At 37.1% G+C, this 144179-nt stretch overlaps 9 protein-coding genes and 2 long non-coding RNA genes across 22 annotated transcripts in view; 4 read left to right on the forward strand and 7 right to left on the reverse strand.

Moving 5' to 3' along the window:
- Window positions 1-5570, forward strand: part of LOC136246032 (RNA N6-adenosine-methyltransferase mettl16-like) — a 19303-nt gene extending 13733 nt beyond the window's left edge. For 2 of the 4 annotated variants that reach the window (XM_066037482.1, XM_066037481.1), the window contains exons 6-8: window positions 245-334; window positions 2342-2494; window positions 5044-5570. In XM_066037482.1, the coding sequence (XP_065893554.1) occupies window positions 245-334; window positions 2342-2494; window positions 5044-5445 (645 nt within the window). In that variant the 3' untranslated portion in view covers window positions 5446-5570. The remainder of the gene's footprint in view (window positions 1-244; window positions 335-2341; window positions 2495-5043) is intronic. The other 2 variants (XM_066037483.1, XM_066037484.1) reach the window with 2 other exon arrangements.
- Window positions 5571-7391: 1821 nt separating this feature from the next.
- On the reverse strand, window positions 7392-9512 carry LOC136246036 (uncharacterized). The gene is made up of 2 exons (XM_066037487.1): window positions 9438-9512; window positions 7392-9386 (listed from the first exon to the last, which is right to left on the reverse strand). Exon 2 carries the CDS (start codon window positions 9133-9135, stop codon window positions 7570-7572), a length of 1566 nt encoding a protein of 521 aa, XP_065893559.1. The 5' UTR covers window positions 9136-9386; window positions 9438-9512; the 3' UTR covers window positions 7392-7569.
- Window positions 9513-27814: 18302 nt separating this feature from the next.
- On the reverse strand, window positions 27815-47824 carry LOC136245782 (ubiquilin-1-like). 2 transcript variants are annotated; one of them, XM_066037254.1, is made up of 19 exons: window positions 46874-47824; window positions 45842-45883; window positions 44998-45042; window positions 44869-44946; window positions 42703-42796; window positions 42580-42647; window positions 42469-42525; window positions 42372-42422; window positions 33455-33548; window positions 33336-33403; window positions 33225-33281; window positions 33128-33178; window positions 28651-28747; window positions 28536-28600; window positions 28432-28488; window positions 28329-28379; window positions 28242-28262; window positions 28085-28182; window positions 27815-28035 (listed from the first exon to the last, which is right to left on the reverse strand). In XM_066037254.1, exons 1-19 carry the CDS (start codon window positions 47789-47791, stop codon window positions 27951-27953), a joined length of 2097 nt encoding a protein of 698 aa, XP_065893326.1. In that variant the 5' UTR covers window positions 47792-47824; the 3' UTR covers window positions 27815-27950. The 2 variants fall into 2 exon arrangements, with proteins under 2 accessions (XP_065893326.1, XP_065893327.1); XM_066037255.1 differs by lacking the exon at window positions 45842-45883.
- On the forward strand, window positions 33947-37220 carry LOC136245762 (uncharacterized). The gene is made up of 7 exons (XM_066037239.1): window positions 33947-35161; window positions 35219-35266; window positions 35415-36118; window positions 36167-36394; window positions 36448-36679; window positions 36737-36790; window positions 36852-37220. The coding sequence occupies exons 1-7, from the start codon at window positions 34072-34074 to the stop codon at window positions 37163-37165; spliced, it is 2670 nt and encodes an 889-aa protein (XP_065893311.1). The 5' UTR covers window positions 33947-34071; the 3' UTR covers window positions 37166-37220.
- Window positions 37108-38169, reverse strand: LOC136245763 (uncharacterized). Its single transcript, XM_066037240.1, has 2 exons — window positions 37574-38169; window positions 37108-37490 (listed from the first exon to the last, which is right to left on the reverse strand). Exons 1-2 carry the CDS (start codon window positions 37976-37978, stop codon window positions 37209-37211), a joined length of 687 nt encoding a protein of 228 aa, XP_065893312.1. The 5' UTR covers window positions 37979-38169; the 3' UTR covers window positions 37108-37208.
- A 6378-nt stretch (window positions 47825-54202) lies between the features above and the next one.
- LOC136245712 (uncharacterized) lies at window positions 54203-56128 on the reverse strand. The gene is made up of 2 exons (XM_066037196.1): window positions 55679-56128; window positions 54203-55627 (listed from the first exon to the last, which is right to left on the reverse strand). Exons 1-2 carry the CDS (start codon window positions 56092-56094, stop codon window positions 54262-54264), a joined length of 1782 nt encoding a protein of 593 aa, XP_065893268.1. The 5' UTR covers window positions 56095-56128; the 3' UTR covers window positions 54203-54261.
- A 12391-nt stretch (window positions 56129-68519) lies between these two features.
- LOC136246106 (rac guanine nucleotide exchange factor JJ-like) lies at window positions 68520-77937 on the forward strand. 8 transcript variants are annotated; one of them, XM_066037569.1, is made up of 14 exons: window positions 68520-68887; window positions 72879-73043; window positions 73526-73647; window positions 73696-73773; window positions 73846-73884; window positions 73936-73980; window positions 74027-74077; window positions 74138-74164; window positions 74264-74299; window positions 74348-74401; window positions 75022-75054; window positions 75115-75195; window positions 76427-76483; window positions 76832-77937. In XM_066037569.1, exons 1-14 carry the CDS (start codon window positions 68842-68844, stop codon window positions 77834-77836), a joined length of 1839 nt encoding a protein of 612 aa, XP_065893641.1. In that variant the 5' UTR covers window positions 68520-68841; the 3' UTR covers window positions 77837-77937. The 8 variants fall into 8 exon arrangements, with proteins under 8 accessions (XP_065893641.1, XP_065893639.1, XP_065893642.1 ...); XM_066037567.1 differs by having other exon boundaries at window positions 74141-74209; XM_066037570.1 differs by having other exon boundaries at window positions 74141-74164.
- A 5942-nt stretch (window positions 77938-83879) lies between these two features.
- On the reverse strand, window positions 83880-85274 carry LOC136245622 (protein Wnt-4-like). Its single transcript, XM_066037113.1, has 4 exons — window positions 85195-85274; window positions 84855-85120; window positions 84531-84796; window positions 83880-84479 (listed from the first exon to the last, which is right to left on the reverse strand). Exons 1-4 carry the CDS (start codon window positions 85269-85271, stop codon window positions 84072-84074), a joined length of 1017 nt encoding a protein of 338 aa, XP_065893185.1. The 5' UTR covers window positions 85272-85274; the 3' UTR covers window positions 83880-84071.
- Window positions 85275-123497: 38223 nt separating this feature from the next.
- Window positions 123498-124868, reverse strand: LOC136245378 (protein Wnt-4-like). The gene is made up of 4 exons (XM_066036883.1): window positions 124762-124868; window positions 124422-124687; window positions 124098-124363; window positions 123498-124046 (listed from the first exon to the last, which is right to left on the reverse strand). Exons 1-4 carry the CDS (start codon window positions 124836-124838, stop codon window positions 123639-123641), a joined length of 1017 nt encoding a protein of 338 aa, XP_065892955.1. The 5' UTR covers window positions 124839-124868; the 3' UTR covers window positions 123498-123638.
- A 4942-nt stretch (window positions 124869-129810) lies between these two features.
- Window positions 129811-131286, forward strand: LOC136246030 (uncharacterized). The gene is made up of 3 exons (XR_010696216.1): window positions 129811-130287; window positions 130802-130931; window positions 130981-131286. It is a non-coding gene; the product is annotated as an uncharacterized lncRNA (long non-coding RNA).
- A 12254-nt stretch (window positions 131287-143540) lies between these two features.
- The window catches only part of LOC136246080 (uncharacterized), a 1008-nt gene continuing 369 nt past the window's right edge, over window positions 143541-144179 (reverse strand). Inside the window, exon 3 of the long non-coding RNA XR_010696235.1 lies at window positions 143541-143596. This is a non-coding gene — a long non-coding RNA (uncharacterized lncRNA). The remainder of the gene's footprint in view (window positions 143597-144179) is intronic.

Consider the following 144179-nt stretch of genomic DNA (forward strand, 5'->3'; position numbering starts at 1 on the left):
CTACTGGTAACATTGTCAGATAAATCATTGCTGTTGTCAATACCACTATTTCATCAATGCAACACTCCCATCAACTCCCAATACCTATCATATTTGATATCTGTTGTGCAGAGTAGTTGTATTACCGGATATCTGGTGGGAGCAATATATGATTGTTACATTCCTGAATCAAGGAATGTTTTTTTGACTATGCATCCCGTTGTAGTATGCTAATATCCTGTTTGTATTCTTTTCTTTCATGCAGATACCTGTTCTAACTACTACAGAATTTGTACAGGGTAATGTTCATCGATGGGGCATAGCATGGTCCTTCAATGAATCTGAAAGATCAAAGGTACTTATTTCACTCATCACTTTCAAAACATACATGTGTATTGACATAATGTGTGTACTAGATTATAATATGATTTCCTTTGTGATCTGTTTTTTACTCCTGTAAACAGAAAGCCTCCCACTGCAACCACTTAGCCATCTCTATAATGAGGCCACCTCATTGTACTGACCATGTCAAGTAGATCCCAAACTTAGCTAAGGTGTACTTCATGACCTCATTAATGAGACCATGTCAAACATAGCTAAGATATACTTCACAACCTCGTTAATAAGACCACCTCAATATAGTGACCATGTCAAGTAAGTACCAAACAGTGTACATTAGTAAGACCACGTCCCAAACATAGCTAAGTTGTAGTTCATGACCTCATTAGTAAGACCTGCACTTTTGTTTTTGTGGCCATATTAAGAGATTGAGATTGCCGCTTATACCTTAGCGATGTTTGTGACCTACTTGACATGATCAGTCATGGCTGCTCAACAAGTATTAGCTGTTCTATCATTTCCTTTTATATTACACATTTCCTGCTTGTATACAATGTTGGCATCTGTTTACCAATGACTTTAATGTGTGTTGGTAGTTGACAACATTTCTAAATAACATTAACTGAAGAACTGAAGTAGTACATGTTGTATTCTTTGGCCAGACTATGGGGGAAACACTGAAATAACTTATACGTGTGGTGGGGTGGGTTCTGTTTATTAATGCTCATTCTAATTGTGTTAAAAAAATTAGCAGTTTGCTGACGTATAAAAGATTGTTGGTTTTCTTTTTCATGTATTGCACATAATAATGTCATAATTTGTAGGCAGTTCAAAGATGGCATGTTATGATATCAAACCACACAGTTATGAGAAACTGCTTTTGATTTCCAGACGGTGGTGTCTTTGGTTTCTTTTCTCAAATCTAATAAACAATTGAATAGCTTTATTTGTTGACATGGTGATAATCTACGTAAATTTCTAGTATTCCTCTGAACCAGTTTTCCCTAAGGAGTTTAATCGACCAATCTGTATTTTTAATTGTGTAGAACAAACGTTTGTTTTTCTATGTCATAACTTTCAGTATGAGTACATGTGAAATGAGAGTAGCTATAACATATTGATCTGAAATGTATGCATAGATCGGTTGCATAAAATCAACATTAGTTTGGGGTTTCTCATTAAAACAACTCTGTGTGACAAGGCCTACAAAACAGGGCAAGTGGGCACAAACTACATCCCGTTACATAACAAGGTACTGGTTATCTTAGTGCTGGAAATAGCATCTGCTTGTATTATAAGCATAAAGCCAATGATAGATACCAGATTAATTTTATTATAGTAATTTGGCTCTACATCTGGTTAAGGTTAGCAATCTTGGGCAGCAATTAGACACCTTCTAGTTGTACGCTAGGTACAAAATTGTTACTGCAACTAGTGTGTATTGAACAATTGTGTTCCTTTCTCAGACCATTTGTTGCTAGTACCTGCAGCTTGTGCTGGCTGTTTTTTATATTTATTTTTATTTATTAAGGCTTTACAGCATGAGTGCTGAAGGTCTGTAGGACACCTGGTCCTACAGCCTGTTTAAAGTTGTTACATAAGTGTGTGTTTGAAAAGGTAGAGAAAGGAGAGAAAAAAATCCATGACTGGACCTGGGCAGCCTCGAACCTGCAGCCATCCGATTAACGCTCAAATGCTTACAGGTGTCTGCCCGTTAAAAGTATTATGTAGGTGGTTTAACGATGAAACTTCTATTTATGGCCACTTCTTCATTAATGACACCAGTGACCATATCAAGCTCCCTAAGATCTGTGATGTTTTAAAACTATTTTAGCAGGGCTGTAGAGGTTTGAATTTTCATGTGCTTTTGTGTACCAAAGATGAACTTTTACTATTTTGCTAGTAAAAGAGTTGTAAGGTTTAAATTTTTTAACTGAATAGTTGAATTATTAAATGTTAAATACCTCTGGGAAAAGGGATGGCACAATGGGGTTGTTAATCTAGTAATGTAACAATTACACAGGTGGTGTTTTGTTATGGCGATTTGTGCTGCTCCACGCAGGTAGCAAGTTTTGGTGGTAAAAAGGATAAACTCTACTTGCTACAGTTGCCGGACTCTTTCACAACCCATGAACAGACCACAACATGGCTGACTGAGCAGTTTACTAAACTAGAGGTAATCCCTCCTATACTGGCATATACATTACATCACTAAAGGAAGTAAACAAGTTTGTTTGTGTATATCAGCTTGTTCTATTACTAAGGAGGAGACTTGTTTTTTCCAGTGGTGTACTTTCAGTTTGGTAGTACAGGATGTAGAGTAGCTACAGTATTAAGATGGTTCCTTTAGTGATGTAATGTATATGCCAGTATAGAGGTAATCCCTCCTATACTGGCATATACATTACATCACTAAAGGAAGTAAACAAGTTTGTTTGTGTATATCAGCTTGTTCTATTACTAAGGAGGAGACTTGTTTTTTCCAGTGGTGTACTTTCAGTTTGGTAGTACAGGATGTAGAGTAGCTACAGTATTAAGATGGTTCCTTTAGTGATGTAATGTATATGCCAGTATAGAGGTAATCCCTCCTATACTGGCATATACATTACATCACTAAAGGAAGTAAACAAGTTTGTTTGTGTATATCAGCTTGTTCTATTACTAAGGAGGAGACTTGTTTTTTCCAGTGGTGTACTTTCAGTTTGGTAGTACAGGATGTAGAGTAGCTACAGTATTAAGATGGTTATTGTGTTGCGTACGTGAAATGGAAGCTCAGGGTCGTGATATATGATAGCTAGCTTGATCACTGGAGAAGGTATAGGTGTGTATGCACTTAGCATGTCTGCTGTGGGAGCCCTAGGAATTGTTTTGGCCTTCCCCCAGATCTATTGATTCTTGGAATGGATTATGTTCTTTGCATATTTCTGTCTGTATGTACATTCGTGTGTGAGTATTGTGTGTGTGTGTGTGTGTGTGTGTGTGTGTGTGTGTGTGTGTGTGTGTGTGTGTGTGTGCGCGCATGCGTGCACGCGCGCACGTGTGTGTATGAATGCTGTATTTCCACTGCATGTTATATTGTTTTATCCAGTTAAATGATGTATGGACACATATATGTGTTGCTCATCTGAGGCCTTACCTGATATTGTTAACAAATTTCAGGCTTTGTTGGTGACAGTTGTTTGATTTTCCAGTAGTAGCACTGTTGTTTTCTCCCTGCAATCTCCTAGCCCTCTGGCCTCATAACCATGACTAGCTATGACATGGTATTTTATTGAAATACTATGGTAAATGGATATAGTAAGTTAGGTAAGGTGTTTTGTGCCCATGATTATTCAGTTGTTTGTGATTATGCATGAGATACTTCCATTTAGTTTCCACAAATGAAAAAAGATGGGAGACAAAAAGTGCTATCTTGGTGAAGTTGTGTTATTACAGAGGTTTTGGATATCATGAAGTATTATAAGAAGCGAGAGTGCTTTAAGGTGTGTGTGTCTTTTACGGGGCTGCTAACATTTGATCTATTAATCTGTAACAACGTCAATTAACATGTATTGCTTAGTACAGTATAGATTACGTTTAGCAGGTGCTGATGCCTAAAGAATGGCCACCCCACAGTAGTTATGTGGTTAGAGCAATGTCCATTTCTTGTTTGATGAAGCTTACATGGTTCATGAAGTTATCATACTTTCATGGTGGATTCATTAATACTTTCTTACCATACAAATTATACTTTATTTATTGGTTGCATTTTGTGTATGTGTAGATGGTAGACAAAGAAACTTTCTTTGTCTTGAAAATGGACTTGGTTTATATGGATGAATGACAAGTACGTAAGATCCTAGGTGCTACTGAAAAGTATTCTAAAGAAAAGCATTTTCAAAGGGATGTATTCAGCACGGACGATTGTTTGTGGTTGTTTGATAGACACGAAAACTGTTCTGGTGACTGCCATGTGTTGTCATTTTGGAAGTCATCTTCTTAACGGCAGTGGTTTTCCTCACAAAACCCACACTGTCATAAAGTATGGATGAAGTAGAGCCAACAATGTTTATTGAGCCCTTCAGTTGATTTTTCTACAGTATCCATTGGGTTCATTTGTAATATTTTTAAGCATCGCACACCGTACTACGTAAATAAATGGGCTTGTCCCACCCCCAATGATATGTGAAGTGAATCCAATTAACATGATAAAAGCTTGCACTCTGTAGAAGAGCAGCCCTGATTGCTGGAAAAAAACTGAACTGTATAGTTGGGTACTGTATTGGTTGAGATGCAAGTTATGCATTTCTCTGCTCAGACCGGCCATAATGTGTCTGCGTTGACTATGTTCCACCTACTGTACTCCCATCACCAATGATGCTACTGATCTGGCCTGCTCCGGGAGTTTTGTAATAATTCACTGTACTATAATTTTCTGTAGAAGATGTGTTTTCACAAGCTCATGATTGTGAATTTAAAATTAGTGGATGTATGTGCGTGACACTGGTCCCTGACGCATGTAGTATACTATGTGTCTTAGTTGAATCCAGAAGGTTTTTTCTAGTACCTGTTTACTTTAAATATGTACATATGTACAGAATTTTAACCTTCTAGCATAAAATATTTGTTGTAAAGATGTCCTACAGATATTACCCTTTGCTTATATGGTGGTACCTGGATTGTTAGTACATCTTATTACTAAATTGAGATGTTCCCGTTATTGTGTTTCTGTTTTTGTTCTTACAGATCTCATGGTCTGTCATAGCTAATGAAGATGACGATCATCAAACGATCACTTGTAAGGCTACTAAGAAGACGTGGGCTAACCAGAGAAGAAAACGTCGTCTAGCTACTCAGCATCAACAAACTGTAGCTAAAAGAATGAAGGAAGAGTACGAAGAAACTTGCAAACAAGATAATATTTCATCATCTATAATCCCCCAGGAGATACACGTTAATCCCTGTCACCTCGAGTTCATCTGTATTACAAGTCGTGATTGCATGGCTAAGGTACAATTTAAATATCTCCTTGGTGACAGCAAAGATGACTTGCACCAGATTATACAGTATTTGAAAAATCAACTAACATTGTTGTACAAACTTGACCAACACACAGTACACAATAAACAACAACAACAGCAACATTAACAACAACAGTAATTTTCAATTCATCACTCACTATATACTTTTCTTACTATTATACTTTTCATGCATATAATTTATACAGTACATTTTTGTTAGCTATTATAACTCTGCTGAGTCTTTTAATTGAACCCCATTGCCTAAAGCACTTGTGATACGGTTTGCAGTGGACACCTTCTGATGATAGCTCACTTCATCTCCATTGGTTATTGCTATAGGTTGATTTCCAATTGCTGAAAGCACTTTTGATTTAGCTGCTTTTTTCTGTCTCACAGCTGTTGTGTCCTCATCCCCACTGTCAACCCTTAATGAATAATTACTTGGCTTTGGTAGTGGTTTAGTTGCTGGTTTCTCTTTATTAGTTGCTTCTTTAACTTCTTTTTGCCTCTGTGACTTTGGTACAACTTTGGCATAAATAGAGTTAGTGTCAACAACCACATTAACTCCGCCATTCGTAACAAGTGTATCTTCCTCGTTTAAGCTCCCCTCAAGTTTGGGTCTCTGAGATTTTGGCATTATCTTAGCATACAAGTCCGAAAAGTTCTCTGCATTTGCTAAATCTGTCATTCCATTAAGTTGTCCTGGTGTAGGACTGAACGCAGCAGGGAATATTGGACTGTCAATTCTATCTTCGTCTTCCTCCTCGTCTTTAATCGTAGTCAATTGTGGACCAATATCCTTGCTCTTTTCATCGTCCCAGTACGTGAGATACATGTCCTTACGCGACTTTCGCAGCTCGTAATTACTACCTTTTGTAGTCAACATTGTTTAATCTTGACTAAGCAACTTGAACTTGGAATAGAAGAATATTCGTAGCTACAAATGTTTTTTTTTTGCAATCCTTGGAACAGTCGCGGAGTTGCACGACGTCTACCGGAGAATCTTCTGAGTAGGTGTAATGATGTGAAGAATGCCATCATTGACAAATAAGTCAAGCACTTGTACTAAATCAATTACTATCTAAACCGTATCATGTTGCCTCATAATGAGAGAATAAACGTCTTAATGATTAAGACAAACTATACATTACAAGTATACAGGGGCCTAGACACAGGGTACCATGTGCTGATGGATCAGTACAGGAGCCCTGGTAAGACTTACATTAACTAAAAGTAAATTAAATTACAATACACCAAAAAAAAACAAACTATAGCTATCTACATATATGTAATACTTAAAGTTTACTTAAGGTGGTTTAAAAGATCCCAGCCTGGGGAGGCTCTAGAATTAAAAATTCTGTATGAACAGGACACAGCAATGCGAGCTGCCTGCTCAAACAAGGATCTTACGGTTTTCTTTGGCACTTCCGCAAACAGTAGCCATTTGAGCAATTGTTTCTGACAAAAAAGTGGCCTAAACAACCAATTTCAATTGGAACAAGATTGACAGTTAACCCAGAAAGCTGGAGGTCATATTGCAAGGAGCTATATCGATCTTCCTTTCTAGCTCTAGCAGCAAGAAGATGTTGCTGGGTATTAGTTGGTACTGTCAATTCGAACAAACAAATGGAATCATTAGAAACCAATACCAAGTCAGGCCTGCTGAGGGTGGAGGAAAGATTGGTTGGGATGGTACTAGGGGGGCTGGAACTAGCTAGATAACCTGGAAGGTCAGCGTAAAGTTTGAATGTTTCAGGTAAATGTTGTTGGAGCCCATGAACAAGGACCTGTAAAACTGAATCATGTCTCCAGGTATACCTGCCTTGATCTAGAGCAGCAGGACAGCCAGTCAAAATATGGTTTGTTGCAGGTTGAGGAGCTTGACAAAGAGCACATCTAGGATCAGTAATGATGTTCCATCTGGCCAGATTCATAGGGGTTGGTAGAGTGTCACAATCAGCACGTAGCAGGAAGGACAGCTGTTTTTCAGGGAGTTTAGCTATATCGCGCTTACCTAAACAACACGTGACACTTAGCTACATGCACGCGCATGCGCCCACTAAAAAGCTCATTTTAAAAATCTTTCTTTGGTTTAAAAGACATGTATACAGCAACAACACAGTTACGGAGGTACGTGATTATTTTAGCTACATGCAACACATGTACAAGTACTACAACACCAAATTAAAAACCAAATATATAATAAGGGTACTAAAAATTTTGACATATGTAAACATATAGCTACACAAATTTAGTAAGGTCTAGGCATGGTATTGTACATAGGGTGCATGCTGTCTGTAATTGCTGCTAATGTGTCTTTAGCAGATGAACAATTTTTTGGCCACAGTCTTAGAGCAGTTTCTAGTGCTGTTTGATTTCCTTCAAGGACATTTTTAATTTGTACTTTTCGTTCATCAAGGATTCCAAGATGATCACAGGTTGCTTCACAACTCTGAACAAGCTGCACAACAGTTTCGATGACAAGTTTCAATCTGGTTTCAACCACTGTAGAACTTCCAACAATTTGCTGAGTGATTTTTAACAGTTCATTGGCTGTGACCATTGACTGGACTAAATCTTGACAAATCATTTCAGGATTATCAGGCTGTACAAGTAACTGGTACAATCCACCATCCATTTGATGTAGTTTCAATATCTGATGACCAACCAGTAAGGTCTTCATATGATTTAAACAATCAGTTATGCTGTTTCCAGTATTCTTCTGATTACATACCTCACAAAGGTTGTTGATGGCCACCCTGTAATCGTTAGTAACCCCTCCGATGCTGCTTAACAACAAGTTTCCTTCATCATAACATGCCCCATCTAATTCCGGAATACCTACAGCATAATAGTGTATTTGTACGCTGCTCTTGGTTTCAAAACTACCTCTCCGGTGGTCATTTGAATTTTCCAAATAGTCTGCTTTTGATTGACCCTTTTCCAAAAGTTTTGCTCTTTCTGCTTGTAATTTCAGTATCTTTCTATCTAAGTCAGTAATCTTCTTAACATAACGTACAGGAATTTCAATTTTCAAGGCTGCTTTGGTGGTTGTTGGCGGCATTGCAGCTATGGGACTCTCACATCTTCCAACTGGTGACAGAGATGCTGATTTCTCTATTTCATCATCATGATCGGCAACATACAGTTTCTTTCTTGGCTTTAATACTTCACTTAGAAACTGCTGAATTGTCTTGTCCTCGGATGAGGTACAGTAACCAGCGTCAGACGTGTCACACTGGCCTGGATCTGACGCGAAGGTGCCTGGGTATGAGCCGTCCGATTTAACTGTGGAACTTCTACTAGTAGATGACAGACTAGTGCTGCTGTATGACTTAAGCTCAGATAAAGGAGTTGAGGACTCGGGGAAGATGGGGCATTTCGTGCGTACCACTCTTGGCGATTGATGTTTCGCACGCCCCACTTTCTGAGGACGCTGGCCTTGTAATTGGTCACCTTGTCTAGGGCTGTACGCCGAGCCTTCTTTTATTGTCTGGGGAGAGTTGACGTCGTAGAGAGGCTCATAAATAGCCGTCATCTTTGGACCAAGTGACTCAGGAAAAAACTGATCGTAATCCATCGTTGGTTGTGATGTGTAAGCTGGTGAATTGGTGTCCACTGGTAAGTCTAACAATAGAGGTTCGATGGCATCAAACTCGTCCCACACGTCTTTTCCACCTGGCGAATTATCCGTTGATGTATTGTCCATTACAATCTGAGGATACGACGGACTAGCCATTCCTGCTTGGTTGTCAAATTCTGCTGTCGAGAATGGTGCGAATAGTTCGTCAATCGCATTTGTGTCCATTACATCCATCGCGTGCGTTGGACGTGTCAATAACTACCACGCTACAAAAACAACGCAATTAAGATAGAGTGTCATTTACTGAGCTTTTTGTAAAGGTATCACTTTTCCCGAGCTTCTTTCCGATTTTCAAGTCCCCCGCGCCTCGCGTTGTGTAACTTGTAAGTTATCTATTTGCCCAACCACGACATTGTGCTCTGTCAATACAGAATCCTTTGATGTGGAGCGACTTCCTATCTGGTCTAATTGAATCCTACCTAGACCTATATAATGCGTCATGGAATGTACTTACAGAGTTGATTCGTTTAACTTACATCAATCATTCATGATAACAACAGGATATGATTTACTGGGGCAGTCACATTCTAGCTATACACTGTGGTGTCCTGTTAGTGGCTGCACCATCATTTATTACATGAAGATGGACACTTAGTCTTACATGTTTGTGGCGTCACACATGGATTGAATGACATGTTGAGCTTGCACATTAATTTGTGCTCCCATGCACTAATCTGGTAGCTTTTCTTTGAGTAGGAATGCCTTTAAAATTTGGAGCTATACGATCATATAGCCTCGGAAGAGTCTATAGCACGCTTAGTACAAAGTCATGCATTGGTAGTGTGGATCAAGTCATTGGTATAGGTTGTGTTCTAGCTAGCTATCATAGATTTCATTGTATGCCATGTAGCTATGTTGTATACCAATAAAGGAGTGATTAGCATATATGGTAGTCCTATCTGAGTAAGGTGAATGGAGAACTGCCACATGGTTTTGTATCCACATTAAAAGTTTTGTCTTTGTGTCTGGGACTTTTTATATACATGGCTGCATGCATATGCAAGGAAGGGAGGATTTCTACATTATAGTATGCACCTAAGTATAGAACAAGTGGTACTTAGCACCCTTGGTGTGATATGCATTTTTGAAGGAAGGAATGGACACTGCAAGATGTGTTGATCAATATAACAGGCAGGCCAATTGATACCTATTGTGTGTAAAAAATGCACAGTGTAGTTTTGTGATTTACTACCGAAAAGAGTATTGAGAATCTTGTCAATCATGCTAGTGTAGCAGATGCAATTCAATTAAGTGCACAGTTAGAGAGAGTTGCTTGGTTATGCGATCCCAGCAGTTGGAGAATCAAATCAACATAGTTCAAATTCAACACTTTATCTTTGCTGCCAACACTTTAACTGTGTAAACTGGATTGAGTTGTAAGCACTTCCTGCTAGCTTACACATTGCTACACTGTAAAAAAAGAATGTGTGTCCTGCACACTGAATATATATATACACACCAATTGGCATATTGGACCAGGTGTGTGTATTGTGACATTTTGGTGTGCAGGACACACTTCATTTTTACAGTGTATACACCTTGTATATAGGCTATAGCGCTGATGTACTGCTATTAATACCTCCTTGAATTTTATAAAGGTAGCCAGTGTAAAGCATTATAGCTACGCATATCAAATGTTTCATAGTCAGTATAAATATAATGGCTTTCTTTTCATAAGAAGGACATGGGGTTAGAGTAATTACAATGGTAGTACAAAATATCAAGGAAAAAGGAGTTACACATTTGCGTGCACCTTACCGTCTAGCTGACATTTAATCCCTACATTTTCCGGTAATGGATGCAAGTGTACAGATAACATATAAACAGCTACAACTGAATGAATTATTTTTATGCTACTCTCTTGTAACACTATATACACAAATGGCCAATAATAAAATGTAATTTGAATAACTGTTCGATTACAAAAGGTGTCCATATAGTCAGTCTGACAATGCTACCACTGTCAGCAACAGTCACATTCATGATTGTCCAGTACTGTAGCTATCCTGCTTTACCTCTCTCAATCATTCATCGCGTATTGTAAAAGATGCTAGGCAGACCCAGCTCATGATACAGTGATGTTGCTCTCCAGATGTTGAAGGGATACATCACATAGATAAGTCTAGTTCTGCAATCTCAGTCAAAGTCTTGACTTGCCAAAATCTCACTTTGACCTGTGACTTCAGTGTTTGACTTATCGATTGTGCATGGTTTCATCCTTACCATTGACTTAGCACTTGACTTTGTTGTATGATCACACACCAACTTATACATATCATGCAATAAAGGCATACGTGACTTTGTGATATAGATGTGCCCTTATCAGAATAGCAGTACCTAACATGTGCAGCTATATACTGGCTATGGTGCAACTATAATGAAATTATCAATATGATATGTGCCATATTAGGGTACTGTTACCACATCACATGCAGCTTGTGACTGATGAATTGCAAACTTGCAAATTAGCACTTTTATATTGTGTTCGTACGTAAGTATGGCTTTGTGATTGTGTTCATACGTACGTGTGAATACCATTAAATTTTGTGTTTGTTGGTATACATACACTACAACAATTTTTATGTGTGTACGTAAATGCACGGTACAGGTTTTTGTTGTACATTCTTAAATGTGATGTTGCTTAAGAAAAGATTGTGTGATTTCTACAACAGCTACATTGTCATCCTGTGCTCCTAGGCTCAAGTTACTGTATGTGTACACATGCCCACCTTAGTGTGTTTTGAGCATTGTCACAAAATCAATTACTATCTATTGTTAAATGAACACACATGCATGTACTCAATGTTTTGTCATTGCCATTGTCATAACGTTCATGGTTTTATGAGTACCACTGTCAATTCACCTGTAGACTCTGTGCATATAATACACACGAGGCCATGCATATCACCTAGCCAATAAAATGATATACACACACACACACACACACACACACACACACACACACACACACACACACACACACACACACACACACACACACACACACACACACACACACACACTGATTCTTATGTATGTATGAGAGTATGGGTAGATGAGGGAAAAGTATGTACTGAAATAAGATATTATCAGGTGGCACAACCACATGTGTCAACTAGTTGTCAGTGTCATGTCAGTGTGCCACAAATATAATAGTAAAATTGCTCTGAAAGAAACTTGGAATTTGCTATGGTTCGGTTTAGCCTTGATCAGCAATTTTTGTATGTCAACAGCAACAAAACATACCACAACACATGTTAACCACAAGTGGTTGCATGACTACCTGTTGTTTGACTGTAAACAATAGGACTTATTGGACTGAATAAGTGAATGTGTGATTATCAAAACCTACTACTAAAGGTGTGAATTATAAACTAAATAGGACATGATCAATTAATATGTTGCCATGAAGTGCAATGTGTAGCTAGAACAATGACACACAACATTTGAGTGGCTACAGTCATGTTGATGATGTCACACAAGTAAACAATACATGACAATTGGAAGGTGGTTGACATATTGACATTCTCTTGTAAATTCAAATAATAGTCCACAAAACACTATACTATAATTTATAAACAAAAACAAATAGCTACAGGAGAACAATCTACAACCATACACAAAATAAAGTTTGAAAATGGCTGTAATTTTAGAGCTTGTTTTGCAACTCGTAACTCCATTTCTCAAATGTAGGACCAATGGATTTATGTATTTGCAATTTACTATATCATCCATGAATGTTTTCTCCTAAATTCACTTATTTTAGAAGTGCTGGCTCTATGAAAGGAGATAAAGCAATAGTGCATCATTGAGAACAAGTTTCTTACCTAAATTAAGCACGTAAACATATTCCCAAATGGAAAACACTGATACAGAGTGTAAGAGTGTTATATCTCTGGCAGAACATGTCTTCATTAACTAACCACTCTATATGATCAGGAAATTTTAATTCTCTATTGCCATATTGGACAGACTTTACACTATACACTACCATAGTTGAGTAGCTAGCTAAATACATGTTGCTGTTAGTTCAAGTAGTTTCCTTATAAAGTGTATATACAAGTGACATGTCCATAACTTCTGTTGCCATGTGATTTACAATGTGGTCATCAGAACTAACCACCTTATTTGGCTATTTATTAGTACTGAAACGAATAGCAATTTTTACTATTTGAATAGTTGTGAACAAAACGACCGAATCTTCCATTATTCTTTAAGCTTATACTTCTATTGAATAAGTACCAAAACTTTTTGTTATGGAGTGAGGTAGCTAAAGCCTAAGCGCTATTTCTACAGTATCTTTTCTAAAATACAGCATTCATACATCACTTCATTCACAATCTTAAGTTTCAAGGCTGTCTTTTCCATCTGAATACAGTGTACAAAGTGCTAACGATTATTCGAATAGTGTGTTAACATCGAATAGTGTCATACCGACCGAATAGTTAAATAATCGAATAATTGTTTCAGCACTACTATTTATATCACAATAGTTTAATCCTTATATAGAAATACTACCGTAGGCACTTTCTACACAAGTTTAGTTGGGTTGTGTGTCATGTCATTGAAGGGACAGAATCATTATATACACACTTGTTAGATTATACATTAGGGTAAGTTTATTGTGCTCCACAAGTTTTGTACTAAATAGCTAGCTAGACTCCCACATTTTAGTCTTCTCATATGTCCCTAATATTATTTTAATGCATAGAGCTGGCCCAGCAGGTTGAAAACTAGTTTAGTGGTACAATCAGCAGTTATAATAATGTGTAGCCAAAGCATATATTTATATCTGTAAGTAATACTTTGCTTTTCTACTTAATCAGTTATGTACTGGAGGTTGAACACAGAAGGCAGAGTCTGTGTGAGGTATTTACCATGAACCTAGGAGTCTGTGTCCTAAGGACATACCTAATATCTATGGGCCAGGGCTGAAAAGCCAAATCATTACGGCTTGATCCGCAGGCCAACAGGATTCTGGTCAAGTGCCACACTCAGCGTATAGCAATGCATGCAACTGTTGCCTGCACACAAACCATACAACAATCATGTAGTAATCATGAATCTTTCCACATAAGTGCACTCCTCATGACATGTAACATAGTACGATCACAAATTTGACCTTTGATGACCTTTATGCACAGAAAATTGGTCATTTATGTCTTTATCTCCCTAAGGCATTAATTAACTTGTTAAAACTACCAAAGTAAAGGTATTGTTGAACGAAACAATTTGATTTTTATTTGAAATTATCAAACGATTTCATTCCAAAGTTATACCATTTGAATTGTTAAAATAATTTACCTCCCCATGGGTAATTTACACCCCAAGGGAAAGTAAACTCAAAGAATTTTGCAGCTAGCAAAAATAATCATAACTTCAAAATGGAATTACATATTAAATTCAAATAAAAATCAAGTCCTTATTTTGGCACCATGTTTTAACACACCAATTAATGCCTCAGGGAGATAAAGATAGAATGATCAAACATTCTATGTAAAAGGTCACCAAAGGCCAAATCTGCAATAACACTGTATCAAAAAATTACATGTCATTAGGAATACTATATACCGTATGTGGAATGTTTCATGGTTTTTATGAAAAATGAAAAAAATGCACAATTTGGCTAATTTTGGGGGATATAACTGTCTTCTTCAGGTTGCCAGAATATTTAAGAAAACAATATAACTATATATACTGTGCAGGAAAACAGGATGTTCTTAATTAACAACTTCATTCCAGACAAAATTGGGATTCTTATCTCTTTATTGTTTGGCTCTAGGGTATTATCTATTTTCAATATTTCATCACCAAATAAATTCCAGCAGGACTTCTGCTGTGATATTTATCCTGTATGCTCGATGTGTCACACAATGATATCTAGATGTGAGTTCATTTCACATATGCACAACATAAAGAAAGGTCTGAATCCTGAGCTGTATTAGTACTTCTTAGATGCAAGTTGCCATGCAGATGGAATTCTGGATAGCTGTAATGGCTTCACTCTTGCAAGTGGCATGTTTGACATGCTGTCAAGTTGTCAGCTGGTTTGATTCTGCTTTTGACATCAAGATGTTGACCCTGCTACACAGGATCTCAGTCGTCCTCTTGGTCTGGATGTGGTCTCTATAATATATTGGGATAGAACACTATGATATAAGATAAGTAAGGTGTTAATGACATTAAGGTATTGTGCATAGAGTAAACATTTACTGAATTATTGATAGCCCCTAATGATGAAATAATGGGGATGAGTGCACCCAGCTATAATTGTGCTATTGTGGTGCTTTCACAGTGTAGTTATTGCCGAGCACCTTAGCGCAATGCAAGTGATCCTGTTGTTTTGAACTTTCTGTATATTGAATTGATTATCTGTAGATGTGTTTGTCTGCATTGGAAGTGCTGCTGCATAATGTAATTATAAGGTGTTATGCAATGAATGCAGCAAGGATTGCAATTATTGCAGAATCTACTACATGTGACAGCACTTAATTGAGCAGATTAATCACCAGAGCACCATACTCACATTTAGTATTTCTTTTTCACTGCACACAAGTACTGTGCTTAGGTTTCTAACAGATAAACGTGTCTAGGTTCCTGTGGTAATACTCATAGTGCAGTGTATGCCTACCATAGCCATATATTAATGGTAAAACATTGAAAACAAGATTTAAATCAAGCATGTGAGGGGATAAAATCACAGATATAACAACAGCCGTAACTTATAATACCTTGTAGTTTTGATGTGAAAAGGGTGTTTATTGCTTCTCATTTTACATGCTGCAAATATATAAAATTATTTACGACATTTGTATGGAAGGAATGCGTATCGGAGTACCTAATGCACTCTGATGAAATCAACAAGTGACATGGTCACTATAGCACTACTGGTAGACATGGTTAAATACACCACCTAACTATCTACATGCACGATGGACAACGGTAATTGTGATTGTATGACTCCTTAACATTCAGATTTATTTTAGTGCAACTTAAAGAGCATCCAATTACACTATAATCCCTATACATTGTCTAGTTAGCACAAGCAGTCCACAGGGAATATTTGTGTAGTGTGTGTGGGTTGTATGCCTCTACCCCTTTAGCTCAATGCTTTTGCGAAGCTAAATTTGACAAAAAGCGTATGCGTGATGAGCGAGTTCATGAAGTAGAGTACCTTTTCTCCATTGGTGTTCTCTTGTTGTGGTGGGATGGGACCAGCAGAAACTGTTGTTTACAAACTGCTTGATACCCTTATTTCTGAAAAACATGATCATCCCTACAGTCAGACACTATTTTGGATCAGGTGCTTATTCCTTGCTTTGTTCTGCCATAATGTGTTTACGTGGGTCAAGGTCTCACTGTCATAGCCATCACAATTTGCATGATCCAGCAATTGACTTGGCCTGCCCTAACAGTTTGGTATCTGAAAAACTAATTATGTTGTGTGTAACTTGACTGTTTCTTTCTAGTTTTAGTGAGTGAACTTGTGTATCGAGTCACAGCACTAAGGCTATTAACCATGACTGAATATTAGGGCATGATATATGATTGAGAAGTGGTTGGAGTAGTACATTCCACAAGTATAAGGATACTAGCAAGCCTGTTAACTGAGTAGCTAATGCTGTGATGATGAATACCTATTCAACTATATTATTATCATTATTATTATATTTACGGTCACATCAGAACTAGGTAGAGATAGTGATAAGTTGTATTACACCTTTACACAATGTTAAGTTGTGGCAATCAGCTGGCTTTTCCTTTAGCAGAAAAGCCTCATCAATGTAATATATTGCTATGAGTACTACACGTGTTGCTATGTACCATCACACTCTCCAACAAATTCTTCATATAGTATAATCCCATGGTCATGTGTACATGGTATATTATATTGATGGAATGTGCCAGATACAGTTACATAGAGGAAAGTATTTATGTTTTCTTTTACAACTGAAGTTCCATCTGTGAAAATTTTACTTTGTGAGTTGCTAGCCAACAAATTATTTAGCACACTTGTGTGGGCTGTTAGTATACCAGCAGTTCATGAATTTTAGTGCTAGTGAAATTAGTCAATTGTGGAAATTTTACCATTCAAAAATAGCCAAGAAGAGTGTATGATGTTTACAGCTTTGCTATGAACTTGATGAAGTGTAAAGGGGTGTGTCTTTAGAGATGTGATAGTGAAAGGAAAGTCTTGATGTGTTTTGTCAAATTTACTGCAGTCAGGTGCTGAGACACACAAATATAGGCAGAGCCTTACAAGGTATTCATTCACAGTCAGTGAATTAGAACTGGACTTTTGATATATATATATAGATTTCAATATTTATTGATTGTAAACTTAAATCCATTTTCCCATGGCTAAATATATGTGGTACATTGGTATTCAAAGCCACTCTGTAGTCTTAAGGAATGCGATAAAATGAAATTTCTTTACTATTAATCAAATTGAAGTATGTTCAAGTAATTATCTCCAGACAAGAAATCTTATTGTTTTTTATGTGCGTAGCTCAGAGGCATAGCTATATTTCAGTCTTCAAATTTCTTTTTGTTGATTATGAGATTCACCAACTCTTTACTTGTTACATTTGCATGAACTTTAAATTATCAGTCCATTACTACGTCAGTATACATTTTAAGTGAACTCACTGACTTTTCTTGTCATACTGCAGCTGTATACAGCATAGCTATACATATACGTAGGTATGTACAGCTGCAAGAAAATGGTGAATAAACTGCATCTACATATTTCTCCCATTATACTGGGCCTGATGTTATGTGCTAATGCACATATAACATTGTTAGATACACTGTGCAGTCACCTGAATGTATAACGTATGCACAGATGAGTGGATACAAGTATCTCAACACGATATGATCAGCTGATGATTGTGACTGGATGGAAGTATAGATGTGATCACTACTTATAAGGTATATGAAATTATTAACAGTTACTCCATTGTGACCATAATGAAACACAAGATTCTAAGGATTCAAGTAGCATACACTTATGTAGTTCTAAGCAAACAGATTTTGGAATTTGTAAGCAACAGCCTGTAAAGGACTTGGAATTATACTTGAGTACATGAGCAGGACATTCTATTAGAGTGTATAATCGTGTGAAAGCTTTGTCATGTTTTACACCAAAGATTTCCAAGCATTTACTTTTAAAAGGGACCATCATGACAGGAACACGTGGTGTGGGTTTGAGTATGTTAGTGAAGTGATGATACAAGCATTTTGAGAGAAGAGATGACTGTGTTGACTCTACAAAAATGTATCAACCAGTTTCACAACATGACCATGTCACATAATAACATGAAGATGTGGATTGATGTAGTTTCAAATTCTTTTCTAGTGTCTTCAGCCAATCAAGTCAAAGATCATTAACAACCATTCCCTAATCTCTGGTGGTTAACCCTTAAGACATACATACTTGAGAAGACACAATGGATCGTAGTGATATTTCCTCAGCTGACTGACCAAGCATTATTGGTTTTATTTGCTTGCTCTCAAACTAAATAGACTAGTTACCAACTTGCTGTTGTACCACATTCTTATGACATGTTGAAAAATAAGAGCACTTCAGCATGTAAAAATCCTACCCATGTATAATAGTAGCTGTTGTTTACCTCACACCTTGCAGTTGTTGTAGGCCTGTGCTGTTGCTTGAAATACTGTTGGTTTGTCAATATTTTGATGAAACAACTATGGAGCTACAAAATGGCTACAAATAAAGTACCAATGTCATTTCAATAATCACTAACCAAACACTAACCAAACACTAACCAAACACTTCGTCTCTTCAACATAAAAGAAAACAAACACAGTTTGTAGTTGTTTTGTCGATTTTAAGGATTGATAAACAGTGTATACTTGTGGGACTATATTATTAGATGATTGACCCAGTGACAGGCATTACAAAGTGTGAATTGTACCTCAAACATATCAGGATTATCACTCACCTGTTCTTGGTACATCAGGGGTCTAACAGTAAACCATGAATAATCTGGCAAGGCATATGACATATTACCATCATGCATTAAACCAACAACTGAGGGTTTCGACTTCATTCCTGCACCACTGCATCCAATCCTGATCCTTTTATAAAATGAGGATAGAAACTATATTATAGCAATCATGGCATTAGTCAGTATTTGAAGGTGATGTGCTTGATGAAGTAATTGATAATATGGAAGGTGTTTGGTAGTAGTGGATGGTGATGACTGCATATATTACTGCAGTAGTACATGTGAAAATACGTCCCAACTCTATACCTTTTAGCTGAAAAGAAAGTCACTTACTGTTACTATAGTAATGACTGTGAAATGTTTGACACGTGTGGCTGCAATACTTTACTTTTCCTTTAAACGTCAGCTGTACACATTAGCTAATTGGTCGACAAAAATCAGGAAAGCTATTTTAACAAGTAAAATAATAAGTTTCAAAAAATTTTGATAACATGTTGAAAATAAAATGAAGACGTAATAAATCACATTCAAACTGTAAGCCTCCAAAAGAAGACAGGGTGCTAAAAGTTGTAAGATCAAAGGTGGCAGCCAAGAAATGACTACAAAATAATACCAATCAGTTATATGACAATTAAGGCTTATAGATTGCACATTGCTAGCTGCACGTCACTTTCAATTTCATACCTTTTAAATCTATAAAAGTATTCAATACTACACATCAGTATCTGCTGAGCAACATCATATGATGAAACTGTATCATGAGCTGGGTCAGTAACAATTACATGACAATTGTCTAGTACTGCTCCAGTCATTGGATACCACGTAGTGTAAAGAGTACCAGCTGGCAGTGGGAACATATATATCAAATGTGAGACTAACTATATCCAGTAAATGTATGCAATCAAATAGTCACTGTTTGAAGAGGATAGGCAACATATAGTAGGTAGACCTGCATGGAACCTCATGTAGTTCATTCAAGTCAGTTTTTCACTTTGACCTGTGACTTCAGTGTTTGACCTATCAGTTGTGCATGGTTTCATCCTTGACCATTTATATGACTTAGCACTAATTTAGTTTGACTTTAACCATGAATTATACATGTACCTTGCTATACACTTTTATCCTATCATACAATAAGACATACGTATAGATGTTCCCAATCAGAATAGTATGGTATATCATAAACTGGTCACATCCACTATCTATGGTGCAACTATGTGCCTTGTTAGGTTACTGTGACTACATCACTGTGACTGACAAAATTGCACACTCTTACAAATTGGCACTTTTGTGATTGTGTTCACACGAATGTAACTACGTATACGTATAGCCATCGTGTGTGTTGGTGTACTATTGTACTGTATAATAATGTTGTGTACGCATAGTATAGGTTTTCAATACTTGTACATTCTTAGTGTAATGCTCCAGATTGTGTGATTTCTACAACAGCTACATTGTCAGCCTGTGCTCCTAGGTTACTGTACGTGTACACATGCCCACCTTAATGTTTTTATAAGATCAATTGCTATCTATTGTTAAACGAACACAACCCACATACACACAGTGCTTTGTCATTGTCATGATCATAAAGTACTATGTGACTGACATGTGTGTTGTATAGTTTGTGTGCAGGACAACAGTTGCATGTATAGCTATGCAGTTACTGTGGTACTTGACCAGAATTCGGTTGGCCTCTCTTTTTTTTCATCCCTTGTAGGTATTTGTCCTGTTTCACTTTATTTAAAGATTTTCACTTAGTCATGGTAAACACCTCATACAGGTTTTGCCTCTGTGTTTAAATAGATAAACAGAATGTGTTACAGGTATGCATACTTGGCTATGCATTATTATAGCTGCCAATTGTAACACAAAACAAGTTTTCAAGCCAGTTTTGTATAGCTACATCATTCACGGCATGAGAAGACTCAAACCTGGGATGCTACATCATTGCTAATAATTTAAAACTAGCTACATAGCTATATACATGCATGTATTGTGGAGCACGATTTACTTTTCCTAAGGAATGCTGTGTGTAGCTATAGTGATCCTGTCCCTTCAATGACATGACTACACAATCGAACTAGACTTGTGTAGAAAGTGCCTACAGTAGTATTTCTATATATATGTGACCGAATTTGACAAAACCAGGCTTTCACACACATCCAATGCTGTGACTTTGACCAACTGTAATGTGACCTTCCAGCATGCTATTAACCTGAAAGTTTCATACAGTACTCCCATAACATTACACAACTACAGGTGAAAAGTTGAAGCTGATGGATATATTCCTACATTGAGTTATGATGTGTGTGGAAGCCTGACTTTGTCAAGTTCGGTCACATATAAGGATTAAACTATTATGATATAAATAGCCAAATAAGTTGATTAGTTCTGATGACCACATTGTAAATCACATGGCAACAGAAGTTATGGACATGTCACTTGTATATACACTTTGTAAGGAAACTACTTGAACTAATGGCACCATGTATTTAGCTACTCAACTACAGTAACGTAAAGTCTGGTAACATGATTGCCTGAAGGTTAAAACTTCGTGGACATTTTATATTACATATTTTGAAATGGTTTTACTAGATAGGTGAATTAGGTTGGTTTTGTTGTACATAAAATGAACTGCATAGAATGACATATCGTAAACTAGATGTTCTGCCATAGATATATCCAGTACAGAGTGTTTACCATTAGAAATATGCTTACATGCATGATTTAGATAAGGAACGTCTAAATCACATCATCTCCTTTTCATAGAGCCAGCACTTTTACAATCAATGGAAATACTTGAGGATTATAGCAATATATGATTACAGCAATAGATGAATAAAATATTCTGTAAATAGGTCATTGTTCCTGTATTTGAGGACAGATATTTGATATGGAACAATGTAGCTTATATACTTATATTCATAAGAATATACAGGCCCTTCAAACCAGTCAATGTTTGGCCATATTTAGCACAAACTCTGACTTCTATATAGGAGCCTTAAAAAATTATTTTGGGGATTATATTACTGTATTGATATCTGTGTTTGTAGTGTTTTGTGGGCTATTATTTGAATTTGGAATGTCTTTATGTCAACCCCATACCAATTGTCATGTACTATTTACTTGTGTGACACTTCCACCAACATGGCTGTAGCCACTCAAATGTTGTGTGTCATTGTTCTAGCTACACATCACACTGCATGGCAACATATTAATTATTATTGATCATGTCTGATTTAGTGTACGGTGTATAATTCACACCTTTAGTAGCAGGTTTTGATAATCACACTTCAGTCCAATGAATTGTATTCTTTACAATCAAACATCAGATAGTTTTTATGTAATCATGCAACCATTTGTGGTTAACATGTGTTGTGGTATGTTTTGTTGCTGTTGACGTACAAGCATTGTTGATCAGAACTACTATATTATAACAATTCCTTGTTCCTTTCAGTGTATATTGTTATTATATTTGTGGCACACCAATACGTGTGTAATGTTGATACCTAATTGAGTGTAAACATAAGAATTGTATAAGTATAAGCTAATAAAACCAGTGTATAATGTGATTTTGCTTTATTTGTAACAAAACTGTAAGCCAACCAAATCTCTAAACTATATATAGCTGAGGTGTACCTCATCCCCTTATTAATAGTCATCTCATTATTGGGGGCTACCAATAGTCCAGTCACGACAGTACCGTTCTATATGATATTTATTAATTCATAGTAAGACACCGTTGCCCAATAATTTATATAAGATGGCAGAAAGCCTGTGTAGCAGATGGTCAGAACCTTAGCATTGAAACTCTAAAATCAAACTCTGGTGTGGAATTGGAATTCCATCTGCAGGGTAACTTCCAACCTAAGCAAGTTCCTAAGGAGTCACACAATTTGGGGTCCAAATATTTTTCTTCATTTAGATTGTGAGGATTCAAAATGGACTCACATCTTGAGTGACACATGGATAAATATTTAATAAAGAAGTCCTGTTGGAATATATGTATAAAGATGAAATATTGAAACCTGTTAAAATAGACAATACCCAATAAAGAGATAAGAATTCTGATTTTGTCTGGAGATACTGAAGTGAAGTTGTTGATTAAGGAATGTCCTGTTTGTTTCAAAACTTTTCCCTGCAAGGTATAGTTATTCTTTTGAAATATTTTTTCAATTCTGTTGGTAGCCTGAAGAATAACAGTTATATTTATATGGTCATCATCATAAAATTGTCCTATGTAGTCATACAACAATTGATCTGTTCAATTAGAAGTCACTTGTTAGTGTCTTTTAGCTATAATCCATTGTATCCTACTTTAGTAAATACCTGTAGTTTTAATGTCAGTTTAAGGGTCTATTGTATATCTCTCATTTTACACATCATGTCATATTATTTACAACAGGAATGTGTACAGGAGTAGCTAATGCACTCTGATGAAATCAAAGTTAACTCAAGTGACATGGTAACTATAAATAGCACTACTGGTAGACATGTTCAAATACACTAGCTAACAATCCACATGATGGGCAATAGTAACTATAGTTGTATGACTCCTACCACATTCAGATTGTGTCATATGACATCACTTGATGTATCTAGTGCAACTTAAAGAGCATCCAATTACCCAATAATTCCTACACATTATCTGGATAGCACAAGTAGTCCACAGGGCATATTTGTGTAGTGTGTGTGGGTTGTAGTGAGTGGATGGTAGTGTATTGAGTTACAGTGCTATATCCATTTAAGGAAAGAATCACAAAGTGTTGTTAGATCAACCACAATTTAATAATAGAGCATATTCACTCTATGAATAAGAAGTGGTTGTAGTGAATTCCACAGGTAAGGCTACTGACAAGTTTATTAGCAGCTAATGTTTTAGCATATGAATCTGATTAAAGTTTTTAAAATTAAAGCTAAAAGGAATCTAAGAATTTATTTATTCAAACGTATGTACGTATGCAATATTTGGTAGAACAGTATCTTAATATGGTCATCACATTGAGTCAGCAACTAGATGGTGATGGTTGTACTACATCCTCACAGAAGATGATGGTCAGCTGTTCCAGAGAAACCTCTTGTGAAGGATCATGTTTCTGCAGACTCATCCACCGAAAACAATATCACTGATGTTGTACTGTATGGGTACTACCATAACACGCTCCATCATTCTTTGTTGTCTGTACATATGATCCTCTGATTTCCTATTTCCATGCAGACCTCACATCTGCAAGTGCTTGCCACATAACAGTGAAGAGTAAGATCTTAGGAGGCTAGTGAGCCATTGTGAATGAAGGTAATTAAGTTTATGCCTCAAGCTCAGATGCATGCTAATAGCTGTTCCTTTAGTTTGGTCTTGTGTAGTTATCAAATTTTAATACGATGGGTGCAAGAAAAGCTAATTGAACACTTATAACATAAAAAGATTTACTGTAACAGTTTGTAAATTTTTATATAATAATTATGATAAATTGTAACTTGAAAATAAGTAATCTGCATTACGTGTCCGGCAGTAAAACATATACATACTCAAATCCATGATAGTGCAACCCAGGTGTATACATACATAGAATATAATGGAAACACATTTCAAACAATTAGACATTTGATTCTATTTGTGAAACTTTTACTTGTGAATTACTAGATTATAAGCACACTTTTGTAGACTATTGGTATATCAGTGATTCACAGATTTTACCCTCAAACTTTAGTCATTTGCACTTAAAAAGAAAAGCAATGTATATGTTAAGCCAAGACCAGTGTATGATGTTTACAGCTTACTATGAAACTAGTGAAATACAAAGTGGTGTGCCTAGAGATGTGATACTGAAAGGAATGCCTTCAAGTTAATGTGTTTCATTAATCATGCATTGGAGACACATGGCTAAATAGACAGAGCTTCACAAGGTATTCATTTTCAAGAATAAAAAGGCTAACCATCTAACTTAGAACTGGACTTTTGTAACATTATAGCCTCTATTTTTATTGATTGTAAACTTAATTCCAATTTCTCATGGCTTCAAAGCCATTCTGTGGTCTTAAGGCATGCAATAAATGAAACTTTACTATAAATCAAACAAAAGTAATTTCAAGTAGTTATCTCTAGACAAGAAATCTTATTGTTTCTGATATAGCTCAGAAGCATAGCTACGTATATGTTCAAGTCAGTCCATTACATATACATTATGCTACATACGTACAGTATAGCTGAGGTCAGCGAATGCATGTGCTGATATGGTATAAGAAACTGATAGTTTAATGTTCCAACAGGGTGAAGGGTTAATAAAAATCTATATAATTCTCCTATTTATGTACTAATAACATCCATGTATTATTGTTGTACAGTGATAATTTAATTGCAGTAACCTTATATATTATGACGTACATGCAGACGGATGGGGCTACAAACACTGAAACATGATATTATCAGCTATTGATTGTAACCGGATGCAACTAGGTGTAACAACTGCTTAATAGGGATAAAGAATTTAGTAATTATATAGTGAAACACATAAAGGTGATTCCATTCTAAGGGTTCAAGCGAAATAATGCATTGTGGTTGTTATAAGCAGTGAATTTGTAAGTAACAGTCCATCAAAGAAACAAAGGATTTAGAATTACACCTGACTGCATGCTAGTATGGCACATGTGGAGATGAGCAGATTGTTCTAGTAGAGTATGTAAATGTTCCATCAAGTTTTGCAACAAACATGTTAAGCATTTACCCATATGATGCAGCCATCAATCATGTAAACCTTGTTACGCTGGTTGCAGAAATAGTGACGGATCGAGAGAAGCACTGAGGATTAATTGAGATGACAAATTATATATTATGGTCAGTTATGAGTATGGGTATGCTGCTATAGTATGTTCACATTGAGCTGAATCCTCAAAAACATTTAATAACTCATGGATGCAATTACACATGATCTTGAAATTTGGCTCATTTGTAGTACTGCTTGATCCGCTAAAAATATTTCAAAATCTTGTTGTTCAAATGTTTGACATAATATTTACGGCCAGTCAAAATTTTCAGAATACATTTCCTATGGAGAAGCCATATAAGTACAGTGTCCATTAGAGCCCCTTCCCGAACTTGTAATGGAGCCAAACCGTACATGTCTGTTGTTGACACCTTTGCTGTTACCAATAATCATCTGGTTGGCAGAAATGTTAACTCTGTTGAGAAAAAACCCACTTTTAATTTTTAGCTGTTTTTCAGGGTTCAGCTCAACGTGAACATACTATAGTGATTATCAAAGTGACAATACAAGCAGAGGATGCTGAGAGAAGGGGTGACTGTATTGACCCTACAAGACTGTATGAACCAGTTTCACAACATGACCATGTCACATGACAACATAAAGATGTAGATTGATGTAGTTTCAACATTCTTGTCTTTATCTGATAAGTCAAACGTGACCTTTCCTTGTACCTATATCTGAGATACACATGTTTGAGATGGCTCAATGGATTATAATGAGCTGACTAGTTTATTAATGCTAGCATTATCAGAACCCTATTATGTTTTCAACCAAACTCCATGCAGGGTTACCAAAAGCTTTCAAAGTTTCAACGTTCTATTTTGCAGGAGTCCCCAAACTCAACAAGACTAGCATTATATTTCAAAGGTTGTGTAAAGAGTGTGAAAAGATTACACCAGTTCAGTGGCGGATCTAGAAATTTCAGAGGGGATTCCACTCAACAAAGCATGTAGTTTCGCCAGTAGAAAAAGTCCTAATATAATACACTATGTATAACTCTTGAAGATTTTATCACCCACACGGCGAGTTGTAAATAAATTAAGGGCGTGCGCTATTCTCAAAGGGGTTTCAGCTGAAACCATTGCAGCCCCCCTGTATCCGCCACTGCAGTTTGTTCACACCAACAAAATATATACCAGTTAAATTGTATATTTAATACGTATACACGTTGCGGAGTCTGACAAAATAATTATGGTCAAGTCTCCATAAAATTTGTTATTTGATTCAGATCATGTACTGTCATCCTAGCATTGAAGTGTTCAATCAACATTTTTATAGGTAATTTGATTTAAAACTGCATACCAGTATCACCCTTGGCCGCACTGGGGGAATCTTGAATCTTCCTTGTAGCTACTGTTCAGTTTTCTATTTAAATATGAAGATACCATCACTATGAAACATTGCTGCTAACAAGTTTTGACTAACACTTTTCACTAACACTTGATAGCTTGTCATGCACATACAACATATTGTTGTATGCATGTTGTGTCATTCTTTATTAGGTTTTCATACTAATGTGCACACAAGGCCTAGATCATGTGACCAGCATTGCTGTGTCTTATTGTGATGATGTCATCATTCCATCATTTTGATTTTATTTTCTGTATGGTAATATTACAGGTTGGAGGGGTTCCATGCTCTATGATACTCTAGGAGATTTGCCACTCTGCAATGATTCCAGGAGTGAAACCCTAAAAGCCATATTGAGACTAATAATAATGTTATACCAAAACTAGTTATGGGAATTATAAGTAAACGATTTCAACCTGTAGTTTTAGAATCCAATGGCCTAATATTTGGATGCAAACAACTACCTTGTATACACTGTGAAATTCAAATCTTGAGCTTTCTCCAATGACCAATCAGTTGTTTACTATATTTTTCCAAGCGAGCATCCATGAATATTCAACATTTACAAAAATATTTTATTGAATGCATAAGAAATCTAACATTATTAATTATTGTTATTAGAGCCTTACAGTGACCAGCACTGAAGGTCTATACAGCTTATGCTGTAGCTTTTGGATTACCTAACCCAATAAACAGATGCTGAAGATAGATATTTGCTGTAGGATAATTATAATATATATATATATATTGACTCCTTGTATCGCTTCTTGTAGCACGTTAATAAAATGATGGTTTTTACTGAATTTTTCAAAGGAGCACCTCAGCACGTAACAAAGTTGCATGTGTAGCAGTATAGCAGTGTTTACTGGCACATACATACATCCATTGCATATATTTTACTTCTCTAAGTTGAGTTAGCAGTTGTAGTGTTAGTACTGGATGGTGACACAGAACCAGAGGATGAAGACACTGGTACACTATTATCTATGCTACAGTAAAAAAAAAATGAAAGTGTCCCACAAAAGTGATGTTATTTACCCCATGTCTTGGAGTTGTTGGAGGCCTTGATATACCTGTGCTGCGGCTTGATATGCTTGTGGGTTTGTCCATGCTTGACGGAACTTTGGATCTTGAAGCTACATGCAAGTGGTCACAGAGTATATAATCAATATCACTCCAATTAATAAACACTTACCCTAGACCTCGTTTCTTCAACCTGAACAAAAAAAAAGTTTGTAAAAATTTTCATAAACACTGTTTTAAGTTACATGCATGCACTTACATTTGCTCTTGTTTGTGGACTGTTAGCCATCATAGGATGATTAGCTACCACCTGTACAAGCATACGTATAAGTGCACATTTTGTATTAAGTTTTGAGTAGTACCTCAAACAGTTCAGGATTTGTAACCATTTGCTGTACTAATTGCTGGTACATTGGAGTCTGAAGGTGAAACATGGCAAACTACAGATAACAAGGAGTAGTATTACCTGCATGAATTGAGCCATCAACTGAGGGTTCTGACTTAGATGCTGCATCATTGCATCCATTCCCCCTAGAGACCACGATAATGAACTAGGATAGAAACTATATAGCAATTCTTACCAGAGGATGCTGAACTAGCATCAGTTACTGATGATGGTGCATTTGATGAAGTGGTTGTTGATGTGGAGGGTGTGGTAGTGGCAGATGATGATGATGGCTAGACAAATTCAACAGATGCACCACTAGGGACCCGCCGATTATGCTCATAATTTTACCTATTATGCTATGCTGCACTGCTCAAAAATTTACCTATTATGCTCAAATGTATGCTCAATACTTACCTATTATGCTCAAATTATGCTCAATTATTTATGCCTCAGTTCTCATGCTCTGCTAATAATTTTCAGTTTATGGATAAATGATAAGTGGCTGAAGCACTAACTTACTACATATCACATTAAAGATCGATATACTCTAATAGAACAGTCAGCTATTTAATTGTTCTATTAGAGTTACTGATTGTTCTATTAGAGTATATCGATCTTTCTGTGATAACTATTTTAATAAGCTAGAATTCATACTATTACACAAATATTCTACCTATTATGCTAACATTATGCTCAATGCTTTCAGGCACCTATTATGCTCATAATTATGCCAGCATAATCGGCGGGTTCCTATGCACCACTGGCAATACCTTGTGATACACATAATAGCAAGAGTAAATAATCTTATTATTTACTCTTGATAATAGTTATACAGGCACAATGTGGAGTCTTTGAAATTTATAAGCCCTCAGACCCTTAGTAGTGCCCTTGTTTCACTTGTGCGCTACAGATTGGGGCCTTCAGGTTTGTAAATTTCTGCTTTAAACTTTACTTTATATTACACTAGCATTGGTACCTGCCCTATGTGCAGGACCATCTCCACATTAAACATTTTAATGCCACGAAGAGGGACTAAGCATTAAACACCAGCACTGCTAATGTAGCTATGTTGGGTACATGGTGATGTCACATTTTTTAAAGAGCATGAGGTTTTCTTATGTCATTAATGATGCAAAACACTAAAGTTTATTGTTTGTGGTTTTGACAGGAATGTAGTTTAATTATTCAGTGCATCTTCCCTACCAGTGACTTCAACGTGCTGTATAGAACAAACGAAACCTTTGCTGCTTTACATGAGAACTAATGCAACAATAATTAATATATTGGGAACCAAGCATAAATATTAGTGTCCTATATTTGCTGTGTAGCATGTATGTCGATAGTGCTTTAAAGTACATGATCCTTATGCAGTACATAATAATTTATAGTGAAGCATGCATGCAAGGCTAGCTAATTAGTTAAACTGCATGCGAGCTAAGGCAATTGTATACAGTATACCCTACATTACATACAGGTTGTGTACACACGGTACAGTTTCAGTTTCTACATTTTGATGTTTACCTTACCGACTGTCACAAAGAGAAATGAACTTGAGCATAATTTAAAGTCAACACAATTTGCAGTTATAGTTACTACATGGCAAGCAAAAGTTCAGAACTTGTCCTATGCACTTTCAGTTCTGATGTTGCAGTGACACATATACCTCTTGCCATACAAAAACCCAGTTTTGAAACACCTGCAGTGTAATTGACCAATAAGGTAATGTATGAATCTTTAGAGTGAAAGCATGTAAGTGAAACAGTTGTGCCAGGTCAGATGCAGTTCCTCGGTGTAAACTATGGATCTGCATGGTTCCAGTATTATCATTTTTCAAATGCACAGTAGTATTTGTTCAATCATGCAAGCTGCCTATTACTACAGCAGTATTGAGGTAAGTCTGAACAAACAGTTTTTCATGTCAGTGCACACCTATGTGCTTAAAACAAAGATGTAGATATTCTGGATACTGGTGAAAGAAGCTTTTACCTACTCTAATACAACACACTGGACCAACACACAGATGGACAAATATGTTGGCAATTTGTCTGCCCTGTCCCAAAAGTGCTATAAGAGTCCCTATTATGTGAGGTAATTCAGTGCCAGTGCTGAAAAACTGATCATAAGAGTTTGTAGATGAAGACTTGCATGGAACAGATAGAGCAAAAAGGTGCATCAAAAAGGTCCCAAAAGTGAAAAAAAAAGTTATGACCTAGGCGGGGATTGAACCCTGGCTGGTTATAATAACTTGGGGTTAAGGGAGGTGCACAAATCGCCACAGTTGTTTATCAGTGGTTTTGACAGGAATGTAGCTCAACTTTTCAGTGATCCTTCCCTACACCAGTGCCTTCATCGCCCTATAAAGAGCGAACAAAAGCACGTATTGATTTGCTACAACAACACTCGAGTTGCCAGATGATGGGCGTTTAATTTCGCTAAAGTCCCGCCTCGATACGTGCTTTGCATGCCAAGATATGATGAGCTAAAAGTCGTGTTTTAAAAAGGTGTTCACAAAAAGTTACTGAATAGAAAGAAAAAAAATCTGTCAACACGTGGATTTGAACCCACGACCTTTTACACGCTAGTCAGGCGTTCTACCACTTGAACAGTATGTGCTGTGGTTTTCAAAGGAATGTTGCTCAAGTTTTCTCTACACCTTGGCCTTCTACGCGCTGTAAAGACCGAAAGGAAGCACGCGTGAACTCGTGATAACAATCTTAGAGTAGGCGGATGATGAGTGCTTCATTATCAGCACAGACTATGTCGATTCGCGCCAAGTCTGGTGAGTAAGCAGCGTGACCGTCAGACAGACAGACAGACAGACAGCTTTTCAGCTTTATATATATAGATTCAGATTACATACCTGGTTCATGTTGTTTCTGCTGTAGATTCAAAAAAAGTGGCTGGTTTTCTCGTGATTATATTAGCACTATGGCAACTATGCATGCTCATGTGACAAAATAAACACCCTCATTACATTGCTACACATTAAAAATGCATACTCATTGGACAAACCTATATTTTGAGCATGTGCCTGAAGGCGTGGAGTATATTAGAAAGCAAGGTGGAGTTATTACCCACCCAAAACAGCCTAAAGAGTCTGAGCTAAGGTATATGTATCTCTCATGAACTAGACAATTTTATGTAAATGCATGCATGCATGCAAGGTAGTGATACTTGTACTATAATAAAATACTTTAAAAATTTTTTTCTTCAATTTGGAATAAGTTTTCATGGACAATTAATACAATGAAAATTGCAGAACTGTGATACAGTACACACGCTGCCAGCATATTTGATGCAGTGACAGTAGAACTCGTTATCTGCATGTGTACAAGTGAGGACGATTGATATAGCTATGCATGTGCCACATACTCAATAAGACATTGCTTCACACGTTTTGGGATGACAAGCAAGGTTTGCTTATGCAGGAGTGCCTAATTATAAAGATGGGAAATCAAAAGTGGTGGCCAAAAAATAGCTGCAATGCTCATCAATCATTTCTAATAATGATGGCTGTGCCATACCTGGTTGGCATTAAATGTCATCACTGTCATTTCTTTTTGATTTCACAACTTTTGCACTCTGTCTATTTATGAAGGCCACAAGTTTCACAGGTAAAGAATAACTTTTTGTATTTGCGAGTCCCAATTCTGGCATCTTGGGGCTTACATTTGCTTTTACCTGTCTCCGTTATATTTCCTACAGGTTTAACAGAGTTCATGACAGCATCTTTTACTGTGTTATTAAAAATGACTTAGAACAGTTACCTTTGCACTCTATTACAGCAGTCATAGAAAAATCCAGACTTGCATAGTTATTGAGTTGTGAAACTATAACCTTCACATATGTACAAGGTGGCTACAAGTTTTGTAAAGTAGAATGAAATGGATGCCTATATTATGATCTTGACAGTTAGGAATGAGGTCCCTGATTCTAATTCTTCTTAGATATTTTTACCACCCGACTGTTCTATTAGAGTACTCTTACCCTGTTATCACTATAAGGCATTGGTTACGTTAATATTTCCATATGCAGTTACCCCATGGGCATTACAAAAATAATTTTTATGTCCATAGCTTAGCAAATGTATGTAATTTATGTGCTTCTATGTGTGCAAAATTTTCAGCATGTTACAGTGATTTTAAAAGTGCAAAAAGAAGAAAAAGAATAAAAATTAATATGGTGAATTTTGAGGGAATATTATCAAAAGTTGGTATGTAGCTAGGTTATGTTATACCAAAGGTTTAAAAATGCACCATAATAGTGTCTCAATTTGAGGAGGGAGCATGGAACTACACATCATTAAAATCACGGTCTTCCTGTTATCAACAACTGATAATATTTGGTTGCACAACACATTTCTGTGTATCTTGATAAGAGCTGTCTTTGATGTTACAATGAGCACCACAGTTGTGTGCTATGCATTAGTACCGTAATTTGCTTTTTTTCATTGTAAAAAATATTCATATGCAAAACTTGTACGAAAATTTCTTACGCGAAAATTTTTACATAAGATCGAACTGCTCTAATAGAGCAGTCATTCATGTAAATCATATTTACATGAAACGAAAATTTTTTTGCATGAAAATAAAGCGAGTTACAGTATAGTATCTATAGGACATCAACTAACAACTACACGTTACAATGCTGCAAAATTTTATATTGCTTACAGTTGCTGTTGTTTGTGGGCTGTTAGCCATCATGGGATGATTAATCACTGCCTGTTGTATGTATATGTAAGGAGTTATGCATCTTATAATTGTATACCTGAAACATCTCAGGATTTGATAACATTTGTTGTAGTAGTTGCTGGTACATGGGGTTCTAAAGGTGAGACATTACGAACTATACACAATCTGGTAAGGAACAGTTTATTACCTGCATGAATTGAGTCATCAACTGAGGGTTCTGACTTAGTTGCTGCATCATTGCATCCATTCCTAACCCTAACAATAGAGACCACACTTATGAGGATAAAAACTGAATATAATCTTTACCAGAGGATGTTGGGCTGGCATTTGTCCCTGAAGGTGATGTATTTGATGAAGAAGTTGTTGATGTGGAGGTTGTGGTAGTAGTGGATGGTGATGGCTATAGATTGTAGTACAAATTCATAGTTAGTCAGTAGAAAATAACTTCTATGGTAACTCATTTGGGTGCTTTAAAAACAATATAGCCAAGTCACTGTGAAGGAATGATCATATAGTTATAAGGTAGAAACTAAAGGAAATGGAAACTACATGACAATCCTAGTCCCTGGCCTAACTCCTTTCAGACTTTTTGTTATGCCAAGTGACCATTCTAATAGAATACATATCTTGATCAAGCATTTATTTATAGCTGTTTAATTTATTCACTAAATAAGGCACTGCTATATATACAGTGGCTAACTACATATAAAAGTTAAGCTTGTTATTTTAAATCTTGTATATTAGCAAGAGTTTATAATAAGAGGAGAGTATCGAACTTCGCTATACCCAGTGAAAAATGAGCCCGTAAAGTATTCCGGATATCACAGTAATTTTGCGTAAACTCACCAGTTGTTGATTGCTGAGAGTTAACACGTTTTGGGCGGCTTTGAGAATGTCCGCATGTGTCCGCTTTAAGTTTCAGGATGGATGAAACTCCTTCTAGACGAGTGTCCTTTGCTCGTCAAGGTGAAGAAACGACTGACGATGAAGTTCTAATTGATGACCATCGTCATGGTATGTGTAGCAGTGGTGGGTCAGAGCGTACCGTTAGAATAGAAGTCGGCGATGAAGGTATAAGTGAAGAAACTGACAGTAACAACGTGGAGCTGGGTTCGCCAAGGTGCAATATTATCGATAAAGCAAAGATTGAATCATTTCACCACGAAGTTTGTGAGTTGGGAGTTGATAGGTTTCCAGAACTGTGCTTTTCACCAGTCCAGGATATTTCAGGTAATTCTATGTTAGTGATAACACAGCGTACTGTGATGCTTCATCCACCGTTTGGCTATACATCACGAATCCAAGTGACAATTACAGGTTTTGAATATGAGGTGCATGTACTGATGAAGAAATGGGAATCTGGTGTATTTCAATCAGTTTTCCATGTCCAAGAACTGTGTGAGAAATTTTGTAGAGATCCTTGTTACAAGTTTTGTCCTGGTATAGATCCACTGCACTACAAGCAACATTACTATGGAGCAATGCGCTTTGATATTTTAAGCGTTAGACAAACCAAGGAGCCATTTGCCCGTGTTGACTCATTCAATTGCAAATTGTGGTTTAAATTGGCCAGTAATGCTACCAGCGATGAGAAAAGCTCTAGTGAGGTGCAGTGCTCTGCCTGTAAGAGACTTGTGACTGATTTAAATTGTCAAAGGCGTCGCACCTTACAAGAGAGCCCCAGTAGAAAGCTGAAAAGACAGTCGTCGTCGTCATCACGTGCCAGACTATCCTACATGTCTCCCGCTAGTCAACAAAGGAGAAAGTCAAATGCACAAAGTGAGAGATCAAACATGATAAGGAAGTTGGAAAAGTACAATGAATCTGATGTAACATTGAATGATGAACAACATGAAGAGATGTGTACTCTTGTAGAAAGGATTGGTAATGGTGATTTAGATGAGATTTTTCTTGAAGGGAGTGAGCATGGTGTGGGTGACCTTATGAAGGAGATCTGGTATACAGACAGTAAACGTCAGCAACAGCAGTTTCTGCGTGACCAATCCAAGAATGGTAATTTCTATATTATTCTGTTGCACTGTTAATTATTCTGCTCTGTTTTTTCTTCAGCTACGGGTGCTCGCGGCAACAGATGGAGTATGATTACCATCAGAATTGGTAAGCCACTGCAGGATTCAATAGGTTATATAGACTGTTCTTGTATGCAGTAAATAAATAATAAATTATGCATGCAAGGAAGGTTGGTGGCAGAAATTAGGAGTTTGATAAACTCAAATTTACAAAAAAATTTTTTGTTATTTTGTAGCCTTGGCAGTATATACCAGAAGCAGTGCAGCTTACGATGCACTGAAAGGATTTGGGATCTTGCAACTACCATCAAAGGCCACATTGCAGGCTTATACTGGAGCATTCATGCATGAGCCAGGAGCAAGGAGTGAGTGTATTGAAACTCAAGTTGCCCGTTATGTCCTTTTTAAAGAGCAATGCAGAGAAACTGGTAGACAAGAACCGAGATCAGATGGTGCGCTTATATTTGACGAAGTAAAGGTAGCATGCCAGCTGATGTGGAATTCCCGCAGTCACCAGTTGATGGGTCTTGCAATGACCCACAAAGAGTTGCCTTCCCTTAATGATATTTATCGACTGCTGAAGGAACCTGAAGCTGTGCAGCAAACATCCTACATTTTACAATTTCTTTGGCGTGACCTGACTAGTGAATTTGACATTGTTGGGCCCTATTTCACTAGCCCATCAACAGTGGACAACAAATTTGTTATGGCATGCGTCATGGAGACAATCTACCTGTTCCAATTTCACGAACTTAAAACTAGTTTATTAGTTTGTGATGGTGCATCTCCAAATGTTTCAGTCATCAAAAGAAACCATGGACATGCTGGAGTGTACTCAGTAACAGAAGGTGAAGACGACATTTTTAAAGTAGAGCCATGGATGGTGAACCCATGGAACCCGCCACATCGAATATTTTGGCTGATCTGTCCATCACATCAGGTAAGCTATTGTATTGCCTAATGGTAATAATTATTTGATATTTTTTAGCTGAAGAACATGATTAATGCCTTGTTCTCTTCAAAGACAAGTGGCACAAAACATTTTCAACGTGTCGGTAAACCTAAGTTTGGATGGGATACTATTGATGACTTATATAAGCGAGAAATTGGTCGAGCTCAACTCAACTGTGCAAGGATGGTACCAAGGCTGAAGGAAACACATTGTCTTCGAGATGCATGGACAAAATTGAATGTGCTACCAGCGAAGATAATGCAGGTAAGTTATGGTGTTATTTTTTGATTGTAGAATGTACAGTGGTATTTTATTAGCAAGAACAAGTGTTGGGAGAGCTGCATTGGTATATACATCAAGACAACACTACACCAGAGGAATCAGCGAAAACTTCAGAAACACTTAAATACTTGGAAGCTTGTCATCATTTGTTCGAGTGTGGCTTTCTTAGCCATGAAAGGGTCCAAAGCCTAAACTGTGATGTCATAAAGAACATTAATAAAGGTTACCACTATTTTTCTGGGTGGCTCACTGATCTCCTTGAGCATGGTATGTGATCTACAGTATGTCAAACTACAACATGAATGTATATACTTACATCAACAGATCCACAGTTTCCACATACCAGCAACACACAGAAGGAGTTTCTATCTTGGCAAAGTATGCGAATAGGATGGCATTGTGTACACTGTTGTTAATTATGTTTCTTTTGTTTATGTAGCGTGGGACCTTTTACGGATAGATGTTTACAGTTTTAATGCTTTTGTGAAATGGTTCTTAGAGACATATCCAACGTATTTCATCTCCCCACTCCGTATATCTGGTTCTGCTGTTGAGAGTCTATTCAGCCAGTATAAATATAGTGCTGGAGGGAAGTTGGATGCAGTTAATTATGTAACGTCGAGGTGTTCCCATTTGGTAAAACAGTGTACTACCAGTCATCAGGCAGGAAAAGGTTATAGGGACCAATCTATTGGTACATTGGAACTACCATTAATAAAACACAAGTATGGAAAGAAAGAACAACAACAATAACAAGTGTTTCTTACTAATGTATGTATTAAACATAATCAAGAATTTAAGTACCTAATTTAGTGCTTAATTTTGTATGCTGAGTTAATAAGGTGCTCCTCAGGTTGACATCTACAGTTGACGCTAGTCCCTTCTTAGTAGCTAATTGTTGTTTCGTAGATGAGATGAACTCCTGGATTCTGGTATTGCATAGTTTCCTTGTAAATTCTTCACAGACGCCCTCAACGGTTCCTTCACTGAAGACATCAAGATTTGGTATCTTCTGTGATAACGCATTTTTGAATGATTGTTCAATGTTACGGTCAGCTTTGATAGTGTCATGAGCAACCTGAGTTAAAAAAACAACATATAACATTGTTGTGTATTCATGTGGTGGCTTTCCTTAGTATGCTTAAATGTAGTACAATTTACCTTGATCAATTCATCTCCATGTTCATTTAGCCCCTTCAAGTTGACCACTTCTTTTAGAATACTATCAACTTCACGGAGGTACAGTATGAAGACTGGGTCAGGAAAATACATAAATCCTCTGTCACGATACTGTAAGTACCCAGGAATGCAAGATTTATCCTTAACGTTCATGGCTTGCAAAATAGTGATCTTCTGAGAAAGACTATCTTTGCAGTTATCTGAGCAGTGCTTGATATCTTTATACAAACCATGTAGCATGCTACAAAGTGTTGCTCCCCCAAAGCGGTAATAAACGCCATCATCATCTGCTTCTATTGTAATGGTTTCAGGCTGCAGAAACTTCTGCTGAAACCGAGAAACATGATCCAGTAAAAAATGATAGACTGTAGATGATATGGTCATCATAACTTTGTTACAGCGTGGAACAGGAACACCATTAGCTTTTGCAAACCCCAACCATGTGTTTCTAAGTGCACTTACTTCATGTCCCGACAATTCATGATAATCAATATCTTGTAAAGAATGCTCTTCACTGAGAAGAAAAACGCTGCAATATTTAAACCAGTCAATTTGGAATTGTAAGTAAGCATCCTGTTGTTTCTTGCAGGAGACATACATTGCTGCAAAGTAACGCTGGTGATGAATCATCAAACCGTGCAGCGGCTGTTCGGTTGAGCACACAACTTCTGTAAACTCTATCAACAACATATTACTTTCAAAAGTTGCTTTTAACTTGGCAACAATTTCACAGCGTAGAATCTTGTCATCGATTTTCTGTAGTGATTGCAACAAGCTATCTCTGTCAGATTTTTTCATCGTCTTTGTTTTGCTCTTCTTGGTCTTCTTCCTTTCGACAACAGTTTGTTTGTCATGCATTGGTGTTACTGTCTTCGTCTTCTTCGCTGCGCGCTGTTTAGAACAACCAGTTACCCCATTCCCGTCACTCGACTCGGTACCCTGAGTTTTTGTAAGCCTTCGTCGTTTTTTTGCTGGTGAAGCTGTTCGTGACTGCTGCTGCTCTTTGTCGTGAGCTTTCCTGCCTTTCCCGGTACCTCTTCCTCGACCTCGTCCACCACCACGTGCCATTTTGTACACAAGATTATGGGCGCGCGTAAAAGGAGCACGCCCGGTATCTTTCACGCGGCGCAAGTAATTAGTCAGCAATCAACAGTCGGTAGCATGGCATTTGATCGAGGCCATAGGACTTTACGGGCTCATTTTTCACTGGGTATAGCGAAGTTCGATACTCTCCTCTTATTATAAACTCTTGATATTAGTAGGGTGACAAAATTAGGTTTATTTTGTACCTATAATTGTCCATAACTCTGTAAATGCTTGATATGTAGGTAATTTTTGTCTTCATGCATGTGCTTGAAATTTAATTGAAACAGATTATCCATAATTTTGAGTTTGTAGTGATTTTTGTTAAGTGTGTGAAAAATACAAAACAAACAAACAAAAAAAACAAAAACAAAAAAACAAAAAAAAACAAAAAAAACAAGATGAACTTTGAGGGGCATGAATCTCTGGAATTTCTGGAGGAATTGGTGTGTGGCTGCTCCCAATAGTGAAGGGTATTCACACTGTTTAAATCTTCTCATTTGAATATAGAACTATAAGTATGCATGAAAAAGTGTGCAATTATTCTTCTATCTGCTAATAATTCATTGGCGTGGACACACTGGCTTCTTGGTCATGTGACCCATGGTATATATGACATACTACTATTTTTCTTCTGGTATTAGTAATATATCCACTTTAATAAGTATCACAGCTAGGTCAGGGGTGGAGGAGACACCTTTATTTAGGGGGGGTGGGGGTGTAGCCATGGGATGACATGGCCTAGCTGTAAGTCGAAGACCAAAAAAGGTAGCTAACTGCCTGTACAGCTGCTGACAACAGCTGCCCTCCACCAACTACACCTCCTTATTTATAACTACACATACGTAGCTTGCTACACTGTTCCTCTGAAGAATACCGTGACTGCTCTATTAGAGTAACTGGAATTATTGATGCTATTGAGGCTCTCTATAGATAATTTTAGGGGGCTAAGCCCATCCATAATCTTTTTCACAGGGGTCCTCTTGCCCCCCCTCTCTGTTGCCCCTGTCACAGGCATTATGAAAAATTCAGCAGATTTTTTTTGTCCTCTACAAGATTTCAGCTGACAATTTGATACATTAAAAAAGTGATTCAACATAAAGTAGAGACCCCAAAGCAAATAGCATCCAAAAATGATGCCATTAAAACCAACATACAATATGTTATGTAACAGAAAGTACATTTGTGGAAGAGTTAAAGTGCATCTAACTAATTTCAAATCTGCTTCTCAGTATCAATTTTTACAAAATTCTAAATGCCTGATTACAGTTAAATTACTAAATGATGCATCATACAATCTCCCTTCAAGTATGCAACACTAACTAACTTAGGTGACAGTGGGGTTAGGACTACTATTCAATTTCCGTACCTTGTGTTTACTTTTCAGTTTCCTTTTTTATCATCACAATCTTTTCATGTGAGAAAATCAAGACACCACAAAATTTATTTGAAGTGCTTACAGCAGAGAAGGTAGACAGGCGAATTAATTATGTAGTTTTGCTGCAGAAAGCAAACCACAGTGACCATGTCTTATCATATGGGATACCTTCATAACAGTAGCGAGATCAAGATACTCTAATATAGTAGTCACATGATATTCTAACAGAATTATTATGCGTTATTAGGGCTGAGCGATGTGACATTTTGCTACTTTCACAATTGTAGGATGTAACATATCATGATTATGATAACTATCACGATGTTAAAAAAAGCAAAAAGCAAACCACAGTGACCTTGTCTTATCATATGGGATACCTTCATAACAGTAGCGAGATCAAGATACTCTAATATAGCAGTCACATGATATTCTAACAGAATTATTATGCGTTATTAGGGCTGAGCGATGTGACATTTTGCTACTTTCACAATTGTAGGATGTAACATATCATGATTATGATAACTATCACGATGTTAAAAAAAGCAAAAAGCAAACCACAGTGACCTTGTCTTATCATATGGGATACCTTCATAACAGTAGCGAGATCAAGATACTCTAATATAGCAGTCACATGATATTCTAACAGAATTATTATGCGTTATTAGGGCTGAGCGATGTGACATTTTGCTACTTTCACAATTGTAGGATGTAACATATCACGATTATGATAACTATCACGATGTTAATTTACATGCATCAATGACATTGTATATGCCCAACTTTGTAAGAAATATTTATACATAGTGAAATTGTGTATTTGTTCAACACAATTAATTCCATGTATAGGTAGTTACAGATAGCATAATGAATTTATAGAAATTCTACGGTTTCTAATAGGTAAGTTTTTACGTAGTAAAATTTATTCATGCAATGAACTGACTCAGAACTATATAGGCATTTTTTCTGGATCATGTTCTTCCACAACAGTATGTGCCACTATTTTGAATTTACTACTACACATTTACATGTGATGTCACAACATCACGATTATTTATAATACATATCAACATCACGATGTTCAGAGACAATCACGATTAATCCCAGAATCAATATAATCTCCCAGCCCTAAGTGTATATATGTACAAGGGTTCATAATGAACTCTTGATGTGTATTATATCATAACTATGCTATACCAAAACATTAAGACAGTACCATTATAATAAAAATTATTGGATTCATGTGATAAAAAGTATAGTGAAAAAGGAAATGTACTATTAGTACTAGTAATAGCATGGGTAACAGTGAAATTTGGGATAAATATCACGAGTGTTGTATTGGAAATGGGGGATAAATTTCACGAGGCGAAGCCGAGTGAAATTTACCATTTCCAATACAACAAGAGTGGTATTTATCCCAAATTTCACTGCTACCCATGCTATTCCCAGTTAATACCATACTCGCTGCATATACGCATGCTGTGCATTATCTTTGCTATGTACGCAATTTGTCACTATGTACTAAACACTAATTGGCGCTACATTGTTAACATAAATTCTAGCCAATGAAATTGCAATTGCAACTTTTTCACTGCTGTCAGAGAAATACGGGATAAATTTCACTGTTACTATTGAGACTTTTGTACGGGAAGTGAAACAGGTATGGTATTATAGAGCAGAATAGTATGATTAATGTGCTATTTGTCACATTATGATTCTTTCCACATGAAATGCACTCATTATGACAGTTATCTTTGATATAATGCCATCACAGATTTGACCTTTGATGACTTTTACAGCCATTTTACATTGTCAGAAATTTAATTACTATGCCTTTATCTCCCTGAGGGCTTATTTCTATAAAGTTACCTGCCAATTGGTAATAATTATTTATCCCCGAAAGAAGAATGAATTTTGTAGCAAATAAAATGATCATAGCTTTGGAGTGGAATGAGCTATTCACTTCAAACGTAATTAAGTTGTTTCTTAGAGTAGTACTACTAATATTTTAGCAATGTAAAATAATGCCAAAGTGACAAATTTTCAATGCAGAAATGGCTATAAAGGTCACAAAAGATTACATCTACAGCTGTGCCTATATCAAAAAACTAAGGAGTGCTATAGCTGTATCACAAAGTACACAAAATGCTCATTTGTTGTGATATGCCACTTTATCATTGAACAAAACGTACCATTACATGTATTTTTTCACACACATAGATATGTGTTATAATACCATCATGACTTTGTTTTGCTACATTTCATTGTTTGGATCGTACGTTATTAATTTATAATTAGTTTGCTGAACTTTAAATTACTTACATTTGCTCTTGTTTGTGGGCTGTTAGCCATCATGGGATGATTAATCACTGCCTGTTGTAAGTTTATGTAAGAAGTTATGCATCTTATAATTGTATACCTGAAACATCTCAGGATTTGATAACATTTGTTGTAGTAGTTGCTGGTACATGGGGTTCTAAAGGTGAGACATTACGAACTATACACAATGTGGAAAGGAACAGTTTATTACCTGCATGAATTGAGCCATCAACTGAGGATTCTGACTTAGTCGCTGCATCATTGCATCCATTCCCAACCCTAACAATAGAGATCACAATAATGAACTAGGATAGAAACCGAATACAATTCTTACCAGAGGATATAGGGCTGGTATTTGTCCCTGAAGGTGATGTACTTGATGAAGTAGTTGATGTGGAGGATGTGGTAGTAGTGGGACGTGGTGATGGCTATAAATGGAAAGGCAAGCAGTATTAGTAATACTTCTATTAATGCATGGCACTCTCATGGATGACAGTAATGTAATATCAACCACAGTAAGTATGTACATTGAGGTTAGCATTGTGTAATATGTAACTATAGTACTTTAAAACCACTACTTTTATTGCATAGATCCCTACTTCATTTTTAAATTAACAATTTTTAAAAATACTAGTTTGTTTAGTTTTTTGTTGCAGCACAGCTAGCTACAATGTAACTTGTGACTGTTCTATTAGAATATCACACATGACTGTTGTATTAAAGTGACTGTTGTATTAGAGTATATCTCAAGTCAGACAAGGGGTGTGCAGCTAGCTAGACCAATAAGGGGTGAGGTCATCTTGTTTACTAGATTGTTAAGAGGTGTGGTCTCCGTACTCTATTGTTATTAGTTGGGCGTGGTCATGAACCTATTGCAAATGAGATCCCAATCATGAAGCTGAGATATCTAGCTAGTAGCATTGGGACTAAAGCGCTTCTGAAATCCTGCTCTGAACTAATTCTGTGGCGTCTGCTTAAAGAAAGTGTTGATACAGAAAATTAATGCCTTGATATGGTTTCATTGGATGAAGAAGAAGACAAGCAGCCTGATTGAAGATAAAAGAAAGACAAGGTGCAGAGGGTCTATACTCTTCGGAACTCCAAAAGGCACATCCCACTGGTGAGTTTGTTATTGTGGTGTAAACTGGTGGCTGTGCGCTGCTTTGAAGGGCCTTTAGCCTTGCGACTATGATCAGTGAGGCAGGCAGTGAGGCAGGCAGTGAGGCAGTGAAACTAAAATTCAAGTTTTGGCAATTTTAAAATTCTATATCCGGCCACCTGTAAGTGTTTTGTTATATTTAATGCTGTATTATAATATTATATAGACTATTACTATTCTATAAAAGTGAATTTCGCCATGTAAAATGTCTCTAGGATGATTTTTAAAGGTGGAATTTTAGGCAGCACACAAAATCTTTGGGGCAATCCCTACTTGTATTACCATGTACATTGCTATATATGAATGCCATTATTTGTATCTTCATGTTGTAAAGAAAAACTCAGTATCTGCTTATGTACTAAGTACTTCTAAAATAATTATTGTTAAACACAACCTAAGGTTTCATAAACACTTTTAACACCTTCTGTAAGGATTAAAATGGTAAGATTCAACAGTGAGTCAATGTTGTTTATGCTAGTCACACACAATACAATGAATTTCGATAGTGGACACTGGAAACAATGTAAGAATAACAACAAGGCGTTGGTGTGCTAAGAGCAATATAGTTTATTTTAGTCTACTACAGTATAGTTTCCCTCTGTTGACTAGCTCCATGTATCACGCGTATCGCCCGTACTTTCCTTAGCAATTACACCTGAGTCCTCGTTTCTTGTTAATAACTCTTGTTACATGGGCCAGCCCAAACATTTAGTAGCACTGTGAAATCCTTTAAACACCGAAACTGTTATTAAAACAGCGCTTTGATACAGGCAAGAACAAGCGAGTAATGAGGCTTGAAAAATATCCCATACATTCAGTATAGACAATTCAGACATGCAAACATGAAAACATTGTTCCAGTACAAAACCATTGGGAGTGAACACATGTTCACCTCTTTGATAGTACTATATTTGGTGGGACTCAGGTGAATGTGTACTGACCATAGATTGATTTCTCGTACAGTTCAATGGGCGGAACATAGCTAAAACGAAGCGTAATGGTCACTTCATTTTTCAGTAATGGATTGTTTGGGTACACATTCAGATGCAAAATTGATTTTATGGCATGCCTGGTGCCATTCCTTTGTTTGATGCAGTATGCATGGGCTCAATAGACCTACGTTATTACAAAGTAAACCAACAAACAAGTACAGTGTATTCTCAGTTATCCGAACCCCTTGGGACCAGGGGTGGTCCATAAGTCCATATCTCTGAAACTGTGTACACGTGTATATATAAAGTGTATGTCAACTATTTATATACTAAGTAAATAGTATAAGGAGCCAATGGAAGGTTGAAAAATTACTCATATCATTTATAATACTTTGAACTAAACATACACCTTAGTATTGCTTGATTGCCCATCTAGAAATTGCAACATCTCTTGAAAAGCTGCCGGATTACCCATCATTTCTGTTATCTGCAAACGTAATAGTGACAGGTTTGCAATAATATAAGCTTTACCACTTACCTCTTTCTCCATGTCCAAGTTATTAAACATTTGCATAAAGTCAGCCTATCACATGAATCAATAACATGTGCAGTATTTGATACTATGCAATTGATATCATGTAAAAACACCAGGAAAGTTAACACAAGCATAACGTTATTATAAAAGCTGAATATGTTTTTGTACTACAGTATAGTAAGGGGTATCCAGGGTTCGAAATTATAAATAAGTAGTTATTGATAATTTTCAGTCTACAATACAAAGAAACTGCCACCAAAGGTAACTTTGGGGGGCCACATTTATGATACATATTTGTAACAACAGGGTATTAGAATTGTGTCATGCATAGACTAAGTATTCATATCCAATTATTGCCTCAGTATAATCAGTCAGTTAGACCACATAAACTTAATTAATAGTTTCTCATGTATTAATACTTAAATAGCAATGTGGGGAGGTAGATTTAATTTTTTCATTAAATGGATTATTGATAATGGATAATCCACGTAATTGACTAATTGGCCATACTTCAATTACAATACTGAATCGATCAAACAATTAATAATATATTGCACTATAGTTTGTTTGGACCATAGTCCCACATAGCACACACACCATTGGTCGTTGTATGCAGCACATCTTAAGGTGATAGGGTAAAACCATGAGGAGTTGAAGTGGAATATTTGAAAAGGAGTCCCTTTCGCAGATCCCCAAGCATGGAATAGTGGTATGTTAAGGATATAATATGATAGGATGGCACCATATTCACAAGTCCAGTTATGGGTTACCAATTATTGGAAAGGCTTTTTGCTGATCCGGTCACATTTGTAGTAACATTGACTACACATAAAACTGTACTACTTACTTCTTTTGCAACACCAGAATCCTTAAGAGTGAGGTTCTGATTCTACAATAACAAGCAATAAATTTACAAAAGAGTCAAGGTTAATAGTTCTCTGGAAGTAACTATAAATTATGAAGTATTAGATGTATCATGATCATCCCCACTGCATCACTGGTTTCCTCACTGTATTGATGATTTTTTACATCATTAGTGGCTGATGCAGCTATTAAGCAACTTTTAAAGGTAGCAAATAGCAACATAAGACTTTAAAGTTTTTAATGCAAATAATTGTCCATAACTCTGTGAATACGTATCAGATTCGCACCAGACTTGGTACGTGTATTCACCACAATACGTCCTTAATATATGCTTACTTTCATGGCAATTTAGCTGTGAATTTTGTGTTTTATACTGGTTTTTGTAACCACATGTGTGAAAAGAAGAAATTAGGAATGTGAGCCATTGTGAGGTGCCAAAAGTGCTGGCAGCTATAATGTAAAAAGTGCTTGTAAGAAGTGATCATATAGTTATACATGTGTGCTGGCTTTCTTGGCCTCGTAGCTAGTAATATGTTCAAAAATTGTTATAGCCACCATTTGTTGATCCATGCTTTATTGTTTATACATTGTTTGCTATGGTCATGTCTGTTGGAAACACAGCTAATTACATCTCTTTGTGAATTATATAGCCAAATTTAGAATCACTTAATTAGGTAGGGATGTTAACTTTGAAAAATATCACTACCTTGACTGAGTTAATGAATTTTTAATGAAAGTAAGCAAGTAAGAATTGATTTGTAATGGACAATGTAGACAATGGTAGTGACCTGACCCACCCACAATATGTTTGCAAACTACTGAAGAAGACGTGTAACAGTATTCAGCCTGAGTTAAAGCCTACTACGGAGATTAATTATTAATGATGAGTAGAAACCTCTGTACTTAACCATGCATGCGCAATGATAGGAACTTTTAAGGACATACTATTAAGAAAATTAAATGAGTTTAGTGGAAAGTACATTAGCCCATCACACATTTTAGGTATGCTACTCACTCTGAGTGGTTCAATTATCCTTTTTACTTCTTGTATCAGAGGTCTCATATTTGGGTTATCATCCAAACACCTCTCCACCAACTGCTTTATTATCATAACTTTATTTCCTCCCACTATTTTATTTAAAAACACTTGACGTCTACCAGCTTCACTAAGGGCCACAAGCTTATTTGTCTGAGGATCTCTTAATTTTGGAGCAGATGGGCTTGGCCACTCTTCACTGAACACAAAGAGTGCTATTCCACCAAAGGAGAACACATCGACTGGAAAACTGTATACTGGGTTAGGCACCAATGCTTCTGGAGGCATAAAATCCTGACAACCTGGAGCCATAGTCAACGTACTTTTAGTTCCCCTTCTTCCTACATCTATCACCTTAGCCACTCCCAGATCTCCTATCTTGGCTACCAGCTTGCTCGTCAGCATCACATTATTGGGAGACAAGTCACGATGGATTACTGGAGGTATATGGGTATGGAGATAGGTTAGCCCACAGGATACATCAAATAAAATAGACATTTTTGTGTCTGTGGCAATCTTTGACTTGTTTTTTTCCACGAAAGAAGCAAGGCTGTCTTCCATCAATTCCATTACCATGTTTGGTATACCAGACAGTCCGGATTCTTTTGAGTAGTACACGCCCACAAACTTAACAATGTTTGGATGACAAATCTCGCTACAGTACAGAATTTCTTTTATGAACTTATTTTTGATCACTTCCTTTTCCTCTTGACTGGCTCCTTGTAGCAGGAGAGGGTGTATTTCCTTGGCGGCAAAAGTTTCATTGCGATTTCGATCACGATATTTCACTTTGAAAACATGTCCATATGCACCTCGTCCTAATTCTATACCCTTGGTTAGTACTCCTGTAAGAGTGATGTCCTTGAGTTCTGTAATTCTTGGTTGCCCTTGACCCATGTTGCGCGTAATTTTGTTCAATAATTAATTAGTACGCCCAGTTAGGGTGGGGCTAGCTACTTTCTACTCATTGCAGTGCTTTAATTAGAATATTAGACGTAGCTCTTTATTTGTCACGTTAATGACTTTGATCTACAACCAGTCAGCCACTCCAACAGAACAGTCAATTACTCTAATTGACTAATAGAACAGTCATTTATAGTAGTGAAATATTATTACTATTATTACTATTATTACTAACACTTTACAGTGACCAGCACTAAAGGTCTGATTAAAGTTACTCTTTAGGGGCATTCCCCCATGATTCAACCTCCACTGTGTAGCTATGCCAAAGTTAATAGCCCCCCTTCCCCCGCCTTCTCCATCGCCCCTGAAGTAATGGTCTTCTTGAAGCTGCTGTGTGTCCATACTGGACACACAGCAGTTTCAAGAAGACCTCAACTCTTTATTTAATTGGACTATTAACAATCATCTGTCATTTAACCTCTCTAAATTCGTATTCATGAGCTTCCATCGTAAATTCAATTCTCAGTACATCATAAATGACCATATAATCAATGAATCACCCAGTTGCAAAGACCTAGGGATTATTTTCACTAACTCATTGTCATGGAGAAAGCATTATGAAATGATTTCCTCTAAAGCCTACAAGTCACTTGGACTGCATGCTACGCAGAGTATTCAAGGATTCACATTGTCCTCAGGCTAGAAAATCCCTATACATATCATTAGTGAGATCTAAATTGCTATACTGCTCCATATTGTGGAGACCTTATTTGTTGAAAGACATAGAATTAATTGAGAAGGTACAAAGGCGTGCTACTAAATTCATACTCTCTGATTACACTTCAGACTACAGGACTAGATTGACCCAACTTGGTATGTTGCCATTGATGTATATTTATGAAATATCTGACATCCTCTTTTTCATCAAATCACTTAAAACTCCTACAGATAAGTTCAATATCCTGAACTATGTCAGCTTCAATACTGGTTCTACTAGATCTTCTGGAATCAAACTACACCACAAGACAGCCCATACCAATGCAGCTATGAACTCCTATTTTTTTCGCCTACCTAGACTATGGAACTCTTTGCCAATAATTGATCATACACAATCACTAACTGTAATAAAACAGAAACTGAAGAAATTTTTATGGAATCATTTCCTAGCTAACTTTGACAATTCATCCTGTTGTTTCCATTACCTTTGTCCCTGTTCCTGTTGTTCCAAGAATCCTGCATCTAACAATTTTAACCACTTGTAACTAAGTAAGTAGATGTTAGTGTATAGTTATTTTTAAATGTATGTTAGGCTATCAGTGTAGGTCACTGGTAGACCCTCAGAATTATTATTCTGTAAAGCATTATTATTATTATTATTATTAATATATTCGCTAAATGTATAGCCTGCATAATATACTTCCACAATTATAATATAGTCCAGGGGCGGATCCAGACTTTTTAAAAGGGGGGTTCCACTCTGGAATTGCAACTTCAGCCTAGCTGTAAGTCGAAGACCAAAAAAAGGTCATCACCTGCTGACAATAACTGCCCCTCACCATAGATACCCTCACCATGCAGCTATATTTCCTTCCACATGTAGCTTGCTACACTGCTCCTCTTAAGAATACTGTGACTGCTCTATTAGAGTATCTCGAATAAGAAAGGCTTTTTCAAAAGGGGGTTCCATGGAACCCGTCGAATTCCCTGGATCCGCCCCTGTAGTCTGACTACCACTGTACTGTTGTCTTACTATTATGCCCTACAAATCATGCACTATACTTTCAATTGTATAACGTCATTATTTAGCTAGCTATTAGCAGTGTTGGGAGTAACGAGCTACTTATGTAACGCGTTACGTAATATTGTTACTTTTGTGGTAACTAAGTAATATAACAAAAATACGCTATAAAACTAGTAATATAACTCAAGTTACTTTACTTACAAATGTAACTCGTTACTTAAGTAATATAGTTACTGTAACGAATCTAATATTACGTAATATTATTACTACAAGTAACGAAGTTACTAATCTCGTTAGTAATCCACTGAGTAACGCATAGCCACAACGAAGTAATGAAGCCTACTGAATGAAGCATATATTCACCAGCTTCTTACTTATAACCAAGATTTGCACATTGTCCAACAACGCAATCATGTCACGTGATAAGGTGGTAGTTTCACACGTGACAGCTTAAGGCCGTGGATACAAAGTAATATAATATGTAATATTATTATAGTTACTTTATTTTATGGGTAATATGTAACTGTAACTAAATAGTTTTGTTGCAAGTAATATGTAATATGTAACTAGTTACTTTTAAAAAGTAACTTGCCCAACACTGGCTATTAGTGCCTTGAACAAGACTATTCCAAATCACTCAGTGAACTGAAACAACTATACTTGTAGCTAAATGATACTGTTTCAACTACAGACTTGATGTTCATGTTGAAATACTTGTAACTATCTACAACATTAATTTCTAGGAAGCATTTTTAAAGCCAAACACTACTGTAACAACTTTTGGGTGCCAGCACTACCAGAGAAGTATGCCATGAAACGTCTATGACTTTGTCATGAAAAGTTAAATCACCCCACCATGAAAGTCATTTCAAGGGATAGCTACCATAGATTGTTTCATAGGCCATAAAGTGCCTATAGAATTTCATGGCATTTTCATGGCATTGTAGAGATTTCGTGGGTGCAGTAGCTACCCATGAAAAGTTAAAATTCATGGGAAAAACCGTGGGAATTTCATAAGTATATTTCATGGCAATAGCTATTTACGGCAATTTCATAGCTATATTTACTACCCCACTAGGGACCTGTGAGAAAGCTTAAGTCTGTAAACACAAGGAGTGAGAATCTTGACAGAAATAACGAATTCTCACAGATCCTAGCAGGGTAGCACTCACAGTTGTGACATTTCAGTACAGTATAGCTATGGATATGTTTGTAAAAGACAATGAGGTAGGATAGTTTCTAATGAAATATTTTCTTGGAGAATGATTTATTCAGTACAGTTTTGCATGCAGTGAGTGTTTTAGATGTAGATGGAGTGAGCTGTTGCGTTTCTTTGATTTTGGAAAATAAGAGAATTAGAGGTGCATGCTTGTGTCTCCCCTTGACTGGTTGACATCATCATACTCTGCAAGGTCAAAGTATATTACCCAAAGCAATGAAAGCATGTTAACTAGATAACTAGCTATTTGCTAATGCATTTCATAAATAAAGTGTTTAGAAATTTAAAGCTATATTGTATATAACTGTTTTGCTCATTTTCAGGTTCTATCATTACATTGTTGTGGAAATTAAGAATCTGCACTAGATTAGTCAAAGCTAATAGCTAGTAATATCTGATCAATTATGATTTATCTTACTATTTCACTGTTATCCAAAAACTGTCTAACCAGACGAACAATTTATCAAAAAGCTATCATACTGGTAACATGTAACTGGAATCTTTGTCTCGTTGAGGTGCATGAAGTGTTACATCTGTGAAAGCTAGGAAGCCAGAAGCCACAGTGTAGGCGCAACTACATCTTAAATGTTACATACATGGGAAATGAAAACAGTTTTTAGTGGTTTACCTCTTTGATCACTAGTTATTAATTTCTTAGCTTTTATCCTTGCTTTTTCTCAAAACTGAAATACTCTAATAGAACATTCAACCTCTCTAATAGAATATCCATTGTTAAAACTCTTTTAAACTATATGTAAGGAACAAAGGCTATTGTGTAAACTGAAATTAAACCTCTTTTTGTTGACCTGTGTACTGCTATGTAACTATTACACCTAAAATCATGTCATAACAGTTGCTTAAAAGTAGGCTTGGGTTAAAATTATTCCTTTTGTCACTATAAAGTCTTTGAGCAGGCTGTAGGACCAGGTGTCCTACAGACCTTCAGCACTTGTGCTGTAAAGCATTAATAAATAAACTAGTGTCCATTTGGTTCTACTTTGGGTACTTAGAGATAATGAGTTACTCTCTAGAATTCCTATGGATATAATTACATGAAAATAACAAGGAGAAAACATCCTGACCACCTGGTAGACTCCTGTAAGCATTTGAGCGTAAATCGGATGGCTGCAGGTTCGAGGCTACCTAGGTCCAGTCATGGATTTTTTCTCCCTTCTCCAACTTTTCAAACACACCTAATGTAGCTAAAGTCTTTGAGTAGGCTGTAGGACCAGGTGTCCTACAGACCGTAAAGCATTAATAAAATAAAATTAATTCTAGTGAACTTTTATACTACATTTATCAAGTACAAGGCTATGGCATCTGGAGATTCTGCCCTTACTTAATCAAAACTCCATGTATCTTCTATATTTCCTGTTATTAATGGCTTTTAATACCAATAAAATGTTGCTATTAGCTTTCCATATATATATATATAGAAATTGTGCAGATCTGTTCGATGCACATCTGTAAAGCTCCTTTTGCACTTAAAGCCTATCACAATAAACCAAGCAATTACTGTATGTGTTCTTCATCTGCTTTACCAATTTCCCATTTAGTGAATTTTTTGGCTGGTAGAATGCATGAGGTGATCTGAAATGAGAATTTGGTAGAAGATACTACTATGTAAGTGTCACCCACTTCACTCTGATTATTGTGTTTGTTGTTTTATTAGAGCACTCATCATGACATGTTTATGCTTTGTTGCACATTAAAAGTTACAGCTGGGTTGAAATCACTTAGTTTTGCATGGCCAGACTTCTATTTTCACTCAGGGGCTTAACAAATAGGGAATATAAGCTTCTCATTGACAAAACCCTGTGCAAAAGTAAATACAGATCTGGCAATGCAGGACTAGCAATTATCAAATCTTACTATTAAAATAGCATGAATAGCTGATGTAGGTCAAGAAGAGGCATCAATTTAAGTTCAGTTTGGAAAATAGCAACTGAGTTATTACAGCAGCTATTTTTAAGAGACATAAAGTGTGACTGTTCTATTAGGGTGGTTGACTTTTTAGAGTATTTCAATCTAAACTTTTTGGTACCACTGCAATGTATTTGACCAGTTTCTGTAAATCTCAAAACTCCTTAGAACCACCCCAGATCTAGATCTAATTTACAAGCTATACATATATACATAATTATTTGTAGCTATGCTGCGTGAATTATATGGCAAGTAACTATTGCATGATGTACATACGAAACCTCAACCCACAACACAACTTCATATACGAGGCTCATTATAAGATCATAATTATTTCTGAAGTACTGCTACAGCATACCAGAGTATGTAGGTTACATCAATATGCCAAAAAGGAGATTCCAGTTAGATACTCTCTCCAAATTTTATCATACAGCATTACAACAGTCATGAAGATTTGGGTTTACCTGCCCAAAATAAAATCAGCCTCCTTTTTTCCCTTACACAATAACTTGTCGGTATTGGCTAGATATAGTCAAAAACATTTCTATGAAATTAAACTATTCAACCGAATTTTCTGTTATTGCTACCGATTGACTGATGCTTCAGTTAACATAATTCAACTATGGTTAATACTATGTGCTTAATTTTTCACTGTTTGGCAGCATTTTTGTCCGGTATAGCACCTATACACTTAATTGACTGCAGAGGTACTTCTTTAACTGTCCTTCATTTGTAGAACTGTGTATCACCACTCCACTTTCAGTAGTAATGTATACGTTTAGATGAGACATGTTTTATATGTCACCATTCTATCCATTACTGTAGTATATGTGTATGCTCACCAATCACAATTGTAGTAAGCAAGGAATTTTAATGGTGACATCATGGTGTTGCTCTAATTAATGACTCTCTATAAAGCCCACATGCATGCACAAATATAACAGATCCAGTAAGTTATATAACAAATTGAGTAGGGTCATAGAAACAAAATGAAACTAGGTGAGGTTGCCTATATAGCTACAGCTGTGGCTACACTAAAGTGGATATTTACCTAATCCCTAGTTGGTACATACTACTAATTATCCACAAGAATGCTAAGAATTAGATGTGCACTAGTATAGCTGAAGGTGCAGGCAACCTCCCTTGTTTCATAACCTCTTACATCCCTGTTTGAATATAAAAATACCTAATTTTCTTGCACTTGAATTCTGAAGTTAGTGTAAGGGTTTATGGAAAGACACATGCACTTGAGTGCATACATTTCTTTTTGGTCTGATGATCCACTTTCAGATATAAACTCAAGTATCCTGCAAACCTCAAGCAAAACTTTTGGATGAAGAAAAGCAGTACCATTTATGCATAGTATATGCATGTCCGTCCATGAAGGAAATATAATATACTGTTTGTAACTATTCCATTGATATGAACATCAGCTATTCTCCTTGCTGATGGGCTGCACCATAATCGTTGCTCATTTCGCTACTAACCATTGCAACAATTAAAAAAAAAATTAAATCCTTGGTGTGTAGATACTAGATAGTATACATAACAACACGATCATAGAAAATGTCACACAATTATTTATGGATTCATAGGCCACAAAGGAAGGAGATCAGTTCTAGCTAAAATTTCAGAATAACCTTGTCCAACTGTAAAATGCCCAACACGAAACAATTTTCTATTAGGAAATCTCTTTTGCAAACTGTCTTTTAAATTGTCTTTTGCTGAGATTTCATTCCATCCACCTTTATAAATGATATTGCTTGCAGAAGCGGTTATACTCAGTAGTCCAGGGGAGTTTCTAATCAAAATAATGATTCCTTGAATGGTAAAGGAGTTCACATACAAGGCAACATGTAGCAGCCTACCATGGGCTGACACTGTTTCCATAAAGATATCCGGTATGTTAGTATCACGTGACTCAATATAAATCTGTTGTAAACTGGTAGTGAATGCTGGTGAGATCAAGAGACTTGTGATAGGTTGACACCAAAGAACTATAAGTTGCTTACAACCATTGATAACATCCTGTATGAGGTATGGGTGATTACCAGGCAGGTTACAATACTGCAGTAATGGAAAATGGGACAGCAACAACCATCTGATTTCATCATGTGCACACACATCACACATTTCATCATCATAAGAACACTGGAGTTGCAATGCTTGAAGAGTAGAAAATTTTTGAAATGAGGCAATCATTTCATCGGAGCTACTATGAAAAACGCATACATCAACAGCCAAATGTGTTAGGCTCATACTGCTCAATATGTCCCATAGTCCTAGTTGGTTCTCCATATCTGTCACTGAAATATACTTCAGATTAAGCCCACGTAAGTCGTGACAGTGGTTAGCAATCATGCGAAGACCTTGTAAAGGATGTAAACAGTGGAAATTACTTTCAAGATTAAGCCGTTGAATGTTGGGACAAGCAATAGCTACTTGTTCCAAGTTTCCAGATTGAAGTGTCTCTGAATAGGCAAAGTCAAACTCAGTTACAATATTGAAATTATTAGTGATCTTATTGAGCACAAAATTCTGAAAAAAGTTGTATACGCCAGTGTCTGCCTTACAAACTACCTTACTATCACAAATACAGTCTGTTAGTGTAGCCATATCCCAGTCTAAGAATATTCCAAAGCTGCTGGGTTTCACAATTGGCAGTGTAACAGTAAGACCAAACACTAATTGGAAATCTGGAATAGGTGGATAAAGATTTAATGGTGATCTAAAGTTTTTATAATGCCTGAAATATGATATGTAACCTTCTAGTGGTGTAAAATTCCACTGCAACAATGATGACAGAAATGCACGTTCTTCCTCATAATCAAAGTCAGCAATAAGATTTAAATGACATGGCACAAAGCCTTTCTTCATCCACTCCTCCACCCATTGGTAACAAGATGAACGGTGTTGTTCTGCTACATGTATTGTGAGTTCCTTCAACCTATCAATATGAAGTAATGGATTTATATCAGTACTTAACTGCATTTCTAACTTCTCCAGCATTTCCATATGCTGTACAGCAATTCTCAATTGTTCACAATCATACTCAGTCCCTACTGGTAGACTAAGGTGCGTCACCTTATTACAATGGCTCAACATCTTGAACAGTGATGGTGTCACGTGATCAGGGAAGACCATTCGTTTAATGTACTTCCCGCAAGCCTTCAACACATTCATCACAGAATGCTCTTCTCGTGGATCAAACAGGGGCCATATAAATTCACCCCACAGCGTAGGTGTTTCGCTCACCAGTCGTAGTCTTTGTGAAACGTATCGCAGTTTCACCTTATCCCGTATCGTCGGCAAAAAAGATACGATATAAACCAGCAGCTCCACAGGAAGACTTAAAAATTTTGTTTCATGCTGCTCTTGCATATCCATGTTCGACCAATAGTGTCCAACGTCCATGTCACTGAGCTGTGACAACGCTACGCATGATTTCGATTGTGGGTGCCGATTCAGTGAGTAGCAACATTCTCCGCGACAGTTTTCTTTCTAAGAATATTTATTGATTTTTTATTGTTGCTGGTACTTTTGCTGTTTTGTTGTAACTATGCGGCTAGCTAATATGTTTTGAATTGTAAGGCACTGCTGAAAAACAGTTCATATAGCTAGCTGACTCGGATGCAGTTCAGCATTGCAGTTTATAGCTACCCATTAAAAATAATCTGCAACCCTCAGGCTTTAATCAGGCTGCTGTGAAATCACTAAAGGTGAAAACTGAATTAAGTGGTACTCCCAGGCAATGCTATACCCAATGATGCTAAGTTTCATTACTGATTGCTTCTAAATTGATACTGATTGCTCGAGTCGGCCGCTATGGTAAAAGAAAGTGTTGAGCCTTTAGCTATGCTGGTGTAGTGATTTGGAGTAGCTATCTCTTTAATAGAATAATGATCTCTCATTTTTGATGTGTTCAAGTGACAAGAGGAACCAATTAATGCATAGCTAGCTATAAGCAGTGCAATCCTCAGTTGAGGAGAAACATGTAAGTTTAGCATGCCTCCTGTACTCCAATCTTCATATGGTCACAGAAAAAAGGCTTTGACTTCTACCGAAAACTGTGTGAGGGAGTCTGCCCTCTAGCTCTTTGAGATTGAATTTGGAAGCATTGCCAAAGCAATTCACACCAAAATTATCAATGCAAGTTGAAAGATGATTAACTGAAACCTCGGCTGAAACTACTCTAATAGAGTAATTGCACTGACCAGAGTATTTCTATATCTTGCGCTAAAATTTAGGAGATCCAGCTAAAACTGAATGAACTGGACTACCTGCTAAAAGCCTAGTTATGCTGATGCACAATAGCAGTCCAAAAGAAGTGGTAAGTGACTAGGATACTTTTGTCAATAATTACTCGTATGTCTAGTTGTGGTTCCTTGGATGGCCAAAAATGTAGATACACTACTGACACATTAATAATCAGGATCTTGACAGATGGTGAACCCACCAGTACTACTACCCTACCCTTTCGTCATTCCACATACTCTACTATAAGGAACTTGGTGAGTTGAGCAAAATAACATCCAGCATTATTACTAGGAGCATTGCAAGCTGCAACAGGACTAGTAATCTTTCGTCATCCTAAAAATTTGGGAAGGTCACTTTTGGCAGCATCAATGGAGTCACATTCAGCCCAACTCCTCTTCACCACATTCAAAATAACAACAAACTTGAAATTTTCTATCAGTCACTATAACGTAATAAAGATGCTTTGTTGGGTTTTGATATCTCTATACACATTGTGAAATAGTTTTGAAATTGTTACATGAAGCTAAACTGTAATAGTAGCAGCCAACACTGTACTGCTGACTACTACAGCAGTGGCGGATCCAGGATGGGGCATTTGGGGCAAATGCCCCCCCCCCCCTTCAAGAAATTGCATACAAGATCGATATACTCTAATAGAGCAGTCAATTACTCTAATAAAGCAGTCACAATGTTCATGAGGCAGTGTAGCTTACCTATGAAGCTACAAATAGGATTTTATTTTACATAACAGACGTGATATAGTAGGTAAGGATAACTAGCTATTATTGTTGTGACCTTTTTTTTTTTTTTTTGGTCTTCAACTGGTTTTCAGCAAGTTTTTTTGGTCTTCAACTGTTTTTCAGAAAGGTGCCCCCCCTCTTTCGAAACTCTGGATCCGCCCCTGTACAGTGGAAGAAGCATTTGCTTTATGTTGTGAGTTTGGCTGTACACTTTACAGGATGTTGACTGATAGGTCAGGTGTACTGAGTACACTAGCTATGAGACTATTATACTCAGAATTATGCTTTTGAGTAGTGCTGTAAAAATTTATTAGCTGTTATGCTTTTGTGAAATACCCATTATCTTCACACTTTTTCTCTCAATTATTGCATTAAATCATAGATATACAAACTCCTAGGAATTATATATATCTTTAATTATAGACTATATATTCACACTGATGTTTCAGCTTCAATTGTATGTGTTTGCTAATATGTACGTATATCATTTCATGATTAAGCTTCATCAATCTATTGGAATGCTTTGTTAGAGCAGAATTTGTGTGACTGTTCTATGACAACTTTATTAGTCGAGTATATTTCAAAATAAAACCGTATAAATACTTTTATATTTAAGCTTTATAATTGCATTATAATTACTAATTCCCACATTTACTCATCATGCTGGAATAACCATTGTAACCCTAGTTTGACCATGCAGGAAACATTTAGTAGAAAAAATCTTTGTAATTTTTGTCTTCTTTACTATTATTTGCTCATCATGTTTTGAAACTTAACCTATTATGTTGGTTTTTGTGGGCTTACAAATACCGATCAAAATTGCATGCATGAGATTCAGAAGTACATGGTTATATATGATGATGCTGTTACAGATAGTAAATACTATTCAGATGTGACTTACAAAAAGAAGTGCAGGTCGAGAGCAAAGATATTTACACACTTGGGAACAAGCACTGAAGGCTGTTTACTCTTAGTAGAGCAGTCAAATACTCTAATACAACAGCCAGTTAACAGTACAAAATCCATTAAAACTAAAGTGGCAAATGATTTTGTCATCGACAACAAATGTGTTTATGTCTTGTCAAGTATTTATTCACCGCTTTTATAGGATTAGAGATTGTGCATTTGAATTTGATGATGTATCATCCATTGGAATCCACTAAACAGAAAATTCAGGCTGTTCAAACCACACATTCAATCACTAATTAATGCATGTTTGATGTTTCCTTGTTACCTTGAGTCAGTTATGTAGTTCAGTTAATGAATTGAGATATAAAAGCACTTCAAATATCCAGCTATATATGCAAACCTAAATACTTTACGATGGAATGTATCATCACGCCTAAATATGGCAACTCTCGTATATGTCAACTTTATAATTTTCATATTATAGTCATATACAGTTTGATTCCTTTATTACTTTCTCTGGAATACTCTGATCATGACATGTTCTATCGTGAACAGTATTCCTTGTCACTGGTCAGTAATATCTGTCAATGAAGCCAATGACTCTTTTTGGTGTTGCTATAATTATCCCATAATAGTTGTTGCTGGTTTGTTAAGAGAATTGGAAACATTTTAATTGATGAATATAGCACCTTTGATTATGACCAACTACAAAAAAATTGATTAGACAAATCATGTACCTTCTTACCACTGTAGACTACACTGGTTTATTAATATTGTTCTGCTTGATGGGATAGTAATTATGGTCACTAGAGCTGTTACATAATTATATTACAGAATATTACTTAACTAATATGATTTTGGAGAGCCTTTTGCCACAGCACATGCTTTCATGTTAGTGAACAAATAGCTAATTTAGCTCCATATAGACCTCGGCTATATAATTATGATCATTACTTATTCAATCATATTGATCTCTTAAAGTTTGATTCATTTATAAAGTCACTTACTGAAGTGCATGCATTGGTTTAAGTGTACAGAGCAATGCATTAGTTATAATAATAGTAGCTAATCCATTTTAAAAGTTGTAGTAACCGGTAATGTTCAACTTCTAACATGTCATGTATCAGAAAAGTATGGTGCTATTGGCTGGAAAGAAGTGTTTGTGTAACAGGTAGCATATGACAACCCAAAGAGTACAATAATAGCCAAAAGTAGGGTGCCATTAAAATAACAATAGTACTAAGTGTACAAGTTAGTCTTATTTAGTTTTAGCTCTAAACGTGTAAAGTGTGCATGGTACTAGTGATGCCACCCCTCAGTACTTCATTGTGTATGCTTACACATCTTAGAGTAATACTCCTGCAGTGTGCTATTAGTGATGGCTGTTAGTTGGTAATTGGTAGCAGTGTTGGCTGTTGTTGTTACTAGTAACCCAGTTGTGGGTGTTGATGTTGACTACAATGAGTATGGCTTGTGTTCTAAGCTTCCTGGGATATCCTGTGGAGATATTTACCAGCTGAATCCAACCAGTCATGGCAAATCTGGTTATTATGTCATACAAGCTGGTGATAGGTCAATGTTTGTATACTGTGATATGGAGCTGGAAAAATGTGGTGGAGAGAAAGGTTGGATGAAGGTGACTGATATTGATACATCTAAAGGAGATGACTGCCCCAATGGATGGAGTAACATCACTAGTCCTGTTGCAGCTTGTAGAGCTCCTAGTGATAATGCTACGTGCTATTCTGCTCAATTCTCAACTCACAGGGTTCCTTACAATAGAGTATGTGGAATGGTGACAGGTTACCAAAAAGGTAGACCTGATGCTTTTCAAGGTTTTGTGTATAAAACATGATCTATTGATGGTCCATATGTTGGAGTTTCCATAACATACAGTACTCCCAGAAAACATATCTGGACTTATGCAATAGGCATGAGTGAAGTAGGTGGTTCGTTTAATTGTCCGTGTACCAAATCTTCTGCAGCAGGACCACTACCACCATGGTTTGTTCATGATAACTACTACTGTGAGTCTGGATCAATCACAGTCCAAATGCTCATTTATATTTCACAAGTGACCCTGTGTGGGATGGTGAAGGTTGTTCTGATGAAAACAGTTGCTATTCAGAACCCAACCTGCCATGGTTTTATCGTCAAATACCGCTAACCAGTGATGATAATCTTAATGTCAGGATTTGTTGTGATCAGGAGTGCTCTAGCGAAGGTGTTCTGGTGAAAGATATCAAACTCTATGTGCAGTAATTGATGGGATGACTGCATTAGTTGACTCTAGAGTAGATCTACTGTACCAAGAGTGCATAAGTTTACACTGTAGACCTTTAATACTTTTTGTCATTATTGCTTGGCTGTAAATTGAGTGTCTTTTTGCTCTGCATGGTCTCAACTAGACGAATTGACAACAGGTAAATCGATTATACTGGCAACATGCAAACCCATCAACCATGAACTTTACATACCCATATAGTGCATGGACAAGATAACCATGAATTATGCATGCTTGTTTTTTGAAAGTTGTTATACAAAATACACTGAGTTACAATGAATGGTGATTGGGAACCCATGCATATAATCGTCAACTTGGAAACAAGTAAGGATACCTTTTGAACTGTGAATCACATGTACACACACAAACACACACACAAAAGCAAAAAGCAAAAGCAAAGCCTTCAGCTGCCGCTACGCGGTCACACTGCCCAGTGGCCAGCACTGGGGAACCTGTGTGCTACTCAGGTGCTATGAATCAGCACAGGAATGCCATCCTGGGGCAGGACTAGTGACCCACAGGAGGCTGTACCATGTCTCACAGGTGAATGTGTGGGCACCCGAAGTCCCACCTGGACCTTAAACTGCTATATGAGACATGGACAGTTGAGCGTTTGACACACACACACACACACACACACGCACACACACACACACACACACACACACACACACACACACACATACACACACACACACACACACAAAAAAAATGCATCAGCCAAATGTGCCTGAGGCTACATGTAGATAGCATCAGCATCTTATAGCTACAAGCAAACTGTATACAGTTTAATGCTGGCATGTTAAAATTGGGTGTGGCATTGTGGCAGTGTTTTATGATAGAGAAGGACAGAGTAAACAGTCCTGAAGAAGCCACAAATGAAATCAATGATGTATAATGCTCAACTTTAAATTTGCAGCCATAATAGAATTGTCTTAAGTTTTCAGTTACAGGGACTGATAGACTTTTTATTTATTTATTTATTTATTTATTAAGGCTTTACAGCACAAGTGCTGAAGGTCTGTAGGACACCTGATCCTACAGCCTGTTTAAAGTTGTGACTTTGGGAGTTTGGGTTACACATGCAATCAGTTAATGAGTACTCTAGTACCTAGTTTTTAATATATCAATGTAATAACTGCTATGGTAGGTACATCATAATTGCATGTCAACTCTTGTACTGTATAGTAGAAATTTTTTTGCAGAAGGAAACTTTGGAAAATTTGCTGTGATAGGATTTTGGTGAGAAAAAAATGGTGATTTTTTTGTGAACTAATACAGATTTGTATTGGATAAAGGATTTGGTGGACTTAAGTGTGGTGAAACACCGCTCATTCACCACCAATTGCAAAGTCAACAAGCTGTCCCCCACCAAACCATCTTGCTATAATTTATGGTACAGTCATCACACCAGCTACTGAACATGTACAGATTGATTCCTTTACAAAAACTCTTCATCTGGAATACACATGTCCAAACATCTTCAACAGTTTTGTTACTTGAACAGTAAAATCAACAGTCTTTCTGTGGAATTTATTGCCATCCCATAATAGTTGTTGTTGTTGTTGTTGTTGTTGTTGTTGTTGTAAGACAATGATAAAAATACACCATTACAACTGAAGTGCTATGGAAGCACTTGGAGGTGCTTTTTTTTTACTGGAGCATTCAAAATTGTTATAGTATACCATAGTACTGATTTTTAGGTGCTACCACAGAACATCTGTTTTAACAGTGTAGTACCTTTGACAATGACCAAGTACAAAATTTAATAATAATATTATTGATTAGAAGTGTGGTTTCTTTCTCTATAGATTTACTATGAAATTAAGTTATATGGGATAGTGATTATCTAATCCAAAACAGCCAAGCTGCGCTTCACAAAATTTACCTGAATTGTCATTATTAAAATTTTTACCATTAACCTACCATCACAGCCATTTCTTGGCCGCCACCTTGGATTTCACATCTTTTTTCACCATAGCCTTTCTGAGGGCCGCACACTTTTTTTACAGCTTGGCTGTTTTGGATTAGATTTCATTTCTTTTAGTATTTGTATACCCCAAAGCCGGCCTATGGCCAGCTTTGAGACTTTTTTAATCTATGTTTTTTTTCTTTACTACAGGAAGTAGAAAAGATGAAGTAGATGTACTTTAAATATTTTATCAGTAAATGTACAAATTATATATATAATGTAACATATGTGACCGGATTTGCGAAAAGGGGCCTTCCACACACATCCAATTTGCCAACTTTGACAATTGATAACTTCAGATTGGAAAGAGCTACTGCCTTGAAATTTGGGCAGTGGTGATTTCTTTGCAGCTGAACTCTCCACATGATGGTTTCTTTGTAGCTGAACTCTCTACAAGGTAATTTCTTCTAGCTGATCTCTCTAAAGGGAGATTTGTTTGTAACTGAACTATCTACAAGGTAACGTCTTCTAGCTGATCTCTCTACAGGGTGATTTGTTCGTAGCTGAATTCTGTACAGGTGATTTGTTTGCAGCTGAGCTCTTTACAAAATGGTTTCTTTGTAGCTGAACTCTCTACAAAGTAACTTCTTCTAACTGATCTTTCTACAGGGTGATTTGTTTGTAGCTGAACTATCTACAAGGTAATTTCTTCTAGCTGATCTCTCTACAGGGTGATTTGTTTGTAGCTGAATTCCGTACAGGTGATTTGTTTGCAGCTGAGCTCTTTACAGAATGGTTTATTTGTAGCTGAACTCTCTAAAAGGTAACTTCTTCTAACTGATCTTTCTACAGGGCAATTTGTTTCTGGAAGAATTTTCTACAGGGTGATTTCTTTGCAGCTGAACTCTCTACATGGTGGTTTCTTTGTAGCTGAACTCTCTACAAGGTAATTTCTTCTAGCTGATCTCTCTACAGGGAGATTTGTTTGTAGCTGAACTATCTACAAGGTAACTTCTTCTAGCTGATCTCTCTACAGGGTGATTTGTTCGTAGCTGAATTCTGTACAGGTGATTTGTTTGCAGCTGAGCTCTTTACAAAATGGTTTCTTTGTAGCTGAACTCTCTCAAGGTAACTTCTTCTAGCTGATGTCTTTACAGGATCACTAGTTTGTAGCTGAATTCTCTACATGGCGGTTTCTTTGTAACTGAACTCTCTACAAGGTAACTTTTTCTAGTTCATCTTTCTACAGGGTGATTTATTTGTAGCTGAATTCTTTACAGGTGATTTGTTTACAGCTGAGCTCTTTAAAGAATGGTTTCTTTGTAGCTGAACTCTCTACAAGGTAACTTCTTCTAGCTGATGTCTCTACAAGGTCACTAGTTTGTAGCTGAGCTCTCTACATGGTGGTTTTTTTTGTAACTGAACTCTCTACAAGGTGACCTCTTCTAGCTGATCTTTCTACAGGGTGATTTGTTTGAAGCTGAACTCTCTACAAGGTAACTTCTTCTAGCTGATCTCTCTACAGGGAGATTTGTTTGTAGCTGAACTCTCTACATGATGGTTTCTTTGTAGCTGAACTCTCTACAAGGTAACTTCTTCTAGCTAATCTCTCTACAGGGAGATTTGTTTGTAGCTGAACTCTCTACATGATGGTTTCTTTGTAGCTGAACGCTCTGCAAGGTAACTTCTTCTATTGATCTCTCTACAGGGCGATTTGTTTGTAGCTGAACTCTCTACATGGTGGCTTCTTTGTACAAGGTGATTTTTTCTAGCTGAACTATCTCTTTTCATAGTTGCATGAACTCCCTACAAACTAACTTCTTCTAGCTGATCTCTCTACAGGGTGACTTGTGTGTAGCTGATCTCTATACAGGTTTCTTATTTCTAGCTGATCTCTTGAATTCTCTTCAGGGTGACTGCTCTATTAGGATGACTGCTCTATTAGAGTATCTCGATCTCGCACTTGCTGCACCAAGTTGGATTTCGTGTTATAACTCCGTGGCTTTAAGTCTGATTCTTCTACACCATTGATGAGCCTTTCTAAGTTTATTACTCCATCTGTACAACGATTTTCAAAGCATTACCCCAAGCGGTTTATCTGGTAGGCGTGGCAAGCAGTCGTTTTTATTAGCTGATCTCGATTGCATAATTGTTATACACACTGTTGGTTTTTTCGTTGTATCTTCCTGGTTTTTAGCTCGATTTCTTTCAAACCACAAAAGGTTTGAGGTTCAATAGTTAACCTATTCACCCACCGATTTTCAGCTTCTTCCCATACGCGGTTTACCCTGTAGGCGTGACAACATATTGGTGTTATTTTTCGTGAATAATCGCTCATAACTCTTTGCCTGTTTATCGTATTCCAGCCAAAGTTGGTACCAAGATGCGCCTTTATATCCCCCTTCTGTGTGCCAAATTTCAAGGCAATCGAATATGGCATTCGAGTTTTATAGCAGTTTTGTAAGTGTGCGACAAGAAAAAGAAAAATAATAAGAAAAAAAAACACGAAGAAACTGAGCCAATTTTTGAAGTCGAATATCTCGGGAACGCGCGAAGCGATTTCGCTCAAATTTGGAATGTGGAGTGCTGCAGTTGTGGGCATGTCCACAGCAAAAATCGTCTTGTTTCATCAAGGAAGCACAGAGCTACGGAGGTGCGAAAATTGCGTTTTCTTTCTTCCTGTCAATATACTCACGGGTGTTACGCGCCGGCTTCTTGGGCCGCACGACACACTACCGTGTGTCTTGATACCCACTAAAGTTGTTACATAATTATATGAGTAGACTACAGAAGGTTATTTACTAGTTACTCCGTAACTTGAGCCCTGTGGCCACAGCACATATAGCTTCACATTAGTGAACGCGAAACCAATTTAGTTCCATGTATACAAGCTCAACTGAAAGTTTCATTGGATTTTTAATTGAATCATGTGCGAACATGCATACCAGAAACACTAAGCTCCATTCAGTCCATTGCTGTCATTCCAGTACTTTACCTGAATTCAGTACAGCAATGTTTTGGAAGCTTCAAGAAGTGTAACATTTGTTCAACAGATAGCTATTGACAGGCCTAATAATGAAATAATAACTAAAAATGGAGTAGTGACAATGAAGAACAACCTGGCTGTATTAAACAAGAGTATAAGCTTGCATAGCTATCATGCATATTACAAGAACCTGATGCCCTAAGCCATACATGCATGCTTACAGGTTGTGAATGCATGGCTTCCATCCCATAATAATGCATTCTTAAGTTTTGGTTGCTGCTGTACAACTTCTTGTATAAAAGGTGCAGTTTTTAATATCAGTGTTTCATTGTGTGTTCTATGCAGCTCAGAGTAACACTCCTGCAGTGTCATTGATGCCTATTATTCGGTGCTTTGTAGCAGTGTTAGCTGTTGTTGTTACTAGTAACCCAGTTGTGGGTGTTGATATTGACTACAATGAGTATGGTTTGTGTGCTAAGCTTCCTGGAGAATCCTGTAGAAATATTTACCAGCTAAATCCAACCAGTCATGGAAAATCTGGTTATTATGTTGTACAAGCTGGGGATAGGCCAATGTTTGTATACTGTGATATGGAACTGGAATGTGGTGGAGAGAAAGGTTGGATGAAGGTGACTGATATTGATGCATCTAAAGGAGATGACTGCCCCAATGGATGGAGTAACATTACTAATCCTGTTGCAGCTTGTAGAGCTCCTAGTCATAATGCTGGATGTTATTCTGCTGAATTCTCAACTCACCAAGTTCCTTACAGTAGAGTATGTGGAATGGTAATAGGTTATCAGAAGGGTACCACTGATGGGTTTCATGATATCAGATCTATTGATGCTCCATATGTTGATGGAGTTTCTATAACATACGGTACACCAAGAAAACACATCTGGTCTTATGGGATAGGCTACAATGAGATAGGTGGTACAAGTAGTTGTCCATGTGCCAAAACTGCTGGTACTCTGCCTTCTTCATTTGTCCATGAGAACTACTACTGTGAGTCTGGGTCATTAAATGGTCCTTCTGTTAGCACATATGTAACTGATGACCCTGTGTGGGATGGTGAAGATTGCTCCAGTGAAAATAGTTGCTGTTCAGAACCCAACCTGCCATGGTTTTATCGTCAAATACCGCTAACCAGTGACAAGAATCTTGAAGCTAGGATTTGTCGAAATGAGCCCTATTCAAATGAGGGTGTGCTTGTAAAGGAGATTAAGCTGTATATACAGTAGCTACCAAATGTGGTATTCTGTTAGCTGATTTATTAGTTTATTTATATACATACAGTTGACTTTTGGTATAATAGTATAATTTATTTTTGCATTTAATAATATATATAGTGCATAGATGGCCATGAGTGTGATGTATTCACTACAAATGTTATGAATAATTGACAAGAAGAGTAATGGTCATTGTAGCTATGTACATAATTCTGTGATGACTTGCAGTGTTTAATTGCAAAGTTAGTATGATGGTGGTTAAATAGTTTGACAGTTTCATTAGTATGAATTGGTTACCTAACATCCTCATTTAGTTTAGTTTGTATTTGTAACAGTAGTGCAACCATGTTTATTACAAATTACATTACCACTCAAGTATAGCATGGCTACACATTTGTTTGAGTATATATGCAGCTGTTTTCCATGGAAGTATAAGAAGGGGGAAAACAGTTACAGTCATATAGTTACTAACTTGTTAATTTAAAAACAGTGTATTTTTATTAAGGTTACGGGATACTGTAAACCCCTCATGTATATACACTATCAATCATTTTTCATGATTAGAGGTTTGATTTTTCTTAATGCATTGTTATCAAATATTTATGCATTCTTAACGTCTCATTAATTGACATGGAATTTAAATGTTGTGATGGAAACATGAGTTGTCCCCATGCCAATTAGTGAAAACTGTGGACCAAAAATCAGACCAATGAAGAACCATGAGAACTTACTAACAATTCTAAGGTTAGAAGAACATCACTTGTGAGGGACTGACAAGAGGATTTGTGAATAATGTGTATAGTTGCTGAAATATGACTACAATATGGCCTAAAGAAAGACACTGTGGTCACAAAATTAATTTTTTAATTGATATCACAAGCACTAGAAACATTATTTCTAACAAATGGCTCTGTCAAGCCCTAGACAAGAAGTCAAACTAATAGTCTGTTTATACAAAATGTTAACAACTAGTTTGACAGTCCTGATTTTTGGTTCAGGAAAATATCGTCATTAGTAGCAAAACTACACATGTGCTTACAGGTGCGCCAGTTGCTAAGTGTGTTGTGTCTATGTTATCTTGTACTGTTACGTGTGTTTTCTTGTACCTTGTAACTGTCCAGTCAGCACGCTATGATTCTCCCAACAATTTAATCCTGTTACCAGCTGATACACAACATAACAACACCAAGCCCACTTTAATTACATAATAAAATTTTTGTTTGACAGTTGCTCACTATCCCGTAACCTTAAACTTCTCCAACAACGTCTTCTTGAAGCTAATAAAACTTTTGCAGATTCACAATTTTGTTAGTTTAAGTATGACACAATTAGATCACACTCACTTGTACATATGTATGCATGCACTCTGTATGTGCGTAGGTATGTCCTTATGTACGTACGGTACCGCTCTAAGCCAACGTCGCACTTGCTCTGGAGTCCATTACATCGTGCATTGGAGTACGCGCGTGATCACGCTACCGTAACGTGCAAGCACTCCCAAGCTACCTCGAGAGTTCGCCATGCGCAGGTACGTATACCAAAACACGATATGGAATACTGCTAGCCCTTCAACGGAAGCGATAGAAATCCATTGCCATTAAGAGGTATACACTGATAAACATTCTGTGGTGATGATTTCATGCATACTTTACGGGATTCACCTGGTGTTAAACTTTCAATCCCGTGGAACAGTCGTTCGAGACATCAACAACTGGCTGGTACCGTCTTTTCAACCATTCGTCGCAGACAGCTGACAATTAACGATATTTGGCACCCCCCTGTAGAGCCTAGCTACTTGACAATTCACAGTCTACTCGAAGTTACTCGAAGTTACTCGAAAGGAGATGGCATCCTTAAGGCCGAGGCGTGCAATGGCGCTCGCGAGCAAAGGTTTGTTATTAATTACTGCTGTATTATATTTAGCTAGCTAACTGCTTTTTTGGTCGTACATGCTTAGCTAACGCTAAGTAGCTAGCCAACCAATACTGGCTGGTGGGCATTGATCTAGCTGTTTTTCGCATTGATTTGCACCAGCTGTTAAGCAAACCAAGTGACGCTAGCCAGACGTCGCCTTTTGTTTTATGGTAAGTAGTTCTACGGTTATAGCTAGAGCGCGAGTTGAACGGACGCGCCAGGTCTTTTTAAAAGTAGTTTACCAGGGGCGTTTACCGTCGTGTTCCAAAAACGTTTGAGTGTGTTTGTAGCTTTTGGTTTGTATTTGCGCATCCAAGTTAGCAAAGTGGCTTAGCTATGCTACAGTATGAGAGGAATGAAGACTATAGCTATGCATGCAGCGCCAGTATAGCAGTTCTAGGTTATATAACTAGGTATAAGCTTTCGCTTTGAGGTTTATTCGTGCCAACTTTGAACCCGTGTGAAACGAGCTCCTGAAATGTTATGGGTGCTTTTCACAATGGGCTGAAAACGCCGTGTCTATAGCTTCGTACTGACGTTCGAGGTAAAAGGGGCGTGGCCTATACTTGCGCGAACGAATATGTAGAGTAGCTTCGAGCCTTTCTCTAAAGAATTTACATGAGAAAATACGATAGACACTATGAAACTGTCGTGAAGTACATTTCTTGTGAAGATAGCTACTATGCATAAGTTATGGCAGATTAAACTTATTTGGAGGCCATACCATTGTAACTAATTACCAAAAATAATTATATTCATACCTATTATTAATGGCGTCACTTATTATTATTACTTGGTTATTATATTCATACTTATTATTATTATTATTATCATAAAGGAAGGCATACACAAAAGGTAAAGCTTGTACAATGTGTCTGCCTACAAAAACAAGCATACATACATACATATGTATATAGACCCACAGTTAGCTAAACAATGCTCAAAACAGTGATACAGAAATTAATTGACACATAAGTAATTATAAGGAGATGCTGGAAAGACTTTCGATTACTGTCTTCAACGATTAGTAATGGTACAGTGTTCCAGAGGAAAGTAGTGTTGACAAAAAATGAATATCTCCTAGAGTCAATGGAGGGACTAGTGAAAGATGGTGACTTCTGGTAGATGCTATTGAATTAATTAACAGTGACTATTAAATGCAATAGGTGTTTGCTGATGGTTTTTTGTCATTGAGGAAACTGACTGAAAGGAAACTTCGTCTTGACTGCAGAGAAGGACGGTGAAGTTGAGAGCAACAATCGTTCGAGGAGATAGTCCAAGAGCTGGTAGATGGACACGAGCGACTCCCGCAGATCCATCGAGCTGCCCGCTTATGGATGCACAATATTTTATAGCCATAATGTACTTATCTAGCTAAACATTTGCCTTCTCTAGAAGTAGCACAATGCCAACTTGCTGTTTTGTGCTCATTAGAAAGGTTGTTTGAAACTTCTAGTGCACTGTATGCTGCATGTTATGGGTAGTTTATTCCAACTTCCTTTGCATGCTACAACAAGGTTAGGTTGAAGGAAGTGATGCTGTACATGGATTGGTTACCTCATCTGGTCAAAGCTATTAGCTACTGTTGGTATATAGGTAGCATACTGCTTGCTTGGTTAAAAAGCTCAGGAACATGCCTAACTGACAAGTCTGTGGTATAAGCATGCATGAATGGTATAAGAGTTGTAATATGGTTAAAGGATAATGAATGACTGTTAAACATTTTAATGGGAGTGTATAAACAGTGGAATGGACTACTGGAATGGTAGAATAAAATTTTTAAAAGTCCAATATTTTTTTACATCCAAATAAGTACATCAGACTATTGACTATTGAAATTCATGTGTTTACAAATTCCACTCACCTATTCATTACTTAGTACTATAGACATAACCTCTGCCAACCTGTCTCTGGTATTGTTTAGGAAGCCAATCACATAATTTTTTGTTAAATTTTATGAGTGGCTTCATACTGTACATAAAGACTTTCATGGTTTCTTATGACATAGCATGGCAAAAATATGTCTTGGACAAACATTTACTATATTCTTTTTCAATTCACTGTACTTACCACCCACATTATAGTGGTTTTTAATAATGTAGCTACTCAGTGTCATCTTTGAAAAGCATACTAATACTGTTAGATTCAAAATTGTGGTATTGATTAGAATCTCATAGCATCACACAAGGCACAACAGAGTTGCATAACTTTGCAATTGGCCTATAATTGTTTATTTTGTTTTGTAGCACACGCATGATATTATGTTCAGGAATAGTTTGAGCTCCAAGACCTCTTGCATCCATATCCTTATGGTAGTTTATTTTCTAATTTAATAAGCTTTCTGCACACTAGTACCAGTGCTGTTTAGTACGTACTGGGATTTTGAAGGCACAGTGTTTTTACAGTGGAGGAAGGTGTAGGCACAAAAGCTTTTCAGTGGAGCCTCTTCTTGGTCACAGTGATTTCATAAGTTAACGAAATTCATGTGTTACTCACCCATTCATTCATTAGTACTAGACATATCCTCCGCCAACCTGTCTCTGGTATTGTTTGGGAAGCTACACAAGCATTCTACTTGTTAAACTTGGTTATACAGTAACATTGCATTCTGTAGTGTCAGTTTTATCTAATTTCATAAGTGGTTTCATACTGTACATAAAGACTTTCATGTTTTATTATGTAGTACGCTGACATTATAGGATGGCATGTCTTCATCATTATTTTTGGCTCAATGACACAACGAATACAATGCTAGTTATCAAACAAAAACATTAGACCTAAAGATAACTCAGTCAGATCCACCCAGCTCTTTTGTTTGTGCTTTATAGCATATTTAAAGTTGGCTCAGAGTATAATTCTGTTGACCCTGGATTATGCACCACAAATTGCTATATCAATTAGTGGTAAGTTTGACAGGGATTAGCATTTTGTGTTTACAGGCTTCTGGTTTAAGGAGGAACATCTGTGTTTGTTTAGTTTGAACCCACCTAATTAAACTTTCCTGACTAATGAAATTAACTTAACCCATGACTGAATGCAATATATTTCAAAAATAATTTTATACTCTGTAAAATTCAAAGTGTGCTTTTAGAGGCCTACACAAGTCATAGACATTTCTTATAATTCTATATAGTACTTTGCTACTGGTCATGCTGTATTAGCACATCTCTGTAATGAGTTTGCTGAACTGCATTGTGTCCATATCTTCACTGTACCATGGCTGCCTGACAAATTGCCAAAATTGACTAACTTCTTAGGAAACACCAAGCACTGAAACTTCATTTATATCGTACAGAAGCTTAGAACAGTACATGTACTTGGTACCAAAGCCAAAGAACTACTTCTCTAGTCAATACTACCTTATACAGAAAACCACTAGGTGGTTGTAATTTGTGGTCAATTGTATGCCTTCTGGTTGATATGGTGAGTGGTATGTAAGTTACATGGCATTTGTGTGTGAACTGTTACAGTAATAAATTGTATCTTTTATTGAACACAGCACCTACACTGAACATGTAGGTACATGTAGTAGCTGGATTTACTATTACGTACAACCAGCGTTGTATAATCCATGATGTCTTTTTGCACTTTAACATTAAATTTCCAAAAAAGAACCATGGTCATTTGAAATTAGATAAACATATACCACAAATTATGGGCAATTAGTGGTTTATGGTGTATAAACTGGCTGTAAATAATGTTGTGGGAGTACTATCTGGTGGCATCCTGGACCTTGAAAATTCACTGGTCAACTCAAAGCTACCACATATCAATGATTATCTGCAGTGATTTGTGAAATTTATGTTCTGGTCTAGTGTCTACTTGCTTGATCACTCAGTAATAGGTCAATAATCCATAGCAGTATCAGAACTTGCATGAGATATATACTTACACACATAAACATGCACCTGTGAGAACCTGTTTGTTGGCAATATTTTGTACATATTGATCAATTGTTTTACTGTAGATGCATGTGATCATGCTGTTGTTCGATTTGATGAGGAGGAGGGGTGTACGTCTGTTGTAGAAGATTTTCGGATACAATCAGATATTAAAAAGCTATCTGAAGGAGATAGTTGTATTGTGCTGTGGGACGATGGAGTTTTGTACCCAGCTACTTTTGTTATGGCAGGTAAATATACTTCCATCACGGGTGTCAGAAGGTCTTTAATTCATTTATGAATGGATTTGTGTAGTGGACCACTGGTCCACTAAGGGGTTGTTGTTATACCGCATAAGCTACATCTATATTCACAATTTGCAGTTTCATGGATGCAAATGGGATAACCTAACCTGGAAAATGTGGTTTCCTATAGTGACTGATCAATTCTATTTTTCTGTACCTATGTATCATGTCGTGCATTCTAACAGAAACACTGTGAGCACCTAATAAATGTGTATGTCTGTGAAATGCAAAGCTAAGATTTACGTAACTCTCACAAATTCATGCACCATTGATATACAGCCAATATAGAGCTTGGATAATTGATAGGAGTGTATTATTAAATTGTCTTACAAGTTCCTACCACAATCTGCCCATATGCTATAAAAGAAATGAACAAGAGACCAAGCCATGCAGTTCATATTATTGTTGTGTTATATTCTCTGTTGTAGGATCAAAAGATTGTTGCAATAAAAAAGAAGACGAATTGCTGAATGATGAAGAAAAGGAGAACAGAGGAGTTAAACAGAACGTCACAAAGGAGAAAGCTGTTGTAGGAAGGAAATTGATTGATGTAGGTATATGTCCATTTGAAAATTTCATTATAGTAGATCAATCATAGACTAATGAAGCTCAAAGTATGAGTGAAGAAATAGGAAGAAAGAAAACGAAAAGAAGAAGAAAAAGAAAACTGATACAAGTATGAATGTGCTTCATGTGCAAGTTTAACATATATATAGGTGCTTCAATAATTTGTTATTGTTCCCTTTAGGTAAACAACAATGAAGATAAAAGCATGAAACATGACAATGTATGTGCAGGTGTTTTATGTTTATTGTGCATGATTTATAAAATCTTTCAGGAGGCCGGGAGAATGGGCAAGCAACAACCACAGAAGACCAAAAATGTATCCATTTCTTATTATGTGACCAAGTTTGATGCTTGTTTTCTAGGAAACTACAAAGAAAGGCAAACAAAAGCAGCGATCAAAGAAAGCAAAGCAAGTGAGTATACATAGTACCAAGATCTGACACATATTCATTACTAAAATATATCTTATATAGCAGGATGATGATGATTTTATTTTAAAGGTTGGTGAAGCTCCCATACAAGAAATTCCCATGAATGAAATTGAAGTATGTGTAAATACATTACCGTGCTAAAACGTACTGTATTTTTGTATTTTATAGATGACATCAGATGATTTGGATACTTGGAATGACATTGTAAGTGCTTTAAATATATGTACAATTGTTAATTAATGTATCCTCTAGATCATAGATCAGCACAAAAATGTTGATGATGAATACAGTGAAGATGATATTGAAGTGGGTACTTTTCTTTAAAAGCACAGTTTTCTTAGCTGTTATCTAGCAGTGGGTTTGTAATAACCATACTTACATTGTGTAATTGTGTAGTTTTGGGCTTCGCAGAGTTGGTTGATTGTATAGGCTGACACTGTGTTTCAGTCAGATTTTGTAGCCTTTTTGTGCCTAGTGTTTTGTTTCTTGTGTACCATCAATTATTGGATGGATTCACTTTGATGCACAATACTGTATAGTCAAAAAAAACTATCACCACTGCTTTGTCTAGTGATGATGAATGATTGTTGTAGGAAACTGTTGATGTTGAATTATCTGACTACCAGGGCAGTGTGTCAAACAAGAAAATTGCTCAAGTTCATGTACTAAATTATTGCCCCCAGCAAAAGCCATCTTAGGTGTACCGATACACGTTCAACACTTAAAAAGGAATAAATGAATAACTAGTGCTCTGAGAAAAAGTTAATATGCTAATTTGTATGGTACTGTTGACCCAGTAGTGTATTTTCAGCATAGTCAATGTACAGATCAGACGATAAAAGAAATCTGCAACCTATGTTGTTGTTTGATTGAGATGGTCTATGTAAATTCTTACATTAAATTTGTTTTAATTTATTTAATTACAGCATACGAGAGATTCTTTTGGAGCAGTGAACAAAGTATGTACTGTGTACTAGCATTGGAAAACTTGGTCATTTAATTATTGTAATTTTACATAGGAAATTGTGGTACCGATGGCTATGGATTCGAGTGATCGTGAGCGTGACCGTTCCGTGTACCACTACACTGGTGGTAGACAGGTGTGTACTTCAAAATGTATACTATGTATAGCCCTTTCAAGTTGTGCAGTTCTTGGTTCCTTATGTTGCACAGCAGCATAACATGTGAAATTATGGATGCTGACTACTGTCTTGTAACCATTTTAGTTGGCAGTAAGTCACACGAAACGTGGCATTTTATAGCATGGATCTTGAAAATCTGTGATAGCTGTGCAACCTGAGGTACTTTACTATTATATCTATCATAAACGTAGCTCTATTAGCATTAGGATTATCAGTATATTTGAAACTCACTTGAATACTTGGCTAATAATATAATAGTTTGAGCTAACTTTATTACTCAGTATGATAGGTGCAAGACTTGCATAACCAGTCATACGCTAAACATCATGGATGTATAACTTATTCTCCCTTAGAAAATTACGTATAATTTCTCTAGATGCTTAATAAGGTTACTAAATCCAATAGAAACCTGCGATGGGGTTACTAACCACTTAGTAACCTGTGGTCTCGCCAGTGGTTGTTTACTACATTCATCAAACAAAAGTCGGCAAAAGCCAAATACACAGTACCTTCGCTGTTAGCTTACTTTATGGACAAGACACACAATATTTGGGCTGATCGTTCTATTGCCACATGGTGGCGTGGCTGACACTTACTATCAGCAACTCGACTCTGACAACAACAGCTACAGAGTTTGCTACTTTCTTTTACTCTCCTGTACTCACTTCACTCGATCAGAAGTTTCTAAAGGCTTACAATACTGGCTAGCCAACACACCACTTCAGTATAACTGGGCACAATGCGATGTTAGTGTGGCGCTGCCGATTAACAAACTTAACAGATATCTCATAATGCTAACAGCCATTTTGCCACTTGTTATAGCTTACTTTCTACACTAGACAATCATCATTGGCGCCGTTCTTCTAGGCATAGTAGCTACTATGGTATGGTGTTGACACCTTGAAAAAATCTCGATTCGAGTACCCTTAGTGCCACTTTCTCTCAATCTTTCTTTGCCTGCTACGCTCAGAGAAACTTTCTAAACTACTTAAAATGGGCCGACTTCAGTTTCTATGATTTAGTGCCCCTCTGATGATGTGGGCTCAACTACCCATAAATCAGGTCATTAAATCACGTAGAAACCTTGTCGGCTCGTTCTAACTATAACTGTGGAAAATTTGAGTAGTCCTAAAATGCTTCCATTTACATAGTTACTTTAGTTACCGTTGTTAATTTTAATTTTTTCCAGCAGGAATTAGATATTCATGAGCTAAAGAAGGAATTAAAAATTGAAAGCACTGAACAGGTAAGAAATACATACTTGTGCTAATGCTTGTGGGGAATCAAAAGTATGCATATAGCTACAATAAATTTCACTGATGTCATCCTGAACAACATCAGTGCTTAGAACAAATACAGAAAAAAGCAGAAGCTAACAAATTTTTTTTGTATGTAAAGCACAGTCATGACTACCTTCTTATTGCATATATTTGATTCTCTACATGCATTAATAATTTTTGTATAGACTCACCCATTCACTAATATTAATTAAAAGCATAAATCATGACACAACTTATAATATTGGCACACTAATGTAGTTCAGTTTAAGTAGCTAAGTCTCTGAAAAAATCATAAAACTTTTTCTTTTTTATAGAAGAAGTCTTTAGTGGAGCTCAATTCAACTGTTGGGAAGCTGACAAAAGCAGTAGAGGATTCGCAAAAAACTCTTGCGTCTATTCTTACGAAAATGTTCAATCCCACCGATACCATATCAGTTGGATTCAATTCGTCAAGTGTACAAGTTCCATCCCCAACAGAGTGTATTATGATACCACCAAGTCACCAGTCATCACTTAGTCCACTTACTACCACTGCAGAGCCTTATCAGGGGGAGCTACCGCCAAATGCTGAAGAGAATATGATACCACCTAGTCATGAGTCAACTATTGCTGAAGCCAACCCTACAATTGATCAAGGGACGAATGTTACAGTGCCTGTGGTAATTACACCAAATTCTGTGAGGACCCCTCCTACTCCTAATCGTATGGTACCAGCTGGAGTACTACTTGATCAAGGGACAAATGCTACGGACCCCATTGCAGTGAATCCGAATTCTGTACAGCCTTTAGTGAGGACCCCTCCTACCCCTACCTGTATGGTATCAGTACAAGGGACAAATGCTATGGATCCCATTGCAGTGACACCAAATTCTGTACAATGTTTTGTGAGGAACCCTCCTACCCCTGCCTGTTTGGTACCAGATCAAGGGACAAATGCTACAGATCCCACACCAAATTCTGTGAGGACCCCTCCTACCCCTAACCGTATGGTACCAGTTCCAATGCCCACTACGGCTTTATCAAACATGGAGCTCACATCCATTTACAATACTAGTTGCTCTAGGCGCAACTTTTCTGTCAACTTAGTCAGAAGATTATTCACTGTTTCGGTGAGGTGCTCATCCAATGTGTCTGGAAAGGGTAGAAAATCACAGTTAAATCCTCAAATGATTCAATATATCCGATCTTTGACATTCCAGTTCTTTCCTCTCCAGGGGTATGAAAATGAAAGAAAAGAGTGGGCTGCCTGCGTCGTTTCTATCGATGAAAGTTGTAGGAGGCTGATAAACAAACCTAGTAGACAACAACCACCACAGTGAATACTTCAGAAACGTTAGTAATAACTATCTAGATGATTACTGTTATCCCAATTAATAAGTGATTACTGTTTCCTTTTCATGAATAATTCATTTCTGCTTAATTATTACTGAAGTCAATGCATAAAAAATGTATATAAAGTATAGCTATGTAGTTAAGTATTCTACAGAACTTAATTGTATCAATATCCACTTGGATTTCCCTCCACCTCTATAATCCTTGGTATCACTTTATGCAAATGCCCAATGTACTTTTTACAAACAGTTGGAGTCAGTGTCTGCCAAAATTGCTGAATGCCCTCCTTTAACTCTTCAAGGTTTAATGGCTTGTAAGAGCTTCTTAAAAACTGTTTCAGTGATCCCCATACATTTTCGATGGGGTTAATGTCAGGAGATTCTGCAGGCGTTTTCCACCAATTAATCTTCTTAGCTGCAAAAAACCTTCCAATGTACTTGCTGGTGTGCTTGGGGTCGTTATCTTGCTGTAGTCTATGACCCCGTGGATAGCACTTTTTCAAAAATAACAGCAGTGATGATTCCAATACCTTGCGATACCTGCACAAGTATAATATTATGTTAACTAATACCTGCAATTGTTATCTACAGCTATGTAGCTGTACATACCTCACAGCGTTCATAATCCCAGTAAAGATAACAATTTGGGTTGCTCCTCTAACCGAAATGCCACCCCAAATGTGAACCTTTGCAGGGTGTTTTGGTCGTTGTTTCAGTATCCTCTTTTGGTTTTGCTTTCTAAAGCACAGTCTACCATGGTGATCTAATTGAACTGTGCATTCGTCACTGAAGATAACATCTTCAAACTGCTCACAGTTTTCTAATTGCTTTTTACACCACGCTACTCTTTTTGCTTTATTAGCTTCTCGAATCAGCTGGCAATAATGGGGACGAGTACATACCCAACCATTTTCTCTACGAGACCGCTTTACTGTAGCTAGAGAAACTCGCAAAGATGGAAACTTCTTTTCTAACTTTTCACGAATCTGTCTAGCAGTAAGTTCATCATTGTCCTGTAGCATACTATCAATCATCTTGCTCATATTTGCGGTTATTTTACGGGACTTATGTTGTCGAGGCAAGTCGGTGATAATGTGATGCTTCTTAAATTTTTTCAGCAACCGCTGCAAGCTTCTGAGTGTTACTTTAATCCTTTCTTGTTGCAGTCGTTTCCAAATGGTTCCTAGGGTATATCCAGCTCTATGCAGTACAATTACTCTCTTCCTGGTTGCTACATCCATACGAGGCATTTTGCAAGCTACGCTTGAATTATTATAATTGTGCCATTTATATAGTCTGGCGGCGCCCGACCACTCTATGCAAAGGGGCGGGCGCCGACAGACTACCATATAGGTTGTACACAAGTTACTTTATTGTCACGTGTGTTTTCTACTGTCACAGCGTCGAGGACTCACTCAATGGGTAGCTATAATATTTTGTAACACAACCTTGCTATTCGTAAATATTGATGGTTTCTCTCCCTCTCTTATAGGCTAAGAAGTGCGGTATTGGATCACGTTCCCCGGCCAGTGGCTAGCCACGCCCTCGGCCACGCCAACGCAAGAACATTATGCTAATTAAAAACATCCTGCTCTATGATTAATATAGAATATAGGTTATACGTAAACACTTAAAATCACATTATACAACGTTGAAGGTTCTTCTTTGGAGACTTCACCCGTCGTCTGGCTAACTTGTAGACCGTCAAGCTATCTTCGCGTCCTCAGGCATGGCTAGCAACACCTGTAATATTGATGATACGCAACAATAATTATATTTGCATGTCAAGTCTATACATATAGCCTATATAATATAAACAACTTGATTAAAATCCGCATGGTAGCTTAACATACGTAAAGACTGCGGCTTTTAATCAAAACGTCGTAAGTGAACGCGTGTGAAAATAAACCAGGCTACAAAATTGTTTCAGCTCTCTTGAGCACTGGCAGCCTAATTTTCCTGGTAAGTATAAATTTATGTTCAATAGTTGTCGTTATTATAATGTAAGTTAATAACATTAGCTGTGCTTTTGTCAACCACCTGCTGGGTTTTCCCCACGGAGAATTATAATTAGCTAGCTGAGAGCACTCGAGTGGACTCGATCGCCCGGATAGTGACTCAACACGTGACGTTCTTGTTTGCTTTTCAGTAGTCCAGGAATGGTCCTTGAAACAACTTGAAGCATTTGTGGCGGTCGACAAAGGCGCAAAACCTACTATATATTCATGCTATACTAAACGTAAAACCTACTATTCGTGCTATACGCAAAACAACCGGTATTGTTGCAATGGCTCTGTTTTCGCTAACATGCTTGCATGGAGTAGCGATTGTGCAGCTAACATGCAAGTGTATTAATTATTAAGAAAACCGCTCCCATTGACGTGCGAGTCTGCGCTGGGGCTGTGTAAGCTTGTGCACGAAAGTACTCCAAAGTCATAGCGTAGTCGCTCGCGTGCACCCCAGGGTTTCGTGCGACGTTGGCTTTGAGCGGTACCGTAGGTATGTTTATGACATAGTCTTTTATGTACATGGATGACTTTGATGTAGGCTGACAACATGACTCATGTGACTGCTTGTTAAATTTACATATAGTCAAATTAGAATAAGCATCTATCAAGAAGAAATTGCTTCCTCTAGTATGTATTTCCTATTGCTATCTAATGGTTTAAACTTGTAACCAGAAAAACAAATTCCCGATCTTCAACATCATTACAGTTCCTATGACCCCATCATTGTGTCACATGTGTTATTATACTGTTTGAATAGCAAAAACACTTAATATGGACTTTAACTACATCAATTCCTGATCCACTGCTTGCTGTCGGTTATTCATCGTAGAGTCCACTTAATTTCTGTTTTATAATTACAATAAAAATATTATAATTACAATAAAAATATTATACTTCTGAACCCAATCTATAATTGAAATGAAAGTTCTAAAATTTATAGAACATGATGTCAATGAAAATGAAACAAGCAGAGCACATATATGCTCTATTGCAAATTAATGCAGTATATTTATCCTACTTGGTTGTCTGAGGTGTGTGGCATGCAGCCAGAAGTAGAGGCATTGTTTGATAGTTGTGTCACAGTGACACTGATGCCTTCTCCTCCATGAATTAGCTATGCATGTTGGCTTATTAGTGCTGCACCTGAGAAGAATAGAGTCTATGGTAGAAATGTTGAGGATCAAGGAGTTCCTTTTGTGCAGTTGATGGATTGATGCACTGAGTGGCAAAGCATTTAATTGGAAGACTATCATCATTCCTTGGTTAAATAGTTACTCTGAAACTGTGTGCTATATAAGGGCAAGATGGTTGTTTACCACTATCTGCATAACAAGCCTGTGTTTGAAAGGAGCCAGAGTAAAGAGGCATAGTGGTCTTGGGTGTGATGGTGGGGCTATTCTCCATGTGATATTTCAGTAGATGTATGTTCCGCTTAGACCTTTACATTCTGTAGTTGGTTTAATAATAAAATACAGGTGTAAACACTTAGTCTAAGGGAGTGCCATGCATTAGGGCTAGAAAACATATTCTTGTGAAAAGTAAGCTCCATGCAAAGCTGAACATAAACTTGCTTGGAGCTTGCAAGAGCAAAAGGTATAGTGATATCCATGCCCAAACCAGCCACATTATGAAAAGTGATTGCCTTAACATAGCCAAAGTTGTGAGATCAAATATAACAACCAAGAAATGGCTAAAATCATGTAATTATTAATGCATGCAAAATAGCCAAGCTGTAAAAAAGGCACGTCCTTTAAAAGCCTCGGTTTAAAAGTTGTGAAGTTGAAGAGAGTGGTCTAGAAATGGTGGCAATGATGTTGTTGCAAATCAATTATAACGATGTCTTCAAGCCTGCTGATCCTTCCTCTAAATCCACACCTACAGCTCTACCTACTGTGCATCCATTCTACCTAGATGATATAACTATAAAGCAGATTTAGAGGGAAGAAGATCCACAAATTCAACGATTTTAAATAGGAATGCAGTGATTATAAATTGTTTAATAGGAATGTGTGGGAACCAAGCATTACCTGGCATTCGAAGCAATTATAAAACTTTAACTGTTGCAATTTACATAATTCCATTAACAAGATTGAGATACTCTAATAGAGCAGCTAGAAATTTCATGCAGTCATACAGTTATACTACTCTAATAAAGAAATGAGTTTCTCTAATGTAGCAACCATTATATGTACAGAAGACTATTATAAGCTGAAGCATCAATGTAAAAGGTCTTATACAACAATAAACTGACACAATTGGCTAAAGATTGTGGTATAATTTTGGAAATAATGAGCACAATAGATAATTACTCAAAAGCATTTTAAACATAATAGTACATAATAATGATATGCTGTAATAAAGCAAGTACTTTATCATTTACAATCATTATTTAAAAAGCCTGAGTTAGGTTTAATAGTATATAACATAGAATAACATTTGTTTTCAGCAATGGCACTGTCTGTACAACTGCATTTAACACTTGATAACAATATAGCATTAACCCTTCCCATGCCAGTACATAGTGAAATATTAGTCTAAGAGTACAAATGTAGATCTGCGTATCCCAGTGTGACAGCTCCTGGACCTTCCCCTGTCTTAAACGCAGCTTAGCTCTCCTGAATGCTAAGCACAGGAGCTTTTCTGAGACCTAATGCTTTGTATGTGTGCATGTAGCTCACTTACAGGTGACTACACGTGAGTGTTCAAGTAAAGGTCATGGTGCAGGGAGGGATTAGTGGCACTAAACTTTCAACTATGTCATTATTAAATAAAATGCTCAAATCAATAGCAAATTAAAACTATCATTAAGGCTAATAGAGCAGTCAGACTACCTTACACTCTAATAGAGCAGTCACACTACCTTACACTCTAATAGAGCAGTCACACTACCTTCACACTACCTTACACTCTAATAAAGCAGTCACACTACCTTACACTAATAGAGCAGTTACACTACCTTACACTCTAATAGAGTAGTCAGTCTAATAGAGCAGTCACACTACCCTTCACTCTAATACACTACCCTTCACTCTAATACACTACCCTTCACTCTAATACACTACCTTTCACGCTAACAAAACAGTCACACCACTCTTATATATACTCTTGCACTATAATATATTTTATTGCAGGCAAAAATTGCATATTAATTAATTCCAATCTCATTACTATATTAAATTCCAGAAATGACTCAAATATTAGGTTTGTGTAAATCTAGTGATTGCATGATATTGATGATCGGGACAGCAGACAGCTTACTATGTGCTCTTATTGATAGATCTTGATGGTGGTTCCATTAATGCAGCCTTGTATCTATAGAAAATGGCACAAATAAAGCATTTACACAGTTCTCAAAAGTATGTAGCACTTGAGAGGTTAAAGCATGCATATTGCCTGACTTATTGTACTACATTCTGTAAGCAGTTGTTTTATTGGCTGACTTAAGTAGGCATTCCAGCCTGATTTTTAAATTTTGGAAAAATGGACTTTTTATATGTTCAATAGATAGAGTATTGATAGCCGATCTCAGAAATATATAGTTAGCTGGGTTGGAATTAGTTCCTTAGGCATGCACAGTGCTTTGAAACTGATCTCTGGGGCTCCCCATACATTTTAAAGGAAAATGGCACAATTGAATTAGGAAGCCATCTAATAACCTGGACTGTCTTGAAACTGAATTTGCTTGCTACAAGTTTGTATGCTTTGTGGTGAACAAATATACTGCACGTTTGTCAATACAATGGTGCATACCCATAGGCAAGTGGCAACTGCCATTTAAACTATATAGCTCAAATGCAGGTCCCTATTTAGTCTCTGAAAGTTCTTGTACAAAGACTGTGTGAACTACTGTGCACAAATAGACTCCTAAACTCATAAATGGTGAAATGCATGTTGTGAGATGGCAATGCATACTATACTGACAAGATGAGACCACTCCCGAGGCTGCCTATAATCGCCAAGTAACCACTGCATTGCGCATTTACGTATTACAACATGACCCGTGCAATTGTTGGCCACATAGAGTTATTATCCTCATAATTTATGTACATCTATAGTTTGAAGGCTTTTCCTACAATTCAAATTTGTGGAGTATTAATGTATAGCTAAATAACAAGGAAACTCATGAAAAACAAGGTACCTATTGATATACAAAATAACTGGCTATATACAAAAGCAAGAAAATTGTCAGCTTCATATGCAGCTACGCATTGTCATCACTTGCAGTATTGCCTGGTGACAGTTTTAGTAGCACAATTGATTTTCTTAATGGACCACTCAAAGTAGCACTGAGAGGTATCAATTTCAGTTGCCATCCTCTGTTCCACTGGACCTCCACAGCACATTTCCCAGCAGCTTGAAGGACCAACTCTGTTTGGCCAACACTGCCTGCCAGATGAGCCATACATTCCTTCTGTTAAGTTGCGTTTACAAAAATTTGGAGAAGAATTGCAGTACACAAGATTTGAAGAGTTCATCAGCTGGTTCTCCTTAATTTGTTTGGCTGCATCATACTGAGCTAACAGTTTGATTCCAATCTCTTCAATTTCTGGTACTTTCTTGTGGCAAGTCTTGAGAGCACAAATCCCAAAGCAAGAGCATTCAACAGTTGTGCTGCTCACAAGCTACAGCATTTAGATATAGCAACATGAACAATTTAATTGTTCCATTCTCACCTTTCTTCCAACCTCACTATTGTGTGATGCAGCTTGTCCAATGCAGCCATCAGCATCCACACACTCAGTAAATTCTTTAGCAATATTGATGCCATAGTTGCTGTTGTCTCCGCAGTGTCGAATTGATACAATACCAGGACTTGGTGTTGATGGTTCGGACAAATCGCAAGCACATGATTCCAACTTGTGCTCCTTGCAATTCCTTGCAACCTCTCGAGCTATCCCTGCACTAATGATAGCATTGAGGAAAGCTGTTTCATGCGTTCCTGTAGGAGACATAGCTGTATACATCACAGACACTAAACAGTTCATGGTTATACCTACCTCTTTCAACAAACTTTCCCAGGTATGGCCCGGAATCAAAGACACTGCAATTCCAGGGCCTGTTCTTGAACAACTTCTGGCACTGATTGAGAGCCCGAAGTATCCCGATGGCGATAGTTGATAGCAGCTTAGTATCTCGCCTGCAGATATTTAGCTGGCAGGCATTTAAGGTACCATTGAACAAGGCAGGGTCGGAACAGTGTTGACTGATAGGCGAGGTTATATCCTCCTGATTAAACACATGGTCTCTTTCTTTCACAATTGACCTATACAGGAAACATACACACAAAGTTACTCAACTTCAGCTGGCATAATAACAGCCATGCACCTCAGCACTTACCACCAGTCCGAGCAATAGTTGGAAGGAAACTGTACTACTAGCAAAGCTAGGAGTAAGATAGTAGTACAACCAGACATTGTAACAAGCTGTGCACTAACTGATGTTTTGATGCAGCTCTAATCACTTAAATATACACACATTTATGGTATGCGCATGTGCGATGCATGACGTCACTATAATTTGTACGATTTCTCGTCCTCTTTCGCCCACATACTCAGACACGCGTACTGACTGAACGCGTGAGCGGAATAGATTCAAATACTTGTAGTATGGGAAACCAGCTTCGTAGTTATGATCAATTTAACTGCAGTTATTTGATAAAAGTAATGATTAACTTTATGCTTACAAAGCAGTATTCTTATACCGAAGCAGTCTCCCCTAACAACCCTAGAATAAACACTGACTGCATGATGCTGTCATAAATTTTCTTTGCCAGGAGTGAGGAACATGCTGATTCTACGTTTACAGATAGCTAGCATAATATTTAAGATCAAAATTGTACCGACTGGCTGTTCTATTAGAGTTATTATTATATTGTTTAATTAGCAGAGCCCGCCTGGGGCATAACTGCTAATGTACATTAGAGTATCTCGATCTTTTGCAGCAATTTTTAAGGTACCACGTGATCAAATTTTTTTTTCCTTTTCTTAGTAAAATCTGTGTAAAATTGGGTCGGTCGAGTCCGAGCAACAACTTTTCAAATAGGTATGGCCTTAGTTATCACATAACTACTCGTTTACTCAAAACAAATCAAACGCTCAAAACGTAGTCTCGCTCGCTCGAGACTACCCGAAACATAGCTCTTATTGCACGCCTCGGCTTTAAGTAATCCGGGTCAAATCCGGACCAGTGGGTCATCCGGGTCAGCAGTAGTGACCCGGTTTCAATGCTGATGTATACTACTAATGTTGTAAGCACACCAGCTTGGTGTCTGCTGAGCATTGAAAATGCAATTGCTGCTATGCCTACTAGGCAAACCACTTATAAAAGCTAGACCTTGGTAAATATTAGCTACAAATCCTCTTAAAATTTAATCAAAGGCAAAAAAATCGCATGGCATGGAAACCAAACACATGTTACAGAATTGAGATACTCTAATAGAACAGTCATTCAAAAATGTTCAAAATCATACAATTATGTAAATAATGAAATTGAGTCCATCTGAGTGTGAACTACTATAAATCTTTAAAAATAAATGCTCACCAACATGAATATTTCATCCTAGCAGCAACCCACACTCACACATGTTATGCTTTGGCTAAAGCGAATGCATGTAACAAGGCCTTCAGGGCATTTGCACTACCCATTTAAGGCTACATGCATGTGTTGTACTGTGTGTTCCAGAGAAAGCATTTCTACTTCATTGACAAGTAAAAGTCAGAATTGTGGAATGTGGCAGCAGATATTCTTGTTACTTCACTCTCCCAACTTCTCCTACTAAGTCTAACTCCTTCTTGGAAGCATGGCTACCTCCATCAACTCATTTGTATAGATTTTTCCTTCTGCAAATGGTATAAATGGAATTGTCCATAATATCCTCTGTGTACTCTGTTGAGTTTGGTATACAAACTTTTGATTTAGAATATTTTTTAATACCTGTATTGTCTTTGTCCTTTGTACATATTGTTATTTTTATGATTTTCTTTGTATCTTTCTTTTGTAGATGTTAGTCCAAATATTCCTTAAAATAAAAGACTACAATAACATACGTAGTGGAAATGGGGAGGAGCAGGGTGTTGCCCCCAACTTCATTGATCAATAGAATAGTTACATTTTTCAGTCACAACAGTCATTTCAGAGCTTATAAATCTAACAATTTTCATGAGGGCGTTGCCCTTGATCCTCCAGAGTAGCATCCACATTTTATTGTATGCTTCAAACTCCATCATGTAAGGTTCATTGTCTACTGAAGCTGGTCTCTCGTTCTCTGGCCTGCTCTACAACCCCTGCAGAACAACACATGTACAAAGGCATACATATAATAATACCTATCTGTACAATGATATATATTTGTGAGTATGTACATGTGTACTTGCTGCAAGATATAAAGTGGATGGTCATTCAACAGTGGTATCCAACCAGCTGGCCTGATTCAGCATTTTGTTTTTTCATCAAAAGTACTGAACTATGTAGGCCTAACCATATATTATATACAATTTGCCATGTAATACCATACCTGTTTCACTGTCCATACAAAAGTCTCAATAGTAGCAGTGAAATTTATCCCATATTTCACTGGTAGCAGTGAAAAGTTGTAATTGCAATTTCATTGGCTAGAATTTATGTTAACAATGTAGCGCCAATTAGTGTTGACACGTGTTTAGCGAGGTGCTTAGTACATAGTGACAAATTGCGTACATAGCAATGCTAATGCACAGCATGCATATATGCAGTGAGTATGGTTCGCCTCGTGAAATTTATCCCCATTTCCAATACAACACTCGTGGTATTTATCCCAAATTTCACTGCTAGCCATGCTATTCCCAGTACTTATTGCATTCTTTAAAGTACTCACACGTAGTTTGGATAAAAGTGAGTATCCTCAAAGAGGTGAGCATACAACATCTCCAAATGTAAAATTTTACAGATAACAACACACCATAACAAGAGTACTTTCACATACAAAATGTCCGACATTCCACTGGCTACAGTATTAGAACACAATTACCTTGGAATCTGTCTCCACCACAAATTATCATGGGATCCTCACATCAATTACATCTGTAACAAGGCAAATCGACTCCTTGGATTCTTAAAAAGAAATCTCCACAATGCACCATCAGAAATTAAAGAACACGTCTACAAACAATTGCTCTTACCATCATTAGAATACTGCTCAACCATCTGGGATCCCTATCATCACACTAGTATTAGTAAACTAGAAATGATTCAACACCGCGCTGCTCGTTTCGTTTTGAGCAAACCCTGGCACAGATCTAACCAAAACCATGATAGCATCACAGACATGTTAACTAGTCTTGAATGGCCTACACTTCAAAACAGAAGAACAATTGCTAGACTCACCTTCCTATTCAAGATTGTCAGGAACTTACTAGCAATACCTGATCATTGCTTACCGTCACCAACTCCAGTGTCCTCCACCCGTGCTCAACATCCTCTCAAGCTAACTCAATTGCAAACAAGAGTTGATGTGTACAAATACTCCTTCCTCCCTTGAACAATTATTCAATGGAACTCCCTTCAAATTCCTAACATCGACACTGTGACAATAGATCTTGAAACATTTAAGAACGCTGTAAGTAATATAATATAATATGTGATTGTAATGCTCATTAGCGTGTTGCCCCTAGTGGGCTTTGCTAATTAACAATAATAATAACATGTAGTGGCTACTGTTGAGTGAAGGTTAACTACATTTGCTGTAATTGTAGACATGTGCTTGACATTCTTTAGATTCCAGCTATCTTGAAATTTAGTGCCCTCACTCAGGTGATCACAAAGGCTCATAATACAACTGCAGCATACATAGCTACACAGATTACTTTTTAGTTTTGTTTATTAAAAAGAAATAGGCTGTGCCAAACTGTGCAAATTGAAAGCAATGAATTTTTTATGTTTTATGAGACATAAGCTCTGCACAATAGTCCAGTCATTTTATGGAAAAAAAAGGGGTCAACCTGTAACTAATTGCAACACAAGCTTTCTTAACAGTTTTTGGCACAGAAAAATGTGCTCTATAATATATCAAAAGTCTTAAGGAATCCCATTAGGGGAAAGTGACCTTTTGGTGACCTTTTTGGGCCATTTTTGGTAAAAATTGAGATTTCTGTCTATATTTCATTCATATATCAACCAAATTAGTCAAACTTGGTATCAAGTGAATGGTCTCACTGAAAGGAACAACGTGACATTTGTTTGAATTTAATAGCTCATTTTGTTCAAAAGTTATAGCCATTTTTCTGGTCAAAATTGGGCCTGCCCACGCACATAATTAGTTTTACAGTTTTCAATGTAGTGGTGCTCTTTTGTTGACTGAAGCACACTTTATGTTGTGAAAAGGGGAATATTTCCTGAAAAAGGAGTTTGTGGCACTTTCAGACTTAAATGTTGCCATGGAAACTAGAGTGTACCATCAGTTGTTTGGAGCAAAGCAGTTATTCTACAGAAGGCTGCACAGATCCACTAATTGTATCGCAAACTGTATACTTTTATTGCTATGTGAATGTAGCTAGTGTAATGGTAAGTACAAATAAAGTTATATTCATATTCATGTCAACAAATGGAATCCAGCTGTCAGCAAAAAGCCCAACTCTAAAGGTCTTAGCTTTAATAATTATTATTCAACTAACTGCAGAACAATATGTCTGGCAACTTTTCTAGTAGTATAGAGTTAGATTATTATCATGATTATAGCTGGGTAATAATGTTCCAATAACTGTTGCCATGATAACTAATGTTGTTGTTTACTTGGTATTATAAAGAAGGGAAACAGTGTCTTTCTTTGTTGCTGTACAGAATATCGAAGAATAACATGATAAGTGTCTAATAAATGCTGTACGTGTTTTTCTTGTAAACTTTTATATTCGTGTTACTATGATTTGTGATGCACTATTAAAAGATTTAGACATGCTCATAGACATTTATAATTTAGGCTGCTTAAATACCCTTTAATTCACTTAGTCATAGGGAAATCAAATTAGTACCATAGCTATGCGCATGACAATCCTTGTACCTTTCTTGCTTTATTGTATGGCAAGGTTTGCGAGACAATTGAAGTGGCTAAAGTGTCATCCTCTGATCTCAATGGATAAGAAATGGAGGTACCAGAAGAGCGTGTCATTTGCAATTGACCTATTGAAGCATTATCCAAAGTTACCCTAGGTGAAAAGGTATGTGCAAGTATCAACAAAGCTAGTGAAGAAAGAGGAAATGCTGTGGTGTGCCAGGAATGTTGTCGCCAGTACTGAAAAGTAGATCAAATGGCAAAACTTTAAGAGTGAAAGAAGGAGAATCAGGCACAGCAACAAATACAAACACTGGCAAGCGTATGCTTAGGTCGGGGGGGGGGGGGGGATTTTAATTTTGACACTGACTGCTTTTTTTTGTGATGAACCAGCTATTGTTGACAGAAGAGAAAATGTTCAGAAGTTATAGCCGTAAGAGCAATTGAAATGAGAGACACAATTCTAGCAGTGTGTCATGAGAAGGGAGATGATTGGGCTGGCAGATGCAGTACAGGCAAGAATATTGCATGTTCATGATCTTCATAAAACAGATGCAGTCTGTCAATGTTCATACCATGAAGCAACAAGCAGCATTTCATTAATATGCTTGGCAATCACTTAGAAAGAAGGAATTTCAAAGTGTATTATTCTCCAGGAGATGCTGATGTGATGATTGTACAGAAAGTTGCAGAATCAGCCACAGTAACAGACACTGCACTAGTAGGTAATGACACTGACCTTTTAGTGTTGTTATGCTATCATGCCTGCTTAAATTCTAATGCCATATTTTTAAGCCTGAGCAAATATAAACCACTAAGAAACCTAGAGTGTGGAACATAGCACTGTTAAGCAGAAACTTGGTCCTGAGATATGCAAAAACCTTCTGTTCCATCATGCTATACTTGGATGTGATACTACTTCGCAACTGTATGGTACTGGAAAAGGTGCTTCACTTAAGAAATTCAGGTCAAGTGAACACTTTGAGAGCAAGCAGAAGTCTTTTATGCATCATCAGCTATGCCAAAAGACATGATTACCACCGGTGAGCAAGCTTTGGTGACATTATACAATAGAAAACCAGGAGAAACATTGCACTATTTACATTATAATTGCTTCTGTGAGAAAATAGCTACAAATACTAGGTTTCTTTATCACCTACTTTGGCAGTTGTCAAATTCCACAGCTTCTGTGTATACTTACAAGTACAGGAGTGGAAAGGACACAGCAGTGAATTTCAGCCACTTGAATGGGGATGAAAAGAGTCTGACGGGACTTTAATGCCATTTAGCACCAGCTCCAGATGATCTACTCAAGGTGTAATTGCGTAGCACTACGAGGTGTACATACAAGATGTATAATGCAAAATTTTCTCCTGCATGTGGTAATTGTAAGGGAACAGCTTGTACCAATGTTGATACTTTTATTCTCGAGGATGACGTAATTGAAGTACACTTTCTGTATTTCCTTACAAATTATTTACCATGTTTATAATTATATCAAATTCCAACAGTGATTGGTTTCCATGACAACATACCAACACTAGAGGATTCATAGTTACCCCTTGCCATCAACCATGTTTCTTACTATGGCTAAATCATTTATTTTTCTATGCTATAACATAGAAAATAACAGCAGAGCAAAAATTATTAAGTATTTGCATGGGAGGGGAAATTTTGACCAGAAAATGGCTATAACTTCTGAATGAAATGAGCTATTAAATTTAAACAAATGTCACATTGTTCCTTTCAGTGAGACCATCCACTTGATACCAAGTTTGACTAATTTTGTTAATATATGAATGAAATATAGACAGAAATCTCAATTTTTACCAAAAAATGGCTTTAAAAATCATCAAAAGGTCAGTTTCCCCTAATGGGATTCCTTAAGACTTTTGATATGTTATAGAGCACATTTTTCTGTGCAAGAAACTGTTAAGAAAGCTTGTGTTGTAATTAGTTAAAGGTTAAATCATAAAATGACTGGACTACAAGTTAACTACATGGGTTTGTTAGATTGGCTTCTCTAGCCAAACAGTGGCTAATGGATGATAACATAATTAGCAAAGATACCTTATAGGAGGCTCATGAATTTATGTATATCAGATAGTCTCTTATGTAAAATAGATTCTATGTTAGCACTGCTGCAGTGAGTTTATAGTGAGTTGATAAAACAGCATTGATTATGAAAAACAAGGCTTAAGTTTCTGCTACAATTCAACACATCATATTCATAGGCTGGTGGATGCAATTACAATAATATCTTTTATTATACGTTGCATGAATAAATCATTTGGGGGGGGGGGGAGTTATAATCTCAACCATATCATTGTCATGATTCACATAGCAATAATAGATGTATTAGAGCAAGATGGTGAGATGTACTGAAGTTTAAATGTACTCAACTGGTAATGACACTGAATTGTGATCGATAGCTGTGTTGGTAAGTATAACATAAAAAGCAACAAGTCAAAACCTTGACACCACATAGCAATACCTATAAAAAGTTTTTAAAAACCATAGAGTGAAATGTGTGATATCATTGGGTCAGGGATTTCTCTGAATTTAGTTTCAGTGTCAAGATTCTGACTTAGATAAATAATGCATAAGCATGTGAGTTAGAAGCCAGATAAGATCATGAGAACCTTTACAGTACAGACCAGTTTTACATAATGGAAAGCAACTTATTGAAGATGCAATTTGATCCATAGCATCAACCTAGTTATAGCACCAGATGATTTCTATTCTAAGGTAATTTTAATGTACCATGGCAACAGAATTCTCACTTGATAACTAGTAGCAGAATTTGAACGTCCTTTTGTATATTATACATACTAATAGCACATTTAGATGAAGCACGAAAGATCGATCATGGTAGGTTAATTGTTTGAGCTTATTTGACTGCGTATGTATCTACCCTGGAACATGTGTGTCGAAAATAGGTTAGATGTGCGTGTGTTTATCTTCAATAAATAAAAGAGCTGGTTACTCACTTACTTATGATCCAAGCACCAGTTTCTTTATTCACATCATATTATTGCAGATTATAACTATATGCTGCTGTTGAAGTACTGGCACTAGTGGCATCATAACTGTCATTGTAGACAATTGGTATCAAATACTTATGTATTTTCACACTGAGTTTTCACACACATAGTTAGACCATCCAGTTTGTATGTGACAGTACATGTTTTTTGAGCTGGGTGCAGTATTTGCAAAGAAGAAAAGAAATGTTCAGAAATGTTATGTGTAACTGTAGCTGTGAGACAGCACTGATTAATTAATTAAGTTGCTAGTAATCAAGTGGACAGTTTGTCAAATCAGTTATTATTAGCAGCAGCTAATTGGTTACCATGGAGCACTAAAAGTTTAGCAAAAGTAATCACTGCACAAACAGACCTATCACAGGACACAAGGAAAGTAGTTTACTCCAACTAAGGACAAGCATTTTGAGCTCTTCATACTTTCTTTCGGTTCAAAATACTTTATTACTTTTAGTCTACAATTTCTTGTAAAGCCACCTTTCTCAGTCCAGAGCCCTATAGCCACAGTACATGATCAAATCCACCATGTAGGGTAGCTATGCATTAAAAATAAAACCTGTTTTGACAGAGCATGTGCTTGAAGCTTGTGCTCAACACATTCGATAATCAGTGGGCATTAGTATATGCTATCCATTGATATCTGAACTCTGAGATACATGTATAGTGGTACTGATTTGTAACTTTATATTTCCAGTATAAAATTAGTGAGATCCTGTGTAGTGGCAGACACAACATGTGATTACAGATAACTGTTGGACAGGAACTAAGAAATTGTTATCTATGGATACCAGAGTCAATACATGAATCATGTTAAACTTTGTCTAACTAGCTAATGTGAAGCCATGCAGTATATCCTGCAGGACACATCTTACAACTTATTGCAGAAATTCAAGGAAAAATTAGCAATTTTAAGTTCGATTAGGGATCATAGAAAAAAAGTATGGAAACAAGGGAGATCGCCTACACCTGCAGATATACTAGCGAACATTTAATCCCTATACCCAAGACCAAGACTGAATTAGGGATTAAATGTTCACTAGTATATCTTCAGGTGTAGGCGACCTCCCTTGTCCTCCCATACTTTTTTTTCTATGATCCCTAATTGAACTTAAAATTTCTACTTTTCCTTGAACTTGTTTGTTTACTTTTTTTGTAACATTATTATGACTGGTGAACCCATGCATACCGCATCAAAAGAAAGGATGACGCCAGAATTAATGTTTTCGTCTGAACGCATGCCCCAGCTATCAAAAACTGTTTTGAAAGTGCAGTGGCCATTATGTTTCGCTTTCAGCTATGTTCAGCCTGTTACACAGTGTTACAAACAAAGAACAGCATTAGAAAATCATCTCTGCAATCAGTCCAGTCACCACGGAAAATACGGACGATTCTCGTTTACAAACGTGGCTATTTCTGGTCAACAACAGGATATGGACAGACTAAAAGGCCTCTGGCCTATTAACAGTTATTTTCTTTTGTCTGTTTTGTATACATGTCCATAATTTAATATTAATACTGTAGGGAAGCTATGCATTGCGCTACCGCGAATCGACACCTTTGGCTGTCACCAAAAAGAAATGGGACACAAAGAAAGACAAAGGCAAATCCATGATGCGTGCATTGTATGAACTGCGGTATGCCAAAAGGCACGTCTCGGGACAAAGCGACGCTGAACAGCAAAAACATCAAGCCCATACATAGCCTCAGTCGTTATCGAGTTACGCTTGCCTGAAGGCATCAGTCAGTCAGCAGGCAGGCAGGCAAGCAGGCAGAAAATTCCATTGAATAAATTATTTTAAAAATTTTGTAACAATTTATTGGAAGCCTTTAGGATCGTACTGAAGGCACTTATGGGCTTGGTTACACTACTGCCAAGGTGCCAGGATGGAATTGTGAAGCTGGTTGTTGGGTGAATTTTTTGGCTAGGAAAACCCAAATCTCCATGATCTCTAATATACAGTACTACCATACTGTATGATAACAATACCTATAGAAACCATAGAATGTAATGTGTAATACCACTGGGTTGGGGAATTTAGTTTCAGTTTCAAGGTTCTGACTGCTGCTAGTTCAGCTCGGTCTTATTGAGGGCCCCTAGTGGGATAGAAAGGGTAATACAGTTGTTACAGCTACTTCAACAACCAAGCACTCAAAATACTGCATACACTGTGGAACATGCATGAAAAATGAACTATCGTAATAACTATGGTACTAGAAATAATGAACCGCTGAATAGATGAGTTGTATAAGTATTGGTTGATAATAATGCAGTCATTTACTCCTTGTAAACTGTCATTGTTTTATATTATAGTATTCAAAGCTTTCACTACTCATATAACATGCCGTTGTATGGGTTCAGCTAGAAATTGTGATAGACACTCAGGCTGCTAGGTTACTTGTACTGTATGATTGCTTCTGTGGTACTGTACTACAACAGCAAAGGCAATCGCAATTAAATAAGACTTTCCACATTAGCATGTCATTTTTGGTTCACACAAAGATGATATTCTGGTAAACAAGTCTATAAATATTTTTACATTTATGAGAATAGGCAGATTAACAATTAGCATAAAGCTGTTTACACCAAAGTACCGGATGGTCCCTAATGACAATTCTTTTGACTAATAATACCGGATTTGCGAAAAGGGGTCTTCCACACGCATCCAATTTACCAACTTTGACAAATCATAACTTCAGTTTGGGACAAGTTATTGCCTTGCCATTTGGTCAGTAGTGTGCACCAACAAAGGTGAATGGATGGTGAAAATTTCAGGCTTTTATCTTTGTTGAACACAAAGTTATGGTCTTCCAAGTTCATAGAATTGGATGTGTGTGGAAGACCCCTTTTCGCAAATCCGGTTACAATTATTGAGTTATGTAGTTGATTTAACAAAATCACTCATGTGTTTATTTCACAGAAATCATTCAGGGACACAAAGTCTAGTCTAAAGGTTGGACTTATTTAATTGTTGCTATAGCAAGATGATTTCTCACTGTTTTGGGGATTCCTCGGTTGTTTGCTCAGCAAGTCATTGTGAATCATATTCATCTGTTTCTGTATTGGTATAACAGTGTGCATGCGTCATATTACCTGGTATTACATTAACTGCTCTCACTTGTATCAACAACTGAGATTTAAACTGGTGTTCAAAGATGTTGGAACCACTTTTGACACATAATGCAAGTCCCATAAAATAGATAGAAAAATAAGAAAGCATATAAATTGACTCCAAAGTGCAAGGCCAGGATGCAGATCTTGCCTTGTTCATTCTGGGTGGATCAAAGTACATATTGTGACAACTGTTTGAAGCTGGTATCCAGTCACTGAAATATCTTAAAACTGTTTACTTAATATGCATAGTCACCATGCATCACAATTAATCTACAGTAATACCATCAATGATGTAATATGACTCTTATGATGGAAGCCAGTTTATCATGTCATGCATGCTTATATGGTAAGTTCAAAACACAGGCACAAGTTAACGAGACCATGAGCCTATAATATCATTGATGACAGTTGTACATGATCAGAAGTCAGTCATTCCACTAGTAGTTCATGCATGGTGGTCCAATGATATTGTCCAACTTCTATTTTTATTCAGAGTTATTTTGACCCTTCACTTTGAAAGTAGGCATGTCAAAGTAGCCATGAGCCATAAATTCTATTTCAAAAGCAATGTAAACAACACCAAAAATGCTGAAGACTTTGACTTGAAGTCTTGATGTTTAGGCCAATTCGCATTTCACACAATGGTCATTATTATGTAGTTAAATTTAACCACAAATGAAATTTATTATGATTAATTCTTACATAAAGAGTTAGAGTATCTTAGCTCATTAACACAGCATAGTACTTGTAATTAGACTATGTGAAGGTATGTACATTCAGTGATGCAGTAACATTGTCTTTCAGTCTTTATTCTGCTACAGCTTCCTGTAGACCTTCCTAGAAGAGCTTGCTTCATAAACATGTACTGTATAGCTAATGACTAGCCCTGAGCCAAGCTACAGGGCAGATGCAGAAGGTTGCAAGGGGTTGCAAGGGAAGACAGCACCCAGTGCAGAATTATAAGTAAAACTGAAATTGATAATATAGAATTACAAGCCAACACAAGATTATTTATTGATCTGTTTTATTTTATGTCATTCCTATATATTGTGTTGGCATGGTGCTTGATGCTTGCTAGCCTACTATGCTTAACACAGGATTAGAATAGTACATCCAGGGGCAGTTTTAGGGGGGTTTCTGGAGTATCCGGAAACCCCTTGGGTTTTGTGGGCTTACTTCAGAACAGCTGTCCAGCCATTAGGCAACTAGCTATTATACTGATTCTTCCTTAACTAGCTAGCTACAACCAAACCATCCCATACAGCATAGCACACAAATCATACTCAACTAACTGATACTATCACTTCCTTACAGCAAAGGATCACAACCCAAGTTTTAAACTTCTAATTAATGCCCATCATTCAATCATTATAATTTGTGCATTACTAGTAGTAAACCTTCCAAGACTACATGCAGAATTTGAACAAACAGAAGGGGTAGTGATAATGAAAGACAAATTCCAAGATGAAGAAACAAAGCTGACACCGTTTCCATAAAGATATCTGGTATGTTAGTATCATGTGACTCAATAGAAATCTGTTGTAAACTGGTAGTGAATGCTGGTGAGATCAGGAGACTTATAAGATAGGTTGACACCAAAAACTGTAAGTTGCTTACAACCATTGATAATAGCCTGTATGAGGTATGGGTGATTATCAGGCAGGTTACAATATTTTAGTGATGGAAAATGGGACAGCCGGCAACAACCATCTGATTTCATCATGTGCATACACATCACACATATCATCATAAGAACACTGGAGTTGCAATGCTTGAAGAGTAGAACATCTTTGAAATAAGGCAATCATTTCATCGGAGCTACTATGAAAAACGCATACATCAACAGCCAAATGTGTTAGGCTCATACTGCTCAATATGTCCCATAGTCCTAGTTGGTTCTCCATATCTGTCACTGAAATATACTTCAGATTAAGCCCACGTAAGTCGTGACAGTGGTTAGCAATCATGCAAAGACCTTGTAAAGGATGTAAACAGTGGAAATTACTTTCTAGATTAAGCCGTTGAAAGTTGAGACAAGCAATAGCTACTTGTTCCAAGTTTCCAGACTGAAGTGTCTCTGAATAGGCAAAGTCAAACTCAGTTACATTATTGAAATTATTAGTAATCTTATTGAGCATGACATTCTGAAAAAAGTTGTACACACCAGTGTCTGCCTTACAAACTACCTTATCATCACAAATACAGTCCGTTAGTGTAGCCATATCCCAGCCTAAGAATATTCCAAAGCTGCTGGGTTTTAATGGCAATATAGTAGTCTGACCAAACACTAATTGGAATAGGTGGATAAAGATTTAATGGTGATCTAAAGTTTTTATAATGTTTGACATATGATGTGTAACCTTCTAGTGGTGTGAAATTCCACTGCAATAATGACTGCAGAAATGCACGTTCTACCTCACAAAGTCAGTAATAAGATTTAAATGACAAGGCACAAAGCCTTTTTTCATCCACTCCTCCACCCATTGGTAACAAGATGAATGGTGTTGTTCTGCTACATGTATTGTAAGTTCCTTCAACCTATCAATATGAAGTAATGGATTTATATCAGTACTTAACTGCATTTCTAACTTCTCCAGCGTTTTCATATGCTGTACAGCAATTCAGTCAATTGTTCAGAATCAAACACAGTCCCTACTGGTAGACTAAGCTGTGCTACCTTACTGCAATGGCTCAACATCTCAAACAGTGAAGGTGTCAGGTGATCAGGGAAGACCATTCGCTTAATTAGTCTCGCTCAGCCAGACCACTATTTCTCCCCACGGCGCTTATCGATTAGAGGTTATATAAACGCCGTGGGAGAAATAGCAGGAAAATAGTGGTCTGGCTGCGCGAGGCTATCGCTTATTGTACTTTCCGCAAGCCTTCAACACATTCATCACAGAGTGCTCTTCTCGTGGGTCCGGCAAACAGGGGCCATATAAACTCACCCCACAGCGTAGGTGTTTCGCTCACCAGTCGTAGTCTCTGAAACGTATCGAAGTTTCACAGGCTTATCCAGAGATGCCAACCTCTGAACAATTTTAGGAGTGAGACCTCAAACACTACCAGCAATGTGGACCAAACCAGGGGCGGATCCAGGGGGGGCTTTGGGGGCTTTGGGGGCTGAAGCCCTCCCTTCATATTTAGGCTTTATTTGATCAATATTCTGAGTATTATCATGAATGAAATTTTGTCTTAACATGATTATATGATCACTAATAATACAAATACTCATAAAACCACCTTATAAACATCTTTCCAAGGTATTATCAGTGGATTTATGCTAAAGTTTATGCAACAAGAACCCGAATCAGCATTGGAGGTGTACAAGATCGAGATACTCTAATAGAGCAGTCAGCTAACTACTCTAATAGAACATTCACTGGAAACATGTAGTTGGTTCTGTTATGGAATTTTTCCAAATCTGCCTGCACCTATACGTGCAATGAAGTGCATTGGTCTGTTTAAAGGGCTTCATTCATCTACTTGTGTAGTTAATATGTATGGCAATACTTAATTCAGGTACTCAATTTCCATTGAAAATGCTCTCAGATTCAATCTTGTATTGTTCAAATTTCAAAATTTTCCACTTTCAACATTATTATTCTAACATGCACCTATTCAGTGTTGTGCAATTGTGGGAGGGGTGCATCATGTACTTGGTTGTCTGTACCTACCCAAACTTTTCCATTAGCAAAATGCTTCAGAGAGCCATACCTATAAACTAAAGGCAGTATATAAAATATCTGCAGGCAGAAAATATTATGAATTTTATGTGGAAATGTCTCCAAATTGCAGTGTTTTAGCATCTATTTTTCAAAATTTTCCTGAGGGGATGCCCCAGACCCCCCTAGTTCCAGCATGCTTTGTGCTGGGAAGTGTGCTTTGCACACCTCTACCCAAGTGATTAGACCTTGAGTTAGCCCCCCTCTTTTATAAATCCTAGATCCGCCCCTGCAAACTCAAGTGCAGCTCCAGGATTTTTGGTAGTGAAGACCAAAAAAAAAAGAAAAAGGTCGCTACATGCTCAAAGTACAAAAATAAGCACAGGTCTATCCAATTTTAAGCACAGGGCTAATTATGAAACAGATCAGGTGTGAGAACTAAGCTGAAAGAGTGAGAAACAGAGGGTTAGGCGTGAGTGAGTGAGATTACTAGTCAAAGAGTGAGACTCACGCCTAATGTGTGAGAGTTGGCATGTCTGCTTATCCCGTATCGTCAGTAAAAAAGATACGATATAAACCAGCAGCTCCACAGGAAGGTTTAAAAATTTGTTTCATGTTGCTCTTGCTTATCCATGTCGTGTTCGACTGCACTGTGACAATGCTACGCATGAAGTTTCGATTGTGGGTGCCAATTGAGCAGCAACGTTCTCGACAGTTTTGCTGTTTTGTTGTTGTAACTATAGCTATAATGCAGCTAGCTGAATTGTAGGGCACTGCTGAAAAACAGTTCATATTCAGTCGAGTATGCAGTTTAGCTACCCATTAAAATCAAGCATTAATAATCTACTACCTTCGGGTTTTAATTAAGCTGCCGTGAAATCACTAAAGGTGAACACTGAATTAAGTGGTACTCCCAGGCAATGCTATACTGAATGATGCTTCCTCAATTAAGTTTCATTATTGCTTCTATAAGTTTTGTAATATTGACTGTTCAACATAGTAGTTATAGCTAAGTAAAAGAAAGTGTTGAGCCTTTAGCTATGCTGGTGCAGTGATTTGGAGTAGCTATCTCCTTTAATAGAATAATGATCTCTCATTCTTGATCATGATGTGTTCAAGTGATGAGAGGAACCAATTAATGCATAACTAAGCAAGGAGAAACAAGTTTAGCATGCCTCCTGTATTCCAATCTTCATATGGTCACAGAAAAAAAGGCTTTGACTTCTATCGAAAAACTGTGTGAGGGAGTCTAGGGGCATGCCCTCTAGCTCTTTGAGATTGAATTTGGAAGCATTGCCAAAGCAATTCACACCAAAATTATCAATGCAAATTGAAAGATGACTAACTGAAACCTCGATAGCTGACTGCTCTATTAGAGTAATTACACTGACTAGAGTATTTCTATCTTGTACTAAATATAGGAAATCTGGCAAAACTGAATGAACTGGACTACTTGCTAAAGGCCTAGTTATGCTGATAGTCCAAAGGAAGTGGTAAGTGACTAGGATACTTTTGTCAATAATTACTCGTATGTCTAGTTGTGGTTCCCTGGACTGCCAAAAGTTACAGATACACTACTGACACATTAATAATCAGGATCTTGACAGATGGTGAACCCATCAGTACTACTGCCCTACCCTTTCATCATTTCACATGCTCTACTATAAAGAACTTGGTGAGTTGAGCAAAATGACATCCAGCATTATTACTAGAAGGATTACAAGATGCAACAGGACTAGTAATCTTTCTCCATCCTAAAAGTTTGGGATGGTCTCTTTTGGCAGCATCAATGGAGTCACATTCAGCACAACTCCTTCTCTTCACCACATTCAAAATAACAACAAACTGGAAAATTTCTATACAGTCACTATCACGTAATAAAGGTGCTTGGTTGGGTTTTGATATCCCTACACATTGTGAAGTAGTTTTGAAATTGTTATATGAAGCTAAACTGTAATAGTATAGCAGCCAACACTGTACTGCTGACTACCACAATGGAAGAAGCATTTGCTTTATGTTGTGAGTTTAGCTGTGCACTTTACAGGATGTTGACTGATAGGTCAGGTGTACTGAGTACACTAGCCATGAGGCTATTATGCTCAGAATTATGTTTTTAAGTAGTGCTGTCAAAATTTATTAGCTGTTACGCTTTTGTGAAATCAAGACACACGATAGTGTGTCGTGCGGCCCAAGAAGCCGGCGCGCCACAGGTGAGTATATTAACAGGAAGAAAGAAAACGAAATTTTCACACCTATGTAGCTCTGTGATCCCTTATCCGATTGGAACCAAATTTGCTACAGACGTGTCGGCCAGTTATGGGAGTCTACATACCAAATTTGAAGAAAATCGGTCTAGCCATTTCCGAGATACGAGCGAACAAAATTTCGTTTTAATTTCTTCGTTTTTTTCTTCTACTTCTTCATTTTGCACACTTCGCAAAATCCGCCATAAAACACGAATGCGTACCCCAATCGGGCTGAAATTTGGCACACTTGAAGGGCTTATTAAGGCGGATCACAGTACCAACTTTGGTAGGAATCCGATGGACATTCACCGAGTTATGATCGATTATTTGCGTAAAATAAGGTCGAAGGTCTGTCACGCCCACAGGGTAAACCCTTTGAAGGAATGAGTTGAAAATTGCTATGTAGATGGAGTAACCATCGTAGGAGTGCCTTTTTGTGGTTTGAAGAGAATCGAGATAAAGACCATGGAGATATGACACAAAACCCAACCTGTGTCACAATTACGCAATCGATTTTTATAAATATAAAAACTATTAGTTTTCACGCCTACCAGGCAAACCGCTTAGAGCAATGAGCTGAAAATCGGTGTGTAGCTGGAATAATTATCATAGAAAGTCCTTGCAGTAGTACAGAAGAATCGGATTACAAACCACTGAGTCATGTTATGTTATGTTATTATCAATTTTGTCAAAAGACCGGGTTGTACAAAAGGACAAGCCTGAGTCATGATTCGAAAGCCAACTACGTGTTGCAAATGCGAGATCGAGATACTCTAATAGAACAGTCACCCTAATATAGCATTCGGCTACGTTTATAACTTACTCCATCAAAGAATTATATTACATTGCAAGTTATTCTGTAGGGAATTCAGCTACATCCAGTTAATCTGATAGACAATTCAGCTACAGGCAAGTCACCCTGTAGAGAGTTCACCTAGAAACAAATCACCCTGTAGAGAGATCAGCTAGAAGAAGTCACCTTGTAGAGAGTTTAGTTAAAAAGAAACTATGCACCATGTTGAGAGTTCAGCTGCAAAAAAATCACCCTGTAGAGAGATTATCTAGAAGAAGTCACCTTGTAGAGAGTTCAGCTACAAAGAAACCATCATGTAGAGAGTTCAGCTGAAAAAAAATCACCTTGGAGAGAGTTCAGCTAGAAGAATTCACCCTATAGAGAGTTCAGCTGCAAATAAATCACCCTGTAGAGAATTCAGCTACAAACAAACCACCCTGTAGAAAGATCAGCTAGAAGAAGTTACCTTGTAGAGAGTTCAGTTACAAATAAACCATCATGTAGAGAGTTCAGCTGCAAAGAAATCACCCTGTAGAGCGTTTAAATCACCCTGCAGAGAGTTCGGCTGCAAACAGTTCACCTTGTAGAGAGATCAGCTAGAAGAAGTTACCTTGTAGAGCGTTCAGCTACAAAGAAACCATCATGTAGATAGGTCAGCTGCAAACAAATCACTCTGTAGAGAGATCATCTACAAAAAGATCACCCTATAGAGAGTTCAGCTAGAAGAAGTCACCTTGTAGAGAGTTCAGCTACAAAGAAACCACCATGTAGAGAGTTCAGCTGCAAACAAAACATCCTGTAGAGAAATCAGCTACAAACAAATTGCTCTGTAGAAAGATCAGCTAGAAGAAGTTACCTTGTACAGAGTTCAACTACAAAGAAACTATCATGTGGAGAGATCAGCTACAAACAATTCACCCTGTAGAGAGTTCAGCAAGAAGAAGTCACCTTGTAGAGAGTTCAGCTACAAAGAATCCATCATGTAGAGAGTTCAGCTGCAAACAAATCACCCTGTAGAGAGTTTCAGTTACGAAAAGATCACTCTGTAGAGAGTTCAACTAGAAGAAGTCACCTTGCAGAGAGCTCAGCTACAAGAAATCACCATGTAGAGAGTTCAGCTGCAACCAAATTACCTTGTGGAGAATTCAGCTACAAACAAATCACCCTGTAGAAAGATCAGCTAGAAGAAGTTACCTTTTAGAGAATTCAGCTACAAAGAAACCATCATGTAGAGAGTTCAGCTACAAACAAGTCACTCTGTATAGAGATCAGCTAGAAGAAGTTACCTTGTAGAGAGTTCAGCTACAAACAATCCACCCTGTACAGAGATCAGTTTGAAGAAGTTCTTTGTAGAGAGTTCAGCTACAAACAAATCACCCTGTAGAAAGATCAGCTAGAAGAAGTCACCTTGTTAGAGAGTTCAGTTACAAAGAAACCACCATGTACAGAGTTCAGCTACAAACAAATCACCTGTAGAGAGTTCAGCTACAAACAAATCACTCTGTAGAGAGATCAGCTCGAAGAGGTCACTTGTAGAGAGCTCAGCTACAAACAAATCACTCTGTAGAGAGATCAGCTAGAAGAGGTCACTTGTAGAGAGCTCAGCTACAAACAATTCACCCTGTACAGAGATCAGCTAAAGAAGTTACCTTGTAGAGAGTTCAGCTGCAAAGAAACCATCATGTAGAGAATTCAACTGTAAACAAATCACCTTGTAGAAAGATCAGCTAGAAGAAGTGCCCTTGTAGAGAGTTCAGTTACAAAGAAACCACCATGTAGAGAGTTCAGCTACAAACTAGTGACCCTGTAGAGACATCACCTAGAAGAAGTTACTTTGTAGAGAGTTCAGCTACAAAGAAACCATCATGTAGAGAGTTCAACTACAAACAAGCGACCCTGTAGAGACATCAGCTAGAAGAAGTTACCTTGTAGAGAGTTCAGCTGCGAAGAAACCATCATGTAGAGAGTTCAGCTACAAACAAATCACCCTGTAGAAATATCAGCTAGAAGAAGTCACTTTGTAGAGTGTTCAGTTATAAAGAAACCACCGTGTAGAGTGTTCTGTAATAAATATATGTATTATATATATATATATATATATATATATATATAATTTGTACATTTACTGATAAATTCAGAAATATTTAAAGTATTTAACATCTGCTTCATCTTTTCTTCTTCCTGTGGTAAAGAAAAGAAAATCCCCAAAGCCGGCCTATGGCCGGCTTTGGGGTATACAAACACAAAAAGAAGTGAAATCTAATCAAAAACAACTAAGCTGTAAAAAAAAGTGCAGCCCCAAAAAGGCCATGATGAAAAAAGATGTGAAATCCAAGGTGGCGGCCAAGAAGTGGCTGTGATGGTAGGTTAATGGTAAAAATTTTAATAACGACAATTCAGGTGAATTTTGTGCCAAGACCAAATTCACCTGAATTGTCATTATTAAAATTTTTACCATTAACCTACCATCACAGCCATTTCTTGGCCACCACCTTGGATTTCACATCTTTTTTCACCATGGCCTTTTTGGGGCCGCACCTTTTTTTACAGCTTAGTTGTTTTTGATTAGATTATATATCTTTGATTATAGACTGATATTTCAACCTTAATTGTATGTGTTTGCTGATATAAGTACGTATAACATTCATGATTGAGCTTCATCAATCTATTGGAATGCTTTGTTAGAGTACAATTTGTGTGACTGTTCTACATGACAATTTTATTAGTCGAGTATATTTCAAAATGAAACTGTGTAAATCCTTTTATATGTAAGCTTTATAATTGGATTATAATTACTTATCTTGTTCCCAGGTGTACCTCTGTATACCAGTGTGTACAAATGACCATACACAATAAGATATCGAGATTGGGAGAATGGGCTGGAGCACTGTAACCTTGAGATCTGATCCTTAATTTGTCACGTGAGATCACGTGACCCTCCAAGATTGGGTCATGGTAAATGTGTACACCAACATCTATGATAAGGCTCTGGCTGGTATATTTGGTGGAATGTCAACTTACCCACACCAGATGCTCTATATGGTCCCACCTAGCTGATATGCTACAGTGCAACCCATGTCACACTAACCAGCCATAGTTTGATACTACGAGTTAGTGGAAAGAAAGAGAAGGGGAGAGACCTTTGGGTGGGATAAAACTTTTCCAGCACTGCAAATAATTGGTGATACTGCTGCTCTTTAGCTGCCACTGTTACCCTGCTATAGCATAGAATGATCTAGAACAGGCAGGCTGCTACATATGGTAGGAAAAGTACCTCCGCACAATGATAGATAATCAGGTAAATGGTGTCTAACAGCGAATCCAGCCCCATAGCGTCAAGCGCGGAGGAAGAGTTCACTTTGAAGGGCTAAATTTGTAACTTACGCTACACGCATCCCAGAGAGCTCCTGTTTGTTGTAAATGGTAGAGAACAAACTGCTTCATAGATTTCTGTTAGTTCAATGCACTTCATGAAGATAGCTTGCTTGTTTTAGGCCCTGTAAATTTCATGGTGAAGCCATACGGAAACTGTTCCCAGCTTAATTTCTGATAAAACTTTTGATAATTCTTAGCATTCTAAGCCAACTGTTTGTGTTTCATGTCTATAAATCACTGCTCTCATTCTGTGATTATTGAGTGAATTGACTCAACACTAAACTATGTTTTGCAAACAATGATACAATGAAAAGTTCCAAAATACTTAAATGCGTGTGTACCTGTGAAATGTATCTTGCAGCAATTTAAAACAAAATTCTATAATTCCTACAGTTCAAGATTGTGTACTATTTCACCTCAGGTTGTTTAATCTAAGAAACTCTTGGTAGAGTGGTAAAAAGTATTCGTTTGCTGCTGTGTCTTTTAAAAGTAAGATGTTCTGCAACTTGAGAACAAATATAAGCTGTGTTTACCATGAGTCTAAGTATACCCCTGATTGCTGGGAAGGTGCGCCCCTACATACAGTATCCCTGTAGGGTACACCCATATCATACACCAAATTAATCAGTAGATACATTCCTATCATACACCAAATTAATCAGTAGGTACATCCCTCTAACACCAAGGGAGAATTATGACACCCGGAGAGATGCAGCTTAACTGACCTCACTTCAAAGTCTTAAGCCAAGAATACATTTCTCCAGAAATTTAATTATCACATCACAGTACTAACCATCCTGTTAATCACATCATTGCCTTAAACAGGAAGTGAGGTGTTATCTCCATCAGTGTCATACTCCTCTTAGAATGTATTTCTTATGCTATCTTCTATGAAATGCATGCAGTGTCTAGGTGCATTACCCGTCTGCTGGCTCCCCTATGATGGATCTCCTTGGCTAATGCGAGACAACAAGCACGTGGCTGCGGTGTGCCAAGTCTTGTAACTTACTATAAGAGCTTAATAGTACCCTATATAGGCTACCTACCTACATTAGCGTACATACATGACTGTCAGCTGTGGAGCTGAACAAACTGCTGTAGTTGTGACTCAGACATAAGATATACTTGCTGCCACAACAGCATCTAAATAGCAAGCTGAAAGTGCATGCCTACCACAGCCACATTATCTCCATGGGATGGATGGTCTTATTGTAGCTCAGTGGAAACTGATGATAATGTTGTAGTAATACTCAGCTGCTCCCATATTGATAAGTCCCTGTACTACACCCTGTAGCTTTAATATCAACTCAATAAACTCTTCCACTAAGCTTTAATATCAACTCAATAAAACTCTTCTACTAAACTTTAATATCAACTCAATAAAACTTTTCCAGCACTGCAAACAATTGGTGCTCTTTAGCTGCCACTACTGCCCTGCTATAGTATAGAATGATCTAGAACAGACACACTGCTACATATGGTACCACCTCAAACCTGTTGTTGCTACTTTCTAACGCATACCGCAATGCATTGTGATCAAGCTAACCCTATTGTTAGTTGTTTACTGACACCTTGCCTGCATAGTGCTTAACGTTAGTCCCTTAGACTAATGTTGCTATGGCCACCTTCAAGTTAACACCGTTTAGCCTTCGATTATTAAAGTTGCCAGATTTACTCAATATGCTGGAATAATCACTGTAACCCTAATTTGACCATGCAGGAAATATTTAGTAGAAACAAACCTTTGTAATTTTTGTCTTCTTTACTATTACTTGCTCATCATATTTTGAAAATTAACCTATTATGTTGGTTTTTGTGGACTTACAAATACCAGTCAAAATTGCATGCATGAAATTAAGAAGTACGTAATTAATGATGGTGCTGTTACAGATAGTAAGTACTATTCGGATGTGACTTACAAAAAGAAGTGCAGGTCGAGAGCAAAGATATTTACACACTTGGGAACAAAGACTGTATACTCTAATAGAGCAGTCAAATAATCTAATACAACAGCCAGTTAACAGTACAAAATCCATTAAAACTAAAGTGGCAAATGATTTTGTCACCGACAACAAATGTGTCTATGTCTTGTCAAGTATTTATTTGCCACTTCTAGGATTAGAGACAGTGCACTGGAATTTGGCGATGTATTATCCATTGGAATCCACTAAACAGAAAATTCAGGCTTTTCAAACCACACATTCAATCACTAATTAATGCATGTTTAATGTTTCCTTGTTACCTTGAGTCAGTTACATAGTTCAGTTAATGAATTGAGATATAAAAGCACTTCAAATATCCAGCTATATATGCAAACCTAAATGCTTTACGATGGAATGTATCATCACGCCTAAATATGGCAACTCTCGTATATGTCAACTTTAATATTATAGTCATATACAGTTTGATTCCTTTATTGCTTTCTCTGGAATACTCTGATCATGACATGTTCTATCGTGAACAATATTCCTTGTCGCTGGTCAATAATATCTGTCAATGAAGCCAATAACTCTTTTTGTGGTTGCTGTAATATAGTTGTTGCTGGTTTGTTAAGAGAATTGGAAACATTTTAATTGATGAATATAGCACCTTTGATTATGACCAATTACAAAAAATTGATTAGACAAATCATGTACCTTCTTACCACTGTAGACTACACATGGTTTATTAATATTGTTCTGCTTGATGGGATAGTAATTATGGTTACTAAAGCTGTTACATAATTATATTACAGAATATTACTTAACTAATATGATTTTAGAGAGCCTTTTGCCACAGCACATGCTTTCATGTTAGTGAACAAATAGCTAATTTAGCTCCACATGGACCTCAGCTATATAATTATAATCATTACTTATTCAGTCATATTGATCCCTTAAAGTTTGATTCATTTATAAAGTCACTTACAGAAGTGCATGCATTGGTTTAAGTGTACAGAGCAATGCATTAGTTATAATAATAGTAGCTAATCCATTTTAAAAGTTGTAGTAACTGGTAATGTTCAACTTCTAACATGTCATGTATCAGAAAAGTATGGTGCTATTATTGGCTGGAAAGAAGTGTTTGTGTAACAGGTAGCATATGACAACCCAAATAGCACAATAATGGCCAAAAGTAGGGTGCCATTAAAATAGCAATAGTACTAACTGTACAAGTTAGTCTTTTTTAGTTTTAGCTTCAGTGAAACTAAATGTGTAAAGCTTGCATGGTACTGATCTAAGCCATACAATTTCACAGCTTGTGAATGCATGATTTATATCCCATAATACTACATTCTTAATTGCATTTAAGTTTTGGTTGCTTATTGTATAAAAGCTGCAACCTCAGCACTTCATTGTGTATGTTTACACATCTTAGAGTAATACTCCTGCAGTGTGCTAATATAGTGATGGCTGTTAGTTGGTACTTGCAATTGGTAGCAGTGTTGGCTGTTGTTGTTACTAGTAGCCCAGTTATGGGTGTTGATATTGATTACAATGAGTATGGCTTGTGTTCTAAGCTTCCTGGGAAATCCTGTAGGGATATTTACCAGCTAAATCCAACCAGTCGTAGTAAATCTGGTTATTATATTGTACAAGCTGGGGATAGGCCATTGTTTGTATACTGTGATATGGAGCTGGAATGTGGTGGAGAGAAAGGTTGGATGAAGGTGGCTGATATTGATGCATCTAAAGGAGATGACTGCCCCAATGGATGGAGTAACATTACTAGTCCTGTTGCAGCTTGTAGAACTCCTAGTGATAATGCTGGATGTTATTCTACTCAATTCTCAACTCACCGAGTTCCTTACAATAGAGTATGTGGAATGGTAATAGGTTACCAAAAAGGTAGACCTGATGCTTTTCAAGGTTTTGTATATAAAACAAGATCTATTGATGGTCCATATGTTGATGGAGTTTCCATAACATACAGTACTCCCAGAAAACATATATGGACCTATGCAATAGGAATGAGTGAAGTAGGTGGTTCGTTTAATTGTCCGTGTACCAAATCTTCTGCAGCAGGACCACTACCACCATCGTTTGTTCATGAGAACTACTACTGTGAGTCTGGATCAATCATTAACAGTCCAAATGCTCATTTATATTTCACAAGTGACCCTGTGTGGGATGGTGAAGGTTGTTCTGATGAAAACAGCTGCTGTTCAGAACCCAACCTGCCTTGGTTTTATCGTCAAATACCGCTAACCAGTGATGATAATCTTGATGTCAGGATTTGTTGTAATCAGGAGTACTCTAATGAAGGTGTTCTGGTGAAAGATATCAAACTCTATGTGCAGTAATTGATGAGATGACTGCGTTAGGTGACTCTATAGTAGACCTAAAGTACCAAGAGTGCATACGTTTATATATACTGTAGACTATTAATACTTTTTGTCATTATTGCTTGGCTGTAAATTGAGTGTCTTTTTGCTCTGCATGGTCTCAACTAGATGAATTGACAACAGGTAAATTGATTATACTGAAATGTAATGAGGCAACATGAAAACCCATGCAATAAGTAAACAAAAGTTATTAGTAGCTAACTATTACATCTTTATTTAGGACATATTGTCACCCAATTAAATGTGACAACCATGAACTTTACATACCCATATAGTGCATGGACAAGATAACCATGAATTATACATGCTTGTTTTTTGAAAGTTGTCTGTTATTCAAAATACATTGAGTTACAATGAATGGTGATTGGGAACCCATGCATATAATCATTAACTTGGAAACAAGTAAAAATGTATAGGATACCTTTTGAACTGTGACACACACACACACACACACACACACACACACACACACACACACACACACACACACACACACACACACACACACACACACACACACACACACACACACACACACACACACACACACACACACACACACACACACACACACACACACACACACACACACACACACACTACACGCACACATAAAAAATGCATCAGCCAAATGTGCACTGAGGCTACATGTAGATAGCATCAGCATCTTATAACTACAAGCAAACTGTATACAGTTTAATGCTCGCATGCTAAAATTGGGTGTGGCATTGTGGCAATGTTTTATGATAGAGAAATACAAAGTAAACAATCCTGAAGAAGCCACAAATGAAATCAATGATGTATAATGCTCAGCAGTTTTAATTTGCAGCCATAATTAAGTTTTCAGTTACAGGGACTGATAGACTTTTTATTTATTTATTTATTAAGGCTTTACAGCACAAGTGCTGAAGGTCTGTAGGACACCTGGTCCTACAGCCTGTTTAAAGTTGTGACTTTGTGGGTTACATGTGCAATCAGTTAATGAGTACTCTAGTACCTAGTTTTTAATATATCAATGTAATAACTGCTATGGTAGGTACATCATATATGCATGTCAACTCTTGTACTGTATAGCAGCAATTTTTTTTGCAGAAGAAAATTTTGGAAAATTTGCCGTGATAGGATTTTGGTGGGAAAAAAGTGGTGAATTTGTTGTGAGCTAATACAGATTTGTATTGGACAAAGGATTTGGTGGACTTAAGTGTGGTGAAACACTGCTCATTCACCACCAATTGCAAAGTCAACAAGTTGTCCCCCACCAAACTACCTTGCTATAATTTATGGTACAGTCATCACACCAGCTACTGAACATGTACAGATTGATTCCTTTACAAAAACTCTTCATCTGGAATACACATGTCCATACATCTTCAACAGTTTTATTACTTGAACAGTAAAACCAACAGTCTTTCCGTGGAATTTATTGCCATCCCATAATAGTTGTTGTTGTTGTTGTTGTAAGACAATGATAAAAATACACATAGGCCGGCTTTGGGGTATACAAATACAAAAAGAAGTGAAATCTAATCCAAAACAGCCAAGCTGTAAAAAAGTGTGCGGCCCTCAAAAAGGCTATGGTGAAAAAAGATGTGAAATCCAAGGTGGCGGCCAAGAAATGGCTGTGATGGTAGGTTAATGGTAAAAATTTTAATAACGACAATTCAGGTGAATTTTGTGCCAATTGACCAAGCGGCACCAAAATTCACCTGAATTGTTGTTATTAAAATTTTTACCATTAACCTACCATCACAGCCATTTCTTGGCCGCCACCTTGGATTTCACATCTTTTTTCACCATAGCCTTTTTGAGGGCCGCACACTTTTTTACAGCTTGGTTGTTTTGGATTAGATTGCAATTACATATATTAAGGGAGGTAGATAACTAACTGACAGTAAGCATTGGATTAGGGATTGAGTGCTTAGATGTAATCAAATAATATCAACACTTTAAAGTGTTTTTGGTATTCAAACAGGTTAATTATACACTTAACGCAATGATGGGTCATAGGAATTGTAATGATATTGTAGCCCAGGAATTTTTTTCTGGTTACAAGTTTATACCATTAGATAGCAATAGGAAATACATACTTATAAAGAAGCACTTTCTTCTTGACAGATGTTTATTCTAATACCATACCTGTTTCACTGCCCATACAAAAGTCTCAATAGTAGCAGTGAAATTTATCCCGTATTTCACTGACAGCAGTGAAAAAGTTGTAATTGCAAATTCATTGGCTAGAATTTATGTTAACAATGTAGCGCCAATTAGTGTTGACGCGTGTTTAGTACATAGTGACAAATTGCGTACATGGCAACGCTAATGCACAGCATGCGTATATGCAGCGAGTATGGTATTAACTGGGAATAGCATGGGTAGCAGTGAAATTTGGGATAAATACCACTCTTGTTGTATTGGAAATGGTAAATTTCACTCGGCTTCGCCTCGTGAAATTTATCCCATTTCCAATACAACACTCGTGATATTTATCCCAAATTTCACTGCTACCCATGCTATTACTAGTACTAATCCAACAACTGAATGTGTTACTGTATAATATTCTCAATAGCAGCTTGACGTATTATATTGAAATACGTCAAGCGATTAGCCAATAGAATTAGTATTACACTTGTTTGTCAAGGTCCCATGACAAAATCTATAATACTAATTTGATTGGCTAAAATAGTGTGGTGTGTTTATATTAGAAATAAATGTCCGACTTGACAACTATTGTTACCATAGTGATAGATGCCCCCACAATGTGGTTGCTTAGCAACGGTTGCTAGGCAACGGTTGCTATGGTAAAGGTCATTTTGAGACCATAGCAACGGTTGCCAGGCAACGGTTGCTAAGTGTGATAGGTCTTTTGCTATGGTTATTTTTTGAATTTCTGTTGCCTAGTAACAGTTGCTATGGTTGTCGGATTAATTTGCAATAGGACGGATGGCTGTGGTATTCGGGATTAATAGTTCTCGCATTGTAAACAGGAAGGAAATAGCGCTCGGCTTCGCCTCGCACTATTTTACTTCTTCCTGTTTACAATGCTCGCACTATTAATCCCAAATACCACAGCCATCCATCCTATTACATATACTAATTTGACTATACGTAAATTTAACAAGCAGTCACATGAGCTATGTTGTTCAGATAGCAATAGCCTACATATGTACTATCAAAATCATTGTGTAAATAATCACCCAAAAAAGACTATATCAGGTGAGCATCAATATTATACATACCTTTCAGAGTACATATGTACAAGTGTGTGTGATCTAATTGTGTCATACTTAAACTAACAAGATTATGGATGCGAAAAAGTTTTATTAGCTTCAATAAGACGTTGTTGGAGAAGTTTATTAAAAATACACTGTCCAACACTGGTTAGTAACTATATGACTGTAACTGTTTTCCCCCTCTTACACTTCCATGGAAAATAGCTGCATATACTCAAACAAATGTGTATGCTCGTATTAACAATACTTGAGTCAGTTGAGTGGTAATGTAATTTGTAATAAACATGATTCCCAAAAGTTTCACTACTGTTACAAATACAAACTAGGATGTTAGGTAACCAATTCATACTAATGAAACTGTCATACTATTTAACCACCATCATACTAGCTTTGCAATTAAATACTGCAAGTCAGCACAGAACTATGTACATAGCTACAATGACCATTACTCTTCTTGTCAATTATTCATAACATTTGTAGTGAATACATCACACTCATGGCCATCTATACACTATATTATTATTAAATGCAAAAATAAATTATACTATTCTACCAAATCAACTGTATGTATATCAATAAACTAATAAATCAGCTAACAGCATAGGCGGCGGAAAGGGGGGGGGGGGGGCTAGGGGGCTAAAGCCCCCCCTTGGTTTGCTGAGGGGGGGCTTAGCCCCCCCTCAGAATGATATCACACCGAAATTATCTTTCTTGGAGTGCGTGATAAAGATCGAGATACTCTAATAGAGTAGTCACTCTAATAAAGTAGTCAGTGTGTAGCGAGCTATGAAAGGATTTTTATGTAGTTTATCAGCTAGAAATGGTAGTTGGTGAGGTGGAAAGCTCTTGTCAGTTGGTTGCGACCTTTTTTTTTTTTTTTTTTTTTTTTTTGGTCTCACCTTACCAAACTATAGAAATAAGTCTGGGTCAGCCCAGCCCCCCCTCATATTAACTACTTCCTCCGCCGCTGGCTAACAGGATACCACATTTGGGAGCTACTGTATATACAGTTTAATCTCCTTTACAAGCACACCTTCATTTGAATAGTGCTCATTTTGACAAATCCTAGTTTCAAGATTCTTGTCACTGGTTAGCGGTATTTGACGATAAAACCATGGCAGGTTGGGTTCTGAACAGCAACTATTTTCACTGAAACAATCTTCACCATCCCACACAGGGTCATCAGTAAAATATGTGCTAACAGAAGGACCATTTAATGACCCAGACTCACAGTAGTAGTTCTCATGGACAAACGAAGGAGGCAGAGTACCAGTTTTGGCACATGGACAGCCAATTGTATCACTAAAGCCTATCCCATAAGACCAGATATGTTTTCTTGGTGTACCGTATGTTATGGAAACTCCATCAACATATGGACCATCAATAGATCTGATACTATTATGAAACCCATCAGTGGTACCCTTCTGATAACCTATTACCATTCCACATACTCTACTGTAAGGAACTTGGTGAGTTGAGAATTCGGCAGAATAACATCCAGCATTATAACTAGGAGCTCTACAAGCTGCAACAGGACTAGTAATGTTACTCCATCCATTGGGGCAGTCATCTCCTTTAGATGCATCAATATCAGTCACCTTCATCCAACCTTTCTCTCCACCACATTCCAGCTCCATATCACAGTATACAAACAATGGCCTATCATCAGCTTGTACAACATAATAACCAGATTTGCCACGACTGGTTGGATTTAGCTGGTAAATATTTCTACAGGATTCTCCAGGAAGCTTAGCACACAAACCATACTCATTGTAGTCAACACCAACACCCACAACTGTGTTACTAGTAACAACAACAGCTAACACGGCTACAAAGCACCAAATAATAGCCATAAATGATACTGCAGGAGTGTTACTCTGAGCTGCATAGAACACACAATGAAACATGATACTAAAAGCTGCACTTTTTATACAAGAAGTTGTACAGCAGCAACCAAAACTTAGGAATGCATTATTATGGGATGGAAACCATGCATTCACAACCTGTAAGCATGCATGTATGGCTTAGGGCATCAGGTTCTTGTAATATGCATGATAGCTATGCAAGCGTGTACTCTTGTTTATGAATATAGCCAGGTGTTATTTTGTTCTTTATTGTCACTACTCCATTTTAGTCATTATTTCATTATTAGGCCTGTCAATAGCTATCTGTTGAACAAATGTTACACTTCTTAAAGCTTCCAAAACATTGCTGTACTGAATTCAGGTAAAGTATAGTACTGGAATGACAGCAATGGACTGAATGGAGCTTTGTGTTTCTGATACGCATGCTCATGCACATGATTCAATTAAAAAATCCGATGAAACTTTCAGTTGATGGAACTAAATTGGCTTCATGTTCACTAATGTGAAGCTATATATGTTGTGGCCCAGGGCTCAAGTTACATAGTAACTAGTAAATAACCTTCTGTAGTCTACTCATATAATTATGTAACAACTTTAGTGACCATAATCACTATCCCATAATTTAGTAAATCTATAGAGAAAGAAACCACACATCTAATCAATAATATTACTATTAAATTTTGCAGTTGACCATTGTCAAAGGTACTATACACTGTTAAAACTGATGTGGCGTGGTAGCACCTAAAAATCAATACTATGGTATATTATAACAATTTTGAATGCTCCAGTCAAAAAAATAGCACCTCCAAGTGCTTCCATAGCACTTCAGCTTTTTTAACCTATCTTTTTTTCTTTACCACAGGAAGAAGAAATGATGAAGCAGATGTACCTTAAATATTTCTGATTTTATCAGTAAATATACAAATTATATATATATAATACATATATTTATTACAGAACTGTCCATGGTGGTTTCTTTGTAACTGAACACTCTTCAAGGTAACTTCTTCTAGCTGATCTCTCTACAGGGTGATTTGTTTGTAGCTGAACTATCAACAAGGTAACTTCTTCTAGCTGTTCTCTCTACAGGGTGATTTATTTGTAGCTGAATTCTGTACAGGTGATTTTTTTGCTGCTGAGCTCTTTACAGAATGGTTTCTTTGTAGCTGAACTCTCTACAAGGTAACTTCTTCTAACTGATCTCTCTACAGGGAGATTTGTTTGTAGCTGAACTCTCTACAGGTGATTTGTTTGCAGCTGAACTATCTAGATGATGGTTTCTTTGTAGCTGAACTCTCTACAAGGTAATTTCTTCTAGCTGAACTCTATACATGTTGGTTTCTTTGTAGCTGAACTCTCTACAAGATAACTTCTTCTAACTGATCTTTCTACAGGGCAATTTGTTTGTGGCAGAATTTTCTACAGGGTGATTTCTTTGCAGCTGAACTCTCTATATGGTGGTTTCTTTGTAGCTGAACTCTCTACAAGGTGACTTCTTCTAACTGAACTCTCTACAGGGAGATTTGTTTGCAGCTGAACTCTCTTCATGATGGTTTCTTTGTAGCTGAAGTCTCTACAAGGTAACTTCTTCTAGCTGATCTTTCTACAGGGTGATTTGTTTGTAGCTGATTTTTTTACAGGGTGATTTGTTTGCAGCTGAACTCTCTATATGGTGGTTTCTTTGTAGCTTAACTCTCTACAAGGTGACTTCTTCTAGCTGATGGTGATTTGTTTGTAGCTGAACTCTCTTCATGATGGTTTCTTTGTGGCTGAACTCTCTACAAGGTAACTTCTTCTAACTGAACTCTCTACAGGGAGATTTGTTTGCAGCTGAACTCTCTTCATGATGGTTTCTTTGTAGCTGAACTCTCTACAAGGTAACTTCTTCTAGCTGAACTCCCTACATGGTGGTTTCTTTGTAGCTGAACTCTCTACAGGTGATTTGTTTGCAGCTGAACTCTCCACATGATGGTTTCTTTAAATTTGTAGCTGAACTCTCTACAAGGTAACTTCTTCTAGCTGATCTCTCTACAGGGTGATTTGTTTGTAGCTGAACTATCTACAAGATAACTTCTTCTAGCTGGTCTCTCTACAGGGTGATTTGTTTGTAGTGGAATTCTGTACAGGTGATTTGTTTGCAGCTGAGCTCTTTACAGAATGGTTTCTTTGTAGCTGAACTCTCTACAAGGTAACTTCTTCTAACTGAACTCCCTACAGGTGATTTGTTTGCAGCTGAACTCTCCACATGATGGTTTCTTTAAATTTGTAGCTGAACTCTCTACAAGGTAACTTCATCTAGCTGAACTCCCTACATGGTGGTTTCTTTGTAGCTGAACTCTCTACAAGGTGACTTCTTCTAGCTGATCTTTCTACAGGGTGATTTGTTTGTAGCTGAATTCTGTACAGGTGATTTGTTTGCAGCTGAGTTCTTTACAGAATGGTTTCTTTGTAGCTGAACTCTCTACAAGGTAGCTTCTTCTAACTGATGTCTCCACAAGGTCACTAGTTTGTAACTGAACTTTCTACATGGTGGTTTCTTTGTAACTGAACTCTCTACAAGGTAACTTCTTCTAACTGATCTTTCTACATGGTGATTTGTTTGTGGCTGAACTCTCTACAAGGAAACTTCTTCTAGCTGATCTCTCTACAGGGAGATTGTTTTGTAACTGAACTCTCTACAGGTGATTTGTTTGCAGCTGAACTCTCCACATGATGGTTTCTTTGTAGCTGAACTCTCTACAAGATAACTTCTTCTAGCTGATCTCTCTACAGGGTGATTTGTTTGTAGCTGAACTATCAACAAGGTAACTTCTTCTAGCTGATCTCTCTACAGGGTGATTTGTTTGTAGCTGAATTCTGTACAGGTGATTTGTTTGCAACTGAGCTCTTTACAGAATGGTTTCTATGTAGCTGAACTCTTTACAAGGTAACTTCTTCTAGCTGATGTCTCTACAGGGTCACTAGTTTGTAAATGAATTCTCTACATGATGGTTTCTTTGTAACTGAACTCTCTACGAGATAACTTCTTCTAGCTGATCTTTCTATAAGGTGATTTGTTTGTAGTGGAATTCTGTACAGGTAATTTTTTTTGCACCTGAGCTCTTTACAGAATGGTTTCTTTGTAGCTGAACTCTTTACAAGGTAACTTCTTCTAGCTGATGTCTCTACAGGGTCACTAGTTTGTAAATGAATTCTCTACATGGTGGTTTCTTTGTAACTGAACTCTCTACAAGGAAACTTCTCCTAGCTGATCTCTCTACAGGGAGATTTGTTTGTAGCTGAACTCTCTACAGGTGATTTGTTTGCAGCTGAACTCTCTACATGATGGTTTCTTTGTAGCTGAACTCTCTACAAGGTAACTTCTTCTAGCTGATCTCTCTACAGGGCGATTTGTTTGTAGCTGAACTCTCTACATTGTGGTTTCTTTGTAGCTGAACTCTACAAGGTGATTTCCTCTAGCTGAATTATCTCTTTCTATAGTTGCATGAATTCCCTACAAGGTAACTTCTTCTAGCTGATCTCTCTACAGGGTGAATTGTTTGTGGCTGATCTCTCTACAGGGTGACTTGTTTGTAGCTGATCTCTATACAGGTTACTTGTTTCTAGCTGATCTCTTGAATTCTCTTCGGGTGACTGCTCTATTAGGATGACTGCTCTATTAGGATGACTGCTCTATTAGAGTATCTCGATCTCTCACTTACTACACCAAGTTGGATTTCGTGTTATAACTCCGTGGCTTTAAGTCTGATTCTTCTACACCATTGAAGAGCCTTTCTAAGATGATAACTCCATCTGTACAGCGATTTTCAAAGCATTATCCCAAGCGGTTTATCTGGTAGGCGTGGCAAGCAGTCGTTTTTTATTAGCTAATCTCGATTGCGTAATTGTTACACACTGTTGGTTTTTTCGTTGTATCTTCCTGGTTTTTAGCTCGATTTCTTTCAAACCACAAAAGGTTTGAGGTTCAATAGTTAACCTATTCACCCACCGATTTTCAGCTTCTTCCCATACGCGGTTTACCCTGTAGGTATGACAACATATTGGTGTTATTTTTCGTGAATAATCGCTCATAACTCTTTGTTTGTTTATCGTATTCCAGCCAAAGTTGGTACAGAGATGCGCCTTTATATCCCCCTTCTGTGTGCCAAATTTCAAGGCGATCGGACATGGCGTTCGCGTTTTATAGCAGTTTGTGTAAGTGTGCGAAAAGAGGAAGAAAAATAAGAAGAAAAAAAAAACGAAGAAACTAAGCCAATTTTTGAAGTCGCATATCTCGGGAACGCTTGAAGCGATTTCGCTCAAATTTGGAATGTGGAGTACTGAAGTTGGAGGGAGTGTCCACAGCAAAAATCGTCTTGTTTCATCAAGGCAGCACAGAGCTACGGAGGTGCGAAAAGTTTCTTCCTGTCAATATACTCACCGGTGTTACGCGCCGGCTTCTTGGGCCGCACGACACACTACCGTGTGTCTTGATAAAAGTGTTATATATCTGAACTCAATCTATAATTCAAATGAAATTTCTAAAATTTTATAGAACATGATGTCAGTGAAAGTGTACAAAAACAAGCAGAGTGCATGCATGTTCTGTTTGCAAAATTAATGCAGTATATCATTCTACTTGGTTGTCTGAGGTGCATGTGACAGCCAGAAGTAGCTTGATATTTGTGTCAGTGATACTGATGCCTTCTCCTACATGAATTAGTTACACGTGTTGGCTTATTGTTGAAAACTCTGCCAAATGTACTCTTTACTTGATCAGACTTTTATAATCACTTTAGGTCAAGGTAAGGTACAACAAAAATCCAGTGCTTTTATACTTACAAGATTGTGTAGATCTAGCTAGATTGTTCTAGAATGTACTACAGTATTTACATTGTATTGCAACACAATACAGTCAGCAGTATATAACACCTACAAAAACAGCTACACTCAGCAATCAACAAAAATCAAGAAGTGTGAATAAATAAGTTCAGCTAATTCAGCAAATTACTTTACAATTTCAGCAAATTATGTAACAATTTATATAATGTATGCATAATAGTTTGTCTCAAGTGACAATCATCCAACACTTATTAGTGCTGAACCCAGGAAGAATATAGGACCTATGGTAGAAATGATGAGAATCAAAGGAGTTCCTTTGCCACTCAGTTGATGGAATGATACACTGAGCGGCAAAGCACTTAAATTAGAAGACTTTTATCATCCCTGCACAAAAGTGGCCAAACATAAGTTACTCTGAAACTGTGTGCTATATAAGGCAAGATGACTGTTTGCCACTGTCTGCAATGTAAGCCTGTATGAAAGAAGCCAAAGTAAATAGGCATGTATAATATAGTGGCCTGGTGGGGCTGTGATATTTTAGTAGATGTACGTTCTGCTTAGACCTTTAAATATATTCTGTAGTTGTTTTAATAAAATAAACACTTAGTCTAAACCTTCTACTGGGAATACCATGCATTAGGGCCAGAAATATATGCTTGTTAATAAAAGTAACCTTTTGCAAAGCTGACCATAACCTGGCTTGGAGCTTGCAAATGCTAAAGGTATAGTGATATCCATGCAAAAACCAGCCACATTGTGAAAAGTGACGGCCTTAACATAGCCAAAGTTGTGAGATCAAATATGATAACCATGAAATGGCTAAAATCATGTAATTATTAATGCATGCAAAACAATCTAGCTGTAAAAAAGGCATGTCCTCCAACTTGAAAGTTATGAAATTGAAGAGGTGGTCAAGAAATGGATGCAAATCAATTATAACAATGTCTTCAATGATCAAAGAGCCTACTGATCCTTCCTCTAAATCCACACCTACAGCTCTACCTACTGTGCATCCATTCTACTAAGATGATGTAGCTATAAAGCAAATTTAGAAGGAATAAAAACCACATATTCAACCAGATTTATAGATTTCAAATAGGAATGCATAAATCTGTGCTGGATTATATTTAATAGAAATGTGTCGGAACCAAGCATTACCTGGCATTTGAAGCAATTATAAAGCATTAACAGTTGCAATTTACATATATAATTCCACTAATAAGATTGAGATATTCTATAGCAGCTAGAAATTCTATACAGTCATACAATTGTGCTATAATGCATTTCTCTAACATAGCAACCATTATAAGAACAGAAGACTATTTGAAGCTGAAACAACAATGTAAAAGGTCTTAGTATGGCAATAAACTGATACTATTGACTAAAGATGGTGGCATAATTTTGGTGATAATGAGCGAAATAGATGATTACTCAAAAGCATTTTTGAACATAATAGTAAATAATAATGATATGCTGTAAAAAAGCAAGTACTTTATCATTTACAATCATTGATATAGAGTCACAGAGAGATATAGAGTCATAATAGTGAATCACTTAGAATAACATTTGTTTTCAGCAATGGCATGCCTGTAAAACTGCATTTAACACTTGAGCACAATATAACGTTAACTCTTGCCATGCTAGTACATGGTGAAATATTAGAGTACAAAATTAATGTAGATTAGCATATCCCAATTTGACAGCTTCTGGACCTGCCCCTGTTTTTAACATAGCTTAGCTCTCCTGAATGCTAAACACGGGAGTTCTTCTGAGACCTAAAGCTTTGTATGTGTGTATATAGCTCACTTACAGGTGACCACGTGTGAATGTTCAAGTAAAGGTCATGGTGCAGGGAGGGATTAGTGACACTAAACTTTCAACTACTTCATTATTAAATAAAATGCTCAAATCAATAGCAAATTAAAACTATCATTAAGGCTAATAGAGCAGTCACACTACCTAACACTAATAGAGCAGTCACACTGCCTTACACTAATAGAGCAGTCACACTACTTTACACTCTAATAGAGCAGTCACACTACCTTACACTCTAATAGAGCAGTCACACTACCTTACACTCTAATAGAGCAGTCACACTACCTTACACTCTAATAGGGCAGTAACACTACCCTTCACTCCCCTTCACACTAACAGAATAGTCACACCACTCATCACTCTAATAGAACAAGCTATACTCTTGCACTAAAATATGTTTTATCACAGACAAACATTGTATATTAATTAATTCCAATCTCATTACTATATTAAATTCCTGAAATGACTCAAATGTTAGGTATGTGTAAATCTAGTGATTGCATGTTATTGATGATTGGGACAGCAGACAGCTTACCATGTGCTCTCATTGATAGATCTTTATGGTGGTTCCATTAATGCAGCCTTGTATCTATAGAAAATGGCACAAATAAAGCATTTACACAGTTCTCAAAACTATGACATATACTTTAAAGAAAAAATGGCACAATTGAATTAGGAAGTCATCTAATAACCTGGACTGTCTTGAAACTGAATTTGCTTCTTGCTACAAGTTTGTATGCTTTGTGGTGAGCAAATATACTGCACTTTTGTCAGTACAATGGTGTATACCCATAGGCAAGTGGCAACTGCCATTTAAACTATATAGCTCAAATGCATTCGAATAGACCCCTATTTAGTCTCTGAAAGTTAGACTGTGTGAACTACTGTGCACAAATAGACTCCTAAACCCACAAATGGTGAAATGCATGTTGCGAGATGGCAATGCATACTGACAAGATGAGACCACTCCTTCAAGTGTAAACTGGACGGCTGCAGGATCGAGGCTGCCTAGACCCAGTCATGGATTTTTCTCCTTTCTCCAACTTTTCAAACACACTTAATATAACACCTTTAAACAGGCTGTAGGACCTGGTGTCCTACGGCAGACCTTCAGTACTTTTACTGTATATCCTTAAATAAATAAATAAAAATACTGGTATCACGACAAGGATGTGACAGTGTTATCTGCAAATCAATTAGCCTTATTGATAATCGCCAAGTAACCACTGCATTGTGCATTTACTTATTACAACATGACTAGTATTGTTGGCCACACAGAGTTAGTATCCTCATAATTTATGCACATCCATAGTTTGAAGGCTTTTCCTACAATTCAAATTTGCGGAGTATATTAATGAATAACTAAATAACAAGGAAACTCATGAAAAACAAGGTACCTATTGATATACAAAATAACTGGCTATATACAAAAGCAAGAAAATTGTCAGTTTCATATGCAGCTACGCATTGTCATCACTTGCAGTATTGCCTGGTGACAGTTTTAGTAGCACATTTGATTTTCTTAATGGACCACTCAAAGTAGCACTGAGAGGTATCAATTTCAGTTGCCATCCTCTGTTCCACTGGACCTCCACAGCACATTTCCCAGCAGCTTGAAGGACCAACTCTGTTTGGCCAACACTGCCTGCCAGATGGGCCATAAATTCCTTCTGTTAAGTTGCGTTTACAAAAATTTGGAGAAGAATTGCAGTACACAAGATTTGAAGAGTCTATCAGCTGGTTCTCCTTAATTTGTTTGGCTGCATCATACTGAGCTAACAGTTTGATTCCAATCTCTTCAATTTCTGGTACTTTTTTGTGGCAAGTCTTGAGAGCACAAATCCCAAAGCAAGAGCATTCAACAGTTGTGCTGCTCACAAGCTACAGCATTTAGATATAGCAACATGAACAATTGAATTGTTCCATTCTCACCTTTCTTCCAACCTCACTATTGTGTGATGCAGCTTGTCCAATGCAGCCATCATTATCCACACACTCAGTAAATTCTTTAGCAATCTTGATGCCATAGTTGCTGTTGTCTCCGCAGTGTGGAATTGATACAATACCAGGACTTGGTGTTGACGGTTCAGACAAATCACAAGCACATGATTCCAACTTGTGCTCCTTGCAATTCCTTGCAACCTCTCGAGCTATCCCTGCACTAATGATAGCATTGAGGAAAGCTGTTTCATGCGTTCCTGTAGAAGACATAGCTGTATGCATCACAGACACTAAACAGTTCATGGTTATACCTACCTCTTATAACAAACTTTCCCAGGTATGGCCCGGAATCAAAGACACTGCAATTCCAGGGCCTGTTCTTGAACAACTTCTGGCACTGATTAAGAGCCCGAAGTATCCCGATGGCGATAGTTGATAGCAGCTTAGTATCTCGCCTACAGATATTTAGCTGGCAGGTATTTAAGGTACCATTGAACAAGGCTGGGTCGGAACAGTTCTGACTGATAGGCGAGGTTATATCCTCCTGATTAAACACATGGTCTCTTTCTTTCACAATTGACCTATACAGGAAGCATACACACAAAGTTACTCAACTTCAGCTGGCACAATAACAGCCATGCACCTCAGTACTTACCACCAGTCCGAGCAATAGCTGGAAGGAAACTGTACTACTAGCAAAGCTAGGAGTAAGATAGTAGTACAACCAGACATTGTAACAAGCTGTGCGCTAACTGATGTTTTGATGCAGCTCTGATCACTTAAATATACACACATTTATGGTATGCGCATGTGCGGTGCATGACGTCACTATAACTTTGTACGATTTCCCGTCCTCTTTCGCCCACACACTCAGCACGCGTACTGACTGAACGCGTGAGCGGAATAGATTTAGCTGCAGTTATTTGATAAAAGTAATGATTAACATTTTTGTTTATGCTTACAAAGCAGTATTTTTATACCGAAGCAGTCTCCCTTTAGAAACAAAACAAAATAAAACAAACTCCATTGAATAGAAAGTTAGAAACACTCAGCTATAGCTATATGCTTTTGCTAATCAAAAATCGTATATAACACTCATAGGCGGTGGAGACGGGAGCTAGGGGGTTATGCTCCTCCCCCAACTTTTATGGCCGGGACATTGTTTCGGTATTGGTAAAATCGGGAGGGGAGCGGGAGATTGCTTGGTAAAATCAGGAACCGGGAATCGGGAGATCACGTGCGACTTCTCCTAAATATCTCACTTGTAATCACGTGCAAACTAAAACTCTCACTTGCTACGAACGGCAGGCGTGATTTTGCAAGTATAGCGTTGCAAGTATAGAGTTGCACGTAGCTATAGTGCGGCCGCGCATGCACAATGGAGGAAGATGTGCTATGTGTTCCTGCAGTAGAAGACGCTGTCAATAACTTGACATCTGCGGAGGCGCATAATTACTTCTCGAAAGCTATCAGTGGAAAGCTACAGATTAGTGTAGATCCTCCTGTTCAGCCAAAAGGCGGCAGCTTGTATATCTACAACCTCGAGCCTGATTCGGACAAATGGGAACAAGAGAAGAAAAAGCTAAGGTTAGGTCTAGATATTAAAGAGTATAGTTGCAATATAGCTAGCTAGCTTGTCTCAGTTTAACAAAACAAGTTTACATAACTATATTTCTAGAGTCATACAGTAATTAAATAAATTGTACATTGCAATTATTATAGGTGCGATCAATACAGATGGGTACATGTAGGATCTTACAGTGTCAAACATGGAGGATGTGAATTCAAGAAAAAAAGTAGTACCATTTATCTTGATTCTGTGGATAAAAAGGGTGATAACCGATTCAGAAGATTTGAGTTCTGGGGTATCGGGCAACATTTTATGCTACACTACGTTGGGGATGACACCTTATATCAAGGATTTAGCCATCGGAACAGTAAGAATAATTCCAAGTCTTTTGTGAGATCAGCACCACATATGAAGGATAAGGTGAGCAAAAAAAGTCTTGTGAATCAACTCACATTTATAAGCTATAGTAGTTTGCATTGTAAAGACCGTCTGAGTGTAATGTGCATAGTATAATTGATAAGGTATATAGCTATATTGCTTTTGTTTGTGTTTACATTATAGCATGTGCATGTGCATTGTGTATATGTTGTGTATAGCTCGGATGCACTGTACCTCAAGAGCAAAACTGCTAATTTTGCTCTGCTCTTGAGGCGCTTCATTTTGCTCTTTATCATATGACACTACTACACTCGTATCTTTTAAAAGTAATTGCTCAAAGCAACACTATGCCTTTTAGTTAAGCTTGGCTAAAATCTCTCTGAATTTAAAATAAACATGTATATGTTACCAAACCTATAAAGGAGGCAACATGGACATATAAAATTTGCCTACCTTTTATGACACATAAATTTTCTGCAAGAAGGTTATGTCATGAAATTCCAGTACTTTTACAAATTTGAATGGCCTATGTTATAGAATGCAAATGTTATTTGAGTGGTGAGATTTGATTTAAAGACAAAACGTGCGTATGATCATATGCAATATGCTTTTTAGATATTACAGAAAGATTCAATGCAACCAAGCATTGACAAGGTAGGTAATTATATCTTCATTCATATAATATGTAGCCTCTGTTAAAATTTATCGTTCCTTTAGGAAGTTACTGATCTTGACATTGGAAAGATTGCAGTACTTCAGACGAAAAGGAGTAATCAAATAGCCTTTTTGAGACGTTTAAACGATAAGGAAGATAAAACACCAAGAGTAGAGGTATTATATAACAATATCCATGCATAGATAGCGTTTACTGCAATATATTTTTGTAGATTGTATCAAGTTACAGTGACCCTGATTATGCAGAACTAAACTATCATGCAGGAACTGCCACTCGTTCAAACATTGGAGTTGTGAATACCATTCATGTTGGAGTGCAAAGCAGTAAAGAGAATGCAAAAGCCGAGATTATAACTGCAGTTTTGCTCCTGCACATTTGCAAACAACCAGATACGGATTTGGGAAAACTGCGCATTGATTTGGTTAAAGGTTTGCCACAGTTACTTTCAGTATTGCAACAAGATGATACTGGAACAGTCAATGGCATTTCACAAGTTAAAAAGGACTATCGCGGGAAAGCAGAAGAGATGGTTCAGCTGTTATGCTACTGCCAAACACCATGGGTTGATGGATCAACATCTGCCGCGCTATATGGCAATTCACAGCGAGACTTCAACATGTACAACTGTTCAAAGTGTGACAACTGGTTCCATAAGTATTGTTTGAGTGCATGTGACATTACCATACCCAAACGGAATGCCGATTTTTTTTGCAGTGCATGTACTGTACCAGAATCTCTTCCATGGATGCACAATGAATACACCAACACTTGCACTTCTGATAACTTCCTGACAATATTGTCACTCCACTGCAAACAGTACAAATCTTTCTTGGATACCTTTGGTGACAGTGAAGCTGAGAACTCTCTCAAAGCAGCAATTGTATTGATGAATAAAGGAAAGCTGGATGAAGGAAAAACACTATTTTTGCATTTGCTTCAATCAAGATTAAATCTTACAATTTCTCAGGAGAATAATTTGAAATATGATTGTTTTGGTGGTGAGAATAATAGGTGTCTTTGCTTGTTCACACATATCTGGAAACTGGTAATTAAACTTAAATGTACCTCTGAGCATTGCCCTAATCATAACACGGAGGTAACAAAACACCCTTCTACGTTTTCCTTCAGCTCTGGATTAGATAGCTTTAATGAAATTTTTCCTATAGCTGGAGATATGGTTGGTTACTGTGGTGCAGAATTTCATTGCCAACCACCAAATGAATCTCTCCATGCAGTTACTGACCGATTAAATTTAACTGGCAGAAACAGAGAAACATTTTATGAGTGCCGTGGTGTACCACAGGTAATGGCATCGTCATTTCTTAATCGAGTGCCTTGGATGATTCCGATTGATATCCAGTCCTTGACTGGTAGATCAATATTGACAATTCCAAAAGTTTTAACTATATATGGTCATGGATATCAACTAGCTGGCTGCACTGTTTGTAGTGACAATCATTTTACTGCAGTTTGCTTCTGGTATGGTCATACATTATATTATGATGGCATGAGAAGCCACAGGATTCAACCTTTTAAACTTAACGATTTCCAGAACAAAACTGGGTCATATGCATATTACTTTAGGCAGCTTTGATTTTACATACTGTATGTTGTAGCTAATTAACACTTTATGATTTATTAATGTGTTTTGTATACTCAGAGAATAATTATGCTTGGTGTACTGTACTTCAGTCTATCCATTGAAAGTCTGCTGGCATTCAAAGTCTGATGGGAAGTCTAATCACGTTTAGTTGAATGGATTTTAGATTGGTAGGGTGCATGAACTTTAGTATAGACTGGGGCAGAACCATGTAGCTAGGACTGGAGGCCTGTTGCTCATCATTCATTATTGTAAGACAATCCAATATGCCAAATAACTGCTGCATGTATTCACTGAAATTACCTTTCAGAAATTTTATGTCCACTAAAATAGCCACTTTGTGAATTACTGTGCTAAAAACCCACACAATACAATTTTATGCATTCACTGCTAATAACTATAAAGCTCTAATGAAAGCCTTTAATATACGGCCATCATGCAAACTTTATCTAGCTATAGCTATTTTTCCCCTCAAGCTCATAATTTACTAGTTTATATTAGTTTCTTCGTCACAGCACTGCAGGCGCTCTAGCTACGTATGTGTGTTACTTGTGACAGCAAAGATTGACACGTGATCTCCCGATTCCCGGTTCCTGATTTTACCAAGCACTCTCCCGCTCCCGCTCCCCTCCCGGTTTTACCAATTCCCCATTGTTTACAAGAAAAGATCGAGATACTCTAATTTTTTTTCTTTTATTTTTGTAAATTATATATATATATATATATATTTTTCCCCGGGGTGTCTGCACCCCTTGCCACCACCCCCAGCACCAGATGGTAAAAGTGCTGGACAAAAAGACTGTAAACTCAAAAAAATCAATGAGATGGCAACACTTGGCCTTCCGAAATAGCAAGGTCAAGTGCTCCAATAGTCACAGGACTGCCACGGTGTGACCTTGCTCCACGCAAGCAGGTCACTGCTGATCTGAGCAAAGAGAAGCTAGTGGAACATCTAATCCATGATACGACACTGCTGTAAGATTGGCCCCGTTGAGTAGATCGCATAGAAGCTAGACGCTTATAAGCAACTGTAGCTGCAGTACCCATTCCTCCAAAAGTGGAGAAAACCAATGGAGTGAATGAGCCCATTTCAACATCTTTTATTCTCTGTTCATACATCCTTTGTTTATCTCTTTCAAACCTTCTGTACAAGGAAGAAACCGCTGTGTTTCGATAACTGGGAGCAGTTGGATTGAAAATTCTAACATCAAAGAAAGCCTTCTGATGACGACTTCCCCAAAAACCATGTGCACTTACATCTAAACGTGCCTCATCCTCCATACTCTAATAGAACAGTCAGAATCTGGATACTCTAATAGAGCAGTGACAGTGTTCAGAGAAGCAGTGTAGCAAGCTACTTAACTACGTACTTGTAAGGAGATATAATTGGTGGACAGCAGCTATTGTCAGTAGGTAGCGACTTTTTTTTTGGCAGTGGTTACTGAACCGAAAGTCGGTTCAATATTAAACGCCGGGGCTATTGAACCGACAGTCACGTGAAACCCACCGAATTGACTTATACGGGCTATGAGAAGGGCCAGATAATTCCAAACAGCAAATCAAACATTTTAGAATGGAAGATTACTGAATATAGTCTACTTTAATAATCATGTGATAAATTACGTGCACTTTATCACTCCGTGAATTTGATTGTGGGACTCGACATGAAGGCTCCTCCACTCGTGCATCAGGAAATCCGTTTTAGAACGGTGGGACCATGGATAGTCACGTCAAGAATTACAAAGTAGACAAGTTAGAACGTTGCTAGTCAAGAAGGCTGGCCACTGATAGGACTGTTTGTAGCTCGGTTTGTAGCTACTCAGTTTTCAGTAATACATCAGGACATGCTAAGTAGAAGGGTAGTGGAAAGCCTTTTGAAATATTCCTGTATTCATGGAGCAGGACTGGAAGACAGTTGTTAAAGAGCCAGTCAACAGCTGGCCTAGCACAACAGAATGTAAGTGTTTTGTGTACTGAGACATGTATGGTGAGGTCACTTATGTTGCAGTATTTTAGTGGCCAGGGGTGAAAATTGTACTGTGGGCATGGTACTGGTTTGGATTGGTATGAATGTGGTACCACGTGTTTGCAGTTGGCATAACCCCACATCAGCAATTGTCCATCACAAATTCAATCATTATTTGCCCTTCCATCACAAACTCATCGTGTAGCTATCTAGTGCATAATAGTAATAATTATCTAACTTTAGTCACGCATGCTAATCATTATTCTATAAATAGCTTACTCAAGTGATAGTACATTTTCAAAATTTTGTCTGAGACCAGTGACCATCTGAGACTGTCATTCAATGATGCTAAAGACAGCACTATGTGGTGACAGAACGTCAATGTTGAGAGTTTAATGTAAGGGCTATGCTTAGTTTAGTCATTCTTAGTGGAAGTATGCTGGGTGTGCTTGTGGTGCCAAAGGAACCAGACACTTATCTACGTCTATTTATTGTACTTTAACAGTTTTACCAGTGTTATAAAACTGAAGGAAGCAAGTTCTGGCTCACTAGAGGAGGATAGGGGATAGAGCTAAGGCTGAAGTGTGGATGAAATCAGTGTCGCCAAGAGTGCAGCAGAGGATGTATCTATTAATGTAAATAGCTACTGCTTCATACATCGGTAATTCTATTACAATTATACAGTTCTACTTGGTTGTGGACAAATGTGTTGGAATACAGTTGAGGCATGTGAGATGAAAAGGCTCAATGAATATTACCTGCAGTAATGACATAAGATTATTCATAATAAAGTAGCTACATAGTTATGATTATTAGCATAATGTAACACTGTATCTTTGCTTGCCCATATTTGGGTCATTAGCCTCAATCATTTTGACAATGTTGAGCATTTTGTGGGTGTCTGCCCCCACTTCATCTTCTGGCTGGCTGTGCCACTGTATGTTTGTATATTTGTTTGAGGTGTTCGACTATGAATTTATTAAATTTATGTCTCTGGTATACCTGTACAAATAGAAATCTGTCATTTTCTATCGCTTTCCTACTGGGTGTTCACAGTCAGTATTGAGAACCAACATTTTAGAAATCACCTATACATCTACAGTGGAGGCAATACTATAGGTGTAGGGACAGCCTAACAATGAAACTGACATAGTAGCTTCTTGAAGTGTGTAAGCTAACCAGAACACATGCCATTCTGGGATAAAAGAGTATTGTGATTTTAGAAGTTATAATGGATTCTCTGTGTTGATGTCAATAAAGCAGCTCGCACATGGATTACTTGATGATTAGAAAACAGTTGGAGATTCTCAAGCTAATGAAACTTGGTACAGAATCATATAATATTTGCAATCACAGGAGGTCAGTCATGCGTCATAACCCTATGACATGAAATTACATAACCAAACATTATTCCTGGTGTTAAACAGCTAGGAATGCAGCACGTTGTACTAAGAAAGCTTGTAAGGGTACTAAGGGCTCTGGTATGTACATATATAGTTTGTCCTTCAGAATACTTAGAGGTGTCAATGTTAATAGAGGTGTGCAATAATCTCGATTATAAGATATCGCATATAAGATATCTAAATAGTAAACTTCCTTAAACTACTTGTATACCTAATGGTGTAGACACTTCCTAGGGGTTCCAACTCTCCCACCGCTTGGCGTAGTATTAAAACTAATATAACATCTTTAAATTGTACTTTACTAAGTTTGTCATCACGCACCTCTAATGTTCAGCTGAGATCACGAGATGATTGACACGTTACCAACCTTGTCTAATTTGCAGCACTGTATGTATGGTTAACCAAAAGAGGACAGTGACATGCAACATAGAGAAATTATAATGTGCAGTACTTGATTCATTACAACTGCACCTTTTCCATATACTTTCCACATAGTGCTGAAATGCTTTATACATAACTTGTAATGAATCAGAAAATTAAGAAGGTTTCTCCAGGATTGCAGAACACAGGTGTCAAACTTATTTATATAGGTTGACCAAGATAAGTTGACCAAGATAAGTATATTGATTGTGCTTCTGAAGCATCTGTTCCAGTGGCATTGGTGCATCATGGAAGTGCAAGACACACAAAGTGTCAATGCCATAAGATGCTAAATTTGTCTGTGAACATTCATATTTGCCTTTCGTGTAAGTAACCAATGTTTGAGGAGACAGTGCATATATTTCCAGAGCAGCAAATGTACAATGTATCATCCATGCAGTGATTGACAAAATTATTACCGAACTAAGCAGTGTTATTAACATTAAAATCATTGCTACTTTCACTAAACACCTCAACCAATAAATCTTATGATAATGTGGTGAATAATATACAAGGGAATATGAACATTCCAGGCATTCTCAAGCGATTGCAAGAAATATCATTGCACTAACATAATTAAAGCCAGTACTTTATCAGTCGGCACGGCAGCTATGGATAAGTGTTAAAAGTCATATACAGTGTATCAGCCTCACCTGTTGAATACAGTTGATCCATTATATAGAGAGCAAGAACAGCAAAACTGTCAAATAGTACAGTGACCATATATTTAATCAATAAGTCACTAGTGCAACAGTCTATGGAGTTAGGACTTGGCTCTGCATTTACCATGAACTGGAAAATCCACCAAGGAATAGTTTTTAACCTAAATCTACTCATGCTTGCAAGAAGGCTATTCAAGCTTAGAAATGAGGACAAAAAGGTTACATTTTACAACACCATAATAAACACTCATACCTCGATCAAGTTTGCTTGATGATACAAAATTGGAACAAGGATATTCTTACTTTCCATGGACAGGCAAACACAATGGCATATCACTTATTAACTTGTCTTGCTTCACTGTTTACTGAAGCAACTACAATCGCAACACGCATAATTATTTTTTTTTGCAGAATGCATTGTTTACCCAACGTAGTTATTACAAAAAATGCTAACTGGTCAAGCTTTTGTATAACAGGCTAATAGAGAAAACATTTTAGGTAGTGGATATTGAACTGACATTTAGCTACAGTAGCTACTGTATCAGACAGAAATTCATTGTCAAGCACCTCAACTAACACCACGTGTGTACCAATCCAAACCGGTACCATACACAGTACAATTTTCACCTACTCAGTATAATACTACACCATAAGTGACCTCACCATATACATGTTTCAGTACACAAAACACTTATGTTCTGTTGTGCTAGGCCAGCTGTTGACTGGCTCTTTAACAACTGTCTTCCAGTCCTGCTCCATGAATACAGGAATATTTCACAAGGCTTTCCACTACCCTTCTACTTAGCATGTCCTGGAGTCTCTGATGTATTACTGAAAACTGAGTAGCTACAAACAGCCCTATCAGTGGCCAGCCTTCTTGACTAGCAACGTTCTAACTTATCTACTTTGTAATTCTTGACGTGACTATCCATGGTTCCACCGTTCTAAAACGGATTTCCTGATGTACAAGTGGAGGAGCCTCATGCTGAGTCCCACAATCAAGTAGACTATATTCAGTAATCATCCATTCTATACTGTTTGATTTGCTGTTTGGAATTATCTGGCCCTTCTCATAGCCCGTATAAGTCAATTCGGTGGGTTTCACATGACTGTACAGGGCTATTGAACCGACTTTCAGTTCAGTAATCACTGCCTTTTTTTTGGTCTTCAACTTACAGCTGGCCTAGCCCCCTCACTCTTTGGCCTGCTCCACCACCCCTGATAGCACTTCTCAACCTTGCCAAAGCTTTTCAGTTCTGTGGAATTTGAAAATAGCACCTACAAATATGGATTAATGCATAGCTTACCAATTGAACTCAGAGAGCATTCCTTGATGTAGCATCTATAGCTCTGACACGTAACCAACAGACTTTAGGGCTTCCTCCACAAGCTAATATTAAACAAATAAACAATGTAAAGGAATATTTGCTGATGATTGCTTTTTGTACAAAATTATTCACACCAAAAGATTACATACCACCATTCTCCAGCAAGACCTAGACCAAATCTTAACTTAGTGAGTAGTTGCTTGCCAACCAACAATGGTATGAGTTCAGATGGAACTGCATCAATAAATATTACTAGTCATGCACGCTATTTTCTTCTGGGTGGTGCTTATCACTTAAAATTATAAGCCACTTATAATCTCAAATTGATAACTGCTATATACCAAAAAGAAACTAGGGTCTGGCCATGCAAGACTATGCATACTACTAATGTTGTAAGCACACCAGCTTGGTGTATACTGAGCATTGAAAATGCAATTACTGCTATTCCTACTAGGAAACCCACTTATAAAAACACTTTGGTAATTATTACAAATCCTCTTAAAATTTAACTAAAGGCAAAAAACCATATGGTATGAAAACCAAACACATATCACAAAGTAATTGAGATACTCTAATAGAACAGTCATTCAAAATTTAAAATAACCATACAATTATGTTAATAATGAAACTGAGTGTGAACTACTATGAGTCTTTAATAATGCTCACCAACATGAATATTTCATCCTAGCAGCAACCCACACTCATACATGTTATGCTTTGGCTAAAGTGAACGCATGTAACAAGGCCTTCAGGGCATTTGTACTGCCCATTTTAGGCTATATGCATGTGTTGTGTTCCAGAGAAAACATTTCTAGTTCAAATAAAAGTCAGAATTGTGGAATGTGGCAGCAGATACAGGCAAACCTATCTTTTGTAATGCTCCAGAAATCACCACCACATGTTCAATATATATTTCATCATTGCGGAATAATTTGTTGCATAGACCTTTCTTGCTACTTCACTCTCCCAACTTCTCCTATTAAGTCTAACTCCCTCTTGGAAGCATGGCTACCTCCATCAACTCATTTATGTAGATTTTTCATGGAATTGACCATAATATTCTCTGTGTAGTCTGTTAAGTTTGTTATGCAAACTTTTGATTTAGAATACTTTTTAAATACCTGTATTGTCTTTGTACTTTGCACATATTGTCATTTTTATGATCTTCTTTGTATTGTAGGTGTTAGCCCAAATATTCCTTAAAATAAAAGAATATGTAGTGAAAATAGGGAGGAGCAGGGTATTGCCCTAATCTATGATAGAATAGTCACACTTTAGGTAGTTAGCTACATGTGGTAATACCTGTAACAACACAGTCACAACAGTCATTTCAGAGCTTCTAAAATCTAAAAATTTTCATCGGGGCATTTCCCTTGATCCTCCAGAGTAGCATCTACATTTTAATGCATGCTTCAAACTCCATCATGTAAGGTTCATTGTCAAAGTTGGTCCCTTGTTCTCTGGCCTGCTCTACAACCCCTGCAGAACAACATATGTACATACATACTATTATATACCTATCTGTACAATGATGTGTCTGTGAGTATGTACATGTGTACTTGCTGTAAGATATAAAGTGGATGGTTATTCAACAATGGTATCCGACCAGCTGGCCTGATTCAGCATTTTGTGTTTTAATCATGAGTACTGAACTATATATGCCTAACCATATATTATATACAATTTGCCATGCGATTGCATTCTTTAAAGTACTCACACATGGTTTGGATAATAGTGTAGAATGATGAAAGTGACAATATTCATACTGTCATGAATAAAGCCATAATAATGAAAAAAATTTCAGTATGATTTCATTGAGTAGCTCTGACCTTAGATGGTTTCTACCAGTAATGTGCAGCTCAGGTTCTCTTACATGAAGCAGTTGTTGAATATCCTCAAAGAGGTGAGCATACATGTAGTGGTTACTTTTGAGTAATGGTTAACTACAATACTACATTTACTGTAATTGTAGACAGGTGTTTGACAATTCCATTCTTTAGATTCCTTCCATCCAGCCATCTTGAAATCTAGTGTCCTCACTCAGGTGATCACAAAGGCTCATAATACAGCTCATAGCTACACAGATTACTGTTTAGGTTTGTTTAAAAAGAATTAGGCTGTGCCAAAGTCAAAACAACTGTGCAAATTGACAGCAATGAATTTTGTATGCTTTATGAGACATAAGCTCTGCACAAGTTAACTATACATGGTGTGATAGATTGGCTTCTCTAGCCAAACAGTGTCTAATGGATGATAACATGATTAGCAAAGATACCTTATAGGAGGCTCATGAATTTATTTAAAATATGTATATCAGAAAGTCTTTTATGTAAAATAGTTCCATGTTAACACTGATGTAGTCAGTTTATAGTGAGCTGATAAAACAGCATTGATTATGAAAAAAACAAGGCTTAAGTTTCTGGTACAATTCAACACATCATATTAATAGGCTGGTGGATGCAATTACAATAATATGAGTTACATGAATAAATCATTTGGGGGGATAAGTTATAATCTCAACCAAATCATTGTCATATTTAAATCACTCAACTGCTGAATTGTGATCAATAGCTGTGTTGGTAAGTATAACATAAAAAGCAACAAGCCAGAACCTTGACACCACATAGCAATACCTATAAAAACCATAGAGTGAAATGTGTGATATCATTGAGTCAGGGATTTCTCTGAATTTAGTTTTAGTGTCAAGATTCTGACTTAATATAAAAAGCAGCAATAGTGCATAAGCATGTGAGTTAGAAGCCAGATAAGATCATGAGAACCTTCACAGTACAGACTAGTTATAATGTATAGCAACAGGAGTCATAACAACTTAATATGCTTTATTGAAGATGTAATTTAGTTATAGCACCAGACAATTTATATTCTGTAAACTTTACAGGTAATTTTAATGTACCATGGCAACAGAATTCTCACCAGTAGCAGGATATTCAAAATTTGAATGTCTATTTGTATATTATACTTACTTATAGCACATTTAGATGAAGCATGAAACATTGGTCATGATAGGTTAATTGTTTGAGTGTGTGTATCTACGCTGGAACTTGTGTGTTGAAAATAGATTAGATGTACATGTGTTTATCGTCAATAAATAAAAGGGCTGGTTAATCACTTACTTATGATCCAAGCACCAGTTTTTTTATTCACATCATATTATTGCAGATTATAACTATATGCTGCTCTTGAAGTACTGGGTTTGAGAAGCACTATATAGTGGTGTCATAACTGTCACTGTAGACAATTGGCATCAAATACAAATGTGCTTTCACACTGAGTTTTCACACATATAGTTAGAACTTCCAGTTTGTATGTGAATCAATGTCAGTACATGTCTGGGTGCAGTATTTTCAAAGAAGAAAAGAAATGGTCAGAAATGTTATGTGTAACTGTAGTTGTGAGACAGCACTGATTAATTAAGTTGCTAGTAAATAAGTGGACAATTTGTCAAATTATCATTAGCAGCAGCTAATTGTATATAGCTAATTGGTTGTCATGGAACACTAAAAGTTTAGCAAAAGTAATCACTGCACAAACAGACCTATCACAGTACACAAGGAAAGTATTTACTCTGTTTACTCCAACTATAGTATGTTCACATTGAGCTGAATCCTGAAAAACAGCTAGAAATTAAAAGTGGATTTTTTCTCAACAGAGTTAACATTTCAGCTAACCAGATGATTATTGGTAACAGCAAAGGTGTCAACAACAGACACATACTGTTTGGCTCCATTACAAGTTCAGGAAAGGGCTGTAATGGACACTGTACTTATATGGCTTCCCCATAGGAAATGTATTGTGAAAATTTTTGATTGGCCGTAAATATTATGTCAAACATTTGAACAAAAAGATTTTGAAATATTTTTAGCGGATCAAGCAGTACTACAAATGTGCCAATTTCAAGATCGTGTGTAATTGCATCCATGAGTTATTAAATGTTTTTGAGGATTCAGCTCAACGTGAACGTACTATAAGGCTGCAGCTGACTGCCAATTTGAAGTATTGTGAGCCCTTCACTTCCTTTTGGCTCAAAATATTCCATTACTATGGTCTACAATTCTAGTAAAGCCACCTTTCTCAGTACAGAGCCCTATAGCCACAGTACAAATGTATTCGCAATGATCAAATCCACCATGTAGGGTAGCTATGCATTAAAAATAAAACCTTTAAAGCTTTTGCTCAATACACTTGATAATCAGTGGGCATTAATATATGCAATCCATTGATATCTGAACACTGAGATAGATACTTGTATAGTGATGCTGATTTGTAACTTCAGATTTTCAGTATAAAATTTGTGAGATCTCTGTGTAGTGGCAGACACAACATGGCTGTGATGTACACGTCACAATGAAATTACAGATAATTGTTGGACAGGAACTAAGAAATTGTTGTCCATGGATACCAGAGTCAACACATGAATCACGTTAATGTGAAGCCATGCAGCATCCTGCAGGATACATCTTATAACTTAACTGCATAACAATACCTATAGAAACCATAGAATGTAATGTGTAATACCACTGGGTTGGGGAATTTAGCCAAGGTTCTGGCTGCTACTAGTTCAGCTCGGCCTTATTGTGGGCCCCCTAGTGAGTAATACAGTTGATACAGCTACTTCAACAACCAAGCACTCAAAATACTGCATGCACTGTGGAACATGCATGAAAAATGAACTATCGTAATAATTATGGTACCAGAAATAATGAACCACTAAATAGATGAGCTGTATAAGAATTGGTTGATAACAATGCAGTCATTTATTTCTTGTAAATTGTTATATTATAGTATTAAAAGCTTTTACTATATGCTCAAATAGCATGCTAGATTACTTGTACTGTATAATTGCTTCTGTGGTACTGTACTGCAACAGCAAAGGCAATCGTAAATAAGGCTTTCCACGTTAGCATGTCATTTTCAGTTCACACAAAGACGATATTCTGGTAAACAAGTCTATAAATATTTTTACGTTTATGAGAATAGGCGGATTAACAATCAGCATGAAGCTGTTTACACCAATGTAGCAGATGGTCCTTTTACAATAACAATTCTTTTGACTGATATTGAGTTAGTTGATTTAACAAAATCACACACGTGTTTATTTCACAGAAATCATTCAGGGACACAAAGTCTAGTCTAAAGGTTGGTCTTATTTAATTGTTGCTATAGTAAGATAATTTCTCACTGTTTTGGGGATTCCTCGGTTGTTTGCTCAGCAAGTCATTGTGAATCATATTCATCTGTTTCTGCATTGGTGTTACAATGTACATACATTATAATACCTGGCAGAGTAATACCTGGTATTACATTAACTGCTCTCATTTGTATCAACAACTGATATGTAAAACTGATGCTCAAAGATGCTGAAACCACTGTTGACACATAATGAAAAAACCATCTCGTGCCATAAAAAATAGACAGGGAAATAAGAAAGCATATAAATTGACTCCAAAGCACAAGTCCAGGATGCAGATCTTGCCTTGTTCATTTTGGATGGATCAAAGTACGTATTGTGACAAATGTTTGAAGCTGGTATCCAGTCACTGAAATATCTTAAAACTGTTTACACAGAATCGTGGTCACAATGCATCATAATTAATCTAATACCATCAATGATGTAATATGACTCTTGTGATAGAAGCCAGTTTATCATGTCATGTGTGCTTATATGGTAAGTTCAAAACACAGGCACAAGTTAATGAGACAATGAGCCTATAATATCATTGATGACAGTTGTACATGATCAGCAGCCAGTCTTTCCACTAGTAGTTCATGCATGGTGGTCCACTGATATTGTCCAACTTCTAATTTTATTCAGAGTTGTTTTGACCCTTCACTTTGAAAGCATAAATTCTAATGTAAACAACACCAAAAATGCTGAAGACTTTGACTTGAAGTCTCTATGTTTAGGCCAATTTGCATTTCACACAATGGCCATTATTATCTCATCTAGTTATTAAATTCAAACACAAATAAAACTTATTATGATTAGTTCTTACATAAAGAGTTAGAGTATCTTAGCTCATTAACACAGCATAGTATATAGTTGCAATTAGACCATGTGAAGGTATGTACATTCAGTGATGCAGTAACATTGTCTTTGAGTCTGTATTCTGCAATAACTTCCTGTAGACCCTCCTAGGAAGAGCTTACTTCATAAACATGTACTGTACAGCTAATGACTAGCCCTGAGCCATGCTACAGGGAAGATGCAGAAGGTTGCAAGGGAAGATGTGAGCACCCAGTGCAAAATTATAAGTAAAACTGAAAGTGATAAGAAGCAAAAATTTTTGGCTATAGAATTACAAGCCAACAATACAAGACTATTTTAGATAACTGACTGTTTTATTCCTATTGTGTTGGCATGGTGCTTGATGCTTTTACTAGCCTACTATGCTCAACACAGGCATAGAAATAGTACATTGTATATCAGAATCCAAATTCCAAGATGGGTATCATATATATAAATTGTCTTTGTTACAAACTGAAAGGAGTTTGTAACTAAAACATCGACTTATACATTGCTGAGTGTACAATTACTGTATCACATAAATTCAATCACATGGTATATTAAATTTGTTGTATTAAAGTAATTGACTACTTTATTACAAAATCTTGATTTTTTATTTCATGATCATTCTATCTTTGTAGTTTTCTAGCAGAGAATGAGCATGCTGTACTGTATACATGGTTCAGTGTTGAGTGAAACAATCAACAATAATTTTTTAGTTAAATAATCAAAGCTGATTAAATGATCATGAGGATTTGCTGAAGTTTCTTTTGTCTTTTGCATTGTATGTGCTAGAGACAGCAATGCTATAAATTAATTGACAGGAGATTCTTGTACAATTGTTGTGTAAACAGTATCGTTCATTGTTGAATAAAGACAAATAGTCATTAACTGCATCTCTCAGTAAAACCAATTAGATTGTGTTAGCTAATTAGCTTTCCAGATACAACAATAATATACCATTCCTAAGCACAATGTCAAACAATGTCTTCTTTTGCACCCAAAATCCTAACTGTACACATAACTTTGTGACATCAGTTCCCCAAAATTCTTGTTTTCCAAACATCAGAGAGCTTACACTATCATTAGTCTAGTTTATTCTCCACCTGCGGTATATAGGATGATAAAAAACTCTAATGTAGCTAAATTTCTCAAAAATAAGTGACTGCTGTTCTATTGGAATATACCACAATTATTTGCTTGACTGCTTTATTAGAGGATTTCCTTTACTTCCACTACACTTGTTTTCAGAATATATAAACAAGAAATTTAACGGACTGTTAATGAAGTTTTTTATATGGTGTCAGAGTCCCTTATTAGCTATTAGCTCAAGCTCATAATATAATACATTTCAGTGATTTACCCAAAGCAGTTGAATAATTATGATAATACATAATTTTATAAAGCACAAAATAACATATATTACTATATGATGTACGTTATGTAATGTGTGTAACAGGGGAGTGCCAAGGATATTTCAAAGGGGTTTTGGAAAGTGGCGCCTGGATGTAGGGGTCTGGTGGAGCAGCCGATTTTGTGCTTGCCAACAAATTAGTAGCAACACACAGTCCTGAGCTTTGTTTGCTACTGACAATTTTAGTAGGTGTTTCCTGAAACCCCTAGGCATGCCTCATGTGACAATTGACTGAAGCAAAATGCATGGCAGAGGAATATGTATGTAGATGTGTTATATATCGGCAGTCTCCAAGAACATAACAATAAAGGAAAGAACTTTCACTGCCACTGTTTATTATTCACAAATACATGTACAGATAATGATTAACTGTGGCATTATACATGTAGTATAGTGTTTAACAGTTGGTAGTGTCACCAGCATGCCTACATCAGCGTTGAAACCGGGTCGGGTCATCCGGGTCACATTTTCTCCGGGTCTGACCCGGTTTACAATTTATCCGGGTCTAACCCGGATTGGATCACGTGAGAAACGAAATTGTTCGTTTGACGACGCGGAAATTTATAAACGCTATCGCGTAGCTCTTTCGTGAGCCACGCCCACTTATCGCATTACCGCGAGGGTAGCTATTGTCAGTAGGTGAAGACCTTTTTTTTTTTTGGTCTTCAACCTACAGATAGGCTGAAGTTGCAATATTTACTCAACATGAATCGAACGCTCAATGTGGAGACTCGTTCGCTCGCTCGAGACTAGCCGAATTTAATTAATCCGGGTCACATCCGGGTCAGCAGTAGTGACCCGGTTTCAACGTTGGCCTACATATTAAAACTCCATACATCAAGTTGACACTTCAGTCTAGGTTTTATCATACATATAATTTTAATCTGTGCAAGCTATAAAATTTAAAGGTACTTATTTGAGATACTGTCTGTATAATGTTCAATTGTCGTTTTCTCCAGATATACTAGAAACGCTTTATTGCCCTTTTGACCAAAGCCCTTCAGTTTTCCCCATGCATTTCTTGCCCTGACCACATACATTGGGATTACACATTTCATGTAATTCTGTGACATAGAGCTATTGCTCTATTATTCCAAATTTAAAATCTGAAGAGTAAAGTAATTTAAATAACATAAAGCTAATGATTAATAATAACAAAAATGCAAACAACAAAACAGATTTTAAAGTTTGTAGATGTAGTAATCACAACAGCTACTGAACATATGGTTTAATTTCTTTCACCAAAAGTATTGCTCGTCATGACAAATCCTAGCTTCAAGATTCTTGATGCTGGTAAGTGGCAATGGTTTAAAGAACCAAGGGAGGTTAGCAAAAGAACAGCAATTATTATCACTTGGACAATCTATACCATCCCAAACAGAATCTCTAGTAAAAATGATGCTTGGAATATTAGGACATTAATTTTATAGATCCAGACTCACAGTAGAAGTCATCATGGACAAAAGATGGTGGTAAACGAAACATGGACAATTTGAAGTATAATCTGGCAGAAAAGTACTTTGCCTAGAATGGCCTATCCCATAGTACAGATGTGTAGTATTGTGTACTCTCAGGGTACTATAAGTTATGGAAACTCCATCAACATAATTGTTATTGTTGTTATTGTTATTAGCGCTTTACTGTGACCAGCACTGAAATTATGGACCATTGATAGATCTTGCATTATAGAAAAAAATAGCAGGACCACTTTTCTGGTAGCTTATCAACATTCTACATACTCTACTGTAAGGAACTTGGTGAGTTGAGAATTGAGCAGAATAACATCCAGTATTATCACTAGGAGCTCTACAAGCTGCAACAGGTCTAGTAATCTTTATCATCCATGGGGACAGAAATCTTTAGCAGCATCAACACTAGCCACTCTCGTCCAACCTTTCTCTCCACCACACTCCATTTCCATTATTATTATTATCATTATTACTAGGACCACGTCACATACAACCAAGTACATACACCAACGTTGCAACCTACCCATTGGGCAAGTATAAACAGTGCCATAGGAAACACTCAGAGCAGTGTGCGTGTACCTGTGGAAATGATACATATGCATACGTACACAGGCAAGGGAGTTTAACTGGTATCAGAAAACCACAATACTAAAACACAACCTACACAAAAAACCTAGTTAAGTTAGCTATATTGAAAGTAACTATATATTGTAGGTGTGACGTGTCTCTGAAGATGACTCAGCAGTGAAGTGAGGCTATGCAGAATAAGGGATATGGTGAAGGCACAATTAGCAATTGATCCCAATCAAGCCAATATGGCACAACAGACTCTGTTGAAACTAGAGGCCACTGGTGATGTACCTGTATATCAGCGGTGTGGCATTGGCACAGTGATCACAGTCTATAATATTATGCATACAGCCATGCACAACATACAGGAGATAGTTACACATTGTTGTATATGTAGCACTGCATCGGCTTCTTGTTTAGCTATTACAGACTCACGGTAGACTAGTAGTTAAGCCGAGTGGAAAATAATTCCAGCCGCCAGTAAGCCAGATGAAGGTGCCGGTATAATGAAAATAATTCCAGCCGCTAGCAAGCCAGATGAAGGATGAAGATGTAGATCTATAATACAACTACCGGTACAAGTATTACATTA

This window comes from Dysidea avara, chromosome 15 (assembly GCF_963678975.1).
Source record: "Dysidea avara chromosome 15, odDysAvar1.4, whole genome shotgun sequence".
In the NCBI taxonomy this organism is placed as follows: Eukaryota; Metazoa; Porifera; class Demospongiae; order Dictyoceratida; family Dysideidae; genus Dysidea; species Dysidea avara.

What these genes read in the sequence shown, in the direction of transcription:
- LOC136245712 (XM_066037196.1), bottom strand. Translation starts at nt 56,094, where the DNA reads ATGGACGTTGGACACTATTGGTCGAACATGGATATGCAAGAGCAGCAT. An exon ending in CATATGGAAATGCTGGAGAA is followed by an intron (nt 55,628 to 55,678) that starts GTTAGAAATGCA and finishes TCATATTGATAG; the next exon opens with GTTGAAGGAACTCACAATAC.
- LOC136245622 (XM_066037113.1), bottom strand. Translation starts at nt 85,271, where the DNA reads ATGTCTGGTTGTACTACTATCTTACTCCTAGCTTTGCTAGTAGTACAG. An exon ending in AACTATTGCTCGGACTGGTG is followed by an intron (nt 85,121 to 85,194) that starts GTAAGTGCTGAG and finishes TTTCCTGTATAG; the next exon opens with GTCAATTGTGAAAGAAAGAG. An exon ending in ATAGTGAGGTTGGAAGAAAG is followed by an intron (nt 84,480 to 84,530) that starts GTGAGAATGGAA and finishes TAAATGCTGTAG; the next exon opens with CTTGTGAGCAGCACAACTGT.
- LOC136246036 (XM_066037487.1), bottom strand. Translation starts at nt 9,135, where the DNA reads ATGGATGTAATGGACACAAATGCGATTGACGAACTATTCGCACCATTC.
- LOC136245762 (XM_066037239.1), top strand. Translation starts at nt 34,072, where the DNA reads ATGGATGAAACTCCTTCTAGACGAGTGTCCTTTGCTCGTCAAGGTGAA. An exon ending in GCGTGACCAATCCAAGAATG is followed by an intron (nt 35,162 to 35,218) that starts GTAATTTCTATA and finishes TTTTTTCTTCAG; the next exon opens with CTACGGGTGCTCGCGGCAAC. An exon ending in CACTGATCTCCTTGAGCATG is followed by an intron (nt 36,680 to 36,736) that starts GTATGTGATCTA and finishes TTACATCAACAG; the next exon opens with ATCCACAGTTTCCACATACC.
- LOC136245763 (XM_066037240.1), bottom strand. Translation starts at nt 37,978, where the DNA reads ATGATGACCATATCATCTACAGTCTATCATTTTTTACTGGATCATGTT. An exon ending in ATGGAGATGAATTGATCAAG is followed by an intron (nt 37,491 to 37,573) that starts GTAAATTGTACT and finishes TTTTTAACTCAG; the next exon opens with GTTGCTCATGACACTATCAA.
- LOC136246106 (XM_066037565.1), top strand. Translation starts at nt 68,842, where the DNA reads ATGGCATCCTTAAGGCCGAGGCGTGCAATGGCGCTCGCGAGCAAAG. An exon ending in AGCTACTTTTGTTATGGCAG is followed by an intron (nt 73,044 to 73,525) that starts GTAAATATACTT and finishes TCTCTGTTGTAG; the next exon opens with GATCAAAAGATTGTTGCAAT. An exon ending in TAGGAAGGAAATTGATTGAT is followed by an intron (nt 73,648 to 73,695) that starts GTAGGTATATGT and finishes GATCAATCATAG; the next exon opens with ACTAATGAAGCTCAAAGTAT.
- LOC136245378 (XM_066036883.1), bottom strand. Translation starts at nt 124,838, where the DNA reads ATGTCTGGTTGTACTACTATCTTACTCCTAGCTTTGCTAGTAGTACAG. An exon ending in AGCTATTGCTCGGACTGGTG is followed by an intron (nt 124,688 to 124,761) that starts GTAAGTACTGAG and finishes CTTCCTGTATAG; the next exon opens with GTCAATTGTGAAAGAAAGAG. An exon ending in ATAGTGAGGTTGGAAGAAAG is followed by an intron (nt 124,047 to 124,097) that starts GTGAGAATGGAA and finishes TAAATGCTGTAG; the next exon opens with CTTGTGAGCAGCACAACTGT.
- LOC136245782 (XM_066037254.1), bottom strand. Translation starts at nt 47,791, where the DNA reads ATGGGTCAAGGGCAACCAAGAATTACAGAACTCAAGGACATCACTCTT. An exon ending in TACCAGCCCTATATCCTCTG is followed by an intron (nt 42,648 to 42,702) that starts GTAAGAATTGTA and finishes CTCTATTGTTAG; the next exon opens with GGTTGGGAATGGATGCAATG. An exon ending in CAAATCCTGAGATGTTTCAG is followed by an intron (nt 33,179 to 33,224) that starts GTATACAATTAT and finishes TACATACAACAG; the next exon opens with GCAGTGATTAATCATCCCAT.